This window comes from Petromyzon marinus, chromosome 6, assembly GCF_048934315.1.
Source record: "Petromyzon marinus isolate PM22_M1 ecotype Great Lakes invasive population chromosome 6, UKy_Petmar_22M1.pri1.0, whole genome shotgun sequence".
Lineage (NCBI taxonomy): Eukaryota > Metazoa > Chordata > Hyperoartia > Petromyzontiformes > Petromyzontidae > Petromyzon > Petromyzon marinus.
The window spans coordinates 12,733,336-12,877,514 of NC_133672.1; the positions used below are offsets into that span (position 1 = coordinate 12,733,336).

Below are 144,179 nucleotides of genomic sequence, written 5' to 3' on the forward strand. Positions count from 1 at the left end.
CCTATACTGTACAGTATTCTTGTGTAAAATTCTTGAAAGCAAATACAGGGCATACAGACCCGTATATACCTTAGAGGGCTCTAACCTGCAATACCATTTCAAGATTACAAAGAGATTGAACTTGGAATACCTGGGAGGCATTGTCATATAGCAGTGGCGTGCCTGTGGTGGGTATCTGGGATGACACATGGCCCCAATTCTACCGCAGTGCAGCTCTTTCCCTAGACCCCTGACCAGGTGCCTCTCTTCAACTTAATAAGGCAGAACACTGAGTGCCGCTGAGTTCACTTCAACTACACCACTACCCGAGCCTAATTAAGCAGTGCCGCCTGCATGCAGCCCTGTTTAAAAATTCTTGGATAAGTCACCATTCTCAGCGGGCTGGGGATGCATTTTCCTCGTAGAAAACGACGTGTGATCCTTTTGTGCCACCCCAGGGCAGCTGAGGGCAGGGGATTAGCACCATGGCCAATAGACAAAACAGTGCCCTTCTGGATGGGCAAGGCTGCCTTACAGCATGCCGGGGGGTCGCATCTCAGCAACATGTGCTCCACACCTCGGTAATTGGGAATTCAAGTCTTGTTGTCACGTCTTAAAACGGCTCATGCCATCATCACGCTACGGGTACATCAGAACTCTGCGAAATAATTTAAAATGTGGAAATAAAAATCGTTTGGATGCAAATCATGCATACTCTATTAGAAATGCACTGCCAATTGTCATAAATGTCAAACATATTTATTATAAATATTTTGATACAAACATTGGATGGCAATGGAATGGTAATGCACGCACTAGTTACACATTTCCCGGAATATCAAGGTTAGATGTCCATGCTTTCATCCAACAAGGACATTTAATGATATAAATTTAATTGCTAGATAAGGTATATGAAGGACATTCAGGATAATGCATTTGACTTTAATGTTTACCACTAATTACGTAATTTGTTTTACCAATCACAAATCAACAGCAGCGTATATCTGTTGTCATTGGCTTGCTTCAGTTTTCAAGTTTCAGGTTTATTTTGTTTGACCAGGTGAGAACTCAGGATAAGTCTAATTTGCAAGAGTGACCTGGGTCACCAAAATAACAAGAGCAAGTACAGCAGGTAATTATAAATCACAATTAACTTTTTTTCTTCCAAAAGTCATTCCAATCACCATGTAAAAAAATAATATCCCCTTCCATTGCTTTTAATTTACGAGGGGAAAGTAAAGATGGAGCCTTGCAATTGCGTGCACACACCATGACTGGCAGAAGGGCCTCCAAAGTATTCTCTAGAGCAGGGGTCCCCAACCCCCGGGCCGCGGACCGGTAGCCTGTTAGGAACCGGGCCGCAAAGCAGGAGGTGAGAGCGGTGAGTCCGCGCGTGGCCCGCCCATTATTTAATTACCGCTTCCGTCCGCGCCTCTTTCCCGCACTGCGCACTTGTCTCAGTCACAGTTTTGGTAAGCCCACAAGCTAACCAACCCGAACCAAAATGAGTAAAAAAAACAAACGTCGCTGGAGAGCTTCTTTGAAAAGTGTCTTCCACGAAAACCGGTCCCTGGTGCCAAAAAGGTTGGGGACCGCTGCTCTCGAGGACCACCCTAGAGGGCATTTTTGCCAACTATTCCACATTGGCCAGACATCTCGGAATATACAGGAATACAAGTGACCTGCAGATCGACTAACCGTGGGTTTCTCACGAAAACATGTACTGCTGGGTGGAGAGAGGCTGGGAGATTTAAACAACTGGGCCACTGTTTCAACAGCCATGCCAGGAGCTCAAATTGAACCGGCGACTTCTGGATTGCAAAGGTCCAGCGTGCTGACCATTATACCACGACAGCATCCCTATTTTTCGTAAGTCATAAATAACACAGCAATGTAAAACTTTTAATTAACAAAAACCCACATAAGCAGTAGATACTGGAGATCCCACCACAAGGTGTGCATCTTGTATGATGCCTTGGCATGTATCGTGGCCGTTATGTCTCAGTGTAACCGTGCCAAACTTGCCAGACGACTCTTAGCAGCAGCAGCCTGTCCCAGTGCTGTCCCAGGCTGGCTTCCGTTACTCGTACAGACACGCAAGGCTTATTTATGATATAGTGTGTTCAGCGAGACTCGAGAGCTTTGGCAGCAGAAAAAAAACGTATTAACCCATTCTATATTTAGGCTCTCGAGCTCTCAGACTCACCATGAGAGATTTCATAGATGATGATGGATGTGCAGAGTGTGTGTGTGTGCGTCAAATAATCAGCATTGTTGCATTAATGCATGGAATGCCTATCCTAGGGAGAATAACAAATACAAGTACATTATATAAATGATGTGCCAGACCAGGTCTTTAGCTTAGCCGTCAATGCTTTTAAATGATTGCGTATAAAACATTGTCATCTGAAAAAAGATGCAGTTACACAACATGAAGAAATTTGTAAATATCCCCAACATAGTGAGCATTGCTTAAAAGGCAGGAACATTAGTTTGTACCAACAAAATATATGCATTAAGCCGCTATAGATATTTGCAAGGGGGTTGCCTGCCTAAAATATCAAGTAAGCCACCTGTTATGAAGCATACTCTGCAGGGTCCCACGAGAATGAACTGCATATTATTTACTCCTGAAGGTCCCTCCCTTTCCTGGCACAACTCAGGCTGGGAAATGCAGTGATAGGCAGTTCGTGTCCCACCAGCCTACTGTTTCTTAATCACGCAGATGTCGCAAGAACATCCCGAAAGTGTGATGGAACTAAAGTCATGCCAGTGTTTTTGTTGCTGGATTTTGAGGCTATGCAGTTGTTCTAACAATGGCTGTGACACTGTCTCTGTAAGTAGTGGTGCTTTGAGTACAGTCTTACTGACCGCACTTTATTGTTGACATATAGTTGTTTTTGTTTGTTATACTTTCAGTGTGACCTTTATACCTAAATTTGTGAACTGCAATGCTGTGTCCATGTACAGTAGTTTTGTAAAATGGCATCCATATGCATTATGTAGAAACATACAGAACGTTTATAACATTTGTCCTGGCCTCTTACAATGTTTTGTGTGTTTATATTTTCACGAGCGACTTCAAGTTTTTATATATATTTTTAGGAAGGTCGTGTTTAGTCGATATAATATTTAGATTATATGTTGGCGTTTTTAATGCAGTGCTGCCCGATAATACAGCAATTTCGTGTGCCAACATTGTGTACATATAAAATGATCGTCCAATGCCTCCAGCAATTACAATTTAATTGTATGAGGCCTGTGCTATAATTACACCCTGACCATGTATTTAGGCTTGATTACAGTATTGGCTAGCAAAGCTTGGAGTCGAAGGGGAGTTTCGCATTCCATTGACTCTGTTATGAACAGCTCATGTTTACCAGCCCCTAGCAGCGCAATCTATTGTTTGCAGGGCATTGCCATTGTTCGAGCTGATATTTTGGGAGCAAAAACACCACGCAACCGGGCATATTTCCAGTCCCGTTTCGACTGCAGGCACAGTTTGCAGAAGAGGAAGTGGCTAGCATTAATTAATTTCCTTTTTTCTGAACTACCATAACGTGTAGCTCTCCTGATACAAATCTTTTGCCATACTAATGAGTAATATAAACATGTGTTGTTGAAAATGTCAAGGACGTGTGTGAGACAGCCTAAATGCAGACGAAAATATAGACAATGTACACACTAGAGTATTTCGTTTCTTTAATGCTTCCCAAAGCTGTTTACAAATCTCATGACATTGAGCCACATTTGCCCAGCAGCTGCTGCTTGCATTGCACATCGCATTTTAATCAAATATGATTACATTGTAAATAGCCATTTGAAAAAAAATATTATTTACTGGCCTTTGTGAAACACCCAGTTAGTTGCTTTTTGATTTCAACAGCTTTATATAATTTGTCTCGTTATCACGGAAAGCTCAAGAATGTTAATCATTAATCAGTACCACGTAATTTATAGTACTATTTAATAATTCCACTGTTGTATGTAGCCCGCTGCTTCACCGTCATGGTCAGTGGAGGTTGGTGAAGCCCAGAAACAGTTCAGACATCACTCGATTCCTGTGGCGACGATCATCTTCAGGTCACCAGGTTCATAGTGCACGACCCTAACCGGCGCACTAATTCTCCACACCAAGCATGTAAATAGTAGAACCGAAATGTGTGGGAATAAAATAGTGGATTCAGACTCTTATTTGGTTATTACTGGAACAATTATTTCCCGCTGCTTTTTTTGTATGTAACAAAAATTAGTTGCCTTTTATGGATGCCCCCTTGGTTTAACTTTAAAATAGTTTCCCCAGATAAGTGTTCATTGGGGATGGGTTTGTGTATATCGCTCCGACATTTGTAAAGATCCCTGAATAAACAATCATCCCAACAGTAAGCATCAGGACAGGCTCTGCAAGCCAGCTGGGTTCATTATCCAACAGGACCTAACTCAGAAGCACTCAATGTCCCGTTCGCTTAGGGGACGAGGCACACGGATGTTTAGGGCACGCATCAGCTCCTCGCGTGTAAAGCATGTTAAAAATTCTCGTCAGGACATCCTGCAATCTCAGAAGTGAAGGTCTGGAAGGAAGGGTGTGTCCACAGTTGGCTTAAGGCTCCACGTTCAAAGTCACGCAGTTTTTTTTTCACAAGCCTCGCGCCAAGGTAAGAAATGTGTCGCTTAATTTTAACGTCACATGTAATACCGTATAACTATTTAAAATAATTGTTTTGTGTGTCGCTTGTGTGTTAATGCGATGTTGTGTGTGTGTATGACTTTGTTGCAATATCGTCTTTCTGAGTGTAATACAATGTACAGTGTCACCGCATTACACTGTGTGGTCAACTATAACTGCGTGATAAAACGGCACGCGGCATTAATGGTTATAATTAAGTACAAAAACATGTATTTGCATCCATATATAAGTTGTGCATTCACGTTCGGTCACTCGCTGAATGTGTGACATAACTCACATTTGTTGCTCTGGAATGCACTGTTAATTGCAAAATGCTGTGGTTTTTTTTTTACCTTCCCCAGTGTTATAGCCAGCGTGTGCTTTGTTTTTACATGACTGACAAATACAAAACTATATACTGTGAAGTTTATACTGGTAGGAACGAAGTTGTAAACTGAGTGTACCAGCCTACAATAGATTAATGTGTCCGTCCGTCCGTCCCCTTTCAATACTTTAACGAAGTGAAATCTCGTGCTGTTGGGTGTAAAATCAGCAATAGACAGCGCAGAGACTTGATATGTCTTATACTGGTAGGAATAAGGATTTCACCATTCCATTCCTCTACAGAGGTTAATTTGTCCGAAGAACCCTCAACGATTTTGAGGGCAAAAAGGTGGGAAGACGCTCTCAATTTGCACAATTTTACGTAACAATGTCATAAAATTGCGCAAAATTCCAATGTTCCTACCAGCCCACCCTGCAGGGACCTGTTTGTATATGCGTACTTTCTATATGGGTGCTTTATTATATTATTTCGTTTGTGTGCAGTGTTTTATGGGGATTATTACATCGAAGGATTGTGAGAAGTGGTGACGGCTTGGGGAGGGCTTCATGGCTGAAGATGATGATTAATTTACTGCTACTTAATAAAGCAGTTGTACTTCTACTTCATTGTGAGGACATTGAATGTACGCCATACCTTTTTCGTTTCCCAGGCTACTCAAGCGAACGGACCATTCGACCAAATCTATACCCCCGGCGTTGGCCACCATGACCTCGGGGAGATGTTCTTGGCTTGTGGTTGCTCTGCTCTTCATTGCTCCAGCGGCCACGTGCCCAGCCGTTTGCCGGTGCGATGCAGACAATGAACTCGTCTACTGCAATGACAAGAACTTGACTTCGGTTCCGATTGGAATACCTGAGAACACGCACGTGCTGTATCTCCAAGATAACCTGATTACTGCGGCTGGGATTCCTCTTGCGGTAAAGAATTTGACCAATTTGAAATTGCTATATTTGTACGGAAATCGACTAGAGTCCTTCCCAATAAATCTACCAACAAGTCTCCTCGAACTACATCTGCAGATGAACAAATTACGTAGAATATCCACAGAGGCTCTTTCGCAGATTCGTCTGCTGGAAAAGCTTCACCTCGATGACAATGCTCTTGCCACGAGTGAGATTGAGCAAGGCGCCTTTCGAGAATTAAGTTCTATTAAAGGTTTGTTTTTCTCCTCTAATCAATTGTTGTCTGTGCCTTATGACCTTCCGAAAAGTTTGGAAGAACTACAACTGGAAAGCAATCGGATCACAACAATATTGGAAAATACTTTTGAAGGAATGGTGAACCTAAAGCATTTAAATTTGGACTGGAATGCATTAACGAGTGAAGGTATTCATGATAGTTCATTTGCCGACCTTGTGGAGCTGGAAGAACTGTCGTTAGCAAACAATTTACTTACTTCACCACCAAGAATTTTTCCAGGAACAAATTTGCAAAAACTGCATTTGCAACATAACAACATCACAACAATTCCATCAAACTCATTTTTGTCTTTACATAACCTTGTTTACCTCGATTTATCAGAAAACCACATACAGAGTTTGCCCGTTGAAGCCTTTAGTGGACTGAACAACCTGAAACAACTCACACTTCAGAACAATCCATGGTTGTGTGACCGCAAGCTCCTGTTGCTCAAAGACTTCTTGGAAACAAGTACTGTGCATGTGAATGGATTTATTTGCAATGAACCACACTACCTGAAAGGTGAAACTTACAAGGCAATAAGACCTGAAATGTTGAACTCTCGCAATGCCCAGCTGTCTACATCTTTAATGGTAATGGAAAATGCCACTTTGAGGCCAACTACAAAATACACTACAACACATGCTTCGAGCGAGGTTCCTGAAACCACGTCAGCCAGCGATTTCACGACAAACCAAGAAGGGAAAACTACGGCCATACCTACGTTTGTAACTACAACAAGTAATGCAACCTCAGAAACTACTATGGCCCCAACAACAGATCATTTAACATCACAGAGCTACAACAATCCTGTGTTAAGAGGGCAGTCAATGGGCGAGCAAGAAATTAAGGTTGAATGGGAATTTATGCATCCCAATGCATTATATAATCTCAGTTGGACAGAAACTGAAAATAAAACTCCCGTGGCAGGGACATCGTCGGAAATAGTCTACGGCAGCCCTCCTTCATATGTCATCACGAAACTTCGGGCAGAAACAGCTTACAGGATATGCTTGGAACTCGTACGGCATGACAGTACGTTACTTCAGGACACCGCGGCAATTTGCACGGACGCACGGACAAATGGTTCTTTGCCAAATAACCTTACTTTGTTTTTAAACCAGGACCAAACCATTTTAGCTGACAAAGGTCTTCCCATTCCAGTCGCTGGTCTCCTAGGAGGAAGCGTTGCCTCTGTGCTGGTGTTGGTGCTTCTCGGTGCTCTGTGCTGGTACTCGCACAAAACTGGGCGCTACTTTGTTACACGCAGGGCACCCAGAAAGGCATCCCGCTTGAGGAATGTGAAGCAACAGTATCCAAACAAGCAAAGAGTCTTCGAGATGAATGTACCGCCGCACAAGCGGGAACAATTAAACAGCCATGTGCACGATGGTAAAAATATAGACAACGTAAAAAACTGTAATTTAAATGCTGAAAACAATACAAACCCACTGAATACAAACGAGCTGTGTGCATGACCTCAGTGGCTGCACTGGACAGTGATGGCTTATATGCCGCTAATGAAGCCCACGTCATGAATTTTAGCATCGATTAATTAAAACATTAAAAACGATTTTGTCATCTGAGCTGTTAAAATATTACTATTTGGCACTCCATGGTCCATGAATGACAAATGCGATGTACGTGTTTTGTAAATACGTTGTGAAAAGTATAAGGTGTTTTTTTTTAATTTACATTGAGGCACTATGTGGTCAAATTGAATTTCCTTGTCGTGTGCATATCATTTTTACGAGTGGGCAACTTCAGGTTATGTACGCATACAACGGATTAGGCTAAATGACTTAAACACATGTTTTGACCCTTGCTGAAAAAGAGTACAGTATATGAAATCTAAACTGTTTCAAGAACAGAAATGGTCAGTTTAACACGTAGGCTTTCGCGACCAATATTATTCATAATAAAGGTTTTTGGGTTAGATCGCGTTATTTATAAATGTGTCGTAACCCTCCACCACCCGACACGGCCAATCAGCAAAAAAAGTGTCACGTTGACAAAAGACAAATACTTCACTACTTTAGCCCACCGGTGTGTTGAAGAGTGAATCCACAACATTTACAGTTTGAGTACAAACTGTAAATGTTGTGGATTCACTCTGTAAATGTTGTGGATTCACTCTTCAACACACCGGTGGGCTAAAGTAGTGAATTATTTGTCTTTTGTCAACGTGACACTTTTTTTGCTGATTGGCCGTGTCGGGTGGTGGAGGGTTACGACACATTTATAAATAACGCGATCTAACCCAAACACCTTTATTATGAACAGAAATGGTATCTGTATAACATTTTACATGACAATGTAATAATAGTTAGTGTTTAGATTCTTCTCCACGGGACTCATAATTTAAAGAACACAGTTTTAATTCCCAGTGTAGGTTACCAATACCTTCGTGAAGTTGCAGTGCGGGTTGCTTTTCACCTTCCACCGTTGTAATAGGCAGTCATACCTGCCATGCGATGTTCTGGATGCAGCACTGGTACAGGGCAATGTGATGGTATTCTTGGGGGTGGGGAAAATGTGGGAAACCCCCCAAAAAATGTTTTTTTCAATCCCCATCTGACCAGTTGCTGAAGCTCTCCCCGTTAAAGGAGGGGGACTTCCATTGTATAATTTGTACAGATCTGCCATTGACTTATTTAATATTGTATGAGGCACTGGTGCCATATGACGAGTAGCCACAGCCTAGCATGATTCGTACTCGATGTGGTGTGCCGTGATGCGGAAATATTCTACAAGTCACCTAACCAAGATAAACCTGACTGAAATGAAGCCCTGCCGTACTCTACATGGATAATATAAATGTGCTTAAAACTACTTCTGTTATCTCCCTCGCCTGGTATACAGAAGGACATGGGTTCAATCCTGATCCTGACACCTATATATTCGGAGTTTGCATGTTGTGGGTTTTTCTCCGGATCTTCCGGTTTTTCCCTCCACATTTAGAAACATTTGTTTAGGAGTATTTGGCTGCGATAAATTCCCACGTGGGAGGCCACTTCGTTGAGCTATCATTTTGTGAAAGCCAGGTCGCTTTTGAAAAATATCTACATAGCTCAGCGGGTACTTACCTAGTAAAATAAAAATTGGATGAAGACCTTCCCACACTGTGACGTTCATGGGGTTTTTTGTGCATACTTCACCACGCTGGTAATTGTGGGTTGGTGAAATGTTGTGGCGAGACTGGTGGAGGAATTAAGTGCTCCTTCGACAATCGGGAATCGAACTCGATGCACCATGTTCATCGGGCATTGAGTTAACCACTGCACCACCACCACTCAGCACTGCCATTTGTGTACTTCTTTATATCCATGTGGATTATATAAATGCACTTAAAATTAATATTGTATTTACCTTTCATATTGATAGCACTGTTAAAGAAAATATATTATCTGTTTATAAAACAATATTGCATTTTTAAATGTAGCTTATTGACAATACAAGCACGTAATGGACTGCTGTTTATTTTTAAATGTGTTTTAGTTATAATTTGCACATGCATCTGGAATTTAAATTATAAAAAAAAAACCAATATGCATTTCCATATTACAACTGAAACGGCCACAGATGGCACTTTTTTATGATAGAGTATAAAGAGTGATTGATTGTCTATTAACCAGTGAAAATATTTTATAGAGATTTCAGCCACTGCCATGCTCAATTTGCCTAGTGCAAAGCGAGCTCAGGAACAACATGCATGCCAACTCATATGCGACAATGTAGTGAACGCATTGCAAAGCTGCGACACGTTCTTCCCAATGGGTGCAATGCAATGAATGGCCTGGTGTCCGCTGGCTACGGTGTCAATCTGCAGTGGATGCAGTGCACTTCAGCTCAGAGAGGCAATGTGATGGCCCATACGTTACTGTGAATTCGTGTGATTCATAAAACTCAGTGAATGGGTAGGGAATTATAGAATTCTGAAAGTGGTGCGTTGCATTGAGTATTCAATAATATTTATAACAACATTTACATTTTTGTTGCATTTTGGTTCTCATAGGTTCCAAGTATGATGCTTTGACTCAGCAGACGATGTCTTGATAATGTGAATACAGTAGCAGTACTGCTTGCGTAGGTTCTCATACTTTTGGCAATTCAGCTCTCTGGTGTGCTTTCGGAGTCATACCGCACATTGTCCGGCACGATGTACAACGTTTCACCCCAGGTGCTGGGAGCTTCTTCAAAAACTGAATGAAATATTGGACATCGTGTCAGATAACACGCAGTATAAACCGAAAACAAATCAGACAGCTATACAACAGAATTACGTTGCTTCCTGTAAAAATGTATGTTCCCTATGAAGACGCATTGGACACCCTCCACCAAATATTTTTTTCTTTGGTCCCTGCATTCCTGTGCCGTGTCTTGTGACATACTAACACCTGCCATACATTTAACTCAATTGGCACTCACAAGAGAGTTGCCTGTGAAGAGATCGCATCCAATGCTAGGAACACAAATCAGAGGTGTTGCGTGCCGAGTCTATTGGCTATCATCCCTCTTCAGGAAAGCATACTGCATATACCTTAGCACAATATGCGTCACTTTATGGGTCGGAGAGTTGGACAACAAACACAGGTGCACGTGGAAGGTGATAGCAATTTTAAGGAAGGATAGAAAGCAACCTGGGAAAGCAGTATTCTTGGATGCAAAGAGAAAAATCCACTTGTAATGTGTGGGATACATGTGTAGGACAGAGGAAGGCAGATTAGCGAAACAGGCGTTGGAGTGACATGAAGGTTTGCAATTGAGGGGAAGACCTAAAGCCAGATGGTGAGATACTCTGTGGCCAGACCTTCAAGGCCAAGTGTTCATCTTACATCAACTGTGGGATCTCGAAGAAGGGAGGAAGTGATGGTTAAGTGTGATGGCATCAACGACATTGGCAATGATGACCTCTTGACCTTGACATGTACTTTGTTTTGTTACTTAACATTTTTATGAGACGATGTTGTTTTTCAAATACATTTTCATGATATGATTATATTACTGATACATAAGGGGCTTTAATTTTCACCGAACAGTATGTTTTAATGACTTTTTTAGTGTACTATTGTCGATATGTTTTCATTGCTCCTTTTAGTTTGAAACTGTTCTCTGGGTAACATTTACGAAACAGATCTCATTGACTTTCTTGACATTGAGCAACAAATTGATTATTAAACTGAGCAGTCTATTCAATGAGGTGGACGATTGATGTGAGTGCAAAGCATACCACGGAACATTATGCACCCAGCTCTGAGTTACTCGTCACGTTAAATAAATATGACTGGCTCAAATTTTCATTAACATGTCGCAGCATTATTAACTCAAGAGGCACGTCGCTCAAAGTCAAATGCCGCATTTTCGATCAACAAAACGTCAGCCACGATGGCCACTTTGTCAGTCCTGATAGCTAAGCTTTTAGTAATAGCCAGGACTTCACCCATTACATCTCCTTCAAACCTATTATGGATTGCTTTATCATAATATGAATCTTGCTCGCCAAGTCTCATTCAACAGAATCTCAGCTGGAAGAGATTACATTATTAATTACCACATTTGCAAGTTTCAAAAAATGTCGGCAATTTACAGGGAGTATTTCTTATAAACTTCCCACACTAGTAAGGTTAAAGGCAAGATTCTTGTTGTTTTCTTGCGGCAAGATGGGAATAACTATGCAGGAAGCAGGATGTTACTAATTTAATAAAATGATTGAGAAAAGTTTTCCACATTAACGAAGCATCCGGTTTCTCTGAGTAATCATCCTGTTGTGATTCCGCAAATTGCTATCAGTCACTAACATTAAAATCAGTTGTATAAACATAAATTAGATCCATTAGCTGAGTCAATGCCATGATGTGAAAGAAGTCTTTGTCAGTCACTCTGTCATGAACCAGACCAAGGTGAAACAGTCATGTTTGAGGTTGTGGCCTAGACATGTGACTCATGGAAAATTAAATTTTTTAAAAAAAGGCTCTCATACTTTGTTTCCATTTACAAAATGTGAAAGTGTGTGGCTACAAAACTAAAAACAAAAATTACATCTGTTGGGGTTATATATGTTTTAAAATAAATCTGCATGTCGATGTAATGAAGTGACACATTAACGTGTATATATTTGTAATCACAGGACTGCATTTTTTTGGAGAAAAGAAAATAAGGAAATTTCACTGAAGACCGTAGTTTATTGTAAACATTGATAGAGAAGAGTCCTGCAGACGGTTGCGTGGGAGTTCCAACAGTCATCACCTGCACATGCAGTAGTTGTTTAAACTGGAAACTTTATTTTTTCTTATATCCTGAAAACTCCTTACACCTGCCAGGAAGAATTAAACCAATGTTGCTTTCATCTGAGGGGATACTGGCTCGGTGTAATGGTGAGCACACTGGACTTGCAATCCAGAGGTTGCCCGTTCCATTCAACCTCTTGACGCAATAGTTGAAATAATGAGCAAGTTTGTTACCCCCCCCCCCCCCTCCGCGTCTGTCAATGCAACAGGTCATGCGTGGTGGGTATAAAGTGGGGGGTACTCCCAGAACGACAAAAAACTCTCGAGGGGGCTCTCCAGAACTGCCCCTAGTTGAAGCCCGAGCAGGGCTGCCCTTTTACATTTTCATGCTTTATTACCGACTTGCCACAGAATGAGGAGTCCATCCATCCTGGAGAGATGTGTCCGTCTGACTTCAGTTTTGTTTATTTATCATCCACGACAAATATTTCGGTAAGGTTTAGCTTTACAAAAACAAGTATATAGTGCTTTAATCCTACTGTTGATATTGTATTAGAGTAATTAAAATGACTGTGTAGCCAGCATTGTCCCTCCATGGCTTATGGTGTTTTTTGCCGATAGGTGTTTTGGTCTGGTCATACTGGAGGAGTGATCGCCCATGGTCAAGAATGATGACAGAAGAATAGCAACAAAAGTATGCAACGCATCCGAGCAGACGTACACAAATGAGATTAAATCAGGGTGAGTGCAGGTGCTCAATGTATTTTTTTTCGGGATTTTGATAGAGATGGCGATGTTTTGGCAAGGCCTTCATTCCAGCAGTGGATTGATAATGGCGGCTGATGAGGATGGTGACTCAATTTAAAAAGTACATAACTGCATAATGCAGTCTTGGGAGATGATTTTACCAAAGCAACTTATCTTAATAAACGTAAGAGCTAAATAGTAACCCTATTCCAGGAACACCATATCCACATATATATTATGTTCATAAATTAGTGCAATTTGTGCAGCACACCTTTAATAAAAAAAATGTGATGCAAATTATTGAATGTGTCATATGTGGTGTGAGAGTGAAGTAAATTATTTTTGTAAGCATTAAAAAAGTTTGTTTCAGTCTTTTTCTTTCTATTTTACACATTTGTAATGATTTATATGGGGGGCTTAGGTCTTTAAAAGATTAATTGACTTGTTAGAAACTAACTGACCCGTGTCCGCATTGGTTGGCATACCTTGTTCAGAATTTTTTTAACAATTGGCAGAAAACCAAACATATTTACACGTCTTGAGCAAACATTATTGAGTCAGGTTATTTATTTTAAACAACTAAATAAAGTTACAAGTCCTTATTTACCCTTCAGAATGGTATTTCCATACAGCTCTGGCCAGAGCTTTGTAGATCCGGATGCCGAGTAGCAGAACAATCAATAATATCGTTGCTGAGCCATATGCCCATGTGACGACCTGTTAGCGTTTGGGTGGAAACAGCTGCCACTTTTGTGTTACAATGTAATGACGTTTGCCAGCAGCGTGAATTTTGTATTCACATTTCACACGAGTGTTTGCGAGTTCTTTTGTTTCCTTAATTTGTATTTTACACATTACCGCTCTCTGGGACTATTAATGAGCTTACACGAATGAGCAAATTATAGACATAGTGACTGTAATGAGAATACGTGGGCTGGGGCAGGACACGTTGCAAACACAGAAAATGACCGATGGATGGGACTTGGAATGGAATGGCAACCCAAGGAGGAGAAACGATGCCAAGGAAGATGACCACTGTGGAGATGAAGTGATGCGACATTTCCCATTGTACAGGAGTCAGATGGATTGCGGCAACGCAGGACTGTGAGGGATAACATTGGCATGGGGAAGCGTTCTTACAGCAGTGGATAGATCTTGACTTTGATAAATGCATAGACGTGTAAGGGCATACACTGCTGAATGAAGGCCTGCTCGTAGGGACGCTTCGACAAAGTACTATCAAAAACAGTTAAACAAATTTCAGGTTTTATTTATTGAAAGCCAACCTAATACCTACAACCATGATGCACCTGACATTTATTGTGTCGTTATCGTCAGCAGTAATGATTATTCCAATGTGGAATGATTCCTCCCCAAGCTTCCATCATCTGTCAAAATCCTACGATCCAGTAATGGAAAAAAAAGGTTTAATACAGTACTACCTTCATGCATCTCAGTGAAACGTATAATGTGAAGGGCATGTCATTTTAATACAATGTAATGCACTTGTTAAATGAGTGTTTTTGACAGAGAAATAGAGCAAGCTACTGAATTAAAGCCTATTGTGACAACAAATAATTGCACTTATTCACTTGGTACATTTACAGGAAATGTATATTATAAATCACTTATTTTAGGCAAACTGCAGTCAGTATTCAATCTGGATAAGCATCACCAAAAACACATCTGCGGGTATTTATTTTAGTAGAAAAGCACAGCCATTATGGCACACTTGGACTTTTTGTGCAGGCGACATAATTATCATGAGAGAAAGTATAAACACTGTGTTCAAATAAATACCTACTTTTCTCGAGAGGCGTGAGCTAGCAACTTTTACTTGACTCGGTATCAGTGTAATTTTATAAAAGCCTATATTTATTTACACAAATGCACCACAAATATATAAACCCAATACTTGTTAAGTAATTGAACCGTGATAGGGATATGCCCAAATAAACACTTTGAAGATGGAAAATTAGCAACCATTAAGTAAAATAGTTTATCTATACTCTGAGTAATCATTCATATACTTATAGATATCATTATTGGCTTTGTTGACACACATCCTTTGAAGTGTATGTGGTAAAGTATAGACTGTGTGGCATGTGAAATCCTTACGAGTTGGCAACATGTGCAGCTATTAAAAATGTGGCCTACATTCAATAACATTTAATACTTTTCAAAGAAACTGAAATACTTAAAATTGCTTTTGTCTATGTAAACATGCAAATTGGCAAAGCACCACAACAAAGCCCTCTCTGCATAAATAATTTTAATGTGACTGAAAATTGCTAGCACATTAAACAGAAATGCACATGCTTTTCTGCTGAGCTCCAATCCAACATATGTTAAACCTACCAATTTACTTAGGAATGCATCATCTTGGGAAGAGGAAAAAAATACACCTAAAACTACCAAGTTTTTTTTCCAGCGGTGGGTGTAATAGTATTTGATTAAAGCGGCAGTTTTCTGGCTTTTGCACGCAAGCTGGCTCCGTTGATCTAAAATCTCTGCCCACTCTCCCCAAGTGCTAGCAGGAAGGCCCATGATTATAAACACTGCCTCCATGTAGATAGCTTCAAGCTAGCTGCTTAAGGCTTCCGTTTGAACCGAGGACCCCGGCATCCTGCCAACGCAAGCTAGCGATTCTGTGGCTGGTTTATTTAAAGTCTGGGGACCAAAGATTGAGAAACAAACAAGCGAATAAGTTCAACCGCACTATACCACAAACCCAAAATAAACTAATAATAGCCCACATACAGGAGACAATTATAACAGCTGTAGTGCTAGAAGTGCATTACGTGTTGTGTAATCGGATTGTGATGGTGTTAAGGAAAGGCGGATAGGCATGATGTGAAGTTGAAAGGGTTGTCGACGATGCTAATGGTAGCCTCTTTTGCACAAAAATGCCAGCAAGTGCGAGTTAGTGTGGACTGTTGGAACATCCTAGGATCGATTTCCATTGACTAACGTGTGATAACAGTGGATTTAGGTCCAAGTGGGAATCTGTGATGCAAGTGCTTCGTGACCTATTCGGAAGTTTGTAACCAGGTTTAAAATCATTGTCCGCTAATCTTTAGCCATGGCCAGGAAGCAAAACAACATAACCTGGTTCCTAGCAGTGTGCTCACCGCTGTTTCCTCTGCACAACTAAACGCCAGCTTCGATGTAACAGTACATTACTTTCAACATTTTTTAGTAAAGTAAATATATCCACATTGTTCATAAGCCTAACATGTTATGGGGCTAGTCTGAGCCAACATGCTTTGCAAAAGGGACATTATGACCTTAACAATACATCAGTGAACTTATAATATACTCGATGGATAAATAATGCATGGTACACTATATATTATATACATTTTCTATTTTACATGTGTACTGTATGTATATAATAGACAAAGATCCCCCACATGGCATTTAACAGACTGTTAAGACAAGTGCTGTTAGCTAACACTTACAAAAGCCGGCACAGTACACAAGGAGGGTGGGTGGCCAACACTACGCCCGGCCACCTTTGTCTCCCCAGTGGTGATGTTTACACATTGCACCAGATACTCATTTTAGTCGACCTAGGGGAGTCCCGCGACTGGTTCAGATTATCGTCACCGGTGTTGGCCTTGAGCGGGAATCGGACTCGGGTCGTCGGGTTTGTAGTGCAGCGCACTTACCGCTACACCACCGCTCCCCACACACATATACACACACAAATATAGCATTTGATAAACCCTTTAGAGAAAAGTGTAATAGATGATTAATACATGTAGGAATGTCCAACAAAATGTTGAATACATTTTTTTGACATTACTGTTTTTCTAAGTGGAGCATTTGAAATGTATAAGCTTGATTCCATCTGCCGTCTCCAAGACTCATGGTGTCTTTGGCATTCACTTCTGTTTTGTGTTTTCTCTCACTTTTCATCTTTAGCCCACCACCTTCAATCAACCTTGATCAAAGGACACAATTTCTCTCTTTGTAGTTAGGAAGAATGCCTGCAGACATTGTCTGGTCTGAACACCAACAAAATCTTTCACACTTGCCCATATTCTGTCATGCCACTGGATCACCTTTGCCAAAACTTCTCAAAGAATATTGTGACCACATATGCATAAGATATTCACTTGAAGAAAAACGACGATGGATATAATGCAATCTCATTTTACCACTGTCTCCTTCATAGTGTATTGGTGAACTCTGTTATTCGTTACTCATTTTTATTCTTATCACCATTATTTACAATGGTAGACATTAATTTATACAGCCAGGTGGTGCTGTAATTATGTCTGACTCACAGTTGGACGATTGTACGTAAGTTAAAATCCTGGTGAAGAATTGACTCAGCCCATCATCCCCCTTGAGTGTTTAAAATGAGCACAATTTTAGTCAATCAATTAACAGTAGTTATTCTATAGAGGCACTGGCTCACCAGAATATAAATAATAAATTTCCACCGCTGGTTTAAAGCCATCAATGTTGATGAGTACTGAGAAAAGCACTTTTGAGCATAAGCACACTTTGACATCAGTTTATTATGAACACTTTGACATAATGACCAAGGCCAGTCTTCATGAAATGTAATAACTGTGCCTCTTTACAGCATACCTGACAAGCGTGCCGATTTCAGCAGTAGGATGATGATTTTTGTATTCCTTTTATCGCATACAGCAGTACAATTTGCTCTTAAATTCGGTACGTAGTAAAGTGTTTAAAATGTCGGCAGCCTACTGCTTAAATCTCTTGCAAAATATACTACAGTTAACCATTTCGAATTGCCATTCTTTCTTTTTTTGAAATCAGATTGTGTTATTGAACTTCGCACCATCTGATGATTGATTTTTTTAAAGTATCAATATGGACCATGATGAAGTGCGAAAATTGGTGAGTGGGAAATCTTAGGCAAAAGATCTCTCGTTGAGCAATCACAAATAATATCAACTTGCTATGCGGGGCTGCCATCCATTTCACTATCCCATATTCACCTGTCTCGTGTGCATTCCATGGCTGAAGGCTGCCCGAAATGTCAAACCTTAGATTATTTTCCAGGGGAAAATGAATATTCCGCATTTTTTTATTATCCCCCCCTCCCCCATTTTCTAAACGATACGTATGCTCTATACCTTAGATTGGAATTCAGCATAAAGGAACGCAAGTGTAGCCGATGCTACTAAACCGCGGGCAAGATGGGGCTGCCGCTATTGTGGCCGTGCTGTGCAGGATGTCTCCCGAACTGGTGCAGCTTTTTGCTGATGTGATGTCAGGTTGTTCATCCACATTTCGCTCACTCTATATTTTCCTTCGCACATCGCAATAAAAACGGGCATTCCCATTGCTCAATGCACAACAATTGGAGGAGCCCACTTCCACATTTTCAGCCAGCACTTAGAATGTCTCACAGAGTACGACATTTTATATGCACAGCTTTTGGGGGAAACGGGAACCATAAAACAACCTGCAGTGCTTGCAATATTTCAGACAGTAAATTTGCTTGTGGACATTATATAAGTCGTACGATAACTTTTGGTTCGCTGTTGCATTGTTACAATGAGAAATGTTACGTTGTGAAGACAATTACTGTACGTAAGACATTGTTAATGCTGCAACTGTTTTCTTAAATTGGCTAGACGTGCTTATGTTTGCTTGGGCTAACTATGAGAATTTCCGTGTACCGTTTCAACAAACAATGCGACATTTAAATGGGAATTTGTATTGCTAATCAACTAGTTATGAAATGGCTTCATAAATGCTGAGCTAATCTTATACATTGCGAATATAGAACAACACTGCAAATGCCACACTGAGGAAAAGTGTGTACACACGAAACTGAGACAATTGGCCATCTGAGGCAAGCTGTTATATTACCCTGGGCACAGGGAATAAAAGCAACGCACCCTTTAATGTGAGCAAAATGCAATATAATAACACTGCAATTTGTAACACGCACAATATTTCACAGGCATAAACGACCATGACCATGAAGTGTCGAGCCAAGCTCAGTGTCACTCGAAAGCCACGTGAAAGGGGTGGGGCCTTTAAGTGTCGTGTCTCTTAAAGGAGGTGTAGATTGAATGCTTCTGCGAATGAATTTTTTTATTTTATTTATTTCAGCAAGAAGGGCCCAATTAGCCGTTGCGCTCTATTACCATGGGCAGCAGGGTGGCATTCTATATAATGGTAGAAGTCATGGACAAACAACGCCTGGCAGTGATGGTCCTCGTCCTTAATGTCGAGATGAGCTTTCGATTCACATTGCAGAGAGCCGCAGAGGTTTACTGCAGGACGACGAAGAAATGTACAGTCAGAAATATAATGCTTCAGATACATGCAAACATAGTCATTCAGGTTAGACGTATGGTTTCGTCACAGAAGCTTAAGGTTAACTTTACACATAGATACGTTTTCGTTACACAATCTCTGACTGGTAGTTAGGACTCAGCTGACCCTAATTTTGGCTGTATAATTTGTAGCACTCGCAAATTATGACCTCAAACACCAAGCCTGTTGGCCTGATGTCCACCAATGCAGGCTGGAATAATAAAATAAGAATTATCCCTCGGGAAAGTGTTGGAGCTTAAACATATGCTTTTGCTCTCAGAGAATGTAGTTGAATTTCCGAAGCGCGTTGGAAGCAATTACTAACATAGGGCACACTTGCATACTGGATAGGAGCTTGCACATCACTTCATTTTGACGAAAATAAGATAAGCTTGTGAAAAATGATTGTGCTTTGCCAATGTACTATTCCATAACATTGTATTGTGCTCCACGTGTCAGCTGAGAGATGACTCGTGCATGGTGCTTATGTCTACTAACCATAAAAAAGTGAAGATCAATGTTTTCATTAACACTGTATGTGCAAAATATTGGTGGTATGTTTTCACACATACATACAATTGTTTGTCTACATGGCTCAAAATTATGTACTTTGTTTTTCTCGGTTTAACTTGTCAAAAATCTGTCTCAGTTGGTCACGTCAAGTGGGAATTAACCTGTAAATAAATATATTAATTGGCCTAAGCAATAATCAGCTGTAATTCAGATGCACACGTTGATATATTTGCCTAAACAAATGATATATTTATGATTGCGCAAAGCTTCTGCACAGATGCTCTTCATGACCGGTCCAAGTCCGTCCGTCGTGCACGAGCTTTGTAATTTTTTTGTCTCCTTTTAGACAGCATCAGTGTTTTGTATCTCGTCGAATCGCATTATGAGCAAAAAAAAACCGTTAAAGCAGTGCTCACAAAGGGCGCCCATTCATTGTGCGTTTTACGTAGCAAATGAAAGACAGTTCTGTGTGCGGAAGATGGAGAGAGAGGAGAAGTGCTTCTCAACTTAAGCCAGCGATGACAATCCATGACAACCGCAACATGGGGTCGGGGACTGTTAACACACGCCGATATTCTCGAGCGCAACAAGGCTTGCCACCCTTTCCACGCCATCATTAACACACACACACGCTGTCTCTCGTGCTTTGCATTTCAGTTCCAACACCCGGCAAAGCAAAACACGGATCTGCCTTGTGTAATGGTCAGCGCACTGTACTCGCTTGCAATGGAGAGGTCGTCGTTTTCGACTCGATCTTCCGGCACAGAAACTATTAGAAACGTTTCTTAAACTTCCCCCCCCACTCCCACCGCTTCAAGCCACCCAGAAGTATAAATGGGTACACAACAATAGTCGATTGGCAGGTTCAGAATAATAATATTTATACCGGTGGAATCCGATTAGCAAAAACGCCCTTTTTTCACAGATGTCCAGTCAGGGTGGGTAAGAACGTTACAACAACAAACAATACAAAAACGTGATAGGAATAAAAATATATATTGGTTACATGTGGATTGCTCAGGCTTATTATACCATGGAACGCCCTATGCACTTCCAATGCGTTTAGTCAATGTGGACAAGTAGACCGGATGTCTTTACTCCAGCACTAGCTACAGCAAGCGACTGCAGGCAACGATACAAGCCTGAGCATCAGCAGACCTAATGAATGTAATAGGTTTGGCATTATTAACACGTAGAATGAAAATGATATATCCAGATAATAAAGCTCCAAAAATTACATTCGTTATCGAGGGCTGAGGCTAAATGGTTTCTGTTAATTCTGAGGTTTCTCTGTGGGGGCTTGGGGTTGGAGCTTAAAAGGGTCACAAATATTTCTACAGCTCGCAATTAAGGTCAATACGTTGCTGTTAAATTTGGACACGAAATTGTTGTTGATGCATCGTAGTATTGTGACGTAACTGTGATTCGGATGACACATTGATAGTTACACAAGCAAATACAACATATGTAGGGCATTTTTTTTCACATGTTCGATACTAAAGTGGCTAAATATTTTATTTTTTGTGTGTGGGGGGGATCGACTCTAAGACCGCCTATCAGTGGCTTAAGAACGGTAAGAGTGCAGCCCTGCAATTGCTCAAACAGCTGTTGCCAGAATCGCTTCCACTGGTGGGAGTTCAGGTGGGCAACAGTATTGGCCTTTTCTTCCACGCCGGTCTAATGTCTTGGAAGAGGTGTGTGTATCCCTCTTCATCCCACCACAAATTGCGATGTACCCATTTATACTGCTGGGTAGACAAGGCAGGAGTTGCGGGGGTTGTTTAAGAAATTTGCCATTGTTTCAACTACAGCACTCGGAGATTGAACCGATGACCTCTGGATTCCAAATCCAGTGTGCTAACCATACTACCTACAACCGCAACATCCGTTCCCTGTGGGCTAAATCACTCTTTCGTTCGCTCAGGATGCGCACTGCTGCCTCCTGCAGCCACATTCTTGCAAGAAACATCAAACCCCTGCCAATGGTTCATAAAAGCAGTGCAGCCACCTGCTGTTTCTATGTTGAAGTGTGCCTGCAGCTTGTGCCAAGGCAATGAGTCCAACAGCCTGGCTGCCCAGTGAGAGCTCATTATTCTGCAAGCTGACAATGAGAATCATGCATTTCAGAATAACCTATACACATTCCAGGGGTTGATGATTACCACATATTCGTACTACTATCCATGCATGTCACTCAACTCCATCATTTTTGGAGCAGTTATGTGGACCAACATGCAGGTCATCTGGCATGTTGGTTCACAATCGCTTTCAATTTAAGCACTCAGATGTGAATATTCTGGGTTCCCAAGTGTAACGTGTTCATGGTCCCAGCCCAGCACAAAATACCCCATTACAATCCATAAGGTTTTGTGCTTTATTTTGCTAAATTTCAGCTTTGGTAATTAAAACATGTTGGTTTTATTGTCACGTGAAAAGCATTTTTCTCTCCATCAGGTTGAGTGGGAAAGTGCTGCCCCCTAATGTATCGACGAGATTTCATGAGAACGAATTTCACAAGTAGTTCTGTAATATCCACTTGCATGAGCTGTTATTTAACATGGGGGTTTTTTGGGTCTCATGATGATATACCTCATGACATGACACAGATAGCACAATTGGGATATAATTATTTTTTATGCACCCGGTTAAATATAATTCGAGCTATGCTAAGATTGAAGCTATCTGAGTGTGCATATACAGCACATCACTTTAATCTTTAAATGTATAAACATAAGGAAATTATATTTTTTTAAAATTTGGAGACGAAATTTTACTTTTTTTTTAAACGCATTACATTGCACTGTTGTTGTCCCTTCTAAAGGATACCTGACTCTCACTATTCATTCTTGAATCATTGTTTGAGTCATTAATCAATGAAAAAATATAGATGCTGTGCTGTCAACACCATGTATTGGTGGTGAGCTCTGACGTAGTTTAATTGGTGAGTGCTTGGCATAGGCACGTACTTGCACACAAAATTGTTTGGGTGTTGGTATTCATAAAATATAGACTTTTGCATCGTTTATCTGCAGCATAGCTAACTCGTCTTCCCCAGTAAACATGTATATATATTTTTTTCAAACAGGAACTGTGACATTTACCAAAAAGTCGCCTTCAAATGTTCGCAATATTTAAAAAAAAAACTTCTATTTTTAGCTTTTCCCCTTCCTTTGACCTGACATAATCCACACCCACAATACAAAACACCAATGTATCTAAAATGTTCACCATGTACACCTTACATATCTTTAAAATGTTTAAAGTATTGCTAAAACAGGACTGGAGCAATATACTTCAGGGTGCACAGTGCTGGAAATATGATTTTCCCCAGATGCTGAGTTTGTCCCCTAGATGGCATTATATTGTTATGTATTCGACTTAACCGTTGGTTATGGCAGTACCTACAGCTTATCCATCTAATCACACTTTCTTGCCTCTAAGCCATGTTTTGATTTGCTTTAGCTGAAATATATTCTGGTTTATTCACATGATTAGTATTTTATACAGATGACCATCTTACCACTGACGATATACGTAGTAACAAATATTGGCCATAAATATATATCTGCTTATATTGTACATCACAGTGTAGTTTTTAATTCCATTAAAATATGAATGTCATTTTTGTTATGAGATATATGTTCCTATGTTAAATTTGTTATGTTCTTGTAATACTTTGTGCTGTTGCATTCTCTTCAGTAGTATGCAGTGCTATTAATGGCATCATGTTTTAACGTAGTATATGCTGTATATTGGTTGTTTATGCTTGCTTTAGCCGAACTTAAACTTGGTGTCCGGAAAGGGATTTATTTCAGCCATGTCTGTTTGACTTGGTCTCCCTGGAAAATATTACCGTAACAGCACACCACATCCAGTATGCATATCGCCATGGCTGTGAATAATAGTCATGTGCCACATCCTAGTCTACCAGTAACCATGAACATATTCAGTGAGAAATGTATGCCCTCCATATACTGTACAAACGAAACTCTTCCTTGCGCCCATCCATTTGTTCCAGTTAAATTTAGAAGCGTTTTGTATCTTGCCAATACAGTAACCATTATGTGTGAATGACAGTGGTATGTGACTCAGATGCCAGTTGGAAAATAACCACTGCTTGTGGCTTCATGAGGTCGGTTAAAACTCACAATTTTGCGTGGGAATTGAAACACGTATAATTTTTCCACGAATGTCCCAGTTGTGTTAATGTGGATGAGAACAGAAATTGTATACATAATATAATAAATACGAACGTTTTAATATATTATCTTACATTAATTTGCCAATCCAATGCTGAATGGGAGCCGAACTATTCTATGCGATTGTGGGGTTTTGTTTATCCATACTTGACCACACTGGTCGGTATGGGCTGCTGAAGAGGGGGTGACACCTAAGACCAGTGCATATATCACTCACCACTTATGCTAACTTTGGTCTAGAATTGAACTAAGGTTGCCAGGTTCATAAGGCCGTGTATTAACCGCCGTGCCACCAATTCCCCCGTGCACATACAATATAATATGTAAACTTAATGACGTGCGTATGCAATCTTTAATGCTGCGCGTCAGGAGGGTAGTGTTCCCTATTCTGTCTTGTCACACAATGCAATGAATGGGCCAGCTGCTTCCCCCTTTGTGCGATTGCTGTGGGTAAGATTTGTTTCCACGTTCTATTACCCTTCACATTTCTGCTTCATTGCCTATATGCTATCTGACAAGCTGCCATGATAAATCAAATAAGGTGTTTGTTTTAAATTGCAAAGTAAATTAGCCAATTTTCTGAAATGCTCTTGTGTACGTGTCTTTCGGAAGTACTGTAATACACAATAAACGTATTTTTGGAGCGTGTACTACACTGTACAGTAAAGTTACATAGTATACGTAGCCTGAAGACTACAGCAATATATTTCCACTGTTGAAAATGTAGGAGTTTCATTCTATCTGACAATATATTTTTTTATTCGAATACATTTTACATTTTATTTCCATGGTTGGTTGGTCATCCAGTGATAGTTAAAAAATAAATGTATTCTTTCATAATATGTGAATATTTTAGTAATGGCCCTCTGGTGCTGTGTTTCTAAAGCCCCTGTCAGTGAGGGCTTGCACTCATGTGAAATGCCCAACCGGCCGATGGCATTTGCTGAGCTGCATAGCACAGAACGCCATTTGTAACTGCAGTTTATTTTAGAGCAGATGTCACTTTTAATTTGTTAAATGTTCAAATCCGTGCATTCCTTGGGGGGTGGGTTTCCATCAATTTCTCTCTTCTGCACGGCTTCTGGGCTTGTAGGCAGCGTGCTTCTTTACAGTTCTGAAATGGAGCGCTTCCCTGGGAAAATGTGAGGTTGTGTACGAACACGGCCACTATCCTACCGTTGTAGTGCTTGCATAACTGTGTGCCATCTTTTTTTCAAGTGATTCCCATTAAGAGACGATTCAGATTTACAAATTCATCAAAGTAGTTAAAACACCAACGTTGCTCTATATTTTCTCAAAATGTTTGCAAAATGATTTGTATTTGTTTTCTGGAAAATTTTGATAACATCTTGAGTTATATGTCTAAAACTACACGACTGTCCCTTGTTGAGTCACGGCAATCTTTCTCAAATCTCTGCTTCTTCAAGGTTTCTCATTGTCTCTGTGAACATTTTTATATGCTCGTTGACTCCCTTTATTTCACTCATCTTAAACTAGGACACCCACCAAAAAGTGGGGACTATTACTTTTCAGCAACACCATTTTTCATGTTCACTGTGGTCTCACAGCTGGCGGCCTCTATGGAGGCATTTCATACAGCCTCAGCATTCTCTGTAGAACCCCAATCCTCATCAACCGTCTACAGCTGGAAAGACCAACCTCCATTGCTCAGCTCTCTCCGTTGGCTTTGATGTAGAGATCATGTGGCCCTCCTGTGATCTTCTCACGGTAAAGTTGCAAGTGTTGCCGAATAACATTCCTTTGTCCAAACAATTATGCGATACGAATGTAATTAATTTTAAAGTGACGATATGTAACAAACAAAAATCGTAAAAGTGGCTTACAGTCGACATAAGCATCAGACTGTTGTGAACTGAGTGGTCACATTCCTCAAGTGACCAGTTGGCTCCGAAATGTGAAAAGCACGGTGCGTAATCTGTAGCAGATGGTGGACCAATTACCTCATGTGTTGGGGACATCTGGTCATCGAGGGAATATGACCACTTAGCTCATGATAGCGCATTACTTTTGCAAAGCATAAAAAAATATATGTTAAATGGCTGGCAATAAATGCTTCAGACAGCATCATAGTCAAGCCAGGAGTTGAGCCTATGGGGGCTATGATTCTTCCATTTCTCTGCAGTCTTCAAACATTGGTCTGTAACGACATTTTTTTTTACTGCGTTGTCGTGTTGAGGGTGAGGAACATGGTAATAACGCAAATTGTGCAAAAGCAGTCGTGAATATACACACACTGGTCCAAATATCCATGTGTTACGCCATCAGAAATAATAGCTGAATATTGTTCTAAATTTGATGTTAGAAATACAGTGCTGTACTTAGACTAATGTAAATAAACGTATACATTCATTGAGACGCATGAATTTGTGGGGGTAGTTTTCATTGCATTACATGTGAATCGACAGTTAGGAAAACCTAGCAGTTTTTTTTTTGAAAACCAGCCAAAATGTCAGCATGTCCGTTGATGTGTTATATTACATATATCGGCTTATACTATAGATGACGAAGGCAATTTTCTGTTTCACTAAAAATAGTTTATTACAAACAAGTGTTACAATTTCATTAGAACACGGGTTTTCGCGTATTCCGAGGCTTAATTAACTCCAGCGTTATGTCAGGGTATTCTATTTGGAATGCAAAACCAAACGTGACTCGGTGACGCATGTCTTTGTTACAGCTCAACTCTCTTTATTGCCTCAGGGAGGAAAATGCGCGTGGCCTTTTTGAGGTAGATTGACACTGATTGTGTGGCATTTTTTTAAAATATCTCCTGCAGTGATTTTATATTTCTCTCACTCATAAACTAAGTAGAAAATATATAAACAATCAAATAACATTTGTGAAAGGGTATCCTGTTCCTGTAGGTCCCATAGGAAGGAGGATAGGATTTGCATCTGTAAAGTATTGTATCCTTGGCATGCCTTTATTGTGTGTAAGCGGTAGTGTGGAGTTATTGTATACCGAATTGAAATATTTCAACACAAGTTAGAAATAAAAAAATATTATTGATAAAAGTTTTTTGTTATACCATAAAACCATTATTTTACTTAGAAAGCACTAATACAGTATATACTGTATATTACAAGCTATTTTTTGCCATTGAAAATAGTTTATGAATGTACTGTAAATCTAGAACATTTTTCAATAAACATAACCATGTACATTATATATAGTGGATAGACCTCTTCATTGTCATCATCCATTATCTAGCCACACCTTAATGAAGGCCTCGCCAAGTCATCACCGTATCTCATGATCTTTTAGTGCAACGATTCGTGGAGCTCCTCCATGGCGAGAGCGTCTTCGTCGCTTTGGCTGTCAGTCTATATTTAGGCTCGACCAACAGCCATCATCCGTTCTAGCGACGCGTCCTCCTCAGGCATTAGACAGGTATGTATATAAATTCTTCGCAACGATCATTGGGAACAAAATAATGGAACACTGAGAGGTCAACAAATCACGCAAAAAAATGGGGGGGGTTAGGAAATATTTCTTTACCACCAACCACAAAACAATATCAATCCATATTCTTGGTTCTTTCGGTAAAGCCACGTAGAAAGGAAATAATAAAAATTCAACAATACAATAAAATTCTCACGACGTTTCGGCCACAGCGCAAGCAGCCGTCCTCAGGTGAAGAACAGAGACTTTACCGAAATAACCAAGAGTATAAATTCCTGCAGGCTTTGTAGACTATGACAAAGCATATAACTCAGTGGAAATTGATTGCAATCATCCACTCTCTCACAAACCAAGAATAGACCTCTCTAGCCTGCATATTTAATAACAAAGTGACTTTAACTCTTCCACTTCCATGAACCACATGAATAGTGTGAAGGGTGTCTAGCCCATCCATGCTGGCAGTTGTACCAGATCATGCAAACTGAATGTAGCACATTTATATTTTTTATTAATGCTGGAAAACAGAAAAAGACATCTACTGCCTTTGTAATGGTGAAAATAATTACTTCAATATGTCTGGATTTAAAATGAACAGCTGAAGAGCAACTATAAACGTATATAACCTGGATTATCATCTTTATAATAGTTATCATCATATACAATTTTGCAATGGCATATGATACGTATGCTACTTATGGTGTATATAATTCAGTAATGAGTTTAGCTGATGACAAATATCTATTAAAGTGGTGACACAGCGGTTTAGCGCATTGCACTATAAACCGGGGTTTAATTACTGGCCACGGCTAACATCACCGGCATGGTTAAGTATGGTCAAACAATTCCCATGACCAATACGGAGCAGGAAAGCCTTCACGTAATAGCTTAACAAAGGGCTCAAAACGCAGAACATTATTAATTATTGTATACGACTCAGCATTGTAATTACAAATGCGACACTTACAAACCCAATAAACAACACAGTTTAGATGCCGCACCACTGAGGTTCCAAGAAAAGTGTGGGCAGACAGAGTGACAAATGAGCGACAAATGAACCACCAAATGCCCTTTTTTTAGGGGGAAAAGAGCCTTGTTGTAGGCAGACTCCCTCTGAAAGTGCACATTGAGCTTTCTTGTGATGCGGGGTGTGCGGCGGGGGGTGGCTGAGTGGGTGGGTGAGTGGCTGGGTGGTTGGGTGGATGAGTGGGGGGGAGGAGGGAAGGGGAGAGGGAGGACCATGATGAATGGATGAATCCCGGGGAGCAGGGCCCGCCCGCAGAGGGGCTGGCTCCGGTGCGGCCGGGCCCAGGCAAGCAGCTCGCAAACTGTGACATCCACTCTTTACCTCCCCCACCCTCCTCTCTCTCTCACTCACACACATTCTCTCTCACTCAACCGCACAGAAGTTAACGAAGTCCACGGCTAAAGTACAAGAGGAGCGCATGCAAAAGGATGTGCGCTTCACGCCGTAGGGCGTGAAGCGCGTCTTCTTCTCTGAGAGGACGAGAGGAAGGAGGAGGAGGAGGCGTTTGGGACCATCACCCACGGGCTCCGTGTTGCTGAGTGGTAAGGTCCCCCCCCCACCGTCCTGCCTTCCTCCCAGGACTCACCCTGCGCTGCCCCCTTTGCACTTCACGTTCACCTGCGCCCCGACTCGCACGCGAACAAACAAACAAAAAAGATCGATAACACACCTGCTTTGTTTTTGTTCTGATATGAAGAAGGGGCATTGCCCGAAACGTCACCTGTGTAACATATGTACTCATACCTTTGTAACTTATCGGTGTATGATCTTCGCCTGTATGACACATACCTGTTCAACTCGTACACCCCCGTGCTGAAAGAATAATACACCTCACCTGTAAATATAACACACCTGTACAATCCTTGGGTACAATAATGCTGCGTGATTGAACTGTGAAGGCTACGCGCCTTCAACTTTAAGCAATGTGTGATGATTGTGAGCCAGTGTTAAGACCTGGTCGCAGACCTGCAAATACATGTTCTCTTGAGAATTAACCAATATAATGTCAATGATTTTCCATTTTGCATAGAATTGTACTACTGTATATTGGTGTTAGTAGTATATTGTGTTATGTACATTTGTATATGTACTTGCAGTCACTTCGTTGCTAACAAAGTTAAACACCGGCGGTAGACACTTGATCATGAAACAGATCATCTGCGTTGCTTGTTATCTTATGAGGTCTATATGTACTGTTAAACTAGAGTAGGCATGATACATAACGTAACTTATTCATGAATTATCTGAACTGCCTAGCTATAGTTTGTAATTATATTGCAGAGGTGTTGTTAACATATGTAAAATGAAGACGGACGACTTGATTAACACCCAAAAATACTAATGAACAATTAAACCTTTACATGCTATTTACTGAGATGAATACAGTCTAATGGAGCATAATGCAGCATCGTTATGGATGACGCTAACATTCATCATTACCAATCGCTGCTTCATTCATTGTTATCAATGAATACATTATTCATATCTGGTCAGGTTTGGGGGCAGTGGGATGTGTGGAGTGTTGTTGTGAGGTAACACGAGTAAGGACTAACAAGGCGAGGTCACTGAGGTGTCAGAGTTCCTTTCCTCTCCCCATTAACAACCCTCATGTTATATAATCCAAAATTAATAACAATTTTCTGCCCGTTGTCAAGCAATAGCTAGACGAAGGCCTCTCCACGCCACGCCAGGTCGTGGCAGGTTGTTTGACCCTACTTCACCACGCTGGTCAAAGCATGTTGATATCACTCACCACTGATGTTGGCCGTGGACGGGAATCGAACTCAGGTCACCGAAGTGGATCATGAAGTGCGCTAACCGCTAGGCCACTGCTCCCCAAGAGTGTAACTTTGATACGTTTTTGTGTAATCTAAAAGAATCCTAACAGTGCAATGGGTGGGTAATGGATATGGCATGTGTAGCTGTGGCTTATGTAGCTGTGTAGTCCGCATACAGAGCATTAGTAAATCACTCTGCTTGTTAAACAACGGTGCCACAAGAAGGCTCAGGCGAGTTTTGCAAGTGCAGCAGAAGTCGGCACCACCGTATGACGTGTAAATGTTAACCCCTTCATTTAACATCAGCTTGGGTTTGACGCTTTATGCAGATGGCTGCCGTATAGTGGACATGTCTTTTGAGAAAATGCACTTGCACCGACTGTCTAACAGGGCAAAGTAAGCAAAGCTTCCTCTGCCATTGTATTTTTGCTCATTGCATCATCATGGTGTTTCTGATACCGTAGTTAGGGCCTTGCCTTGAGAGTGTGTACAAAGGTTGGGTCGTATACCTAAGCATACTTACTCACATATATTTGATTTAATGTAGTCAAGGTATTACCACAACATTCATGGAAACGGGTATTTTGTTTGGTTAAGTAAGACATGTGAACTACTTTTTTTATACAGTAACAAAATGTTTACTATATTTGTTCAAAGTAAAAAATATATTTCTGTATTAGGGATAAGGATTTTATTCGGCACTTAAACGCAAACATGTATTTTGAAGGACGCGTTTTTTGTTACTCAGTCACGATTAGTATCCAGTATAATGAATGCACATTTTTTCTCGATTGGCAGGTCATGTGTGATGGGGCAAATTGTGGGTACTTGCACCTGTTCCAGGATTTCTGGGCAGCATGGAAGAGGACAAATAGCCCCTGGATGGCATGAGCAAGCGATTTCTGGCTACACCCTCTTTCTTTTTTTTCTATCATGTACATGCAGTATTGTAGTGCGATGTTGGAGATGGGGAAATACGTCCTGGGGGGTAATGAATAGGCCCATAAATGAGCATAAATGATGAGAAGTTTTACGGTATTGTAATGCTCTTGTCATGTCAAAAATGTCACATCTCATTACCTCAACTTCACTCGTACAAAAGAGCCATTTTATAAGCTTACAAATCAAAGGGCAAATGTTCAAAGATCACAAACAATCAACCCACCTTCTAACGAATATTTATCAGCAATATCAGTAGTAGTTTTTTTTACCACGATTTTATTGGATAGGAAATGGTCTTACATATGACGTAAATGTGAAAGCTTTAAAATAGATAACCAAGGTGACAGGAAATAAAAGGACTTATAAACAACCATTTTACGTATTGTAGTGAAATACAGTATGCATTAAATTTGTAGTATAGTATTAAAAGTGTGTTTTATTACAGTGCTGTATTTACCGTACAATAGAGGCTTAGCTTAATGAACTAACTTCAATTTCAGAATTGCCCAGTAGAGGTCTCTTTATTTCGCTGATAACTGCAGCACAGTACAGCATACCTATGCAAGAAAGAAAAAAAAAACGTGTAAAAACAATTTTCTTGATATTTTCATTAATTTTATTGTACGTTTTTTCATCACAACGACAGCAATTGTTGCAAATTGGAGCTTAAATAGAACCGATTCCAATAGTTATATGTTTGCAGCTAGTTTGCAGACAAACACACGTGTCACTGTTACGTAACTCAGACATGGAATCTAGACATCAAATGATATATATGCATCGTCCATCAATGACTAAATGCTGATCGGCGGCGTGCACGCCATTCAATACTGAGCTTTTGCGTGTCTGTGGTTTGCAGTGTTGGATTCCCTCAAGTTTGCATTTAAGTTTCGTATCTGATTTTTCACGACAGTTTGCGTTTGGCAGAGAAACAAAAGAATGCTTGTTTTATGTTGGGGATCGCTAATAACCCCCGTTCCTTTTCTAACATGGTAGCCTCATTACCCAGGAGTTTTCTGCATCATATACGACATGGAGAGGTCAGATCCAGAGGGTCTCTTGTGTTGCGTCTGTAAAGCAACAAAGGAAACGAGCTTCTGAGTTCAAACAAAGTTTTTCCTGTTGCTATGGTGTTCAACAAATGGCACTGTCATTACAAAACTTACAATGGTCATTAAATACGATGCCCCAGTAGAGATTCAATCTATGATATACGGAACCAGGCTGGCCTGTAAAGTGTATACCATATATTATATCAGCAAAGGACGGTCACCAGGGGAGATATTTGTTGGAAAGTGTGCATGTGGTGGGAGATGAGAAGCTTCACTATCATACATCTCGGCACGAACGTGGCAAATTCTGGCATGTTGCTAGATCACTTTTATCATAATCTGGAATGCTGCTTTTGACATATATAGTAATTCCTGGGAGTTACTTAGTTTGGGCATAGAGTACCTAATTTAGAGGCTGTGACTATTCTTTAAAATACTCCAACAGAACAAAAGACTGGTGGGTACTCACATGGGTAAGAAAGTCTACTTCGTTGAAAACGCAAGCTCTATGTGTTTTTTTGTGTCTTGGCGTTTATTGCCAGAGAGTTTGCATACATTTCAAAACGCTCACTTACCTCTGCAAGGGAATGATGAAGCACAGTGATCAGGGCTCATTGGAAGTACAGCACATGTTAGAACCAGCTTACAATGTACATAGTCTATGAAAACCGGCTATGGTAGGGTCATTTACGTATCATTGACAACATCATCACATATATCGTCCCCGATGTTGGGGTCAACTGTCATGTATTAACATTTTTTTACTGAATCAAGTTCAACATGACTTAAAGCTTTCGTGACTGCAGGAATTCATATTCTTTGGGTCTTTCGGAAGTCACGTAACATAACAATAAAATTATAAAAATAAAGTGAATCAATTTTTTTCAAAAATAATATCACTATCATTTTTTTTATCTACGTGACTTTACCGAAAGACCCAAAGAATACAAGTTCAACAAGTTGCACTCCTGTTGCCGTGGTGATCCAACCACTTCATGATGTCTTGACCATCATCTTACCAGTGATGGTCAAGTTTATCAGTTAATGCTGTTTCATCTTAGGTGCCTTCCATGTTGCTACAACGTTCATAAGTCGACAAGGTCGTAAGAATTACTCATTTAGCATTCTCTCAACCCATGTGATGTTCAGCAATCTCCTTAAATAATCACGATTCTACACCAGCCAACTTCCGTTCTATCTGTCTGCTAATTGTCCAGGTTTCACGGCTGTATAGCAATGTCGATCACAAGTAACATATCACCATTCTCACCATAGTCTCCATCATTATCTTCCTATTGGTTTGTGGGTGATTCGTGTTCATGAATCCAGTCTTTGTCAAGGGTATCCCATTATATTTCTTCCTTGCATCTTTCATCTCTGGTCACTGTGTATCAAAGATAAATTAACGTAGTGAATTGCTTATGTATACTTGTATCGTTTTATAATTGCACAACCTCCTCAACCAAAGTGGGCATTTCTTTTGATGACAATTATGTATAGTTGGCGTGAATTATCTATATGAAACACCATTATCTGTCAGTTAAATCACCTTTCAGCAATTGTGTGTCTCTTACAACATGGATTCGTAAATAAACAAAAGTGAGCAATGTCCTGATAGCATTAGCGATATAGAACATAATGCAGCATAATGCCAAGTAACCCCGGCCTTTCTTTTGAAATAAAGATGAAACCCCCATGGGGATGCCTTCGTAATTATGCGTGGCGAGCGAGGCACGCTTCCAGCTGTCTCAATGAAAGCAATTAGACGCAAGGCACTTGTGCACCGTTTCAAAACTAATTGTGCCAAGCTGTGATTGCAAATGTTACTGTGCTGTGGTTTCCTACCGACGGCCTATTATACCGCATGCTTTTAAATTGGGCAGCCCTTTGTCAATCCGCTGCTGGATGAAGACGTCCCTGTGGTCTTGTTGGGTGTTGTCTGGCTGTACTTCACGACTTTGAACAGTGCAGGTTTGGTGAAGTGGGCTGTGGTGGGGTCAGGGAGTGGGCACGTGACCAAGTCGAATGTCACTCGGTTCAGATGTGAATCGTGCCCTGGGAATCAAACTCAGGTTGCCCACAACATGGGGATATCAACTCTATTGAATCTAAATCTTTGTCTTTGATATATTTCATATGCTAAACATATGGTTACCTTTACACACGTGCTAATAATGAATGCTATAAAATAATGTGTGTCAAGTATACAATATAATAAACATTTTAGTAAGTGGAGCTGCTCTTATGCCTGTAGATATTGTAAAATTAGATTTTAACTGAAGCTATGATGCAATTGTATAATTGCAGCGCCCTATATTTAACTCTGGAATTATATTGCAGGATAGTTTTTGTTGACATTTGTCTCATGGCTGCACATTACACAAACGCGCGAGGCTCTCCAGGTTTGTTATTCCGTTGTTTATTTTAGGCAGGGGTTAGTAGGTGCTTGTGAAAGACCATTCAGAGCTGCCAAATTATCATTCTGTCTGTTTGGATGTAAAGCTTGTTAATTTAGCCTTTGCCTGTATCTCATTACAGCAATAAATGAAATGTGCCAGCTCTGTAAACACAGTTGGCACATAGTTCTGAGGGTATCCTGAAGTGCCGTTACTACGGTAATGAGCCTGTACACTACACATGGGTATGGCAGCGCTCTGTGTTGCTCCACGCAGCTTCCAACTAAAATCACACGGGCAGTTGCTTCTGTGTAACATCTCCATGTATATTGCCTTTCAAAGGGCACCACACAGTGTTTTGTAGATGTGAGGCTGTGTATAAAGTTCCTCTTCATAATGCCTTTGTTGTTATAACTTTTTAAACTTCCACTCCCAAGTGTATTGAAGTTCTGAGCATTAAAAGGATCGAAGCAAAAAGAAACCTTGTTTCATGCAGACGAGCTGAAATAATATTCCGCTATGAAGTCACAATTTGTGCTGCAGCTCTGACTTGACGAGGCATCAAGTTGAACGACTGTTGCCGCTATCCTCTGTGCTCTTCGTACATACGATTGCTCGATTTAATTTTCGAATCGAGGTGGTGGGGGGGGAGGGGTGTAGCTGTGGATCTTTTTGTTTGCTACAGTATTTTAATTAAGAAGGAGCCTCCATGCATTTCATGTCCATTGCAGGTTTTCGAAATCCTCCAAGTTGAAGGATCGGGATATGAATTGGTAGTCACTGAGTGGAGAGATCCATATTGTTCAAATCCCTTCATTGCCATGATAATCATTACATACAGTATTCCACCAATGATTTTGTGTTTTTGCTGTCATCATTTACTGTATTACATTAATGACCGTGGTTTCAAGTTCCACCAAACAACGCATAAGCTCTGTTCAAAGGCCATCTTTGAACACAATTCTTGAATCTCGGTCAGCTATCGGAGCCCAACAATAATGTGGCCGTGAGAACACTTAGAAAGCGTGAGCCGCTCTCATAACTTCCTGCATGAATGACGTGGCTTAAATTAGGCAGACAGCTGGGTTACTTCTGACCCATTCGGTATCGGCAAAGGGCAACGGGATAATCATATCCCCTCACCCGACTTTGAGAGAATGTCGACAGCAGCATTCCCGAAATCGGTGTTCCCAGCTGTGGTGTCCGATCAAGTCGTTTTTTAGCGTGACGCGTGGTTTGTGGGTGCGGAGTGGGTGCAGCTGCAGGCGGCCAGAAAGAATGATTAAAATGAGGGACCTCATCTCCGTTCCCAGCCGGCCTTCAGGAATCTCAGACATTATACACAGCTTCAAGCTGGCCTGCCTGACCATACAAGGAAACGGCATGCCCATGTTGGCTGGAACGACTGCTTGAAAGCAAACAGAATGACAACGGGGAATAGTGAGCTTTGCTACAGAACGTCGCGCTTGAAATCTGTCACTTTTATTCGATAATTAGTGATTTAGTGATACGGCAATGGGCTTACACAGCTTTGGGGGTATGTAGGCTTGAATTATGGTGGAATACACATCAGGGAATGAAAGAAGAGTGGAATACACATCAGGGAATGAAAGAAGAGTGCACACTGAAATGTGCGTGCGATGCAAGTGTTTTTTTCTGGCACCTGAGTCGGTGGATAATGCTAAATCGAAGTTGTGTTGTAACATCAGAATCCAAGTTTCATATGGCACAAAATCTTCGCCCTTTTCATGTGCACAAAGGAGAGACAAGCAACCTGCATCTCCCTCCTCACAGCCTACGTCTGGCTGCTGCCTCGACATTCTAGGGTTTTATTGTGTGTGTGTGCTCGGCGTGTCTTTGATTAATTAAAATGACCGTTTTTGTTAATGCTGACCTGTGGTATTATTTTCAGGTATCTAATTTATTGTTGTGCTATTACGATCGTTAAAGCAGCTGCTCATGTTTTATTTTTTTATTGTGATAAAATATTGTTGTTCATTCCAGCCACCCATTTAACATTTATACACAATACATATGGAAATAATTGAGCAAATAATCACTTTAGTCTTACCACAAGTATTTCTTTAAAAAATGCTAAGTTACTGAACCTGCGTTGACTGAGGTTTTAAAAGCTAGTGTTAAAACTGATCATAATTGATCTTTATGGCGGTACCTCGGGGTACCAAATAATACAGAATGGCCGAGGCAATTAAATATTTTATTTCTAGGACACTTTTTTTTCCAGGGGTGTACTTAAATCCGCGACTGGGGTACCAATCAATCGAGAAATCAGTGCTACTCCGCGATGTCGACACGCAGCGAGGACGATTCCGCTGAAACCCTGAACGCTCGTACCCACCGTAGTGGTGCATCGTGTACAGCTCGTCGAGATGAGTCGATTGCCGCATCGCCGACCATTAACAGACTAGAAATTACTGCATCACGGACATTATGCGAGAGCCGGGGTACTGCCATAAGGTTGAATTAGCCGCTGTTGAGTCTTTAACACAATTCACTATTTACTTTTACGGACAGGGCCCTCATTGCTTAATGTACCTGTATGCGTTTTCCATACAGGTACTATGTTGAGAGGTCCCTTACTGTGGACTTCAGGGAAAATCACAGGGCATGATGCCACAATGAAAGATGATGCTGTAGAGTTCTAGTAATTATTTTTTGTTATTCCATCGGGTTATTTTTTTAAGTATAGGATTACATGTGAAAATAAATTAGTCTCATTGCCTTACCAGGCCATCAGTGGGGATGTTTGAAATATGTGCAGTATTTTTTTTTAGTTGGTAGAGTTTTTTGTGGAATTACAACACTAGCCTTTTAAAAAAAAAAAGGCCACAAATGAGACTTGGATTTGGGTCTCGAATTCAAGCACACAGTCGACACACACAGGACGTTAATGAGACAATATTTGTAGGCAGACGTCTTTACTCTTCATGCTCATTGTGCAATTGTTTTGTCTTATTATCGTGTGAACAGTTTCTAACGGTCAGGTAGCACACACAAGTTGCCCAAAGAAATACGTGTGGACAAAACGTAGCACTAGTTGCATATTTCACACAGTGATAACATGAAACCCCTTTGTAAAACTACTGCTGGTTGAAATGCTCCACACATGTTGTTTTTTACTTTACTTGTGGGCTGGTGAAACGGAGCAGCCCGGCACTCATTCAGATATAACCCGCCGCTGATGTTAGCCATGATCAGGAATCGAACTCATTTCACAGGGTTCAAAGCCTAGTTTGCTCAGCATTTACACGTCACTCTTTGATTGCTCTCTAAATATTTAGTTGCATGTAAAATGAACAAATGTTGGAGTTTGACATGTCTCACATAGCAGCTCGGTGGCGCTCACCCATGCCTGGAGACCTTAGTTTCTCGTACAAGTCTGGGTTAGTTTATTGTTATGTGAAGGCCCAGGGGGGTTTCTGTGGCCATTCACATTTTCTCACAGTGCACAAAACTGATGTAACTGGATTCCGCAGTGGTTTGATTAAATCTAGTGTATTTAATCATGTCTGCATTATCCATGGAGCCACTAGGAGCCACTGGGAGCCACATGCCCTACAGTACACTGTGCATAAAAGACAGCACACATTGCTATACAAACAAAAATTGCCTAACAACATTGTTTAGAGGAAAAAAACGTGGTTTAAATGTTTGCCCTGCCAAAGGAATTTTTATTGGAACAGATTCTGCGGCTATTGTGAGGAAGTTCCCTTTGCATGATTGAGCCTTTAGGAGCTGCATAGCTTTGCAATGGTGGGAAATTGTGTTCATGTACGCTGAGAATGTGAAAGCTTACGTATAACAATCACGGCTACATTCCGGATAATGTCTGTTCAAGAGTTTGAGTTAATCACAAAGTCATTGTAATTGGTATATTGCTACATTACAAGTTGAATATAATGTATGTGAAAGGAACCTGTTTTCTTTACGTCATTTATTTATTCAATTTTAGAATAAAAAAGCCTCTTGATTTGTCCCACTCCACCATTCATCACATTACTGGTTTCTTTATGAATATTGTTTGCATGATTGAGCCCTTTCCTGCACCTTTGCCTTGGAAAGCGTGCTGGCAATATTTCATGCACGTCTTTGGCTCAGTCTCGCGAATGGTGAGACAGTTTTAAGACATTGCACATGTTGTGTATATATACACCACAGCCGTGTCATAATAGGATTCTTTTACATATTCGCATGCAGCATTCAGCTTTGGTACTTGGGCTTGAACTAAGGAAATGTGTATCTTTTATTTTCCCTCTTTAGTGGTTTACAATGATTAATTATGCCAGAACAGTATTTTGGCTCGAGGCCATGAGATAAATGAGATGGTAGTATTGGAGAGGTAAAATGGCTGCGCCTAAGTCGAAAGAATGTGAATTCTGCCATCCCAGGCAGGAGATGGAGTTAGCAGTTTTCCACACTTCCTTTCCCAGTGCTTTGCCTGGCCAGATAGACTCTTACATTGGCAGACCATAACGTGCTGATTGGTATTCATCATGGCCACGGTTTAATGCTCGTGTACATTCACCAGCTGACCAAAGGGCTCCATTATGGGCATTTACTAAATATGCAGAATGTTTTAGAACCATTGATGAAATGACACATAATTGGCTAATGAGCTCCATAATAACGAGCCTGCATGTAAATTGGCCCCAACCACTCTCTGATTTCATTGTGGTCGCCGATTGCCCCGTGCTTCATTTGTGGACCAGTAATTGAGAGTTGGTCCATACAACTGGGAGTCTCAATGAAGCCAGACCATTGTTGAACCGTTGAGAGATCTTGCCCCCCCCCGCCCCCCCCGCCCCCCATATTGAGCGCATGTCTGCCCAGTTTGCACTGTGGCTTCATTGTCCAACCAGACTGAGTGCATTCTTTTTGCTGCAGCCAATTCTTAATGGTCACAGCTTGAGTCCCTAAGTCTCGCATTCATTAGGTTGTTAAATGGCATCTACATGATGTTGTCACAAATTTATATAACCTCGTAACTTGCTTATATTGTCGTATTTTTGTAGAAATATTCAGACGACGTACTTGTACGCTTTGCTTTACTTTCCTTCGATATTTAAACCTCGAGAGTAGATGACGACTGAGGAGATGACAGCGATTATTGTGTTTAAAATGACACCCAACACCACACACTCCAACACCACGTGCTGTTTGTTGTACATTGTGCAAATTTAGGTATAATTGGAAGCGAATGTGTTTTTAAATGCACAGTTTCCGATTTGTGTACGTCCAACAACCGTTACACCCATGATCAGCCGTTAAATGACTCCTGTATTGGTCAAATTATGGCCAGGTTGTAATTGTCAATCATTCACAGCCTGTGCCAGGGTCATGATTTTTAAAGTTGCTGCCAGTTTTATGGGGACACGAAAACAGTAGACAAGCACAGGACAATTTGGCTGAATTCTAGGGCATCCAAAGCCCATGCTCTATTCCCAGCGAGGTATGGCCAGTTGGGAAAATCGGTCTCTTGTATGTTACCCACTTGGGCCAAGAATAGTTTGGGTTCTGAGAACCAGGGTAGCGAGTGATTTAGATGCCCTCCAGGGGATGTATGCTACCCAGGGGAGTGGCGCCTGCATGGGAACACCACTCGTCTTCAGCAGAAATATTTACTATAAGAAATACTCTAAAATAAAAAAAATCCCAGGGTAGATGGCGCCTTATATGGCTAGCTGCAGTGTCAAGAGCAGAGCTCTACATTTCTTTGGAGTCAATGTTATAGCACCACATCTGACAGGAAGGTTACATACACAAGTTTGGAGCAGTGCCCTTGGGAGATACAGTGTATGCAAGCTGTGCTTGAATAGTGGAGCACTACAACTAACCAGAGTGCAGCATATGGTTTTAGTTCAGTGGCAAAGTGTTTGTTAAAAGGTTTATAGCTCACAAAACTGTTTGTGTGCTCGAAACATGATTTTGCGTGAGACAGACGTACCGACATTTCACCGACTTGTCACCATCGCTGTCCTGGTATTGTCGGAAATCACTTGTTTTTGGAAAATAGGATTGTTCATCAATGCTCGGTCATTTTAAGAGCACATAATGTACTTGGGCAAAAGTGAATATTTTACCCTTATATAGCCAACACTAAGGCTGGACCATCTTATCCTATGTTGATACACACGTTATTTTGCCATTGATTAAAGAGCCATGTCCAATGCTCAAAAATGTAACAGAAGTTCCAAAAGTGCATCCCTATGAGTAATCTAGCTCCAGGAAATACATATAAGTATATATTTTGTATTATTCAAATATGCTGAAACATAAAATCAAATATCGATACCTTTACAATTAACTGGATTGTGTGTAAAATTGCATCGATTGTGGCAGAGACGGATGTGTGACATAAGCATGGCACAGATGGGCTGACAGATGTTACATCTGGCACATACAAAACCCTCGCTTTTCCCCCAGCATAATTCACAGGTGTACAAGCCTTCTGGCTCAATTGTTATCCCTGGTGATACGCAATGATTTAATACCTAAAACAAACACAACAATTGCATGTTACTTATTCAGAGATTTGTATTATTATTAAACAATGCTAAATCGGTTGCTGTTAAATACTTTCACTACATTGCAATTATGTGTGCTTATGATGTTGGTAATTGTATATTATTTAAAACCTGTATTTACCATTGTTAGGAATTACATGGATACCATGTATGGGAAGCGCAATCATAAAACAATATAACACGCAACTTATAGAGCACTTCATCTTTTGCTGTACTATTATGCAAACATCATCATAATAATTATTATATTTGGTCATTATCTATATGCTTCTAGCTGAAGGCCTCCCATGTCTTTGCCATCCTCTCATAGTCCTGCAATACCACAATCCATATATTTAACCTCCTTTACAGAGTACTATTCATCCAGTAGTGGCTTGACAAAGGGCTGAAAATTATTTTAATTACTTTTTATCAGGTATGTTGTGTGGACGCGAGCTCAGTATGTTATATAGCAGACACATTCTGTTTTACATTTACATATTTTCCAATATCTCAAGGGGCTACGCAGGATAAATATTTGAATAAATAAAATAACAGTTCCAAAGCATTACCTATACTTTCATGACTTTTCGCCAAAACTATTTACTTCTGCTGTAAAATTCTTTGGAACATTTTTTTCTTCCTTTTATGTCTAGCTACTGTTGGCAAATTTTGCCTGAGAAACGTCGTGTACCTTCGCGGGAGTATAGCCCAACGGCTGTTTGCCACTCAATATGAACTGCAATCTTGACACAAAAGGGTTCCTGGGCTGCCTCTGGGAAACCATGGCTCATCATTCAACAGTGGATATATTAAAGGCTCGTTTGAAGCACATTACCAGGCAGGAACACTTATGGAACACTTAACATGAGGCACATTCTACTGTGCCATGTATGCCTCATTACACAATAAGATTATTTGGGCTTTATAAACACAGTGGTCACAGTTTTTTTTTTATACAATTAGAGATTACTATGTCGGAAAAGGTCTAATAATGAGTTTATACTGTTACGGGTGGAGTGGTGCTGCAGTGGATAATGCAATGGCCTATGATTCTGTAAATCTGAGTTTGATTCCTGGCCATGGCAAATATTAGTGGTGAGTTATATGTGAACTGATCCTGCCCCCCCCTTTTCACTAACAAGCATGAGGTATGGTCTAACAACCCCAATCACTGACACATTGTGGCGATCCAGCAGTGGATTTCAAAAGGCTTTAAATTATTCACATTTACTTTACTGGTATTGTTTATAGATTATATTAAACTACGAACATGTGTTTAATACTCAAAATGTTATTTTCTTAAATCATAGTTCCCTTAACTTAATCCGTTAAAATAAAAATCTACCAACATGGTAAAAAAATCTTTATATTTTTAGTGCTGCCAGGAATGTTAAATATTACCCTCCTTGGAGTATAAGTCTAAAAATGCAATCGCCAAGGGATATGCGAAAAACCCACGCTACCTCATGTTGGTAAGACTAACTGTTCCAGAGATCTGAAATAACCAGGTCTTAAGACTACAGCCTTGAAAGCTCAATGCCCTCCTGAGAATTCTCAAGTCTATTTCAAGCATCGAATCAGTGCTTCCAGGCAATGTGCATTTGTTTCGTCAATTTATAATGATTAAGTGATTCCTGTTTTGAAATACCCCAGTTGTTGTTGGTAATTGATATCCAGTGGAAAAGCTTGCAGTATTTTTGTAGCCAGAAAATGGCCCTGATGTATGGAAATTGCAATCCTCATTTGGGACTCAAGCTGTGCATAGTGCAGTCTAGAGACGCAGGTAAAGCAGGCAAGACTGAAGAGCAAGGTGCACTGTCCCTGAGGTAGGGAGTCTTAGGTCTGACTGTCCGAGCCACTGCCTTAGCTTTTTGTGGCTCTGTTAAGACCGCAATATCAAATATCCCACCTTTTCTCTATTTTTCTGTGATGCCGGTCTCAATAGGTGTCCGCTAACAATATTTACCTCAATAGTCCATAAGGCTGAAAGAAAAATCTTTTGTTTTTATTCACTTTGTTTATATGGTAGAGTTACCCAGGGTCACGAGTTTGAAATAGGTCAAGTAAAGGAAAGTGCAAGATGCCGACATTCATTCTTTAGAAACAATCACTGCATTATGGCTTCAGGGTTATACCTTCAATGGTGTCATTGTTTAAAGGTTGATAAATTAATTACATCATAAGTCGTGACCCACATCTTATTAAAAATATGGACTTTTTTTTTAAAGACACGCATGAATGTGCCTTCATAACCATTTCAACACAGTCATTTTAAACATATATATTGCATCGCAGCCTCGTTTGGGGTGTGTAGCGGCAGCTTGGGAAGGCGTTCATCCTGCAGCAGATCGATCAAGGCTTGCTGATAACGACGATAATGATGATGCCATTCAAGGGTTATTTTTAAAGTCCTGACACATCAATACAGATCCATTTTACAATTCAAGCTAAACGTTTTAACACTGCATATAAATCAAAATGCCAATTGGTATGTCTCACACTATCCTTTCCACGTTTCAGCGGTGTCACCAATATATGGGGAATACCCGCTGAAGGAAAGCGCAACAAATAAGTTATCAGTGGGTAATTTAATCCCTCAATGCATGGCCAGGGGGTGAAAGGGTTAAAAGGCATGCATTGACCTACACGCAGCCGTGGCGGTTTGTTTAGGTTGGGCTGTTGTGTGTGAAACTCCTAAAGGTTATAGCAGCCCAGGCAGCATTTCTGAGATGGCAGAGGCCATTGTCGACTATTGTCACAGCTGTTGGGGACGATGGCTTCTTTACAAATCCATGTTCTGTACCGGCTGGCCTGGGTATAAAGGAGTTGCGATCCACTCCTTTTGAACAAACATTTAGAAAGTGCACATTAACTGTGACTCCTGAGTGTTGTTGTCTTTTGGTCTGTAGCGAAATTTACTTCCCGAAGAATTTACATTTACAACTGTTAAAGTTCGGTATGTACAACTGTCTGGTTATAAGATAAGGGTGCAGCCTTGCAATGGCTCACCCACACCAGTGTTGGCAAAAGGGCCTCCACTAGAGAGCCCCTCTAGAGAATGTGGTCCGTTCTTCCATTACTATACAGACATCTTGCAAGGAGGTGGGATTACCCACACTTTACTTCACCACACGCGACCTACCGATCGACTGTTTCACCCATTTATACTGCTAGGTGGTCCAAAGTGGGAAGACGATTTCATCAACTCCCGCATTGTTTCGACTGTTGTGCCTGCGGTGGTGGTGGCAGTGTTCACCTTTCTCGTTGCTCAGCCAGCTACTTGCCATGCTGCTGCTACCGAGACGAGGAGGAGGAGGTCAAGGTAAATGAGAATCGTGATGATCTGCGATGGATGTCTGTTCTCGAGAACGTGCAAAGCAAGCGTGCAAGCATCCTGTGTGCCCGTGTGGGAAGCTGCTGTCATTTTTGCACCATTGGCACCACAGGAGGCCTTTGTGAAAACGACTGCCTGGTTCTGAATTGTTTGGACGCGCTCAGCTGAGAATTTTCATTCGCAGTAAAAAAAAACTGGCTGTGATTATTTGTGCAGCTTTCCAACTGTGTCGGCTACCCTTTGTAAAGGCTGCACGTAGTAAAATTGAGGTTTGAAATATATTTTCTCCAAAACATTTGCACCACATTCCCCCCCCCCCCATACAGTGAGGGAAACAAGTATTTGATCCCCTGCTGATTTTGTACGTTTGCCCACTGACAAAGAAATGATCAGTCTATAATTTTAATGGTATGTTTATTGGAACAGTGAGAGAGAATAACAACAACAAAATCCAGAAAAACGCATGTCAAAAATGTTATAAATTGATTTGCATTTTAATGACGGAAATAAGTATTTGACCCCCTCTCAATCAGAAAGATTTCTGGCTCCCAGGTGTCTTTTATACAGGTAACGAGCTGAGATTAGGAGCACACTCTTAAAGGGAGCGCTCCTAATCTCAGCTTGTTACTTGTATAAAAGACACCTGTCCACAGAAACAATCAATCAGATTCCAAACTCTCCACCATGGCCAAGACCAAAGAGCTCTCCAAGGATGTCAGGGACAAGAGTGTAGACCTACACAAGGCTGGAATGGGCTACAAGACCATTGCCAAGCAGCTTGGTGAGAAGGTGACAACAGTTGGTGCGATTATTCACAAATGGAAGAACCACAAAAGAACTGTCAATCTCCCTCGGCCTGGGGCTCCATGCAAGATCTCACCTCGTGGAGTTGCAATGATCATGAGAACGGTGAGAAATCAGCCCAGAACTACACGGGAGGATCTTGTCAATGATCTCATGGCAGCTGGGACCATAATCACCAAGAAAACAATTGGTAACACACTACGCCGTGAAGGACTGAAATCCTGCAGCGCCCGCAAGGTCCCCCTGCTCAAGAAAGCACATATACATGCCCGTCTGAAGTTTGCCAATGAACATCTGAATGATTCAGAGGACAACTGGTTGAAAGTGTTGTGGTCAGATGAGATCAAAATGGAGCTCTTTGGCATCAACTCATCTCGCCGTGTTTGGAGGAGGAGGAATGCTGCCTATGACCCCAAGAACACCATCCCCACCGTCAAACATGGAGGTGGAAACATTATGCTTTTGGGTTTTTTTCTGCTAAGGGGACAGGACAACTTCACTGCATCAAAGGGACGATGGACGGGGCCATGTACCGTCAAATCTTGCGTGAGAACCTCCTTCCCTCAGCCAGGGCATTGAAAATGGGTCGTGGATGGGTATTCCAGCATGACAATGACCCAAAACACACGGCAAGGCAACAAAAGAGTGGCTCAAGAAGAAGCACATGAAGGTCCTGGAGTGGCCTAGCCAGTGTCCAGACCTTAATCCCATAGAAAATCTTTGGAGGGAGCTGAAGGTTGGAGTTGCCAAACGTCAGCCTCGAAACCTTAATGACTTTGAGAAGATCTGCAAAGTCGAGTGGGACAAAATCCCACCTGAGAGGTGTGCAAACCTGGTGGCCAACTACAAGAAACGTCTAACCTCTGTGATTGCCAACAAGGGTTTTGCCACCAAGTACTAAGTCATGTTTTGCAGAGGGGTCAAATATTTATTTCCCTCATTAAAATGCAAATCAATTTATAACATTTTTGACATGCGTTTTTCTGGATTTTGTTGTTGTTATTCTGTCTCTCACTGTTCAAATAAACCTACCATTAAAATTATAGACTGGTTATTTCTTTGTCAGTGGGCAAACGCACAAAATCAACAGGGGATCAAATACTTTTTTCCCTCACTGTATATGTTAATACATTCTAATATATTTTGGTATTTATACTTCCTGGATCAAAAACACAGAGTATAATGGAAGAAAGAGGATACATGCACGCATTAACTCTTTCTAAAAAAAAACAATTAAACTACATATGGAGAGGAAATACCTAGGTTTCAAATACCAGTACGTTTCATATGGTACTGTATATGTTTCTTCACTATAATTTATACAGTGCTTGGAATGTCCTAGCGGGACCTTTCTTGCCTTTAAATCTCCTTGATCTGAAGAAATCCTACAAAGTGGCGTGGCAGAAATGACGGATTGTGCACGCTCTACCAAGCTCAATTGCCCAGGCACGCACGGGGAGACACAATGGGCAATATGCTTTGTCTGCTTACAGCAATGCTTTCGCTTCCGTGTGTGTCCACAGAACATGTTAATACATACAGTGCTACCTCGGGGGCAAGTCAATAATGATGCATTTACTCAGTACAATGAATGGCAACCAGCTGTAACGCACGTACAGAGCTGCATACAACGAACAGAATGTAATCACAGTGTGTGCTTAATTAAAGAACAGCACAACGAACGTGAGGTGGGTAGCGATGGCCAAGTTCAGTTTCCGACCCGTGGCTAACAATGTTGAGTCAAATCGGAATTGTTCCACGGACGCGTTCCGCCTTCACCAACCCCGCACTGACACAGCTTGGCAAAGTACAAATCCCCACAAGGCTTTCGTCCCACTGTGTATTTGACAAAAAGGTCTGCCAGTTATTTCAGTTAACTATTAACCGGTTTGGTGATAGCTAACATTTCCGGTTTTTTTTAAAGCCCCCCCCCCCTCCACCACCACAATTGTGTTGTAAATATGTAATACAATAAGAGCACATTTGTAAAGTTAATGTAAAAAAGTGTAATCTGAGGGAAAAGGAAATCGCACAATAAAGTTCAACAAATCTATCTACCAATAAGAAGCAGGATCGTGAGAAGATTTCAAATTATTACCTCACAAAGTTATTTAAACGGAAAATTTATTATTCCTTCCATGGCCCTTTTGCGCTGACACTTTACAGTGTTGCAGAAATTATCACGATTGTTTACACACGTTGTAGAATTATGGCAATCACTATGACATATAGCATGACTCAGTTCTGCAATCAGTCTGTCACACGTTTATAGTTCCTCATGCTGCTGCGCACGACATTCACAAACTTTATTGTCCCAGGGATGCATGGGTCCAGCTGATGGCACTTGTTCTGACTGAGCTCATCGAGCTTTAAAGATGCTCACGATAAGACCATCTGTAAACAAACAAAACATACCTGACGGGCCTCTTTGTACGTTGGTGAAGGTAAAAGTTTGTTGGTGTGCAGCCCTGCAATTGCTTGCTGGTGTTGGTGGAAGGGCCTCCATTCGAGGGAACTTTGAGAGCCCCTCTAAAGGGCTATTTCATGATGGCCATACGTCTCGTAAGAAGAAGAAGGGGGAGTAAACTTGGTTCACCACGCACGACCTGCTGCTGATCGACTAGACCGTGGTGGAGAGAGGTGGAGAGATTTGCCGCGCCAAGAGATTGTGCCCGCGACCTTTGGATTGCAATAACCATTACACCACGACAGCATTCCGTCTCATCAGACATCCTGTTAGAAGGCATTGGCACATGACTTGGTCATTGTTGAAGCCCTTCATATGTTGACGAGGTGTTTTATAAAGCTCTCTTTTTACAGCCACTTCGCTTATACAGCTGGTATTTTGCAGCAGACTTTGTCTCTTGAAGGATTTGCTCATTGTACACGTGACTGTTTGTTACAGATCCAATCGCTCCATTAGCAGAAATGGATAGCATCTCCTGAGGTTTATCTTGTAGAACCATGTACTACTGTATGTGTGATGTATGGCACAATTACGTGAAGGGGTAGGGAGGCAGTTTCCAGTTACAATATGTGGAAAAATCCTCCCCCTTTGTCATGTTTCAGTCGTGTGCCATTTTTGCTTTTAATGTCAAAAATTACTGGTGATATATGAAGAAAAGTTTAAATACTTTTTCTTATACTTTCAGGTAAGATTAAATATCCTCTAACAAAGTTGGTGCAGTTTCGTATTATTTTACGGTGTTTGATTTCACACGCAATATTGTCGAAAGCATGTTTCATTTCCATTATGAAGCAGAACATTTAGGTTTTAAACCACAGTATACCAGATGGCTCTGGAGGTTGGGTTTTTTGTTTCCTTCGTATATTGCTTCAAGTTAATTTCTGTTTACAGAGGGCAAACGCGAGACAATGCGTAACGCTGCTTTTACATCATCACCTAAATCTTACCGCTTTGGAAGTATTTACTTTTCTTGGCGTTACGGGCAGGAGGTGATGATGTAGTGCTAATTATGGGGATCGGCATCCTCCTGCAGACAGAGGACTCGGGGATGATGTGGCCCTTGCTCATGCAGGGTCCGTCAAGGCTGACAAGGATACAATATTAATTGCTCTCGCAGCCGCAGGTCTCCAGGGATTAACGCTGGGAGGCTGTCGGGCACACGCCTTTTTGGCCCCAAAAAGTTGGCAGGCCATCTCGGCCTCTGTGCGAGAGCAGTTGTAATAACAACAGCAGCAGCAGCAGCCCTTCCGTGTGAAATTTTGCCGGTTTCCCTGCCTCCCAAGGTGCAGGAGTAATGACAATACGCCCCCACCTCCCGTCCACCCCCACACCTCTCGCCACCACCACCACCACTAACCCTGCTTCCTGTCACAACGCCATGCCCAGAGTAACAGGGGAAGCGGTTTGGTTGCCCTTCGAGCTGCTGCCCCGAGCCCAGGACCACCCAAATTAAAGCTCCGTGCGGCTTCCTAAGCACATCCAGTAACTAATTGGTCCCTGGTAAGTGTGCATGTGTGCATTGCGCTTGTAAATACAAATGGGTAAGGTTTAATATACTGTAATTTGTATTTATTAACGTAATACATTGAACTCGTATCATGTTTCTGTGCGTCTCATGTGTTTCTACTCGAAGATGAAATGAAAGCGTGGATTTTTTTGTTACAATTATTATTTTTTATCAACAAATGCATTGACGTTTTAGGCATTTTATAAGGAAATTTAATCTTATTGTATTGTGTTCTGTGCACTTAGTATAGTACTTAAATGTACTTCCTCAGTTTTGATGTTGATAGTGAGAGAGACATCAGGAAGAATGGCTCCGTCCTGCTTGTGAGACTTGAGACTCGATGTTAAGTCTCTGGTTCATGAAACATGAGGCTCCGCTGACAGCTTTGGGAAGGGTTTATTTACATTTCTCAGCAGCTTCGCTGATTTTCGGTAGTTGACTCTTTAACGTATATTTTCATAGCACATGCTTTAAACAAAGGGGAGATCGGTGTAATTATTTATCTCATGAAATCTATTTATATTCGGACCTAACGTGGAAACGCGTGATGTCATGTTACATATGAAAGCGTGTATAGACAGATGTTAGCTGTCTGTGCGTATCAATTTACAGTGTCGTTTTTTCGCCAAAAATAACTCGAGTTGAAAGAAACTTAAATATGCTTATTCTACTTTCATGTGCTAAATATTATGACGTAATTGTCTAAATGCATAACTAAAATAATCTAAACTGGGAAATTATTTCGTAAATGTAGGGTGTATTTACTGTAATTGCCTTAATTTTGTAACAGCTTAATCACATTATATATCAGACATTTTTTAAGGCTTCTATTTCAGAGCTTTTCTGTGCCAGTTTTTTGTTATCAGACTGAAAGGTTATGATTGAAATGGTCTTAAAACAATAATTAAGTCAGCGTCGTCTGCAGGAGAATGCAGACAGATTCTCCCCAAGGGTGCCACTGGAAAGTTTAAGTCTTAACAGTGCAACAAAAAATATCATGAGCGCAAGATTTATCATGTTTATTTTTCTCATGGCCATTAACGTTAATCTCGTTTAAATTGCATTGACACATAAGTAGGTAGCATTACATTTTGGTTAGGCAGAAATTTTAATATCAAGAGGAAAGCCCTTCTGAAAAATACCACCTCCTGGGTGTTTATATACGCTAGACATGAACAATAATTTGATGCACATTATGCGGAACAATTCTGTGTATGTTTGTGAGAAGCTGAAAACCCAAGGTGCAAGGATAAAATGTTGCTGAGTTTGCAGACTAAAGAGGAGCTTTAGAGAGGACTCCGTTCAAACAATGTGATCCCAAGAAAAACCGATGTCCCAAGGCTATGTCCCGAGTGGCTTTGCAAGGGGGTGCACATGATCTCTAGATGCACGGTGCCTTTCTTAAACAAGAGGTGGGGGTGTGGTCTGGCCTTGGAGCTCCTCCCTGCAGTTGCTTTGGGTGGAATCGAATTCCAGCCTGACGGGTCCAAGTTAAAAAAAAAACTGCCGATCTGTCGTTTCCCAAGCAACAGGGAAAAAAAATACTCGGCGGTATTCGCCGCTGCTGGCCTCCTTTCTGCACCCCACTTTTTTGAGCCTCGTCAGAGGGCTGCATTGTGCTCCTGCCTGCCGTGGTCTGCCCGTTGAATGTGAGGTATGCCGCGGAGAGCACATACCGCGGGATCCGGTGTCCTCTCCGCTGTGCTCTACCTGTGCCCCCCCTGAGCCCGTGAGCCCAAGAGCCCCGCCACTTGCTCTGAGGTCACTGATGACAACCCGTGCATTAATTATGAAATTCCAGCCCCCTGTGCGAGAGAACAAAAAAGCCATGTGCGATGGTGCAAGCTGCAGAAGCGGACTGGGCGAACAGAGAAGCATGTGGGAGCGGCAGCGGACACGTCACTCGCTTTGCCCTCTGTAATTAGCGGCTCGGGTGGAGCTGCAGGAACGATCGTCCTTTTCTTCCTGTGTTTATAATGATGGTGGTGCGGCAGCTCTTACAGCTGTGTTTATGGCAGTGCAGCAGGTTGAGAGTGAGACGCAACGCCCAAAGGTAATTTGGTTTTTGTGTTCGGAGTCTGATGTATCCAGACTCTCATCTCAAGATAGGTTCTCAAGTGCATGATAAGAAGTGTATGATAAGAAGGACATACTGCCTATGCATGAATCACTGCAGTTATAACATCACAACATTCATAATTGCAATGTTACTTTCGAATTTGTATTTTTAAGAAATTATCTGCAGAATATTTAGTGTTTGTAGTAGAGCACTGGCTGTTTTGAAATAAGCAGGTGCAACCAGACGTACATTTCCAACTGGATAATGCATTTCATCCCACTTTCTGGTTAAATAAGCAAAAGTGAAACAACTAGACTTGATTTAGGGTGAGTAAAATGTGTAATATGCTTGTCAATACAACACGACGTGGCCCTGGTTAAACAATGCTAGCAATAGACTGATAATAACGGTGTTCAAAACTATGGGAATAAGCCGCAATCATGTAAATGAACATTATGTTTAGATGTCAAAATGAATATGGACTCTTGTTGCCGAGTTTCAAGATGTGTTGTTCATGTTTCATATGTGCATTATCTGTACTGTATTCCTATATTATTCTCATTTTAAGTACTACTGTGAGGCTCAAGGCCAAGACAGTATCGCTAATTTTGTCAAGAATGCATGGCAACAGTATAGCTTTAGCATTACATTGATGTGTTAAAACGAGGCAGTTGTGTTAATATTGTGTAAGGACATTTAAGTCAGTAGGCATTTAATGAGAGAGGGTAATTGTCTGTGTAGCAAGCATCACTAGTGTGCACATAATAACACGGGAACTTTTTGCCAATATCAAAAAAGAGATTAAAAGTAAGAATAGGTTTTACCTATTTTACCTTGGTGTAGGCCAATCAGTTTTAAGGACAATGCGTATATTGTCAGAGCATGTTTGTTTGCACGTTTTGCCACAAGTATGAGTGGTTAATGCAGGCTTGATGCCTTGCAAAAAGATATATCTTGGTGTTTGAACATCTTAACACCTGTTTTTTTGCCAGAAAGGGTAAAACCTATTGTTATTTTTCATCTCTTTTATATATTAGCACATTAATAATGCCCTTTACCCAGGGAAAGCACACTTGAGTCTCAAGACTCGTTTAGTTAGGAGGGTCCTTCATTAAGATGGTTGGCAAAGTCCGTTCATGAGTATTTGGAATGTGGAGGATAAAATAGCAGTACACTCCCGTGGACAAGAGGTTACAACTTAGAGCTCCCAGACGTACATCTGTTACGGTGCCCAAAGAAATCTCAGAAATTTTAAGTTGTTTGTCTTTACAGACGTTGCTTCAACGATGAGCACAATAATTTAAACCTGTATGCCAATTTGAAAACTCGAGAATTCACTTTCGTTCCCCATATTTTGAAAATGTCATGCAGCATGTGCAAGTGCATCTCCAAAGCCAACATTTGTGATGAAACGCTGTGAGCAGAAGTTTGCTTGAACATTTTTTCCCAATAAATGTTCACAAGATGGCAAACTCTTTAAGTTGTCCGAGTGACCACATTCAGTTAAATAATGCACAGATATTTTCAGTAACCCCCGTGAAATATAAAAAAAGGGAAGCAAGATCTATCTGCCAATTGACAGTGAATGTGCACTGCCTCTATATTGTTGCCAGTGTTTCCTCTGCACCCTGCAGACTCAATATAGCACCATGCTTTATGCCGCGCCTCTAAGTGTTGCTGTGGCTACACTTGCAGACAACAATGTTCAAACAGTCCGAGTCTGTTTGCTTGTGCCGTGGGTAAGCGTCTCAGAGAGCACTCGAGTTGCTGCAAGCCCCATCCATCCATGTGTGTGTGTGCTGCTTGTTTGGCAGAAAGTAACTGCTCTCAAAGGATAACCTGTGCTATGTAAATTGTTGGAGTAAATTTGAAATTGCTGTGCCTTCTAATTCCTGCATTGACTGCTGCTTATTGCAGGAAGAAAACATTGACGTGTTCACGGTGCTATTGAACGGGCAGCTGTACTTGTTTTTCAATGAGGGCTTTTTTTAATGCTTTTGGTGAAAGGCATAGGAGCTGAATGGGAAGTTTACTTAGCGTTCAAGCATGTTGTTTATACACACACGTGTTTTGAACAAGCGGTGTTTAGACAAATGCTTTGATTGTTATCATTTATATATATCTAAACAAAAAGAAAAGGGAAATAAATACACTTTTTTTCAATCCATATAGGCACAATGACCATTCGTGAGTCAGACAGCGAATGAGTAACACAAATAGGACAAGCGAATCTATTGGAATCGTGACTGCTGTGAGAATTTAAGCAGCAGATCGGTCATCATATTTCTCTGTTTCGGTTCCTTCTTGAAGTAGATCACCAGGATGGCCGGTAGGTTGGCTTGACTCCTGATATTGGCTTGTTCACACTTTTGTCGATCACCCCTGCCTGATGAAGGTTGGCTGCCCCTCATCCTCGTGTTACAAAGACGTTTGGCAATTCATTCCACCCGTGAGCTTCAGAAGTGTGAAAGACAACTGGCCGTGGTCAAAATTGCTTTTCTACTCTTAACGTGTTCCAACAAAACATGTCGGTGTAAGCCCTAAGAGTGTTTCACTGAGAGTCATAAAACCTTCTAACTGCTGGCACGGACTAAGGATAATAACACATAAAGTCTTCACAATAACAGCACTGACATACAGATCATTTGTAAGACCCTGGTCATAAAAAGCTTAAAGTACATGTTTGGTAAAATGGAAAAGGCTCATAGTGGCTGTAGGAATGTTTTCATTTCCATTGGCCAACATACAAATGTTGTATTTTGCTTTCTCAGGGGAGATTAAATTTATCCAATTTTAGCTACAAATAAATGTTAAATCAATCTTACCTGGTAAAATCATGAAACTGACAATGCAGCTGTTGAATTAATCATTGGTTTTCAGACTGCTACTTCATCACAAACCAGGTTACTACCTCCGTGTTAGTCCCAAAACACACAGGTGGCAATTTTCAAGACGATTAAGTATGTTAAGTATTTTTTTTTCACTTACCAGCTGCAACTGTCTGATGACTTAAAATATTTTCAGACACATTGGGAATATGCAGTAAACGTATGGAAATGTAATTCCTAAACAAAATACTGGATGAAAATCATGTGTAGACTTGCATTTTTTTTCATTCTGTTGACATCTATGTTTTAATGAATCCATATAATAAAACAATTATGGCATTACTTTGGCTGTTTGCCATTCTAACCTGTTTGGTGAGTTATCCGTCCATTGTGAACGCTGTGACATTTTTATCAGGGCATGATGTATACTGACTTGTATCCTGGCTTTTCAGAACCAAATGGTGTGTCTTTTCACACCTGTTCATTCTCTTGCCCACCTTCAAAGAATTCAAGGTCCAGAGGTAGTGTCAAGGGTGAATAGTTCAGTCAGCAAACGTTTGGGTTTGTGCCATTGGAATTAAACGTGGTGTTGGAAACGCTCACAGAAATTCTGGAAAGGGTTGTTGCCAGGCAGATTGGAGGTGGTGCGACTGAGCGTGGGCAGTTCGGGAAACACTCGCCACAAACTGGTTTTGGTGACCACTATAAAATCGAATAAGTTAACATTTCACAAATGTGGTTTTCCACCAATTGCAATGTACACGTTGAGTGTTGGTTATACACACAGGGTATACATATAATACTGTACAGTGCATCCGATTAATGACAACTGATTAAATCACTTTGAATATGCCAAATCCCATGAGATATTGGAAGCTAAGCAAGATTAAGCATGGATCGTGCTTGGATAGGTGACTACCATGCGCAAAAGACAGGTGGTGTAGGAAGTAGAGGGCAAGGCATCTACTTATTCTGTACTTTACCCACCTTCACCAGCCCCCCATTGGCCATCGTGGTGAAGTATGGTCAATTAACCCTCGTGACCTGGACAGCATGAGTAGGCCCTCATCCATCAGCGGTTTGACAAAAAAACGGTGTGTATATGCGCTTGATGAATGATTGCAAGCGAATAAAGGAAGTATACTTTTACAAAAAATGGTAGTGCTTGCGCCAGGTCCACCACCTGTCGGTACACCACCAGCCACTCTTGGCTTGCACACTCAGGGCAAGCTTGAGATCAAAGAGAGGTGATGCGTCTGTGTGTGCTTGGCTCACTGCAGCCGCCCCGGGGCACTAGCTGATTCAACGTGAATGGACCTGAAGAGGAAATAACCGGAGAATAGACTTAGTTTTTTTTTTACTTTTTGAACAGATTGCACAATTACACAATACCCTCCTCTTTTATGGGTCGTAAGTTAATTTTACTGTATTGAGCTTTCATGACCTGTTACGCTTTAAAGTGACTTCATCTTACTCCATGTGGCATCCTTTTTCTCGATCATGCGAGGCAAGACAGCATAAATTATGGCAGTTGTACAAAGGGGCTATTCAGTTTCGTCTGCAATGTCAAACAGGGATTTGTTCCACCAGACCATTGTTGTGTCATGGACTAGGTCTGGCCAAGGGGTTTAATGCACGCCTGTCATAATATAACTTAAATGTCATTCCTTCCGTGTTTTCAATGTTAGTTTAATAATACTGTATGACCATAGTCCATCCATTCCTTAGCAATTCTATTCACGTTCATGGGAAGATTTTTTTTAGCTGCGTGATAAATGCTGCCTAAGTCATGTGTTGGACACTTTGTTGTAAATTGTCAAATTGTTTATTTTTGTTCATGTATACGTCTGACGAGCATTAGGTTCCTGTAACGGCACAATTGATCATTTCCAAATTTTCATTACGATTCTTTATTTTAAGACCATAACAAAATAATTGAATGCCTGTATAACCTGATAAAATAAGCATTTCCCTTCTCTTTAATGTTTTCATTGGATTTTTTTTTGTTTTTTACTTGGGTAACTGTGGATTGTATTACCTTTCTTTAAACTTAAGAGCATTTGGTTAACGTTTGTATGCAGTGTATGTTAATGCCTGGTTCTAAACAAAGTCAATACTTACATCTTTGCACAATTTCTGTGATTCTGTGGCAATATAGTAATTTCGAATACGTCTCAACATTCTTGTTCGGATTCGGGTAAAGTAACATCAACTTAATATACGGTATTTTAATGTTATATTTACAAAACAATATTAGACAATGTGGATGTTTTCAGTCATGAATCTTAGTCCCTAGGAATGTAAACGGTTTCTTATTCTTCTTATTCTAAATGGCTTGTCGACAATGGGGCTAAAGCTTCTCAGCTACAGCATTCTGCACACTGTGGATACAATGTCCTGGCAAGTATCAGTAACAGAGGAGAGTTGAGAGGTGAAGTAATGTGCCTCACCAATAAGTCCTCTGGTTTGAGGCACACTGAAGAATTGTTACGTTGAGACTTTGATTCCTGTTCAGCCATAGGGTTTTAGCATAGACTCCAGTTTTATGAACAGTGTTTCCAAGTGGCATTTGGTCATTTATTGTGAGCAGAGTCCCCACGTTATTTGGTGGTGTGAACGCATCACTGACATGTGCGGACATTATGTACAGTATCTGTGATAAGAGGGCATTGCATGTTAGGGGCTTTTAGTGAAGGGACCATAGGTATAGTTTGTGATGACCACAGCTGCCAGTGTCTTGTAGAAAACAGTGTTTATTATGCGACAAGGGGATTTGGTTCGTGGAATTTGTTACTTTTTTGGAAAGAAAAAAAGTAGCACGGATGGACTGAATTGTTTTACGCTTGTCCGTCTGCCAGATAAAAAAACAACGCAGAAATGTTTTTGAACCTCTCGTGAACGTGGCTTTTTTTCCCACAAACATATGACGTTATCAGATTTGAAACTTAAAACGAACAAAATCTTTCTAAAAACTGGAAATAATTACAGGATTTGATGAAAACAGCCAAATGCCTTTCGTTGTACTTTATTCATTTTTTTTATAAATGTATAATTCTTTAGAAATTTATTTCTTTTCTGGCTTGTCACGTAAGATGCCTTTAACTGGTTTAATTTGATGTTTGTAATACAGTACTGTTGAACACGTTTTCTCTTTTCAAAAGTGATTTTATTGTAAAAGTGATGTATGAATGAATTGCCACGGTTCATTGTTGACATTTTACCTGGTCTAAGTTGAATCAGGCGTCGTTATCAGAAACGGTTCTCAATAATTTTACCATTGGGTGTGGGAACTCCAATGAAGCTATCCGATTAGGGCATGTGGCATTGCGTCTTTCGCTGACTTTGGCCAAACCTGAGAACGGAAACTTTGTTTTTCCTAACCATTGTGAGGTCGAGGTCTATAAAGTATGTTTCAGTGCCAATGTACTAATTAACGTATTTAATATATAGAGCGGTGAAATAAATAATTGTGCCAATCGGCAGGTGGTGGGGTAAAGTGTGGGTACGCCTACCTCCTCCTCCAAGATGACAGGCCAGTATTGAAGAGCGGGCAAAAAACACCCTCTAGATTTGGCTCTGGGGCTCCCTCTCAGAGCCCCTTCCTCCGACAGTGATGTTAAGGAGTAATTGCTTGCGCTGCACACTATACCTTCTCACCTATGATGCAGTATTAAAGTGTGAACATTGTATCCTAATATAAATTTCACACTAGCACTTTTGCTGCTGCTGCTTCCATACCAAAAAGAAAATATATCCTCTTTTTTCAGACTCACTGCACATTCCTCCCTTTTTCAGTGAGCGTGTTTCCGTTTGACAGAAAATGCCGACATGGCAAGCACAGGAGACATTTTAACGGGTTTTAAAATAAACTGCTTCGAATGTTTTTTGCGAGTTGCATGGTGCATACATTTCGCTTCACGGGCTGGCTTTTAAGCACGCACAGTCGCATGACGAAAAGCAAATATCCCAATGAACAGATTTCAGAGACAAAATTAACCAAATGAAAGTACTTCTAGATTTGAAGCTTTCGTGACTGCAAGGATTCATACTCTTTGGATTTTTCGGTAAAGTCACGTAGGAAAAAAAATAAAATTAAAATACATGAAAACAACTAAATTAAATCACGACGTTTCTTAGGCAACACAAGCTTCCTTCATCAGTTGTGCCTTTTTTAATTGAGTTGTTTTCATTTATTTTCATTTTATTTTTTTAACCTACGTGACTTTACCGAAAAAAACTAAAAGAAAATGAAAGCACGTTGATTATGCAGACGTTTCAATAAATCGTCAATAATATACGGTCATATAATTAGAACAATTTTGAGGGGGTAATTAAACTGAAGTTTCCATTTAATTACTGTATCTGAATATAATTAGGAGTGGATATGATTGCTTATATGTAATACAACATTTTCGTAAGAAAGCAATTTATAGAAATATGCTTTAATAGTTGCCATGTAGTGACAGAGTCAAACTGTTTGCCGTATGTAGTAGCTCGTTTCAAATAATATTAAGTACTAATATTACCTTATATTTCCATAAAATAATTAACATTGGTGATAGGCACGATTGTGGAGGCCCTTCCAACAACAGTGGCATGAGCAACAAATTACTCATGCCACTGTAAAGAAATTGCCTTGTGATGCAGCGATATCTGTAACCTATACTGATGTGGATTGTTCTTATCTGGAAAATTTCGATGGGCATTGTTGAATAGAGTGTATATGCCTGCCTTGTATTCCCTTAAATGTGTGGCCTTCTGTCGGAGCAGACCTGCAATGTAGACATAGAGTTGTTCCCTAGTACGTAGTTTGGCTTTGCTAATTGGGTGACAAAAAAGTGGCCGGATATTGTACGAACGTTGTAAAGGTTTTGAAATGCTCATTAATTTCGACAATGTAATACAGATGGTAATAAAGTTGCTGTAAGTGGTTGGTGCGATTATATAAAGTAAAACATTCTAATTGGGTTTGAAAATGAATTAATAAACAAATTAATGACAAACATTGTACAAATGTATGCGAAGAGGACATGTAGTCAGGTGTCAGTGTGCCCTTGTGTTTTATGAATCTAAAGCGCTAGAGTGGGAGCGATACGAGCCAAGGTTTCTCGGTTTGCGTATTGAACGCGAAGTGTACTGGCACGGTTTCAGCACTTGTGCGATATTTCACAGAAAATCCATAACTCTTGTTTGCATTACCATCGCTAAACACTGATGCATACAGCATTGTTATGTTGGGACCTCTTTATCTTTTTCTAAGGATTGTTTATATAATTATTTTATTCTTTTTCTCATGTCAGACACTGTAAACATAACATGACTGAAAATCCTGCTTATATTGCCAAATAGTTTAATCCAGTAATAAAGAATGTTTTTTTTTTAGGTTTAAGATTCTGTGTCATGTTGAATATGCAAGTATAAGCAATATGTGAAGAGTTGTATTGATTTTTTTAAATATATATGAACACTTCGATATTCATGTTCAACTTCTTGTAACTTTTAACTAAATCTTTGTTGTTTTCTTGTTTTGTTTTCAGAATAGGCACAAAGACGGTCATTGTGATGTTGCTGCTGCATTGATGCCACCTGGGGAAGGTGAAGACAAGGTATAGATAAGTTTGTAAGGCCCTCTGATGGTCATTTGGAATATATTGAAATGTTATTTTCTTGTATATACTGAAAAAATACGTAAAAATTACACTTTATGTTTATTTTTTACATTAAGTCAGAGTTTGTAAAACAAATCTGTTCCCCAACACAGTGCAAATTCCATCTGTAGCAATCATCAGGTTCTTCAAATGTGTAATTCAGTTTATTTACTATTTTTAATTTACCAGGTAAGGCTCACTGAGCTAAAGAGCTCTTTTTCAGAGGCGGCCTGGCCACAAATGATAGCTCAACGAAGTGGATTGTCATTTGGAAATGTATAGTAGCCAAATACTCTAAATGTAATAACTACATTTGCATTTGGATGAAGACTGGAGACAGTTGGAAAGGCAGACTGTGGGGTGGGTGGGAGCCATATGAAATGGAATTTGGGAAGCTTGACCTAAAATAATTACATATGACTGTAAAATAACGAAGTTGATAACCATTTCTACAGGATATATTTCATGCTGTATGTGCCATAAAATACAGTGTATTATAAATAAATAATATTGTGCCTCGGTTTTTTTTTCCCGTAGGAAAACTTGCCCATGACAAGTGCTGAGCTACGCCAACGTCGACAGCCAGCCTTGCTTACAAGCTGTGCTTGGGGCTTCCGCCTGACATGATGGATTCATCCGAGTGCGAGCGGCCCGTCAGTCTGAGCTCCACCACATCGTCGTCGTCGTCATCGCGTGACAGCCACTGCTCGTTCGGAAGCAACATGACTCTGGCCTCTTCTCTCTCCACCTCCCAGAATGCCGACACGGGCTCCACGACATCTTCATCGTCATCATCGTCCCGAGACAGCCGATCCATGTTTGGGAGCAGCGTGACGCTGGCATCCTCTTTGTCCGCTTCGCAGAACGTCGACTCTGGGTGTTCGTGCAGCGACAAGGACAGTGACACGGTCAAGCTGGATCAGGTTTCTCCAAACTCCGATGCCTCTGAGCAGAATCGACAACCCAGTGGTGGGGTTGATGAGCATGCAGATAAGTGGAATGTTAACTTGAGCAGGAGCAATTCTCGGCGGCAGAAGGACTTTGCGACCATCTGCTCAGAATCGAGCGAGTCCCCAGTTGCGACCGACGCGATGGTCTCTGACCCGAAGCTGTCGTATGTGGACCGCGTCGTGCTGGAGGTTTTACAGACGGAGCAGATGTACGTGAAGGACCTCAGGAGCATTGTAGAGGTAAGGGGGTTAAATTCTCATATTTAAAACCAATTTATCAAAATTGGGAAAGTTTATTTTCTTCCTTAAATGTATTGTTTAAAAAAATCAGAAAAACTCTCCCAAGGAAATTGACATCGTAATTCACAATACAAAATATATTTGTCAAGTGTATAAATTGCTAAGAACATTGCTTTCCATTTCTTTTTATCAAACATTTAGCTTCAGTGAAACACTCTTCCTCTAGTGTCCATCTAAACAGTAAGGCTATCTCTTTGTTTCCATAACATATTTTATTAGGTGGTCATATCTCACTAAGTACGCTGTCAAATTAACTAGCGGTGCAGACGGCCCTTTTTTGTTGTGCCAGTCACTGGGATCTAACAGCTCAATGGAGCACACTCTGGATTAAGAGCTTTATAGTAAAGGTGAGGACGAGGTCAGATTGGAGACGGGAGGTTTGAGACATATGTGTGCACACAGACTATTGCACACTAAAGCTCCCAGCTGGCTCCATTGTGATCTTGCTCGGAATGGAATGATTTACACGAGAGCAGTTTGAGGCAGAGGGCACTGAAGGATTAGGGGTCATGCTGAGAAGTGGCATATTTCAGCCATTACTGACTGAATTCTGTCTTGCCACAATATGAAGCTTTGGGCTTGCTTTGAAAAATTATATTTCCAGGAGATTGATGGAATTTCTATTACGAAGCTAAAATATTTTACTTAAATGTTTTAAATTTTACTTAAATATTTATAAACTGAAGTTCTCATATATATGTATATATATTTAAAAATGCTTAGTCTTAATATAATGAGAAAATATTTTCTGAAAATCATGGGCCTTTATCATACAATGTATAAATGTTAGAAAAATAATACTGTCATTTAAAAGACCAAAAAGATCAACATGATCATAACATCTTATGAACGTTATAGTTCCTGGACATTTTTTTTACTTGAATGCATAAAATATTTTTTTTGAATGTTTTTACCAAGCTTTCTGCTGTCCAGTATGAAACTCTTCCAACATATATTTTTGAGATAAAAAAAACTAAACTGATAACCCATCAAATGCAGGTGTGCTTTGTGATATTAATTCCTAGCCTTCTTGAAAAAACAGCTGTCATCACAGAGTGTGAGAAGATGTGGAAACATTACGGCAATAGTGGAGGTTTCTCCCATCACTCCGCGCTCTGGTCACGGAATGCGCACTGTGTGCGTGTGCGCAAGCGGTTTCTGATTACGCCTCCCCCCGCCCCTCAAAACAGGCTCGGCGTGACCTTGAGCTTTGTGTGCTGCTGTCTTTTAGCTTTAAAGAGAATTGTTTTGGATTTCCATTTCTAGGGCATGCGCTTTTGACATTTAAAAAAAAAGTGTGATACATTATAGCCATGGCCATTATGTTTCGGGCAGTTGATCTGCATAGCATCGATAACGCTTTGTTATCCAACTTTTAGTAAGATATGAGGCTGTTTTAGCAATAGATGACACTGAGAGGTGTACTGTCATACATCCTGGATATTCTAGGTAGCTTCATCTCAACCGATGTGTGCGGCAGGTGTTCGAATATTAATTTGAGTAGTGTTTACATCTTATACCTACCAATCGCGAGATTTGTCCTTTAAAAGCACAGGTATTCGCATATATTAAAGTATTTTTTTAAACCCTAACTAGTTCAAAGGTGACATGGATTTTGCTAAATGTGTCCATAGAGATGATTATTTGGCTGCTCAATGTGCACAATGTATAAATTGGTAACAGGTGTGTGTTGCATTCAGATTTGAAGAATTGGTCCGGAGTCAGTGAAAATGACTTTTGGTGCCCAGGGCATTTTGTCTTGGCAGAAATTATTCCAGCAGGATACGGATGATGACACGTTTTCTCATCACGAACTTCAGCCAATAAATCACCATGACAACCCTTGACCAATGAACTCATCTCTCACCCCTTGGAAGAGATGACCCATAAGTGCTTAATATGTACTCTCCTACAGAGTTATCTGCATTGCAGGCTGGGTCGCAAACCCCATAGCCACAACATATCCCGAAATAAACTAATGGCAACGGCCTATTTATTCATTCGATATTTTATACAAGGCTGAAAAAAGTCAAAGATAGCAGTGGCCAGGTAACTAAGAGAGCCAATACTGTGTCGGGCAGCACTACACAAATTCTGGGTTCGAATCTAGCAGCTAGCAGTGATTAAAGTATAACAAGTCGATGGTCTCAAATCAGGAATAAAAAATTGTACAAAAAATCCCCTGGGTATTAAATGTAATGTCACTTAATTCAGGATATTCTATCTCTTAGAAAAATAAATGTTGGATTTATTGACATTTGATGAACAACCTTTGCACAGTATGTAAAAATGTGTCTCCTGAGTATGCATAAATAGGTTAGTTTAATGGACTACAGATGTAGTTCTGTGACATCATCTTCTGGGGACATTCTCTGGCAAAGGTTGTAACATTGCTTCCTACTTATATCGCAAGAAGAAACGGGAAAATTAAAACACTATCATTGTGACTATAATGTTGCATAACAGTACCTGATTAATTGCTGGTAAAATCTAGTTGCCTATCGTGTTATTAGAATGAGCAAGGGACAAAATTAGATCATGAAGAAAAATATAATAATTGCAGCAACTTTTTTGACACATGAACACCTATTTGAGAATTTATGTCAGTGTATATTAGTATAACCTTGCGAAGTAAACTGAAGTTAAGGCATGAGAGCATTCAGATGTAGCTGAGCCAATACTCCAATTTGGCAACAAGCTTCGGTAGATCAAGTATGGCTGTTGAAAAACGAATGTTACTCTTGAGCACTCAATGGGCACAGGGATGACATTGCTCTTCCTGTTCCTTGAGGCTTGCAGCCATGCATTTCATAATCTGCTTTATCGCTTGACAAAGACTATTGTATACCTCTGGTGTCCTAGGCGGCACACTGTGCTCAGGTTTCCTGCCTGAAGTGATTTCACACAAAGGACACTTTCCCCAATTCAAAAATGACTTTGACCATGGCCTTGTCAAACAACTTTCCCCTTTCCCAAATATATTTACGTAATCTTTGCTGACATTTCTTTACACATTTTGGAGGAATGTATTATTTAAAAGAATCCATATATCATTCATGTAAAAATACATTTTGTGAAAAATGAAATCCACGATAAAACGATTTTTAATAAAATATAAAAAGGTATTATTTCACAAATGAAAATCCACTGGCTCACAGGATTTTCGCCAGGCCATACAACATAGCAGAAATACCAAGTTAATACCAATATTGCGTCTGGGTGATGCTGTTGTTTGGATTATATAGGATTTTTTTCTTTGGAAGCCTTGGAAGGAATGCCTTCAATAAAGGTCACACATCGTTTGCATTTCTTCAGCAACCTCAGTCAAAACATCCCCAGCAAAAACTGCATTCAATTGCGCAAACACAAGCCACGTGTCTAAATTGTACTCGTTCAGATCTCCTTACATTGACCAACCTCTGCATGGCATGCCAGAATGTAAAGGTGTCATTAAAGCAGTTTAACAACCTTGAGACTGTGACCAAATAGATGTGGCTTCCTCCAGAGCCCTGTCATATTATTTATTTATAATAAACATTTCACAGACTAACCCACACAATCTAATTGAATGAATGTGTTACTATTGAGGTTACCAAACATCCCAGTTTGGCAAGGATAAGTCCCAGTTTTCGAAAGGCTGTCTCAATATCCCGAAGCTTTTGGTTGACAAAGGTGTGGGAAGGGCTTATGAGCAGTAGGGCAGGGCCAAGGAAGAGTGGGAGAGACCACTCACTGTGTGGAAGGGATGTGTCATTGCATAGGTGCGGCTACGCGGGGAGCGATAGTGTAGTGGTTAGCGCGCTGCGCTCCGAGCCCGGCCGATCCGAGTTCGATTTCCCGCTCACGGCCAACAACCAGTGACGATTATCTGAACCGGTCCTGGGCCTCAAATGAATACCTGGTACGGCGTGTAAACATTGCCACTGGGAAGACAAAGGCGGCCGGGTGTGGTGCTGGCCACCCACTCCCTCGTGTGCCGTGCGAACCTCTTCATAGGTAACTCGCAAACAGCACTTGCCGCAACAGGTCTGTTCAGGCTCGACGGGGGTGAGGGGGGCTATTGTTTTTGTTTGGCTGTGTGAAGCTGGGCGAGGCTGACAGTGAGGGGGGCGGAGAGGCTTCCAACTCACCATGTGTCACAGTTGAGCCTCCCGAGAAAAATGGTGGGGTTAATTATGATTGGAATATTGCGACAAATATAGATTCATTCACCCATAATACAGGTTTTTCTGGGTTAGATCGCATAAATACGTGTCGTTAAACAAATCACCACTCGACACAGCCACTTGGTAAGGTTTGTCACGTAAACAGAACAAGCCAATTCGTTTCTACTACAGCACACCGGTGTGTTGGAGAGCAACGCCACAACATTTACAATCTGAGTACGACGTTTCGCCAGTAATTACAACTAGCTTCATCAGGCGAGAGCCAGATTCATTCACATACAGTATTGAATTTACTTGCGATTATTTAATTGGTTTGATGTGTTGTTTCTTTGAACGTTGATAATCTAATCTATTGACATGTATGGTGATTTCTGGGAAATGCCATGTAGACATCAATATGGTCAGTGTGATGGCTAACCATTAAGTAAACCATATATGCTGGCGTGACATAAACAATTGAGCCCATAACAGAAAAACTTGCAGGAAAACCTCTCTAGGACTAGTTGGGAGGGGAGGCATTTCAGTTATGGATACTTGTCTGACACACAGCAAATATTTGAATAATACAACATTGCTAAAGTTATATGATATTTATAGTTAATGCACAACTAAAATTAATGGGCGTTAATTACTTCCAGCGAGCTGTATACAACAACGTGTTTTATCTGTACCGTCCTCGAAACATCATAGAGGCTTGCATGCTATATATCTTTATTGAATGGGTAATTCCACAGTGGTTCATTTTGTTCCGATTTGGACTTTTACATTTTTAAAATGTGGGTATCAATTTATGTAGACAAGATGCTTGATTGTGGTCAGTTACCAGATAAAGTCCTTTGTTATCATGACCAAACACTGTTTATTGGCAGTACATTTCCTGTAGTCGGTCATCGTTCATTCATAATATAATACTTAAAGAACAGCCTTTTGTAAATCAATTGCTAGATGAAGACCTCCCACACCATCGCAGTCATGGAGATCAGTCCGTATGGGTTGCCAGGTTCATAGTGCAGTGCACTTATAAAACTCTCTACTGCGTCACTAAGCCACCCTTTGTCACCATAAATTAAACTGGCATAAACAGAAAAAAATACAAGAGGTGGTAAACGTTTTCGCCAGTGACCTTCCTTCAGAGCTTCTCTACTTTTTTATGATCAATATGATGAGTTTTTTTTCCCCAATGCTGCATATAATGCAAGTTTTGGGGATTGAAAAATACAAATGCTTAGCATGACTGTTGACAATTGCAATATATGTTATATGCATTAGGTAGGTATGCTGTATCACAATTTGAGCCTTGCACGTCTGACAAGGCCTTATGCACATAGAAGTTAATGCTGCTTCTATATTAAGCATCTGTATTCCCTAAGGCTTCCGCCTCTGCTAAGCAAGGTCACTTTACAGAATTAGATTCCTGTGGCCCCGAAAAAACCCCCGCGCAATAACTGCCAAAATGCAGACTATTCATAGTTCACATCCAACTTGGAGCGCACGCTAACAGGAAAACGGCACCCACAAGCAAGACGTCCTCGACAATATGGGGTGCGTGAAGGTGCTTTCGTATCTCTGTCACTGGATCACCCATATGGAACTGTTTAAGATCAGTAATCTCTTTCCACGTACGGAGGAGGTCGAAAGAAGTTGAGAAAAAAAAGTGCTCCAAGGGTGTCTCAGTAAACTCTGCCGTAGTAAACTGTCCCATTCTTTATTACAACGAAGCAATGTCTAAAATGAATGTGTGATTGGGAAAAAATATATGTATCTACCGCAGTAGTTCCCTTCGCACGTTGGGTTTATTTGAAACCAACCGCTTATACCTAATTTAACTCTTAGTACACACTTTACAGCCATGTTTTTTAGCGTGTGGTTAGCAGCTCATGATGGCATGTGCAATGAGCTCACTGACCTCACTGACCTCACCCCCAGTCTCTCTGTTGTCTCTCTGACTATCAGCACATGCAGTGTAAACCCCTTTTCGGAGGTTCTTTACAGCTCGACCTCATGCAACCATAGTCAGCTTTTTTTTTATCAAAGCTTGAAAGCTCTTTCATTGGGCACAATGGCATCGGTAAACTTCGGGCGAGATGGCATCTTGTTTGATGTCGCGCCAATGGCAATACTAAACTTTACATCCAACTACTACGGAGTAATACAACACTTGCGTGTGGGTGACGATGCAGTCGGATGAGCCGCCCCAATTGTTTGAGCGTACTTCGAGTGACTACTTTGACGCAAAGCAGCAGCAACGAACTTGGCTGATATGCGCTCCGCGTTGGACAGCCGCGCGATTTATGGCTGAGACCGTAACTTGTCAGAGTTGCTGCATGTGACATCACCGTGCTATCGGCATTCAGGCCCATAGGCTTCGGGAAATAACTTGTGTGCAGATTCCATGGGGACACTAAAGTAGAGTTTCACATCCAATCCGTGGGAGCACAAGCGCTGATGTGGAGTGACTCGTCGGAGAATAAACACTGTTATGGCTAGACAAGTGTTCTTGACACATCGAGGACATGTTAGATGCTTAAAGCATCGTGCAGCTGAAAAGTGACTGAAACATGCTTGACTTTAGGACGTCATCTTTTTGCGAAGCATAGCATGCCCTTTTACAGAGGAAAATTTACGTTTTATAAAGTCATTTTGTAATGCTCATTAGCTTTTCCCGTCGCCAGCCAATTTTTTGCAGATCTCAATCGCCTTCACTTTGAGGAGTAGTCATCGTAAAAATTAATTGTTATCATCACTGACGTCTGCCAATGTAGATCCACTGCTTCACGAAGGCCTCCTCAAGCTGCCACCATCTCTCGTGACGTGTCTTACCCCTAAGCCCACTTTTCTTAAGGCCACTTTTCAAGCTGTTTAAAGGTTATATTTACACACTTCACGAAACATAGAGTGTGCAAAATAATACGGTTATTGGCAAGCATGCCTTGTTTACTATAAGTGGACCCACCTATGTAACTAAACATGCTTACCGCAGATAACGAAGACCAGGGAAGGGCTTACATTGTGAGAAATGTGACTATATGAAATCATCACAAGCAGGACAAGCTTAGATAAGTAAACACACACATCTGTTTATTTGCGCACATTTGTAGAATGAGTACTGCAGGACAGAGATGATTTAAGTGTTTTACGGCATCAGTTGATGCTGATGTCTTTGTGGAAGAGACAGCCTTTTTTTAATAACAATCAATGTTCCTTCTCCAAACTCGTGCTATGTCCTCACATCTGGACAAGCTGAATTGGGAAATTCTCCGGAAGTGATGATAGCGATGCGTGAAATGTGCGGTCCCAGTGCGTCTGGGGTTCTGTGCGCGGGAGACTGTGATTTTGGTGGCAGCAAAGCTTGCTGATAGTTTGGTTTGATAACTATGTTTTTTTTAAGTCTGGAGAGTAAATTGTTTTGGGAACACTAGTTGTATGTTTAATAATGTATTTTTTTTGGCAAAATCCCATTAACAAAAACGTTATGATCCGTCAGATGATATCTTGTATATTTTTCTTAAGATAGCATGTACTGTACAAGTGGGAGGCGTTTACTCAATATTGAAGTGCTACAGGCACGACCCTATATGTATGATTCACTTTGAACAATCTAATAATATGAGCAAAAAATTGGAACGCAATGTTCCAAAATGTTCTTATGGGTAAAAAATATTTGGCATGTCAACACTTTGCTTTTGTGAAGAAATGTATTTGGATGAATAATTATTTGACATATCGCCACTGGTATGTGAGTATAAAGTTATAACGTGTACTTAATTAAGTGTTTTTGTAACTTTATAAATGAGATTCGCATGTTAATATTGTGCATCACGCATTGGCTTTCTCTTTGAGCTGCTCTTTTCTGCCAGGCACAATTTCACGAGCGCAACCCAGAAAGACGCACCCACGAAATGTCGCCTATGATACCATTATTTTATTCGGGCTGCTTGCTTTTATCACATATCCTAATATTTTAATAATTCACTATAATCACAGTTACTCTTCGTAAATGCCTAGACATCATCATTAGCCATGCTCGTCTTTCCACTGCTGAATAAAAGCCTCCCCATGCCATCACCATCCCACACGTTCCAGCCCTGCCACCATACATCTCGCTCTTACACATGAACTGATCTGGTGTGCTTTGGAAACAAGCTTTACATTAAAAAAAAACAATTACTTTTAAAACAATAAAATAATAACATGCAACCAATAAATACCCACATGTTGAGAAATGGTTTAGTATTCCCCACCGGTCTCATGAAGCGTCGGGAAGGTAAGGATCTGCGTTGCCAGTGTCTGCCGTTGAGGTGGGTTTTTGGGTCCACTGGTGTCTGTGGGGCCTTTGCTCGGGTGAGCAGGAACCGCTGTCAATCGCCGTGCGGCGGCTGCTGCGGACGTTTTATCTGATTATCTCACGCCTGGCCAAAGAGGCGGCGGCGGCGGCGGCGCGCGCGCGCGCGTGCTCGCCCTTATCTCCAGACATCGGACATGAGCTGTGGCTCGGGAAGATCTTCCTCCACAGAGCTGCCGCGGCTCTCCTAGCTGTAATCTCTTGTCACTCATCACACCCGCACGGCGATGGCGGCGGCGGCGGCGGCGGCGCCACCGTTGCATGACTGCTTACGAGGCCTCCAACCTCTTAACGTCCAACACATGTGGATGCTTTTCACGTTTTCTCTCATCGTGTGACAAATTGCGCGTCGCTTCTTCTTCTTCTTCATCTCCTTCCATTGCATTTTGTTCACGATCGTACATATGCGCTTTATACAATGCGTTTTTGTTTACATATCGTGCGTAATGGATATTTGGTGTCATCGATCATATATATGCTTTGACACGCTTCCCACATCGTCAGATTAGCTATGGATATGTTTCTTTGAGCGGATGACCGTTGATAGAGCAAAGCTGTCTTTGCGATGAGTGGTCGGCAAAATTAGATTACGGTGAGCACGTGGATGTTTTGGGTTATAGGTCAACACGTAAATGAGATTCATTTTCCCAGGATCCTTTTTGTGCGATGTGTCTGCAAGACGTTGGTTATGTGCGACGCGATGCGTTTATCAAAATGAGAATATTTATACTTGAGGAATCCGAAGAGCAATAGCGCCTTTTTTTCACAGATGTTCAGTCGGGCGGGTAAGAACGTAAAGAACAACAAACAATACAAACACATGATTGGAGTGCAAAGTAAAAGAAGCTAAACAAATCACCTAAACAACTACACCATCCCCATCTTACCAGACAAAGCCCACTGAGGTAACAAATCCCACTGAGGTTTAAACATGGAGTAAGCATTATTGCTGTATTCAAAACGCAATGGGAATAGATTGACTGAGTTCAGATTCCTTAATGGGCAATAATGGGGACAACCTGTAAGTGCATTTCAAGTGTAGCAATGGTAGCCCACAAGAAAAACTAAAACATTCAATTTGTTGCTGGCAGTAATAGATGAGGTGCCCCTTTGGTGTTGATTTTTTTAAAGCCGCAAACCACAGCTGCCTTTTGGGAATGTTCATTTATCTTCAGAATTAATCTATCCCACCTCTAAAGCAAACACTGCATAATGGGGAGTAATAAAGTACGGAAATAGAGTCAGATAAGCAACCACCCCACGCCACTCCGGACACAGCAAGAGGAAAGGGCAGTGCTCAGACCCCACGAACCAGAACTCTTTGAAAGACTGAACTTATGTTTCTTAGCAGATACCAGCAAGCTTGCTTGATATCTTCCACTTTTACTTCTGGGCATGAAAGGAGCTGAGTGCTATCCATTGTAGTTCCTTGTATTAAAAAAAATAACCGGGATGGCAAGGTGAGGAATGCCTGCTAACCATTACCGAAGTAAAACAATCTAACTCAATGCTTACAATGTAGGACTTTTTTACCACAAAAAACGTTACATAAATTGGTAACGTGTTATAAATGTGAGTGTTTTGAGATACGTAGCTGAAAAACTATTATTGATTTTTTTTTAAGAATACAAGAACATATGTAAATTATATATGGAATGCAAAGCCTTGGAGTTGACAGTTAAGTCAATGTTGCCTGTGAAATAACAGCATTCACATACATTTCCCATCAGAAGACCCAGTTACTGATATCCTGGTGTTTGTGGAAGGCATTCTCATGTCAACGGTGTCAGGAAAATAGCTTGGAAAATTAGAGCCTTGGGAATTCCCATAAATATCCCGGGACATTTCACTATGTATGTGAGGCCCCAATGGCAATAAATGCAACACTTCATATGTGGAGCCCTATAACATCTGGAATGTGGACATTTGTTTTGTGCGGCATTTTTACAACAAGAATTCCTGTGCATATGGATTGCATAGGTTATTGCCCTACAACAACTACATCAATAAGTGACATTTACATCTGATGCTAAGAGCATACCAAGAGCATCAGATGTAACTTTGGAAATTATTTGGGGTTACTTTTAGTTATGAAAATACTGCTGATTTCCATGCACAAGAATTCTATTTTTCATTACGCATCACTGCAAAGTGTGAGGTGTAGACTTGATGCAATATAGTTGCTGACTTTGTCGTACATTTTTAAGTTTCAGCTACGAAGCTGCTTGATCATTTTACACACTCAAATAGCGACCCCGTGTTCTCGTTTTTTCCCATTAATTTTGACCCTCAACATAAATAAACTGTCGGTAATTTTTTTTACGTGATTAGTGTTTAATAGCAGTTTGGGTTATTTTAAGATGCATGAAAATAACTGTTCTGGTAGGATGTTAACTTGCAAGAAGGTTTATTTTTAATATCACCAGCTGCCTCACCTATATTTAGGTAATGCAATCCTGATTTATGGCAAATGGCCAGGCTGTCGAATACTTTGATGAAAGTTTGATTTTAACAGGCAACAAGAGAGAGGAAAAAAAAGTAACACCTGGATTTCACCCCGACTACACCCCCAGCTTTGTATCCATCTCAGTGGGTTAGATTCCCCTGTGTACGTTGTTTCGCATGTGAGTGAAATTACGCACTCTGAATGCAAGGCGTCTATGGTAAGGGACGGCTGCCAGTAACAGCTGCCAGTATCTCTGTCCATGCCGGGGGAAATTGCCAAAAACACCCGGTACCGCCGCCGTTTCCTGAACCACTGGAACGCAGTTACAGCAGGTGATCAAAAAAATGCACCCTACCAGGACTAGAACACCTGGCTGATACCGGAGGAGAACATTTTGTGTTGCGTAATTGTGGCAAATTGCTATCGGTAGCCCGTGGCGCTGTTTGTTGCAATGAAGCACAAAATATTTTCTTTCCAGATTTTCTCAATTTGCGAATTTGTACCTGGAATGCATTCGTGTTAAAAAAAGTTAAACTTACGTGAGGCACTACTTCATGTCCATTCTGTTTATTTTCGCTAAATTTATTTATTTCATAGTTCTCCGCTATATGCTTAGCTCTTTCCCTTCAACGTGACTTTACCGAAAGAGCTAAGAATATGAATTACTGCAGTCACGAAAGCTTTAAATCAAAAGTTCTTCGCTAGTTATGGTAAACACAACAGTACGTGTTAATTAGGTGTAATTTGACTGTTACTCCAAAACATAAGACGCATTGACATTGTATCAGTTCATAATGCATTTTTTTTGTCAATCCCGGTGAATTGTAAGGAAATATTAGAATGGAATTTCTCAGCACGTTTGCATATTTATCTTTCCAGAATGTATTTCATGTGGAAATAATTGGACAAGTTCAGTGTTGATGAAGAGAACATCCATCATGGTAAAATGTAATAAATACTGTAGCTCATGAAGTAAATATTGGCAAACTATAACCTGCCCTTAAGCTAAGTTCCATGTAGACTTATAGCCCAAAGAAAAATCCAGTATTTGAATTACCGACATTTCTTGTATGCTTACACCAAATTTGTATTTACTCCTAGATCTGATAGACTAAACATCGTTCTGGTCATTATTACATTCCCTGCGAGTTTGTCTTTTCGCCCAGAGACTAACTAGAAATAGGCAGACCGTTTTAAAGTACGTTCCTTAACATTGTCACAACTATAATAATGGTATTGTTCCTATAAATATGCATGATCCCCTTAACATTTGGACCATAAGCTACTGTAGTCTGTGCACTTTCAACGGAGGGAACGCAAAACTACACAAACTCTCTCCTGGCTAGCATACCTCGACATTGACATTCCACTCCTAAACATATTTCCTTACACAAGAACAGAATTCTTTGTTGAACTGTTACGTATCTTCCTTGTTAACTTAATCAACATCATCACTCAACCATGCTCTGTCCGCTTATTTCCTTTCTTATATGTTTAGAAGTCATGTGATTCTATTGTTTCCCTTCTACGTGACTTTACCGAAAGAACCCAGAATGTAAGGATAGAGCAGCTTCATTGAGATTTCATGAAGAAAGGAAAAAATACTGTTATCAGTTAATGGAGGTAGGCCAGTCGATGCACTCTTCCTAAAATTATCAATGGAAAATCGGATTGGAAACATAAAGACAAACATATAAAGAGGAATGATTTACCATCTCGAAGACATAGTAATTATAACAAGCAAATGAAATTAATTTCTAAAAAATATATATAAGAACTTAATAAATAAATAAAAAAGCCTGCAAAGTTATATTTCAAAAACAAAATCATCATTCTTAATTTACTCTATCTATCATTACCATAAGTATCACCAAGATGAACAATTTTCCATCACCATATATGCGTCCTTAAATCTGTATATATGACCTTTGCATCACCATGCAAAGGTCAAGCCATTCATGGCCCGTTTGGCATACAAAAGTATGTATCCGTGTGGCCAGTGCTACGCCCTAACTCAGGAAACCCTGTGTGGATGGCAGTAGGGAATATTGCTTTTATGGAGGATATGGCTCATTTTGGCTGGACACTTGCCATATAGGACCTACGTATTCAAAAGTGTGCCGTGGGAATTTTTTTAAAGGGGAAGTGAAAATGATGAATACAAATAATTGCAAGCAAAATTTTCAAGTATAATGGAAGCTCAAACCTAGTGTGTGCCAATGAGCTTCAAGAATGTTGATAATTGTGCATGGTATTTTTAAGACAAACTTTTTTTTTAGAAAATTTAATTTTTATTTAAAAAAATGTTCTGCATTCGCAATGAGTTCACGTAGAGATGTGGATCGATGCCCATTACATAACAATAACGTTTCCTTCTCGTTGAAGTAGAGCTTTGTCTTGACATTTTATGCATTCCATGTTTGTTTATAAATAAGACAAACAAACATTACCAGTATATATAGAAAACAAGGTCTCTCCAAAGTGCAAATTTGGTGAAGTGCACACCATCAAGCACGTATAACTGATGGCTGCCCAAAGCCACACGCGTATTCTGGTGGAACAAACAGGACTCCACTCGGCTACCCTGGATGATGTGGAATGGCTTCAAAATGTTTAATACAATTGTAGTCTGTTGCTATTGCCGAACGCCATACGATAAGAAAACTGTGATGTAATTTTTTGTAAGTAACTTTGGTACACGAGTTGAAAAGGCACAACAAAATGCAACGTTTTGGCCAATGTGGGAAAACAACTAATTGCGTGCATGTGTTTGATGACATTTGTTTTTTTTTATATATATATAGAATTACCTTGGCTGTATCATCGACACGCCAGACCTGCCTCTGAGCCCTGAGGAGGTTTGCACGCTCTTTGGAAACATAGAGGACATCTACGCTCTTAACAGGTGAGAGAATGCTTTACCATCCGTGTCGGTGTGAACTTTCATGGCGAATAAAACCCTTTCTGATCTGATCTGTTCTGAGATCCCTATTCTCGCAACGAGAAGCGACAGCACTCCTGGACTGGAGAACGGCGACACTCCTGCCATGACGTGCTCCTGCGTCCCCACTTTGAATCTGTGCGGAGTTAACCTATCACTTTACTATAAATTAATAAATCACCTTCCCTTCTGCGTCCGCACTGAAAAAAAAAATTAAATACCGTTTAATTTATCGTCCTGTTGCCCTTGGAGAATTATGTTTACGAGCAGAATGGTTTTTAAACACGCAAATGTCTGGATGGGTTTTTTCACCATTCTGGGTCTCATCCCCCGAGTCAGCCTCGTCAGCAGATGTTAGTGGGTAAGTGCCTTCTCTGCTATACTCCTGTTTAAATTGTGTTTGCCTAGCAAAATATCTTCCAACGTTGATATAACAAGGACTGTACCTTTTCTATTTCGAACATACAAATACTAAAATACAGCATGCTTTATTTATGTCAATGTCCTTCACGGTCTATTGTTAATAACTTAAAAGCAACCTGTATTTTCGTGTCTGTGTATTCTAGACCAAAGATAAAGAATTCGTTGTTACATGTCTTCTTTACAAGCTAATGGGTTACATCTACATATTTGGCCACGATGACATATTGCTCGTACAGAATAATAAAAGTGTCACGTAGTTAAATTGAAGGACACGGATTTTGTAGTCAAATTCTAAAAGAGAAACCGTCTTTTTTATTGCCTTATTTAATCTATGGCTCACTTAAAGTTGGGACACCGGGGCACCCTTGCAAAAGAGATGTTCTCTCTCAAGGGCTGCTCCAGGTAAAATATTTAAATGACTAATACAAGTAAAAAAATTGTTAATTTCATTTTGTCTTTTTGTTTATCAAGGTTAATATTATGATTGCATAAACAATAAGCTGAGGTTTAGTTTTTTTCCAGTTATTGTTTTTATTTAAATGTTAGTGCTCTTCCAGATTTTGAACACATTGATTAATTGTATAGTCCTCCACGTACACACACCATTGCCAAGCAATTAAGTGTGAAATTCAATCGCGTAGAATATGAGTGGCCAATGCATACATAAAAGTGGTGCGTATGTGTGTTCATTGAGAGCAGTTGCATGAAGCCAGGCCAACCCATCCATTAGTGTGGTACGTTACTCTCTGGTGGTGCGTGAGGCACAGCTGTGAGGCGTTGGACTGTGACCCATTTGTACCCAATCCAAACTGATAGTGTGTGGTTGTGTGGGTGTATGGCTCCGCTTGGGCAGCCTTGAGGTCCTGAGGTACCATTTACCTGGAGGGTGAGTTTATACAACCTCCACTAAACAAACTTGGCCCAGAGTTCTGATGGTCATGAGAGAATTAGAGCAATACTGTAACACGACACATTGGTTAGCACAACACTCGGTACAACCAGAAAATTCATCACAGAGCTATTCTGTACAACCGCGGGAATCTACATATAGCAAAAGCAGTAGTATAATATATTGGCTGTAAAAAAAAAATGTTCATCACACCATTATAGTTTTCTATTTAAAAAAAAAATTCCTTTGTTTTTTAAAGTGAGTTTCATGAGACTGTGACGCCTTTGTGTTTAAATTTTGATTTAAAGCTTTCGTGACTGCAGTAATTCATATTCTTAGTTTTTATTGCCTTTGTGTTTGTTTGGCATTTGTTCAACTGTCGTCCGTTTAGCCCTTCTTTATCTTGATGTTGTGATCAACCAAAATTTGGCAAGAACTCGTGGGTTCAAATGGCCCCACTCGTCTCACCCAGGAAGTGTAGAAATGTGTGCAAAGCAGCGACTCGTATGAAAAAAGGCAACTGGAAATATCCAGCTTTTAGTCATTCAGCTGCCGAGCATTGTGTCGAGTGTTTACCGAAGGTGTCAAAGTATGTTTGAATGTCACTACACGTTGAAACGTACTTATTATTTCATTTTCGCAAATGAATGTATATTTTTCGAAAGCCCTCGCCTTAGTGAGACATCCAGAGCAGCTGCGAACTATCAGTGCTCACTGTAACACTATAGTTGCACGGTTAGAGCAGACCGATTATTTTTGGCAAGCTTTTCAGCACGCAAGCCCTCTACAATGGAATAACCTCTGAATGGCTGTTTGAAAAATTATACACAGTAAATTTTACATTTCGGACCCACACTTCACTTCTTGGCTCTAGTTCAGCTAGTCCAGTCAGCAATAGAAACCGCTTCGGTGGAAAGGCATAGCGCTCGTGTAAATGGCCTTCTCTTTTTTTAATCTGTGTTTGTGGCTGACGTGATATATGGAAGAAGATGAACTTTTAAGCAACATCTTTCTTTCTTTTTTTGGCAGTCGAACAAAAAAACAGCCTGTAAAATGTAGTACATGTCACGGTGTTAACTTATATCTGGATTGCATCATATGATGTACCATAATTTAAAATTTCCCTGGAGGTGTAGTTATGAATTAGATCATGTTTTTACGTTAACGAACAGCAGCTTTGGAGTGTAATCATACATCTGAATTAACGTTCACAGTAGTTAATCACCGGAATAGCACACCTTCACAGAGAGCACCATGCCTTTGGTGAAGCATGGTAAAAACAACCCCCATGACCGACACTGCATGGGGAGGCCCTCAGTGTAGTCTCTCCACTTTGACGTTGCTGTTGTCTGCTGGCAGAGAGTCGCCCTTGAATAAGAGCTGTGTACAGTTCAATGGCCTTTACGGATTCGTTCAGCAGGGGGTGGAGAAAAAGGCCTTGCATGAGTGCCTTTATTTTCTTGGGTGATAACAGGAGTGAGGAGAAAACAAACTTCAAATAACATGCTTTTATGCTAAGAGTTGATTTTAAAAGAAAATCAAAATGATTGAACGAATTATATCATACGCTTCAAACAACATGGAGATGTTTTATAGGCACACAGCTTCTGTGCATTATACAAAAACCATCAGCATTTCCTGAGGACCATAAGATGTGCCTTGTGATCTTCTTGTCTAAAGTCACCATCGATATGCATTTCATAAAATGTGACCCACTGAGTTACCAACTGCCCTGTCAGTAACCGACTGACCTGTCAGTAGGTCACATTTTTTTCTCATTTTATGCATAGAGGCCTTGTGGTGTTTTTCGCATAATTCCGTGTCGCTTGAAGCTCATGGTATTGCCCGTCCTGCACTTATTCTGTTATAATGAAGTGTTCTCATCAATTACAGGTTTGATTAATTGTTGGGGGAAAACCTTAAGAAAATTATTTTTTACTGGGAAGGCAAAGCATTTCCACTTGCTGCTGGTCATAAGTAATAAGTAACAAGGGATATAACTTTTTCATGTCATGTACTTGCATCTTCCTTGTTATGGTGGGTGACAAAATAACCGAGTAATGTTGACGAAAAGTTATTGCCTCTTTATTATGGGTGTTGGTGCCACTGAGTTGTCAGCTGTCTGTTAGCGCATTCTCCACTCTCATGTTCAATAATCACTTCAGTGTCAAAACGTGAGTTCTTCATCGGCACTTTCCAAACTTAGCATTTGTGCCTGATTGTAAAATCCATTTTGTCAAAAACTATGGACTCTCCCACATTAAACAATGACTCATATAAAATAAACAACATCCATTACAGAATACAATTTTAAGCCAAATATCATATTACAACTATTAAATACTGAATTGGGGTGGCCAAGTATGTCGAATATCCCCCATGACCCTCACAGCATATCGACGGCCCTCATCCAGCAGTGGACTGACAAAAGGACTGTACATGCAAAAATACCTGATTATAGACACAAGTATCCTCCCTCCACAATCATAACTTCAAATTTGTACTTGGACTTGTTCATGCCTACATGGGTTTGTGGCAGCTGCGCATTGCTTTAAGTGTCACGTGACGTCACAGAGACAGTCCATTCTTTCTCCCCTCTTGCATGCAGACAAGCGCCTCGCATGTGAGCTGCAATAGCCGCAAGGCCTAAATGTGACCCGCAAGGGGCACGGGCCATTGCGAGCTGTGGGAAAACGCCTAAGAATTTGTGAAAGGGGAGGAAAAAGCGAGTTATTTTAATGTTAGAAGGTCACTTTATTCAAATGTAAAGGATAATAACAACCTTCTTGGTTCTTTCGGTAAAGTCACGTAGAATGAGAATAAAACAATTTTAAAAATATAAGACAATAAAATTCTCACGATGTTTCGGCCACAGCACAAGTAGCCTTCTTCAGAGCTCGAAGGCTCTGTCTTCCGTACAGACCTGTCTCTTCACCTGAAGAAGGCTACTTGTGTTGTGGCCGAAACGTCGTGAGAATTGTATTGTCTTATTTTTGTTTTATTGTTTTATTCTCATTCTACGTTACTTCACCGAAAGAACCAAGAAGATTAATCCTTGCGGTCACGAAAGCTTTAAATCGAAAGATAATAACAACATGCACATTGAATCAAGTGTACATTAAACGGCCGAGCAGATTTTTCACCGTTGCGCCGTACAGCTGGTTGCTCCACGTCCAGCGTTTTTCGGCACGATTTTCTCCAGATTTGAAGAAGTACGTGGCGTGAAACGTCGAAGGTCATGCCGACCATCGCGCGGTACAACCAGAGGTCACACCGGAGAGCTATATTGGCAAAAAAAATTGTGCGCGTAAATTGTACATGGAATTCTCAAAAAAAAGTATTTCAAATGCAACTGTTATTGCAAATGTATTTTTTCACAAGCACATTATTATACTGTGTGTTTGATCATGTCCATGTGTGTTCTTTTTTGCATCTTCAGCGAGCTTCTTCATGAGCTGGAGAGCTGTGCATTCGATCCTGTGGCCATAGCCGACTGCTTTGTTGCAAAGGTAAGATTCAACGGAACTGGTCAATTCACTGCTTCATGAAGGCTTCCCCACATCGCTGCCATCTCTCTCATGACACCTTGATGTGATAATCGACTAGTACCCGCACACGAGCTGATACGATCGTTCCATCAGCTCGATGGACGTACTCTCAGATGCGTTTCATTCCCTGACTGCCACCTAAGGTGTAACGTGTGATACAAAGTACCCCGGTGCAGAAACGAAAAGAAGATTCCTGTGATCAAATGTATCGCTACTTATGCCAACTGGTCATGAAAAATAATACATTCATAAATTGCTGTCGTACTGCTTTGGCATTGTTGCAGAAGCACAAGAAATTACTCGACACATCCGTGAATTACACTGCCATGAAGAGAAAAGTCATACGCAACAAAACATACTTGATGATTACATTTGGAATGTCTTCCAAATAAGCAAATAATTTCCCTCACTGTGTGAATATTAAATCGCTTTTAATTATGAAAACAAGTATGACATTCATCAAGTTTAAAAAGCATTAACATTTCTATCTCGTCTTCTCGGTTCTTTCGGTAAAGTCACGTAGAATGGAAATAAAAATAAAACAATAAAATAAAATTCTCACGACGTTTCGGCCACAACACAAGTAGCCTTCTTCAGGTGAATGAACAGGACTGTCCAGAAGACTGCGCTTGAGTGAACATTGCTAAGCATGGGTCGCGTCTTTTAAGCTGTGTGGGCGGAATTAACATATGAATTAGCATGTCACCCAGCACCACCACCACCGGATCGGAGGAGGGTGGCGGCTGGGCAGACAGAAAAGGAAGGTTAAAGAGCAGCCAAGGTGCGCTGCTCTGTCCTGTGTTAATTCGAAATATTTCTATCTCGATTTAAAGCTTTCGTGACTGCAGAGATTCATGTTCTTGGTTCTTTCAGTAAAATCACGTAGAAGGGAAACAATAAAAGAATACAAATATAAAACAATAAAATTCTCACAATTTTATTGTTTTGAGAATTTTATTGTTTTATATTTTTATTCTTTTATTGTTTCCCTTCTACGTGACTTTACCGAAAGAACCAAGAATATATTTCTATCTCGCTGCACACTATTGGGAACACAGTTTAGTGTACATTGATGGAATAGGCTCACTCATTACGACTCTAGGTTATATGCATTGAACAGTGTCCTGTTAGAATATACACATGTGTGTATGCTTGCTTTGGCTGTTTCATCTTATGGGAGAAAATACTTGTGATATCAATACTTTTTATGACATATATTCCACTGATTTAGATTATTGTCAACATTTTAGTAAATATTTCTTCATCTACATCTCTTTGCTTTGTTTCACCATGTGTGTGTTTTATCACATCATAAAACTGAAATCAACAATATATTGAGAATAGGTTTTCCCCTTTTTTCTGGCAACAAAACAGGTGTTGAGATGTTAAAACACCAAACTGAAACCTTTTACAAGGAATCATGTCTGCATTAACCACAATACTTGTAGTCAGAATGCAAACAAAAAAAATACTCTGATAATATATGCATTGTCTTTGAAACTGATTGGTCCCACCAACAACAACTTTTGTTGTCAGACAAAAGGGGAAACCTCTTCTCATATTTTGGTACTGGCAAAGGAGGTCCCATGATGTAGCAACAATATATTCCCAATTGCCACTGGTCACACACACACACGAGATGGTTACACGATAACATAACTGTGACATGAATAAGTATTATTAAAAATGAAATATTACTTCTAATGCACTCCTGCTATTTTAAATAGTGTCTGGAAATCTGCAATTATCTCATTAATAGGAAACCGTGTTCTGTTTTATCTGAAAAAAACAAATGCCAGCCACACAAGTTACACATAGTGCTTGCGTTCACGGTTTGTGTTGTCTTAACATTATACTTGGCCATTACCTCTTTGTCAAATGTAAACTTATCCTGAATTGAATTGTCCATGTTTACCACGACAGTTGCCTGTGGTCTATTAATTATTTAAATGAATTAAAATTAAAAATAAGCATTTAATTATTGGAAATACATTTTCATAAATGTCTAAAAACATTCACATCTGTGTAAACTGTTACTGAATGGAGAAAGAATTTAAATCATTAACATTTTCGACACTTATTTGTGCTTGTGTGTATTTATATATAAAGCGTATTAATTTGATTTGGTATATCTAAGAAATATTCCAATCTCTGTTTATGTTTAATGTATTTCCTGAACAATATCAGAGTAGTATTATTTAATAAAAGGTGCATAATGCCTTGAGAGAATCTGCAGAGATGTCTCAATCGTGCCTGGTACCGCTGTATCATCTGTTTTATATCAACTTATTCACTTATTGCATTTCCCCAAATTAGTTGTATTTTCAAAGGTCTTGTTACATCTCCATGCTCAGATAAACGGGAGGCTGCTTCCCATCTCCACTGGCAGGCCTGATCCAATGGTGGATATTAAAAAAATTATTATGACGGGAGTCCAGTCTAACCAAACAACAACCATTATTGACTTCCCAAGCAAGAAGTTGCACTTGGTTTTATTGACCCTAGTGTGTGTGTGTGTCGTGATGGTGAATACTCTGCCAAAGTACCCCCTTGACTGGATTGTGTTTTTGTGTAATTTCAATAATGTATAGCCATTTAGTCACATACACTACTTTAATATGTGACACTGATCTTCTTTAAGCCAACAATTCTGTCAGATCAGATAATACTGCATCACGAAGGAGCTGCTGGGGCTGTTGGATTGCACCACTCGCGGTCTTTTCACAGCATTCCAACCTGAGAAACCACATTGGATGTGAATAATGCGCTGTTTTTGCCTCGGCCAAGGCCCCATTCCACTTTCTGACAAGGGCAGTACATTATTAAACATACGATTAGTTCACAGAGAGGTTACTACAGATACCAGATGTATTACAGGGCTTACTTTCAAAATTAAGTACAATTATTTCAAATACACCCCTATACTCTTTTGGAACGTTATCAAACATCAATTTTCCTAAGTGACAGCTTAAATTATTAATTGCTCAAGATTCCACGAGAAGCTTTCCTGTCTAACGCTGCCAACAGAACGATGGTGTTTCTCGGTGGTTAGCGCGCTTGCTGTGCACGCGCATTCCAAGTGCAAACAGCAGGAATTCATAGCGGCGGCAGCCAAATTGGAGGCCTCATGCCGTCACTTGAATTTCCCCATTTGCAAATTGAGATCGTGCTCGTGGAGTTACTGGCAACCGAGGTAAACCTCAGTATTTTTAATAATAATCCGAAGCAGATCCCGTTAATCGCAATTTATAGTTCTACTTTAATGGTCGAGCAATGTAATCTTTTTCATCAATCATATCACTCTTTGACCTCTTTTGACCACTTTTGTAAGGGTGCGCCAGAAGGTAGCAATCACGAGGTGTGGTGGTATCAACGTACTTGCACTGATGACTTCTTGGCCTTGATAACAAATTGCCATCTTTATTTTAATGAAGGATGGTATACAAACTTGACTTTACTCATATTTCTCCAACAATTAAGGAAATACCAAACAATATTACGTGTTTATGTTAATTTAGGTTTTTTTTAATCGTAACATTTTACTTTGCTGCACGGAGTTAGTCATTTATATATATATTTGTTTAACTGCAAAACATCGGATGAAATACATTGGCCATCGTTGCCAAAGTCTGCTACAGTTTGGATTTGGCTGTTACTCTGCAACACCCATTTTTACATGGCACGTGACCTGACAGGCAGTCTGTTCTCTGTCCAGCCTATTGCAACTTTAAATCATTCTGGTTTTAAAATCTAATTTGGTCATGAAAATATAAATCCTTTCCATCATGTATAATAATTGCCCTCACATCCTCCTTGAACATCTCCCATTGATTCGTGTTTAATATTTCAGCATTGCCATGGACTCACTTTTAACGTGTTTTTTTCCCCCCCCAAAAAAAATTATTTTCCCCCCCCAAAAAGTTATTTTCCCCCCCCAAAAATTGTATTTTCCCCCAAACTGAAAATGCCTGTGACCGGAGCAGTGCGAGGTTATGGGGCATTTGAGCTCTCTGGGAGCTCCCAGTGAGGGAACACAAAATGAGTTTTCTGCCTTATTTATGGCAGCAGTCACTTCGTTTCTGAGAGAGTTTATTTAAATGTTTAAATGTGGAAATGCTTTCAGAGATTACTCGTAATGTTTTTTTTTGTGCGTGAGTGCAAGCACGTGTGTGTGTGTGAATGTTATTGTCGCACATTTCAACGCTTTAATATGCATGTAGTTATGTTTATACATTTACCTTTCATCACTACATTGCATGTATCGATATGCTGACTGAGATTATATATTACGTGCTCTAGAGTACACTGTACATGCATACATCAATACTGTTCGTAATTTTAGGGAAAATATTTACGTTTCAAAATTGCAAATGCGTACTTATTTGTGTGGCGAGAGGCGTGCGTGCAGTGCGACTACACGTTTGTGGCAAAAGAGGCCACGATTATTGTCAGTCTGCTCGTGTACTCCCCAGCGTCTCCCTGTCTGACAAGCTAGCAATCACTCGCGCACAGCAGTGCTGAGCAGGATTTTCTTGTGCAGAACGGTGGAACGCCCATGTTGCTCCCATTACCGTTGTTTACTGTTTGGTATGTTGACATTACAAAATATACTTCAGAGCTAACCTTGCGTGTGCATGTCCATGAGCCGCGGCTTAACGAGATAATGTAAGTTAAACTTGTACCGAGCTGACATGATTTATATTGTGTGTGGTTTTAAAGTCCCTCAATTGTCTTTCATTTCGATTTAAAGCTTTCGTGACTGCAGGGATTCATCTTCTTGGTTCTTTCGGTAAAGTCACGTAGAAGGGAAATAATAAAAATAAAACATAATAAAATAAAATAAATTTTATTTTTATTATTTTATTTCCATTCTACGTAACTTTACCGAAAGAACCAAGAAGAATTGTCTTTCAATTCTGTTATGGCAATGTGTATTAAATAGTGCCTTGAGTTTGCTTCTTCATGTCTTATTTGGTTACACTTTTATTTTATTCTAGTTTCCACTGTGCTTTCCAACATGTGTTGGAGAACAATTTTTGCACGAATTATATTTTTGAGTGCTGGAAGCCTAACTCATGAACAGACACATACTTGTGTAAATTGTATTAATTCGTAGATAATCTATTATATCTGCAGCCCGTAAATGTCACAGATTTAGTCTTAACCCTTGTTTAATGAGCCGTGATGATCCTGTCCCAGTAGCCACGTGGGTGGCATCATTGCCACGGTGGCTAAAATAGACAAGTCCGGGAGCCTACCCCCTGTAGATCTTATTCTTTCCGGATACTCCAATTGCCCTACTTGGCTATTAAATTACATGGTCAATACCCTTGCCAAATTGCCTCCTTTAGTTTGATCTTCTCATGTTTGTGTGCTTCCCTGCTGTGCTAAACCATTTATTTATCAATTATAGACAAGACATGCAGGAGCAGTTAGAGGTTGCATGAACACATCCTGAGTAAAATGTCGTGATTACGACTTACATATTTATATCTGTTAATTTTGCATTACGTCTTTTCATGCGGTTTACTTCAGGCTTTGCTCATGGACTGTGTTGCTTGGAAGAGGTTCAAGGTTGGGAGTTTGAGTTTTCGGGTTGTGATCTTTAAATTATGGAGAAGATAGCAGAATATAAAAAAAACATGTTTTCACTCTTGGGAAAATTACTTTGACAGTTTTAGCATTCTCATGACACATTCATCTCCAATGTGTGCCTTCCCACGTAAGATGTACTGCTCTAGACTCGATGAAACATTACCTAAATCATCTTAAAAATTGTCCTAAATAATCTTTAAAGGCATATTTTGACAACAATTTGAGATGGCTATTCATTTCATTGTTGTTATTCCTTGATGCATGGCGGAGTGCTGGCATCGCAGTTTGCGCTTTATTTTATGAATCCGGTTACCCAAGTTTGATTCTCACAGACGGCTAACATCAGTTGTGAGTATCTGAACCGGTTCTGGCTGCCACCTTCATCAATGTGCATTGACTGAAGTGGGAAAGCATGCTCAAACTATTCCATGACCAACTTTAATCAGTGTATTGACAAAGAGCTGTAAATTACTCTTATTATTACATGTACTACCTTGGTACATGAAGGGTTTTTTTTAAGATACATCATCTTGCAGACATGTCATTAGCATAATTAAATTCCCCATCCTATTCATATTTCCAGTTTTGAAATAAACATGATCAACATCATTGCCAGCAACCTCGTTTTTTCATTGCAATGTCTCTTGGTGTATGTTGTCCTTTTAGGAATCATGCTCAAGGTTTCTTCAAACTTAATGTGTCATTGGTGATTCGATCAGCATCTTCATGGAGTGGCACATCGCCTAATTAAAAAAAAAAACATTCTATGTATTTATGATCCGGAATATTTTTGGACTTGTTCACATTCTCATTTGTTCATGCATGTAACATCGCTGTCGCTAATTTGAATTATCTTTGCCTTGTTCTTTTTCGGCAGAATGAAGCCTTTCACATATATACCCAGTACTGTATGAACTATCCAAAGTAAGCATACATGTTCCTTTATTTGTAATATTATCTGTTTTTTGTTCATTCCAGTTATCACTATGGCAGGGTGGTATAATGGATTTAAAATGTTATGAATACAATAACTTCTATGGGAATAAACTAAAATATTTGAGCCAATAGCCCCATCTGAAATATCATTCTTGAGTATGCAAATTTGTCTAAGTTTTATTTTAATTTTAATATCCATAAAGCTGTGATGAAGTCCTTAAACTAGTTTGTTTACAATAATCATGAATACAGAGCAGTAAATTAAAAGTTACATTCATTATTCGTAAACACATACATGACAAGAGAATGCTTTTTTCCGTACCATGAATACAGTGAGGGAAAAAAGTATTTGATCCCCTGCTGATTTTGTACGTTTGCCCACTGACGAAGAAATAATCAGTCTATAATTTTAATGGTAGGTTTATTTGAACAGTGAGAGACAGAATAACAACAACAAAAATCCAGAAAAACGCATGTCAAAAATGTTATAAATTGATTTGCATTTTAATGAGGGAAATAAGTATTTGACCCCCTCTGAATCAGAAAGATTTCTGGCTCCCAGGTGTCTTTTATACAGGTAACGAGCTGAGATTAGGAGCCCACTCTTAAAGGAAGTACTTCTAATCTCAGCTTGTTACCAGTATAAAAGACACCTGTCCACAGAAGCAATCAATCAATCAGATTCCAAACTCTCCACCATGGCCAAGACCAAAAAGCTCTCCAAGGATGTCAGGGACAAGATTGTAGACCTACACAAGGCTGGAATGGGCTACAAGACCATTGCCAAGCAGCTTGGTGAGAAGGTGACAACAGTTGGTGCGATTATTCGCAAATGGAAGAAACACAAAATAACTGTCAATCTCCCTCGGCCTGGGACTCCATGCAAGATCTCACCTCGTGGAGTTGCAATGATCATGAGAACGGTGAGTAATCAGCCCAGATCTACACGGGAGGATCTTGTCTGATCTCAAGACAGCTGGGACCATAGTCACCAAGAAAACAATTGGTAACACACTACGCCGTGAAGGACTGAAATCCTGCAGTGCCCGCAAGGTCCCCCTGCTCAAGAAAGCACATATACATGCCCGTCTGAAGTTTGCCAATGAACATCTGAATGATTCAGACGACAACTGGGTGAAAGTGTTGTGGTCAGATGAGACCAAAATGGAGCTCTTTGCCATCAACTCAACTCGCCGTGTTTGGAGGAGGAGGAATGCTGCCTATGACCCCAAGAACACCATCCCTACCGTCAAACATGGAGGTGGAAACATTATGCTTTGGGGGTGTTTTTCTGCTAAGGGGACAGGACAACTTCACCGCATCAAAGGGACGATGGATGGGGCCATTTACCGTTAAATCTTGGGTGAGAAGCTCCTTCCCTCAGCCAGGGCATTGAAAATGGGTCGTGGATATATATTCCAGCATGACAATGACCCAAAACACACGGCCAAGACAACAAAGGAGTGGCTCAAGAAGAAGCACATTAAGGTCCTGGAGTGGCCTAGCCAGTCTCCAGACCTTAATCCCATAGAAAATCTGTAGAGGGAGCTGAAGGTTCGAGTTGCCAAACGTCAGCCTCGAAACCTTAATGACTTGGAGAAGATCTGCAAAGAGGAGTGGGACAAAATCCCTCCTGAAATGTGTGCAAACCTCGTGGCCAACTACAAGAAACGTCTGACCTCTGTGATTGCCAACAAGGGTTTTGCCACCAAGTACCAAGTCATGTTTTGCAGAGAGGTCAAATACTTATTTCCCTCATTAAAATGCAAATCAATTTATAAAATTTTTGACATGCGTTTTTCAGGATTTTTTTGTTATTCTGTCTCTCACTGTTCAAATAAACCTAACATTAAAATTATAGACTGATCATTTCTTTGTCACAAAATCAGCAGGGGATCAAATACTTTTTTCCCTCACTGTACGTTAACAAAAATAACAAAATTGTTTCGATGAAGATGCTAAGGCGATAATGTGGGTTACTTTTGCTGCTATAAATTACCACGTGATAAGCCCCTTCGTTGAGCAATAATTTGTGGCCAGATCACTTCTGAAAAAGAAGCGAATAGCTGAGTTGGCTTTACCTGGTGAAATAAACATAGATGTTTGATTATTATTATTTTTAGTCATCTGTTTACGATCCCTTGTCCTTGCCCTCCTATTGTGTTTTCACATCGTTTGTTCTTATAGCTTTGATGACCCCGTGCCCCAAACTGGGTATCTGTGAAAGAGATCCTGATTCCGTGTTGTGGTGCCCTGCAGTGCCATCGACGTGCTGAACGAGTGTGCACGCAGCGTCGCTATGACCCGGTTCTTCGGGGAGGTGCAAGCGTCGCTGAAGCACTCACTGCCACTCGGGTGCTACCTGCTGAAGCCCGTGCAGCGCATCCTTAAATACCACTTGCTGCTGCGAGTGAGTCATGCCTACATGCGCAGGGCCTCCCATGGCCATTGTCGGACTCGGGTGGTTATTTTTATCAATGTCATCCACTGAGCTTGTTAGTTCAAATGTTTCCTCAAAGCTCGCACTGAGAATGATGAATGCTGCAAATGGGTGGGTGCCGTGGTGTTTAATGGTAAGCTCACTCAACATGAAATCCAGAGGTTTCCGGAGTGGCAGTTGAAACAATGGTACAAGTTTCTAAATTTCCCCTGCCTCTGTCCACCCAGGAGTATAATTGGGTAATCCACAGTTAGTTGATCAGCAGGTCCCGTGTGGTTGGGCAAAGTGTGAGTGCTCCCACCTCTCCTTTGGCCTCTGGTTGGTGTGGAGGAGCGGGCCTAAATATTATCTTAGAAGCGGTTCTCTCACGAGCTCTTGGAGGCCCTTCCCGCCAGCAGTGGCATGAGCAAGCAAAATTGCAGGGCTGCACCTTTAAGTCTATCTTTACCTTTGTGCCTGCAGGAAATAGCGAACCACTACGAGGGCCTTGCGGAGGGCATGGAGGTCATCGAGGAGGCCACGGCCACCATGACCAGCGTGGCGTGGCACATCAACGACATCAAGCGCAAGCATGAGCACGCCGCCCGCGTTCAGGTCTGTGCCGCTTGGCAATGCCTCGCTTCTACGGTCACGTGGGGAGTCCCGCCGAACTCATGTGAACGTACACGTACAGCCCCTTTTGTCAATGACTTTCTGAATGACGGCCTTCCCATACACCCCTGTCAGTGCGAGCATAGTTGTTGGAGCATGGGTACAGTGCAACAATGGGGTTGTCTGCTGACTGCATAGTCCTGCATTAAAATGAACAAAATACTAGGCAATGTATCATGCCAATGGTACGAGTGGTTCTTCTTTATTGTGGCACTGCCTTGATGTGGCAAAAAGGTTTGAGAGACTTTAAGACCTGAGTGTTTGTATTAGATAGGGGCACCCAACACCAGGCATGTCCTTGGCGAGAGGCAAGGCAACATTACGCTGTCTTCACCAACCCGCACTGAAGTATGGTCAGACAGGCCCCATGACCGATGAAAGCATGAGGAAGCCTTTATTCAGCAGTGGGTAGACAATTACTGATAATGATGATTATTATAATACTGCACAGGACGTGGAATTTGGGAATTGCCAAGCATGCACATACATGTTATTTACTCAAAGCTGCTTTCAATTAATTTGCTGTTCGTTCAAAGTTATGTCTTATCATTGATGGTTTCATTAGATGGCAAAGGAAAATCTTCCATGAGTTCACAAGCAGATTCATTTTACCAAAGCATTCGAGTGATTGTTTCGTGTCTTGCCCTTAGCTAGTTGCTGATTTGGAATGTATGTTTGCTGCCTTTCTGGGTATCATGTGAGTTGTGGATTTCAGTTACAGTAATTACAATCTCACAGCTTGGACTTGTGTGTGTGTGTGCAATAAGTACCAATACATCCTGTTAAATGAAACTCTGCCTTCCAAAAAACAAGACAAATGGCTCAGATTTGAACTGCAAACTAAAAAAATGTTACAGAGCCCTAATGCATTAGGGACCAAATAGAGCTGGAATTTCTGGCATGCGGTCTGCTTAGAAAAACTGAAAAGCACAGCTGTTTTTAATGCCATTTTGTCGCAAGTGAATGTTGGGTTTTTTTAGATAAACTCAATTACTGCAGAGTAATGTCAATCTACGGTGACCAAACAGTACAGAGAGGCACTTATATTTTATATTATGCACAGTTTCAATATATTTAATTTCAAATGTAAATAATATATCACCGGCGTCAAAATATTTTGCCAAAATAATTTTTTAAGGCCTATCGAGCAGTAGGTGGAGTGGTGGTACAGTCGTACAGTGGTTAGCACGCTAACTCGGCATCCCCAGTTCGATGCTCAGCCACAGCTCGCATCTATTCAGTAATTCTTCTCTCATCACATTTGCCATCCTCGTATCTCATTCCACGACATCCATCCATCCTGCCCTCGGTCCCCTTCTCCTCCTTCTGTCCTACACCAGTGTCATCTCCATGGCCACTCTAATCCATCGTCTTTGTGTCTTCTCAACACGTGCCCAAACATCTAGGTCTTGCCTCTCTTACCTTCTCAACAATGTAATTAACCCCCGCTAAGGCTCCAAACCTGTTCATTCCACCTCCGACCAATTAGCTGAAATGGTTTCTGTAGAATCGGCCAACAAAAAAGCCACATTATTTTGGGACACGCATGGCTCCACAGGACAAGCAGCTGTAAATCCCAATTACCAAACATGCTTTCAAAAGTAATCGAGGGAGTCGATGGGAATGCATGACTTGTGTACCATTGCGACCGCGCGGATTGCAGGAGATACAGGCGCAGCTGGTGCAGTGGCAGGGCCCCGAGCTGTGCCGCTACGGCGAGCTGGTCCTGGAGGGCACGTTCCGCGTGCACCGTGCACGGCACGAGCGTTCCCTCTTCCTCTTCCACTGCATCCTCCTGCTCACCAAGAGACGCGACGACGCTTACGCCTACAAGGCACATATCCTGGTGAGCAGCCTGGTGTGTGAGTCACGCAGGAAGGAGCAAACAGGCACAGGGGATGAGCCTGGGGGTCGGCGAAGGAGAAACCACAGCCCAATCCAACCAGTCCAGGGCTAAGGATGTCTTGTAACGATGTCATTTGAAATGAATGGGAAATCTTGTACAGCATTTAACAAAGCAGAACACGGAAGGCAACCTCTTAATCTCCTGAAAAAAATAAAAAAAATACAGTACTGTAACATCTGAATAACAGCACACCCCTTGGGAGAAGGTCCAGCTGTGCTTCTATACCAAAGTGTGTGTTGTATCTGAAGTGACCCCTAACCTTCCCCCTACCGGCGTAATGTAACGATGCGTTGCTTATATTAGAACTGTGCTTATAATCAACTTCCCCCTCTTCATGAAGTGATCTTGGTTAACAATTAGCCGATTTTTTTTTTGCGGTTATGCAAATAATGCTTGTTCACACACGCTCTCTATGGTCCCTCAGTGCTCAAACCTCATGCTTGTGGAACACGTTCCCAAGGAGCCTCTCAGCTTCAGCGTCCGCCACTTCAAAAACAGCAAGGTTCAGCACACAGTGCAGGTTGGCTCAGCATCCTTCATCTCCGATGCATTCCTCGTGCTCTTTTAAGAGCCATGATCTCACTTTGTAGACGGCTATTATGCATCACTGCGTATGCTTTTATGATAGCATCACAAGTACGATTTAGTCTTAACGTTTGTGTATCTACGGTTATAATCGTGTTTTTTGAGTTTCAACTAATTACGTGTGTGTTTGGCTGTGGGTTTGCGTGAAGAATTTGAATTTTGTTTGCTTAGCAAGTTGTTCACAATCTTGAGAAATTGCTTGCAAATGTGACCTCCTCCATTCACATTGCGCCAACACGCAAACGGCCGATCACGAATGCCGAGGGGCAGAGCCGTCCCGTGAAACACTGCCTCCTGGGAGGTGACCGCTGAGAGATGGATTGCCTCTCGGGTTCAGGAAGTAATAAACGCTCGGAACAGCAGGGTGGCCGATGCCAGCCAAAATCTGAGGTCATTTCCCTCCAGGGATCAAGAATATTCTGACTGGTTGATATTATGCAGACACCTTGCCTTTGGGTGCGTAGACGTTTAATATCATGTGGATGGGTTAGGTTGAATTGTAATCTAAATCGAGTGACTGGTATTGACCTTTCAGCTCTTAAATTTTGATTTAAAGCTTTTGATAGCTCTTGATAGCTTCATAGTACATTCGATGCGTACACAAGTCATATTTCAGTAATGGAAGCTGAAATATCTTCACATTCAATTTTTCATGAATGTTAATTAATATAGCATATGCGCGCGTGTGTGTGTATTGTATATTATTATCAAGCAATACAGAATGACATTGGTCCTCACAACACGATCTTTCTGCCAAAGTTAACTTTTGATGTCTACATTGGGCCGTCAAACTAAATGTTTCCTTTTTGGTTAATAACTCACAAAGTTGCTATAACTTATGCATTTTATTGCTCTGTTTTTTAACTTTTAACATGCTGAAATTTCCACAACTCATTCGAGGAAAACATTAATATCAACTTTTTGGCTGAGATACTTTCTCCACGTTCACAATACAAAGTATCCTCGTGTTTTCCTTATTCTCGGTTCTATGCGGCTTGACATGTGCCCAAACCGTTTCATGACAAGTTACACCCAGGGCATAATTTATCGAGCAATATTTTCGGGGTCACTTGTGGACTGAAATAGGCACGTGACTAATAGCCAAAGCCATAGCAACACTTATACTGGATACAGCGTGCCAGGTGCAAAACTTATGTTTGGGGTCTTCGACCCAGACAGACCCAGCTTAAACTAAGCCCTGGGTACACCCGGATCATCGATTGTCTGTGAACTTTAATTTGTTATTTCAGGCACGCTCCTTTGATGAAAAGAGGCTTTGGATCCACGAATTGAAAAGGCTCATCCTAGAGAATCACCCAGGAAAAATCCCACTCAAGGTGACCGCTGCTGCTGTTGAAACGCTCAGCCTGCACGTATTCTCATAACTGACCCGGCACGTCATTGTCTGATGTTAAAGGAACATTGCACTGTCAGACTTTAACCAGACCTCTTCTTTCCCTCACGTACGTAAATCTTTCATGCTGAACCATATACTCACTAGTTTTATTTCATTTTAAACACAACCTCTTGCTCTTAAACGTTTGAGGATTCGTTCTGTCAGCCCATTTCTCACATCGGCATGAGAGGCCACCGCTAAAGTCTAACGGTAACAAGTACCAGGCATCGGGGATGACGTGGCGGCACATGTTGAGTATTGCATGGCCTGTGAAGTGGCCTGTCGAACTTACTCACCAGATTCCTTCCACACAAGGAGTTTGGTGATGGTTGACTGACTCATGAATTGAGCAGCCCACGTGGCCTATGAGTGGCATATGGCGGTTGTGATGAGTTTAGCGTGAGTCATGCTATGTACCTCCGATTAGCATGGTTGGCTAGGTATTGTGCGAAAGAAGTTTAACATACACACGGTGCTAAAAACGCTTCCCCCTTCTATTTGTTCACCATGACTGCATGATAATAATCGATATTGCTGCACCATACTTTGGCAGCATATTCATCTCAAATGCAGGTCTAACATTTTAGACCAAACTTTTAAGTATTTGGAATGTAAGTACCTGTTAAAATGCAACATATATATTGCAATTGTGACCTAATTTTATATAAAATGTACATGATTATCATATAATGATTTTCATTATCCTTTCACAACACTGTTAATGATGATTGTATTGTATAGGGTGTCTTGGGATGCTCTGGTATTTCGATGCATTATACGAATAAGCCTATTTTATTAAGCCTTTTTAAAAGTATATATTTTGTGTCTATTTTGAGGGAGCCATATATTCGAGGTTTTCTGTGATGACTGTGAGGAATGCAGAGATGAAATGAAAGATGAGGTTATTTTCGTTGGTGTTTATATCTGCAGTATTCCCTTTGATAGGCTCTCAAATAAGTCACGTGCGTATGTTGAACTTCTTTCGCACCGTACATATGTATTGTACAAGAGAAAGACAACAAATTAAACACAAAAAACAGTTCTAAAGAAATCTAGATAATTTAAATGTGCATAGCTCCAGTGGCTTCCTAATATCGGAAGGAAGGGCATTCCAGATGGCCGCAGAAGCACATCTGAAAGCGCGCAATGCAGTGACCATCTTTATTCGATGGTTAGCCATCTCTCCTGTCAACATATTGTGATATCTAATGCAGAGGAAAACATTCTAAATTATATCTGGAATAAATATTTTCACGAGTTTGGTACTAAAAATATCCTTCGCTTTTATGTCTATATAATAAATTGTGTATTTATAAACTGCACATAATATTAAATACTGTTTTTATTGCTGTGATGTTTAACCATTGATGGGTGTATTTATCCGAGATGGTCATTGGAGCTGGCATTATTTTCAAAAACCTTTTTTTTGTCAGCGGAGAAGCAGAGTTAGTGTGAGCGAAATTGTCTCGAATGAGTAAAACTATGTGATCGTGGAGGAGTGTGGCCTGCTAAGGCATCTCACATTGTCATGTCACGTCACATTTGTTTTTCCTTCATTTCAAGGAAATTGTAGATCACAAAATTGCTTTAATTTTGCCCTTTGTGGTCTCCGCTGTGGGCCCACCAGATTTCAGAATACTTTAAGCCAGCATTTATGTTTGTTTTTGTTAAATCATTGATGCAAATCTCTTTGCTTTGTAGGCCAAACAAGCCATCTTAGAGATGGACGCTTTCCGTAAGTACAGTATCGTGTTTGATAATGTGTCCGTTGAAACACAATCATCATTTGTACCTACAATATTATATTTCATGTTTTCATATTTGACTTCATGTTTTAACTATGTTTTTGCGCCTCCAGTTCTGCAGAGAAGGGCATGATAGACTATATAAATAATAAATGGCAATAGTGACGATAATGAAATATTATGACTACAGATGCTTAAAGAGCATAAATATCAAATTACGCAGCTTTAAGTTATTTACTTTATCATTAAAACCGATTTTGGATTTAAAAAAAATGAATAATACATATACAGCCCTCTTTAGATATCCACTGCTGGATGAGAATCTCCCTGCACCACGCAAATTGCAGGTGTGATTTGCTATACTTCACCAGGCTGGTCAGTACGGCATGGTGAGGACAATTTAATAGTTTCCGACGTAAACCACTATAGTCAAACAAAAGACAGGGGCGTAGGTTTTTTTTTATTAATCAAAGACCAACTAAATGATAACGTTGGAATGATCACCAGCGCAGTCTCCCATTGCGAATTACTGTTCCTAGGGCTGTATGCATCGAGTGCCACATTGGCTTGCCTCTAGAGACATTTTGTGGCAATAGATAAAGCGTACGACCGTCGAGCCTGGCCCTGATGCTGGGGTGTCCCCTTTATTTGCTTTGTTCGTGCAGATCAGCCTCACGCACAGCCTGTGCCGCCTACCACTGGCAGCTTCGCCTTGCGAAGAGGTCGACGCAAGTCAGGTCAGTTGTGTCGTCCGACACGCTGTTGGGGAGCACAGCAACCCTGTACATGCGGGGCGGGGGGGGGGGGCATTAAAAAGCTCAAGGGGAAGGTTGGGGAAGTGGGGTCATGACAGGCAATGTTCAACAAACTTTGAACAAATGTTAAACCCCAAGCAGAATGTATAACGATTCGATCTCCTGTTGTCCGTCGTGTATTATGATCAAGTTTGTGCGCCTTATGTACTGTGTTTGAGGAAAAGCTTCGACGCCTATTTGCTGCTTAATTGTTCTACAAGGATTTAACAAGGGAGGCTCAGCTTTCAGCAGGGGGCCTCTTCCCCCCCCCACCCCCCTCACTGCCATGGGGTTTGGTGCACAGGTTACCCTGAGCTGTCTGCTGACATCTTTCAGACTTTCCAGTATTCAGTTTTTGCCATTTCCTATGTTGCATGCGTCACGTTAACTGTCGGGCTGTGGTTCAAAATTACTCTGAGTAATATCTTAGAAAGTATGTAATTGTGAATGTCTTATTTAGTGTGCGTTTGGCGACATTTGTATTCACATTGTCAAATGTTCTCTTGTTCCCGTTTCTTAGAACCTGCGACAAGAAAAGCACGAACTTTGGAGCCACTCGGTGTGTTTTGTTTCTCGTTTCCGTGTGGGTTTAGGGTGAACTTAAGTAATCTCTGCAGAATTAATTCCTTCGAAAATGTATTTAAGGAATTAGTGAGACAAAGCGCAAGTGTACGAAATAATTTAGTTTTTTTTCAACACGTAACAACTTCAAGATGTGACTGGCTTAAAAAAAATATATAGGTAAACAAAGGGACATTGTGGGGTGTTGATTAATATACATTTACTGTGCTTACAAAAGTTTTGCTGTCGGCACAATTCCAAATGTTTTGTCAGCTGTCTGCTTGTGTACTTTACAGTCTCGTGACAGTATTAGCGAAATAGGTCATCATGAGCTGGTATAACAAGCTAATTATTCAACCACAATGAATAAATATTACTTTATTTATTGACACAAAACAGGGCATCTTTGTAATTATTCTGCGCGGCCATGCAATAGAGGCCTATGCTGTACGTGCTATGATTGGGCAAATATATGAGGGCAAACATTAACGAAGCTAGACAATGAAGACACAGATGGCAGTGAAAGCACGAAGCTCGAACGGCCTCCGCCGAAGCCTGCTCTTTGAGCGCCCCCTCGTGCGCAGTTCTTGTGTTGTGCGTAGGTCTGGTGACAGAGTAGCTGACACCACTGAGATCGTGTGATCAAATCCGCGGTGGCACCACGCGAAGTTAAACTGGGTTCTCAAAGTGGAGTCAGTTAATGGTCTTATCCTGGTCGCCAGTAACTATACAAAAGGGCTGTCGTGTTAAAATTGGTTTTGAAATCCCAGCTGTCAGATTTAGTTATTTAAATATTCCTTTGACTGCCACGCTTTGAACAAGTCCCCTGCAGCAGGATGTGTGGGAAAGTGCAGCACCCCCTAGTGTGTGGTTTTAAAAAAGTCACTTGAAGGGAATTTTCTTGATATGTGTGCAGATATCAATAGTGTAAGACGCCTTAAAAATACATGTAAATTATTATTACCTCCTTCCATGGGCCTTTATCATGGACCTTCGCTGCTGTACAAGAGTTAAAAATGAACACATCATCTCATGACATGATGCCGAGAGGACAATTGAAATATAATTTTAAAAAGACAAAAAAATGCGTAATTGGTTTACAGTTGTGGAAATGTACTGAACTCCGATCTGGCAGCACAGTGATCGGAAATGCATTGACCTCGCACAAACAATTATTCCCATAATGCATTGTGTGGGCTATATATTATACTTTGAATACTGTCACGAGACTGTAAAGTACCTTGATTATCGAAGGGTTTGTCATTCAAACAGCGATCAAAAGGAAACTATTAATATGCCGATTTAAAAACTGTTCATCAGGAAACAAAAAAAGATATAAATGTTATCAGGCCCCATGGTGTAAAGTACAGGGTGGTTAAGATGTCTTGTGACTCCCAATTAATTTAGCCCTCGCATTTTTCCCCTTTGCATATTCATTTCTGTTTTAAATAAACCGTCATTTAAAAAAAAAACATTACGTTTTCGAGAATTAAATTGGGAGTCACAATACATCTGGACCACTTTACTGTCTCCAACTCTTATCCACTCAGTCTGTCTGGCCTCGAGTGTGCTATGAAGAAGGGCCATTTCCTGAAATATCACCTATCAATTTTTCATTTTTGGGCAGTGTTATTTACCAAGGTGTTGAGTGTTTTGTTATCCGTGTTTATGATGATGCCACATAGGCAAAGAATGAATATTTTTGTAGTCACTGGTCACTCAAGAAATTTAAACAAGAGGAAGGCATGGAATCGCAATACAATTACAAGGGCCCTGAAGTTTTTAAATATCCTTAAGTATCGTCATGATAATGTCCCATTGAAATTGGAAGTGTTTGTACTGTGTGCTGACTTCATGTCTGGTTTCATTTACATATCCTCCACTGGATGGACTGAAGTAGATTTGAGAATGGTAAGTGTATTGCAATGAATGTTCATACGCAGCAATAACTTATTTATTTAAACATCATCATCAGCCACGATCAAACCATGGCCACGTGATGGTCCTGCCAAGCCATCACCATCTCCCACAGTCCCGTGATGCAGCATTCCATCGAACACTTGCACACGAGCTGATTTCACTGCCCGACCTTCAGAGTCGATGTCCTCTTGGGCACGTTTCTCATCTGGCAGCAACTCCGACATGGGTTTTGACCACTGGTCATCTTACAAATTGTCCATTCTTCTTAATAAAAAAATAAACATGTACTCTACAAAAAAAGCTAACATCACAGAAAACATCACACCTTTGCTTAGCTAAAACTAACGCATGCTAGATCATGTTCTTATGCTTCGTTTCTGCGCACAAAGCATCACGCCTGACACTTGCCGTGCCTCCCCAGCGATCGGGCAGTGTCGGGGAGCTCCTCAGCGACAGCGAGTCGTTTGAGCCCAGTAGCAGCTCGGAGCTCCTGGAGGCTGGCGAGACGCAGGAGCGTCACTCGAGCTGCGACGGCCTGGACAGCGTTGAGCCGGCGGCCGGTCTCTTGTGCCGGGGCAGCATGACCAGCCTGGAAGTGGACAGCCCGCTCCTGGGCCCCAGGAAGTACGGCCTGGAGAAGGGTGGCCCTCCCGCGGCGGGAGGAACTCGGCACGGCGGCAGCGATAATTGCCTCGCGAGGCGTAGGCACTGCAGCAACGACAGCCTGGATGCGGGCGAAGGGACTCGCAGGGGAGACGTACACCGGAGTTGTGACAGCTTGCCGGCACCGGCACGGCGGGGCAGTGAGCACGAGCTCGATGCATGGGGAGATGATTTTTGCGGCCACAATTTTGAAGGCGCAAGCAGTGAGAGCAAGATACGATCAGGAGAGGACAAACTCCGTAAAGAGAATGACAGCTGTGGAGGGGTAAGCCAATTGCTTGTTAAACATACATGTTAATTAAGTGTCGTGGTGTTTCACATGGGCAATTGTCGTATGGACAGACGTTTGTCGGTATCGTGCTTAAATAAAAGCCTCGTCACTCCATGCCAGCTATGGCAGTGGCTTTACCATCTTTCACCATGCTGGTCAGTGAAGGTTGGCGAAGATGGGACCAGAAGCAGTTCAGATTTAACCCGCCGCTGATGTAAGCTGGGAATTGAACTCAGGTCGCCAGGAATGTTTCGCTTTGTGCTCGCCCTTGTGCCAATGCTCCACCCCGTGTAAATGTGCACTGCATGTGAACATGCACTACAGTGCTTTACTGTTTACTGAGATGTTTTAATTTTTTCTCTTCCTACAGAGCGATGGGGTTTCAGAGAATTCTGAATCTGAGGTCAAATCTGTATTCGAGCCCTCAATATCAGCACAGGTGCTCACTTGAACGTTCATACAATATCTACAGAACACACTGTGATTATTTAATTATCACGATTATCATATCAATCGTAATTGTAATCATGATCTTCTTAACCTTCACTGATATCAACTTGTGTACAAGAAAATACTGCTTGACTTGTCTAGTAACGTAAACATGACATGTCTCTCATCTGTTTTCTTGCTAGGTGATGCTGGACCTATTGGCGTCTGAATTTAATTTAGATTGGTTGAAGTCTTCATTTTCAAAATCGTTTCTTTTTGACGATTTATGTTCAGAAAGTGCTGAGCCAGTTGAAGATATTGATATGGATAAAGAGGATAGTTTGATCAATAGCAAGGGTGCATGTGCATTAACTGATGAAATCATGGATGACAGTGGAATGGATGATGGAAAACTTGAGCACTTTTCCCTTGGGAATTTGATGCCTGCTCCTGAAAATGGAGAAGGGGAAAACTTGCATATGAAAGAAAATACCTTGGCAACTCTAACCAATTCAAGGTCCACAAGTCCTGAAAATGTCACTTTAGCACAACCAGAGTTTGAAAGCAAGAGCTTCAACGATATTTCGCATGATGTCCCATCCGATGGGGAATGCTCTGACGCAACTGAATGCGTCACCGCTCTAAGTGCTCCTCTTATGCAAAAGTCTGATCCCAATCCTTCTGTTCAATCGTGTGAAACCCTGCATGCCACCGAGCCAAAGCAAGCACCTGCTGAATTGTTTTCTGATGGAGGCAACGATAAAGTACCGTACAACGGAACTGTAAAAAGGCCAAAGCTGCAGAGATACCAAACCGTGCCCAATCCTCAAAATAGAGTTCCAAGTGCTGCTGAGAGTGGAGCTTTCTCCACACTAAACAACAAGGACAGACTCCTCCTGCAAAAGATAAAAAGCTTCTATGAGAACTTTGACCTAAACGAAGAATCGGCAATGCCCGTTTCCAAGAAGAGAGAGAGCATGGCGTTCATTCCGAAGGGCGTTGTGAAAAATTCTGTTTTAAAAATAAGCAGCCTGGCTAAAAACTCAGCACATCGCCCTGAACTGAAACTCCCGAGTAGAAGTCTGTTACGAAACAGCGGCAACTCTGCAGGACTTGAGCCCGTGTGGGAAACTGTGGACCAGCAGCTGAACCCTCTCATTCAAACCGTGTCATCGGAGCCTGTGAGTAAGCCATCGTCCATTGCCTACATGCTGCGTAATAATTTCATGGAGAGGATAAAGGAAAGCACTTATGAAAGTTCCCATGAGGATGATGATGATGATGACGACTCTGAAACAGAAAACTGTGTCAGCGGCTCTGAAGGTGAAGCAACAACTGGGGATCCTCAACAGGACGAGGTCACGGGTGCTTGCACAGTTCTCACCTGTACAAATTCTGCCTCTCATTTTAGTTTTGCGAGTAGCACTTCACTTAGTCGCACATCTGAGAGTGAGGAGTTGTTTGTTGAAAATGGTGGTGCATGTGCTGACGGAGCTGTAGAGATACAGCCGGATACTGCGACAAATAGCATTCTCAGCCGACAAGACCAGGACTTGTCAGAAACTGTACAATTGCAGAGTAATGTAACATCTTGCGTTAATTTAGGACCAAATGACTTGTCACCAACGGATGAATTGGGTTGTTCTGATGGGCATGAAAAACAGAGCGTTGACATTAAGGACTTTCCTGATTGCACTGCTAAATTCGAACCGTTGTTTATTGAAGAGGAAGAAGAAGCAGAGTGTGATGCTGCTACACACAACACAAAGGAATCGCCACAATCACAACACAGCATCGTGGAAGACGATACCCGCGTCCCAGATTGCAATCGGCATGACGGCAAATTTCATCCAAAGAATACAGAAGAAGAGACGTTCACTTTTCAAGAAAGACTTGCCAAAAAAACACGTGAAGACACGTGTGCTACTAAACGCACAGCCTCTTTCCCTGGCGGTAACGGCCAAACGAGCAGAGCCAGAACGGACGAGGAGGAGCGAAGCCGGGCCCACGTGCTGCACATGGCAAGGCAGTACAACCAGCGACTAAAGGCCCAGGCACAGACAGACAGGGACGAGGTAGACCGAGAACAGCGCAAGAAGGCCAGCCAGCAGCTGGCGGCTTTGCTGGAACACAAGATGCTGCAAGGGGCCATTGTCGGTATGTGATGTTGACTTGTGTTATCTACGAAAAAACGTCCTGTTTTATTCCAGTGTCAAGTGAATTATATATTTTTTTAACATATTTTCTCAATTGTATTCCAAATTTGTAAACATAACCATGTAATGAGACAAATATATTTCCGTTATAGTACTCTGCCAGCTAGCAGTGCATCACCCCGTGTTGGAGAGTGGTCCGCATAAGGAGATAAAGCAGAACTACTTCTGAAATCTCTTCAAGTGACCTCCACACTGAGTGACACTTTCCCACCTGCCCTGCTGCAGAGTCTAACTTTAATCACATTATACTCAGAAATATATAATTCTTGGAGGTAGAAGTTTGCCAAAGAAAGTTCTAAACCAAATATAATATGGTGTTTTTTTTCATGCTTTTATTGGCGAACGGTTTTAGACCATTACATCGCTACACTTGAAAACGTGCTTTAATCGTGAGCAGATGCTCAAATGCAATCCCAGGATATATCATTGGTGCCAGCTTAGCACATCGATCGCTGAGCCACACACCCACTTTTAAGTTTCAATTGTTAACATAAACATTATGGTAACGATCAGCCGTGAGCCATCATTATTAGTTTTATCAACAATTCTTTAGCGTGTGTCTAACGGTCCATTGGAGGTAAGGTGAAAATTTAAGCTCACTGCTATGAGCGGTAAGTTACGAACTCTGACATACATCGATCATTTATTACCTTGCATATTTTGTTTCTCTTATTTAAGGTTCAAGAGCTGAAGGTTACCTCGCAATGAAGAAACAACATTCTGCCCCGTCAATGCTGCCAACCACAGAACACATACGTAAGGCAGCCTTGAAGAACAAACTCAACAAGAAGCAGACTTCTATCAGTGAGCCATCTTCACCTACCCCAACAAGCCCACCTCTGTCTCCTTTGATGGCCAGCCCTTCAGAGGCACATCCCACGACAGGGCCTCAGCAGCCTTACAGATCAAACCGCCATGAGCATAATCCACCAATGCCATCATCATTTGGATTTCGGCGACCAACCTTTTTCACGGGCCAATTCCCACCAACGGGTGCTGTAAAAGATCAGAGCCGGTCTTATTATGATCGCTACACTCCTAAGTCTCCCCCACCTGTGTCACCACCAGCATGTGTTGTCACACAAACTGTCACTTCCCTCGGCCCTCACAGATCTTCTGTTGCCGGATTTCCACATGCCCGTTGCAGCTCTGGTCTGTCTAGGTCCTCCTCGTTTTCGGGCTACAGCAAGGCACTCCCGAACTCGGCTCACAAAAGCAAATTGTCTACAGCCTTTCCACGGCCATTCTCTCCAGACCATTCCAGATCTCCCACCTCATCAGAACACACTGCGTGTGCCGCCACCATGTTAAAGGAGACTGCGGTTTCTGATCACAAAACCTGTTCCACTGTGCATGACCTTAAGTCTAAATACTCCCTTCTGGAGCGGAGAAATTCTGAGCCAGAAATTATAACCAAGGACAAGGAATTGGAGCATCAAAAAAGCAAAATTGCAATCAACACTCGTTCTGTTATTCACGTTCCTATAGAACATTCTGGCTCAAAATGTGTGGCTTCCCAGGATACCAAAGATGGAACAAAAGAATCCACAACTGAAACGACCAAACGGAGATCCAGTCTAAAGCTGACAACATCCAAAAGTGTTGAAAATTGTGTTACTTATTTTGTCGTCAGTATGGGTACGTCCAAAAACAGGATAGACGGAGAAATAAATGCAGAGAAGAAGCTTCGTCAAAATGCTGTTCTTGATACGATTGACCAGGTAGATCATGTCCAAGAACATGACTCTGATACATCCAAATCTTGGCTCACTGAGCATTTGGATGAACGCACAGACAAACACACACAATACTGTGGTTCAGAAATCGTTCTACAAGACACGGAAAAGATAGTTGTCATTGATAGGACTGTTCCTTGTAACATCCAAAGCACGGCGGTGATTGAACCAAAGATGACAAACAACATGTACCATCAGGACTGCTTAACATCTATTCAACCAAAACCTTCCGAAAATTACATCGACACATACCATCCCAGTGTATCTGTAAAACGAGCCGAAAACGAAAATCCTGTCGTGATCACCACACGGCCTCCTCTGCCGTGCAGTTCGCGCATTTTGATCAATGGGAATTCATCGTCACCCGAAATGACCTCAACCAGAAAGGTTGGACTGACACAAGCCACCATGGAAGTCCCGGTCAGAAGCATCGCAAGGAAGATTCTCACCGTGAATGCAAACTCGTGGGGACAGTCTCCGCAAAAAACATTTGCAGAAATCACGGTGGAGTTCAGCGCAGGCATCACGGGCGTCGCAGCCAGCGGTGGGTGTCTGCTCAGAAGTGTTGAGACCGCGCGGAGCACCGCGGCAGGTGGAGACGCAGATTCTCCGAAGCCCTCTGCAGGAAGCCAACCCTCGGGGCAACTGAAACGCGTGCACAGTCTCCGAGACAAATTCCAAAACTGTAAATCGGACACGGACACGTGATCTTGACGCTATGTGGCAGAGGCCAAAAGTTTAATGAACACCAAGGTGTGGGGGAAAGGGGGGTGCGAATGCAAAACGTTATTTTTTAGAGACTGGTACTATGGTGCTTTTGCATCTTTTTTTACACACATGCTGCCAATAAAATTCGGCAGGAAGACACTTTATTGAAAAATAAACAGTTATATTCCATATTCTTTATATACTGTAATGTTTTTTTTTTACCCCCCGTAAGTTATGCTCCCGATGAATTATAATTCGAGCAATGTTTCTTGTGAAGGACCATGTTTTAGAGTATTCGTTTGGGCACAATTAAAGTGTTACGTTTTTGAGAATGTACGTAATGAACATCATTGTAAAAAAAAAAATGCCCTATTTAATTACTGTGTAATAGGAGAGTGAAGGATTTCTCCATTAATCTGCTTGGAAGGCAGAAGTTAACAGCCAATTCCTTCAGGCTAAGCATTGGCAGGATGTCTCTTACAAATCCACATGAATCCTGCCACAGCTTCCAAATGTTTGTATTTATTCTCCACATTGCTCAGCCCCTTATGTTTTGTGTACACCAGAAATGATGTTCTACGTGGATTGGTCTTTTTGGATCTGTGTAGGAGCTTTTGGAGTAAATTTAGCCATTTTTTGAGGGCTTACATATATATCGTCCTTTTCTCTTGTTGTGATTACAACTTTGAGTTTGGTTTTGCACTGACCGGGTAATGTATTATTAAACCGATAGGCGTTTTTTGTCGTTAAGTACAAGTTTACTTCTGAGATTAAACATTACGTTATTTTCTTTGGTTGCTGATTATTCGCTATCGATTACTCTTTTGTAAAATGTGTTTTTTTTTTACCAGTTATGAATCAGTCATTTGAACATAACTCTGATCTTCAATAAATCCATGGCTTAATTTCTCTTTGAATATATTCCGAGGCTCCCCAAACACTCGAACCCCTGGACCACCACGCCCAGTCCCCTCGACAGCGTGGGGGTGGCAGGGAAATATATTATTGAGCTCTGCCTTGGAGAGATCTGGCTGAACTAAACCCTGAATAGATGCATCGTATACTCTTATTATTATTATTACAATGATGTACGTAACATACACAGAAGAGGAGATGCACTACTCTGATTTTATTCATTTTTAAACCCTGAATTTCAGCCTCATCCACGTTGCGTGTGCCCTTGTACGACTGCGTAGTGGGCGAAGAGGCTGCTTGCCTTGTAGATTCCGTTCCCGAATCAAAACTCGTTTCCAGAAATTACGATGAAGTCTTGTGTAGGGAATTATCAGTACGTTAAAAAAGCAGTGTTAATTATTAATCCTAGCACTAATACTGTCATTCCAGTCGATAAATTAATGTCTCTGCATTGTTTTACATCGTGAAAGAATTTGTTCATCACTGTGCACGGGGAAAAAAATAAGTTCCGCACAATGTTGGTCGACGCAACATGAGTGCTTCAAAACACAGAGCTCTGGTGCATACCCATCTTGTTTTATTGCTTGATTTCACATCCTATGTTTTTAGATACAGTGTATGTGTGTGTATATAAAATAAAACAATCTGCTTCCCCCCCCCACACACACGTCTGACATTGCTCCACAGTCGTGCTTGATGATGTTTCACTCAATGACCGCAAGGTGGCGGCGTTGACACAAAGATTTAAAAAAAAACAGCCGCAAAGCATCACCGACCATTGCATCTGCGTACTGCGAAGAAGTCTCAACTTGTATGCTTGTACTGCTTGCTGTTCCTCACTCAGTGGCAGGTCGATTCTTCCTTATTTCAATAATGTCGATACTGCAAGCGTTCTCAATATCCAACGAGCACGTGTTATCATTGCTACAGAAGAAACCCTGCCCTGTTGATGTGAGCAGAGAAATGTGGCAACAGCCGTCTGCAGACATTACGTGGTTTTATTCGTTATAAGATTATTATTATTATGTTATAAAATACTCGTTTTATCCTCATCATCGGTCATGGGTCAATCTACTGCTGGATGAAGGCCGCCCAAAACCGCCGCCATCCCTCGCGATGATGTGATGTAGCCAAACAGCCTCACAACTGCACAAGAGCTGAATCCATCGCTTCAACGCCGCAGTGGATGCCCTCTCTGACACGTTCCATAATTAATCCTTAAAAATATGACTACCTTTAATGTTTTAGGGAGAGGCCTTTTCGTCAATGTCTTCAATAGAACAGGACAGATTATCGAACGGCAACTTTATTTGGTATGAACAGATGAGCAGCAACTTGCTTAATTGCAATTACTGTTTTCGGGATCCTTACATGTCAAACACGAGTCGAAAGAGAGGTGCGAAATACAATTGCAGAATACCATTATAAATTATTCTCTCACCGAATTGCTTTCGTTGTGTCTGTATGAAAATAAAGCATATTGTCAAGCTTCCGTCCATTGGTTAAACGCTTCCTCTCCGTTACAGCCCCATTGATCTATTCCTGAGTGACCAGAAAATGCCTGATTCACATCGCTCTGGGGACAATTGTCTTGCATTCAGACCATTGAATACAATTTAGGAAAAAGATTAAGGCTACTGAGAAGGTTACGTTTGGACGATGAAAGGGCAACTGTGGTGTGCACGAGGAAATTTTGACAAAAGCTAGAAACACAGAAGCCGTGACTTGGCTGGCTCTTGGTGGGAATAATCGGAAAATCATTGGAACACCTGGGGATTTCTGGAAACGAGAGCAGGCGCCCGACATTGAAATAAGCCAACACCCATCATAACAATGGCACGAAAAGCGAGGTCGAAATGCGATTAGTGTACAAGCAAAGACGCTGCAGAGATTTCACTAGAGATGGATAATTGCCTCAAAATACAATCGGGATTCTATGTGTAATCTAGCTTAGAATAATAGTTTTATTAAAGTTTAAGTTGGAAATGTGTTGTGAAAGGCAGCCTTTTCCCAAGAGAGCACGGGGCTGAGAGAGGTACCGGCAAATAAGCGTTAACATCTGATGGGTTGGAGAGAGTACAGAATGGGCTGTAGAGAAATAAAATTAGGCCAAAAAAATGCATGCTTGTTCTTTACTGACGCTATTACCGTACTTTGCTGCTTTTCAGCAGTTGGAGAAAATATTATTTGGTGAATAATTATAGTTTTAAGTGAATGCTTGTGGAACTCTTCATGAACCTGGGAAATATACCTCTTGTTTTTTTTTACATATATAGCATCATTCATATACAGTACAAAAAAGCCTGCCAAATCCCAAGATAATGACGTGTACAGTACTTATCCCTTTCCCACATATGTATGTTAAATCTATGCCAAATATTGCACATCATATACAGTACATTATGCAATCCGAATAACTGAATACCCTGCAAAGAATATTCACGCACATATCTAGTGACGCATGTCTCGGTAGGTGCTAAATTAAACAAATTTTACATATACCTGTACACACATTACACAGTACTTTAATGTAAAACTTTAGATATATTTCTCCAATGTGTTTTTGAATTGTACTGTGTTCGGTATCGTTTGACGTTTCGCTCCACATGCTGCTGAGAGCTTTTTTTTAAGGAAATAAATTCCGTTCCTGAAGAAGCCCCCAACACATGGAGCGAAACGTTGGGCATCATGCCGAGCAACACGCGGTGTAACCCGAAGACACGTGGGAGCGCTATTCGGTACACCACAGCCATAAAAAAACCCCTTTGCAGTAAACTTTAGTCGCGTATAAAGATTAATCTTCCGCCCAAAGCTAAGTGGCATTCTGTAACAAAAAAATCTTTCAAGAGATTAAATATTGTAAAATCTGTTTTCATTTTCTCAACCAGAACACAAATGTGAGAGCCACATAATGTCTTTGTAAGCAGCAGTAAAGTGAAGAATAACCGCATGAGATCCCATTAATGGCTTTAAATGAGCTTGGTGCACAGCTGCTGCTATTTGCACAAACATCAAACAGTCACGCGACCAGGGCATAAAGAAGAAAAATTAAGCGCGATTACTGGGAAACGCATCCACAGAAACCAAATTAAACTTTTTTGTCATCCGTAAATCATTGTTTATTATTAATACAGTTTTTTTAACGAGCAGAAAATTTTGGAAAGAAGCCAGTTGTATCTGTTCCTCGGTAAAATATGCTTAAAGTGAAATCTACCTTTATATGTCTCATTGCGTAAATGTAACATCGCCTTCGCAGGAAATTAAATAGGGTAATCCAAATTTGAGCGCAGGTTTTGCTCGGTTCCATGAAGCTTCGTTTACAATCGGTGCATGCTGGAGAGCATTCTGCAATATGACGTTAATATTTATTGTGGTACGATGATAAAAGTGTGAACGTGTGAGGCCATTAAACAATGGTAAGTATTTGAAGTAAGATTTTTTTTTATAATAAATTACGTAATTTCGATCGCAACACAAGCAATCGTCATCAGGTAGAAAGATACAGCCGTAGAACAAGGTTGTTCAGCAGTTCTATGGCTGTATCTTTCTACCTGTTGACGATTGCTTGTGTTGCGATCGAAACGTCGTAATTTATTATTTATGTTTTCTACCTACCACGTGACTTTACCGAAAGAACTAAAGAGTATGGATTCCTGCAGTCACGAAAACTTCAAATCAAGATACTTAAGTAAGGTCAGTGTCCTCAAATGTGCAAAACATAGACAAAAAATGTTTTGTTGTTGAAATCAAATATGGCTAATATCTTGATTTTAAGCTTTCGTGACTGCAGGAATCCATACTCTTTGGTTCTTTCGGTAAAGTCACGTATGTAGAAAATAATAGATCGCGACGTTTCGATCGCAACACAAGCAATCGTCATCAGGTGGGACAACCACAGCAAGAAAAAAACTGCAGTTTTTTTTCACAATAACACTAACTGCAGTTTGTTCTTGCTGTGGTTGCCCCACCTGATGACGATTGCTTGCGTTGCGATCGTAATGTTACGATCTATTATTTTTTCTACATACGTGACTTTACCGAAATAACCAAAGAGTACAAATATGGCTACTTGATTATTTACAAACATTCCTTGCACTGTTACTTAAAAATGTGTTTACGGTATAAATGTAAAGCGTGCATCACTTAGCCGTACACATCCTTATGTAGTAAAATACGATGGGTCATTTCAGGATGATGAGATAAGCATTTGCTAAAATACGAGTAAAAACTGGGCCAAGTAAAATGCTTCGTTAAAAAAACTACTGGGTTCTGTTGTCCACCTGTGTGCGACACTTAAAACGTTGTGCCCACTACCTCCATTTCCTGTCTAGACAGAAACTCACCGATCCTCACAAAAGCCATATTGAATGACCCTATATATTTCACCTCTGCTCTTATATGCTATATGGAAGAAAAATATAAACCGGCTTTGATTCACAATAACACTTACTGCACCTCCACCCCCGCTCCCGTGTGTGAATCAACGTTTGTGGTTGCTAATATTAACAAGATCAACTTGCATGTAAATATACGTTGAACTTCTTTCGCACCGTACATAGCCAACCGTGCCAATCGGAGGCGCGTGCGAATCGATGCTCACTTAAAACGCCCTGTGTGGCACACTTTTTTAAGGTCCTCAATATTGCGCCAGTGTCCACATAAGTGCGTAAAACAGGCTGGTAACGCTTGCACAGTGATTGGCTTGCTTTGCCTCCATGACACTCCATTGTCTAAAGATCATGATTTTAATTTGCATGTCGATGTCTATATGGCTCAATGGCCTTTCTCGCCAAAATAAAAAGAAATGGCCCTCGCGTGCCTGTTTGCAGTTGGGAAGGCTTTCCTGTTTTCTGTCAACCCATCGGGCCGCTTGCCGTTTTTGCTAACAATCCTGGGAACATGGGAGCAATGTAAAAGGGCATGAGGCCAGCTTGTATGCACGGCGAAAAGTACACGCCACGTGTATACGCGTGCGTGCGTGCGCGCGTGTGCAGTGAGCTATTATGGCCTGCTTTTCACGGCGGTTCACAGAGAGGCAGAGGGGTAAATAGGAAAGCGAGGCAGACAGGGAGAGGCGTGGTGCGGTGGCTGAGAACCTCCGCGGGCCGTCCGAGTTTCCCACGGACCATCTTCCTGCGCGCACTCGGAGACTCAAGTCTGCCCTCGGCAGCAGCAGCGGCAGCAGCAGCAGCACACGCCACTCTCTTTCCTGCCTCCTAGACTCCCCGCAGTCAAAACAGGAAGCCGGTCCAGGGCCAACATGAAGCCAATAGATATTTTTTTGCTTCATTTAAACGTATAATATATATTGCACATTAAGTCAAATTTCACAAGCCAGTTTCAGATAATCCCCAATGCGCAACTTTTCTAAATCCACACCTCCCCCCCCCCGCCAATCTCTGTCCACTCAACAGCATAAATGGATACACCACAGTCCGAATGCGATGTGGTGGTGTAAAGTATGAGTACTCTCACCTATTCGAATGTCTGGCCAGTGTGGGAGAATGGGTCGAAAATTCCCTCTCGAGGGGCTCTCCAGAACCCCCTCTAAAGGAGACCCTTCCACCATCAATGACGCGCGAACAGGAGGTGCTAGGGTTGTACCACCACTGTTATCACTACATTTTAAGGCCAAAGTCATTATCAATATTTGGTGTAGCCTAGTGCCTATTGCACACATGAGTTTCCTATTAATATATTCAAATGTTTTTTTTTACAATCACCATAACTGGCATGACATTTTATGAAATAAATAAGTAGCCGTTGATGTATAGAGTTTCGTGTGCACGTGGCTAGTTTTATTTTAAACCAAGCAAGGTGTGTTAACATGTAGAAAACATAACTACGTGGATTGCATGCAGCTGTTGTAACTGCTAATAGCAAGGCACCGCATTCATAGTCGAGCGGTACCGCTCGCAGTTTGCAGGATACAATTTGCAATCATTTTATCCTGTAACAAAGCGTAATCATCATCTTCGCTTGGAAGGATACTTGTGCCAGCAAGCTGATTTCTATTTTCACGAGACACCTGTTAATAGTTATCGTTTCAAGTGCTGGGAGAGTGGAAAATTTTGAAAGCAAGTGGTGACGACGGCAGGGGGCTTAAAAATAACTGAGCTGTCAAATCAGGCGTCGCTCTTGGCTTGAGCGTGCTGGGTCACTCGGTGCAGTGAGTCATCGTGGTGCGTGTTGTCACGTATAGCACCGCGGGGTAATGGAGAGAAGCGAGAGAAGTGTGGGCTTGAGTAAACACGGGACAGTGGCACGGTGACACGATGACTCAGAGAGCCAGCAACCCACCCCCCCTGTGCCGTACCTACTCGTGGTGACCTTAGGTTACACTCCTTTCATGGGCAGCCATCGCAAACCCAATGGCAGGGGGTGGGATTATTGGAAAGTGTCTCTGCGTTTCATTTTAAAGGACTACATTTGTGCGAGAAGGTGGCGCTTATAATTTACCGGAGTTGGCTCTAGTCGCAGTAATCTCATTGGCCTTGCCAAAAGATTACGTTGTAAATCCTGCGTCACCATTACTAAATTTTTTAAAATTAATTTTGATAAACTTTAATGGGTTTTTTGTGTACTAGAATGAAACACGTCCGAATGACATCCATCGAGGAGATGGAGGGATGTTAATCCGTTTGTGTTGCAGGTGCGAGGTGGATTGTTATATGGATTGTTATATTTCAAGATTGTGAGAGGTGGCATCAGATTAGGGAGGCCTTCATCCAGCAGTGGATTGACCAAGGCTGATGATGACGCGTATTGTTGGAACAAACTAAAACACAAATTAATTAGGACAGGGATGGTAAATTATTACGCTATTTTCAATATAAGAATGGTAATCTGCAATGGAGAATAATTTACACTTATAAAGCGCCTTTGACCCTGAGATCACAAAGGGGGCTCTTGAATATGCCGTTGTCCGCGTGTCTATAATTTAACACAATGTTACATTGGTACAGTGAAGTGTCACGAAAGGCAGTTGTAGTAGCATTGCAATAACATCCTGTACAGTCAGGAATGAGGATTTATAATTTCACATTCAAAACTTCCACGAACAAAGCTTACACAGTATACTCCATTACTTTCTTAGCTTGTATCCGACTGGAATTACAATTTGAAGGCTTCACCTCTGCTTTCGGTTCGCATGTTACACTTTTCCGGCTCTTATAATCGTGGGAACAATTTGTACACCTATACTATGAATGTAATCACATTTGTCAAAAAATATTTACATTTGTTAAACATTACCTTTTGATTAAATCGACAATGTACAGTACCTTCCTGGGGGGTTTAGAAAATGTTTGGGAATGGCTTTGTACCTTTGCTTTAGCCTAACCGCGTGTGATGGGTTTCCAAGACATCCCCACCTCCCCTCCCACGTGCCACAAACACGCATGTTTTTCTTGCTGCTGCTGCTGCTGCTGCCAGGGGCAATCTCCTGTCAGCAGTGAGCAAGGATGATCTTTGTTCCTCCGAGTACTGAATGCCGTTATAATGTGTGCTTTATTGCCTCTCACCGAAAACTAAGGAACAATTAGTCCTTTTTTTACGGCTCGTCCAGCAATTATTATGTGCAATGCAAATGGTCGGGTACAGGTTGCATTGCTTATTTTGTTTGTTAGCGATCTGTGACAGCTATACATGTATAGTGATGTAAAATGGATCACTACGGGACGTAGCGCTGAGTGCAGTATAACAAGGAAATATGGGGACAGAGGATAGCACACCGTGCAGTACCATAGTGGGTCACTGGGGGCGTGGTGCCAGGTGCTAGCAGAAAGAGGCAAAGGAGCCCTACCGACAGAACAGGGAATATCAGCCAGCCACTCCGCCGGCGCAGCGAGTAATTTCCGTATAATTGGTCACGAGCGAACATGGTGAGGGCTGCTGTCGGAGGGGGGATGTGAGGACGAGTCACCCCAGCTCCGAGTGAAGCGCGTAATGGGCCAGGGTGAGGGGTAGGGGGAACAGGTGACTGAGGGGACACGGGTAGCGTAGCCGAGAAGCTTCTGGAGAGTTCCTGAGGGGGGCGTGGTTAAGGGCGGAGCCGGGCAGGTAGCATGTGCGAGGTTGTCGGGAACCTTCGGGAACGTTCGAGAAGGGGGGGCGCGGCCAGGGTGGAGCCAGGTCGCGCCGAGAGGGGTAAAAGGGGAGCCCCGATTGCATATCGGGGCTGTCCGTGGGTAAAGTGGAACCGAGGTGCTACGTCTCCGTCTTCGACATCGTGGGTCAGACAGCACGTGGCTGCTCTGACCCGATTGTAGTTATCCCGTATAGGGATAACTACAATCATGTTTAACAAATGTAAATATAGAGTGAGAGACAGGCGTATTAGTCCCGAGTGTAACGGTGTCATGTAAAGTGTAGAATAAACGTTGTTGCCTCCTAATAATGTCTCTGAAATGATTCACTACATTTGGTGTCGGAAGTGTTAACGATAACATTTTAATCCGCAGTCAGGAAAGTTAGTTTGTAGATATGTCAACGCGGAGGAAGACACTCACCGTGGTGTCATCAGACAATGAAGACGGCGGGGAGGTGATTCCCCAGACAGCCCCAGGGACAGGGAGCCCGGAGACAATTCCCATGGAGGCGCTTCCTGCAGAGCAGCGTGAAGAAGACTGTACCTCGACGTTGCGGCCGCCGAGAGGGGGACGCCGGATCAGGAGCAAGCGTCTCGCGGACCTGCTGTCTGCCGCGGTGGCGCTCGTGGCCGAAGTTGAAATGGAGGAGCCGGATGAAGAAGCGCCGGGGCGGGAGAGACGTGAAGACAGCCCCGCCGCCGCTATTTCGCGAGCGCGGAAAGCTACGGAGCCGCAGCCCACATGGGCGGCCGCCATTTTGTCGTGAGGGAGTTCGCGGCCGCTGGGGGTGATTGGGTGGCCTTCCAAAGGCGCTTGTCTGCGACGTGCGAGTTGACGGGTTGGACCGATGCCGAGGCGCTGAGATCACTGCCTACGACCCTGGATGACGACGCCTTAGCGGCTTTCTACGCGATTCCCTCCACGGACAGGACTGCGTTGGCGACGGCGTGCGCACAGATGGCAGATATTTTTGATCCGCCGTCCAACGTGCAACAGAAGTTCGCCACGTGGAGATGGGGGGAGGCCGAGATGCCCCTCGCTTTCCGCAGCGCACTGATGTCGCTGGGCCAAGCTACGTACCCGAAAATGGACCATGCAGAGTTGGACTCCCTGGTATTGGAAAGGTTGTTGGTGTTGACACCGGAGATGGAGGTTTTTTTGCCTGCCACGGAAGATGACGACTTGACGTCCATCAGGGTAGCGCGCTGCATCCAGGCGCATTGTAATTTGCGGTGGCAAGTTGGGATGGCCACATGCGCTGCACCATCGGAGGTGGTCGAGAAGCTGGAGGAGAAGGAGCTCTCTCCAATCTGCGCATCGCTGGTGGGAAATCAGCGGGCGAGGACCGACGTGGGATGGCGGCAGGAGCAGAGGCAGCCAGGGACGGTCGCCTCCTTCCCGTGGAAGACGCCATTCACCTGCTTCAAGTGTGGCCTGGCCGAACATGTTTCCAAGGGATGCCGAGCCGGGACAGCTCGTCATGCCTCCGCCGTCCTCTATCCCACCGGCCTCCGCTCCTCCAAGCCCTAAAGGATCCTGCACTTGACACCCAAGGAGCCACCCGTTACGCCGTCGGAAGGCCAGCCAAGGAGGAGGGAGCGGCCGACATCCGCTTCTCCTCCTCCCCCATCTTCTGTCCGGGAGGGGCCGCGCCCGTTAGGTCAACTTCAAGCCATCCCGAGGGCCCCCGGTAAACCCGCCCTTGTCCCGCCTAGGGGCCCAGCGACGAGAACCCGTTCCGTAACTGTAAGGTTTAAATGATCGCCCCAGTCATCTTATTTATTCCGACACCGCCTGGCAAGAGGCCACAGCTACGAGCCGGGCTGTGTTTGCCGGTTGAACTGGGTCCTTCCTGGGTTTGTGGGCTGTGGCAGGCCAGCGGTCGTCGAGTGATGTGCATAGTCCAGGAGTGGGTCAGTGCGGTGCATCGCGCAATGTTTTTTTTGTGTTTTGTTTTTGTTGCTTGTTCTGCTGTTGTGGTTGACTTGAGAGGGGAGCTAACCGTTGTTGTTGTTGCTGTTGTTGTTGTCACCGGGATTCTTGATTGGTGGATGGTGGGTCGTCCCGCTGCGTGAAGAATAGGGGTCAGCCAGGACGGCTGTGTCTTATAAGGGGGGGGGGGGGGAGGTGTGATGTAGTGATGTAAATTGGATCACAACGGCACGTAGCGCTGAGTGCAGTATAACAAGGAAATATGGGGGCAGAGGTTAGCACACTGTGTAGAACCATTGTGGGTCACTGGGGGCGTGGTGCCAGGTGCTAGGAGAAAGAGGCAAAGGAGCCCTACCAATAGAATATGGAATAGCAGCCACTCCACCAGCGCAGCGAGTAATTGCCGCATAATTGGTCACAAGGGAACGCGACGAGGGCTGCTGGCAGAGGGGGGATGTGAGGACGAGTCACTCTGGTTCCGGGTGAAGCGCGTGATGGGCCGGGGTGAGGGGTACGGGGAACAGGTGACCGAGGGGACATGGGTAGTGTTGCCGAGAAGCTTCTGGAGAGTTCCTGAGGGGGGCGTGGTTAAGGGCGGAACCGGGCAAGTAGCATGTGCGAGGTTGTCGGGAACATTCGGGAACGTTCGAGAAGGGGGGCGCGGACGAGGGTGGAGCCAGGTCGCGCCGAGAGGGGTAAAAAAGGACAGCCCCAATTGCATATCGGGGCTGTCCGTGGGTGAAATGGAACCGAGGTGCTACGTCTACGTCTTCATCTCCATCTTCGACATCATGGGTCAGACAGCACGTGGCTGCTTTGACCCGATTCTAGTTATCCCGTATAGGAAAGAGATAGGTGTATTATAGTCCCATGGGTAACAAGAGCGAGAGACAGGCGTATTAGTTCCGAGTGTAACGGTGTCGTGTAAAGTGTAGAATAAATGTTGCCTCCTAACAGTGTATTCATATTCTTGGTTCTTTCGGTAAAGTCACGTAGATAGAAATAAAAAGAATAAAATTTAAATTACAAATGAATTGAAAATAATAAAAGCAAAAAAACACAATTAAAATAGTAAAATAAAATAAAAATTACAAATAAAAATAAATAGAAAATAATAAAAGCAAGAAACCCACGATGCATTGATTGCAACACAAGCGGTCTTCATCAGGCAGAGAGAAAAGAGGGGGGCAAGTGGCGGAGGGCAAGTGAAGGCTTGCCCCTCTTTTCTCTCCGCCTGATCAAGCCCACTTGTGTTGCAAACGAAACGTCGTGGTGTTTTTTTGCTTTAATTATTTTCAATTAATTATTTTTATTTTATTGTACTTTTTATTGTGATTTTTTTTGCGTTTATTATTTTCAATTCATTTTTATTTTTCAATTTTATTTTGTATTTTCAATCTACGTGACTTTACCGAAAGAACCAAGAATATCAATTCCAGCAGTCACGAAAGTTTGTAGTCCTAATAATGTCTCTGAAATTATTCACTACACATGTAATGAGTGTGGTTTTGTCAGCTTTTGCATTGTTTGAGATTTACATTATGAAAACCGGTAAGAATGTTAGTGTATCCTGCCAAACAAACAAGTCCATTTTCTTCATGTTTTCATATGGCATATTGAGGAGAAAAATAATCCATCAGAGCAAACAGAATTAGAACAAAACACGTTCTATTATAATTGTCTGTATTTCCCCCCCCTAATTATTGTCACAAATGCAGCGTGTAATGAAATCTGTAAGATTGTGCTACACCACAGTATAAACCAACACAATTTGCTCCTTACCAAATAAGGCAAATCACCTGATGGGTGGAAATTTAAACTAAAGTATACAATCCATCCCAATTATTTTGAAACGGTCCCACTGCTAAACTAACAATTAGCCCTTGGCAGAAAGTAACATTTAGCAGACCTCTTAAAATCAGATGCTAATATGCATTACTATTAAAAACACTAATGCCAGTTTTCGTGTGTTTTAGCGATCCTTATGTTTGAGTGGAAAACATTCCACAATAAAAAAAATACATGATTCACTCAGCATGTATGCTGAAACTTTCCCAAACGTAAATTGTTCCATATTGTGGTTCACCAGCTTTTCAATTATCGATATTGTGCAGCATTTAAGTTGGCTGGGTGGCCCAGAGGTCGGAACGCTGAGCTGGCACCGCCTAGATCCTGGCTTTGAATCAGGGCAAGTGCCCTTAAACTTGGTTCTCAAGTGTAGGGAGTTGATGGTCTTAGGTCAATCACCGATGACTCCACAAAGACACCATCACATTACATTTGGTTCTCCAATTAATTTGGCTAATGTACAGTTCTTATAATGGCAATATACAGTACGTTCGGCTCTAATGTGATGAACATTGCTCTCATTAAGAGCTTGTGGGAAGGATCTGCCCTCTTATGTGTGGATCAGAGGCCACTTGAATGGATCTCAGAGGTAGATCAATGATATCTGCTTGCATCGGCCGTACTCAAACACAAATGGTGGCGCTGCTGTATGAGTGAATCAAGTGGATTTTTCTTCTCGTGATATTGACACTTATAGCACTGTCGGGATAGAATTGCGGGGAAAAAATGAAGTTAAATCATATTGCACAGCATTTACATCCTTAATAATAATACAATTTAAAATCCACGCATTGTTGCGGACCGAAGACGCAATTCTGAGGTGCGAAGCCGAGCTCAGTGTCAGGTCGCATGTGTAACCTGCTTTCCAGTAACAGCAGGTCATGCATAGTGTGTAACTTTCATAACAGATTTTTAAAAACTCGTGTCTGTACAGAATTTATTCCTGATGGTTCGTAAAAACGCGTGTCAGCACAGTCTCCAAACTATTTGTTGCCCTGCAAGCATAACACGAAAGAGATGTCACGCCAATAACTGCAACACCGTGTGTCCAGTGGATTGACGTCGTGGTGTGTGCACTTTATCAGGTGCGCCAGATCCTCTCATTTCTATGTCACCTGGAGGAGCCCTTGTGACAAGGGCTAATAAAATGGCTCTTCTGACGACATTCATTAAACATTTCCCTGCTTACTCTTTGTTTTTTTTCGATAACGTCACGTAGGTAAAAAATTATAAAATAAATGAAAACAACTAAATTAAATCACGACGTTTCGGGCGCAACACAAGCGTCCGTCATCAGGTGGGGACAAACACACCGATGACGGACGCTTATGTTGCGCCTGAAACGTCGTGATTTAATTTAGTTGTGTTCATTTTATTAATTTATTACCTGCGTGACTTTACCGGAAAAAACCAAAGAGTATGAATCCTTGCAGTCACGAAAGCTTCAAATCTAGAATTTCCCTGCAGCTTGGACTGTGTGCTATTGCAAGGTCCCATGCAAGTGTAACTCCAGGGCACATCCAGTCGATGACAACATAAAGTTCGGCCACTCGAGCGGCAATCTTTTTAACTCACGGATAACACTTGTAAGAATGCGGAATACGTGTTGTTAGTTTTTTGTTAAAGCAGCCGGTATAATGTTAAATAATTTACCTGTCATACACTTAATTTAAAATATGTATTCCTGTAAAATTCAACTATTGATTGGCAGGGAAAATAATTTCTGATTGATCATAAATTTGCACTTTTTTTTCAACCACATAAATTGAGTGTACAATTCAACATTTGTATTTAATAACATTGTTTAAAGTGATGTGTGTCACCAGTGCATTGTTTATATGTGAACATCTTGTTTGGTTTATCTTTTTTAAAGTAGATACTTTTCAGTTGACATTTCGAATAAAAACTCAGCTGGTTACAATATTGTCCAATATATTAAACACGTTGGAGTGTTGTGAATTGGCTGTCACTACACAGTCACCATGTGCATCTCTCATATTAAACATCGTCAGTAAAGCGTGCTGAGGGGCCGATGTCTTGTACCGTACATCTGCAGTATGAGTGTACAGAACCCCTCTTATCCAAGGTGATATCCTGTTTGTGGGGCATTTTTTCACTCTTATCCGCAGGGTCATTATTCACAGATAACCCCACCAAATATTAGGAGTCATTTGCTCCGCGACTCCTCGTCGCTACGCATTGTGGATAAAATCATTGGGTAATTGGAAAAAAATATGGCCGCAGATAATAGGACTTTCAGAGAAACCCCACAGCTGCGGCAGACGATAGGAGTCGCGACTAATAGGGCTGTGGATTAGTCGAGTTCTGCACTTAGCCAGCAACAATATGCCCTGTACAAAAAGGTTCACATGTTACCGGTAGTCGTGGAAGAGCAGGCCAAGCGCACACTCGAGAGCGGTCTCTTCGCGTATTCCTCTTCCACACGGGAGGCTCTTCCACCAGGAGCGGGCGTGAGCAACGCAAGCAAATTGCAGGGTTGGCAACTTCACCCACACCAGCACAGCGTCGCTCATTTGTGGCACATTTGCGATACATGAACACTGCCTGTAGACGATGTTTGTACGTATATTTAATTTCTTTTGCACCGTACGTTAGCCAAACGTGCGCATAGGTTAAGAGTATGCAATAGCGTATTACTATTATGCATTAATTTGCTGTGATGTTATCATATTCCACTCATAATAGACATTTGTTCATATGATTTTGTTTAACAAGTGCTGCATGTAATTATAGATGTATATAATTTAATAAAGTTTTGGCACTGTTTATATATATATCTCTGCACACAGGAGATGTAAAGATCCTGGAATGGATGTTGACACAAGTCTCTGTATTGCATAAAAAAGGAAGATTTAATTTAATGGCAAAACATGTGTACTTTTGCAATTTACATGCATTTAACCATAAAATAATGTAGTGGCCCGTTTCCAATTAAGCAAAAACCCGCTCAAGTTGTATAAATATACACACACTACATGCTGTACATTTTCATGTTTTAGTACAGGTTTATACTAAATTTAATTGCTGCATCCAAGAACATTTAAGTGAGCCGTACACATTTAGAACACAGCTTTAGAAGAAAGTCCGCTGATTGAAATGCGTGTGAAAAAATGTGGGGAAAGATACGCGTACGCTGAGAACATTAATTGTATATTTTGTGGGCTTCAGGACGGGGCCCATCCACTTCATTTCACAAGAGAAAGGTTTATTGCTCCTCTCGTGGTGTCTCTGACCCCTGCTTTACGGAGAACAAAAGCGGCATTCTATGGGGAAAGTGCTGAGGAAGGCAAAACACGCTGCTGCTGCTGCCGGTTGATGACTTTCGTGCCTCCACAGCTGTGCAATCGTCAGAGCCAGGGTCGTCGTGGGGGTAGGGAGAGGTTAGCGGGGGAGGGGCGGGTGGGGGCGGAGGTTGTAGGGGAGAGAGCAGCGCGCTCTGAAGGCAGAGCAGAGAAACAGGGCACCTTGGCGGTGCACATTACACTCGTGGTAGGCAAGCGTGACAAATTGTTATTTTTTTTTACTCTAGGTAAGTTTCAGATGTGCACTTATTTTTGCGCATATGTAATCTATGGGTCATGGGGAAATAATGCAGTTCTGATGATAAATTACCATTTTATAAGTTTGCATTCATCACAACTACTTAGCTTATCTGTATCATTTTACAAACGATTATTAAATCCATATTTTTAAAAGGTAATTTATTTTAATGCCCGTTTGCTACTTGCGCATTGATCTCATGTGTAAGTAATATAGTTACAATATTTCAATTTCTACTCCCCAAATGATTCACGCTGATTTATTCGTTTGCATTACTATAGTGTAAGTAAATTAAATATATTATCTACTTCAGTACAACATTTTTGACTAATATGCCCACAAAAAGTAAACTACTGCCTTGTGGTAGCATTTTTCTAAAAATGTTTATGCTCGCTGCTCATTTCATGGAAGTCCTTTATATAATACATTTCCATCGTTAAGATGTTAACACGCGATGTCTATTCATGACAAAAAAAATATGCATCACAAAAGATTAAACTAGGGTTATAAATCATTACCATATATGTTTAATGGCAGATACTTTTTTTTTAAATAACAAATTGATAATGTACAAAAGTGGATGCCTTGAGAAGTGAATCCCAGCATATAAATCAACAATGCCAGCGCACATAAAATACATCTGATCCAGGAAAAAGCAGACAAATTACATTTTGATGTATTATTGTTTGCATGGGGAATGGGCCCAGAAATTGTTTCATGGCTGGGTAACTATCATGGAGAGTGGGTCTGCAGTTGGCGGTTAATGAAAAACAGAAATGGGCAAAGAAGCACAACTTTGCCAGCCATGCACACAATAAATCTCTTCACAGGACACTATTTTAGGAAGCATGAGGAGAGGGCTAGAGCGTTGGAAGGCTGTGTGGAGGAGGCAGTTAAACTTTTTTTTTAAATGAAGGGATATCAATGAATTACCCTCAAGGGAGTGGGGGACAAATAATTGGCAAGGGGAACCATCGCTACATCACGTGCACAATGCCAACGACTTGATACATTACGCCAGCAGTAACTGTGCACAGGGGTGAGGCGTCTCACCAAGGTGCACGAAGGCATTCTTCAGTGTACGTTAAATTACAACCTGACAGTTTTATTGACCAGATCTTGCGTTGTAGCTATCCGCAAAACTTCCAGCTGTAAAATTTGAAGAAAAACCAGCACAGGTTATATTTTAGCTCGTGCACGCTCTGCACCTGTGTCAATGTCACCAGGCTTGGTTTTTTTTTTTCTGAGGGCTTGTACAAGCTTTTGCAACAGAACTCTGTGTCACTCGTGTGTAAGGTGAAACCGCCGGCGCTGAGTTTTGCTCACGAACAACTGTGCCCAGTAGTCCTGATTTATGTACAACTCGCAAAATGTGCAAAAAAAAACATTCGTGGTAGAAATAAATAACTTAAGACACTTTACTACAACGTGCAAGGACATTTATTTTTTTTATTATTTCGACTTTGAGAAAATGTATTTAAACAGAAACTTCAATGTTAGTTTGTATTTGCACGTGTTTTTTTTTTCCTCGAATGCCATGTCACTTGAATCCTAGTGCTATTGCTCGGTCATTAAAATTGTTCTCGGAGGTGACCAGATGGCGCAGTGATCAGAGCTCTGAGCTGGCACCACTGAAAACCTAGGTTTTAATCCAGATGTCGACTTCCCACGATTAAACTGACTTCTCAAGTGTAGTCAGTTGTTGGTGTCATCTATTGCGTAGGTTGTTTTTGCAGTCGTGTTGTATAGTCCTCTGGTGTGTTTGTAGCGTGTGCTGTTCATCATGGTATCCAACGTTTCTCTCACTGTGCTGGGAGCTCTTCGGTTCGTCATCTAAGTAGCCAATAACTGCACAAAAAAGCACAATTTAAAATGTGGACTACTTCCAAAGTCCCTTTGTATGTATGTTGTTGAACTTATTTTGCACTGTACGTAGCCAAATCTAGGAGCATTATAATGACGTATTTATAATTAATAATAATAACTAGGATTCATTATTGTTATTAAAGGTGTGCCACTGGTGTGGATAACAAATCGTCATGAATGGTCCCCAGAAGTATTTCTGTGATATAATTTTCCAGGGCTGTTATCTAAAGAAGGGTGATTCAAGACAATCTGCAATACAACCAGCATAGAAAGACATTTAAAACCCGTTAATTGAATTAACAATATACTATTTGATTACACTGTACATTAGCAAGTTTTTTTTCCCTATAAAATACAATCCGGTGAGAATTAATATCTGATGTTTAGATATAAAATGTAAGATGAGAAATAAAACCCTATTTATCTCCCTACAGGTCACGAAGGTCAAGTTTTACAGAAGCCCCTTTGAGAGGAGAGCGGTTACGTATCTGAGCCTCTCATCTGAAGCTGCAAGGTAGAACAGAGCAAAAGAAAAAAAGAGATGGGAAGAATTATTCCCCATCCTGACTCTTTCTATCCTTGGTTTGTGTCCAAGCATGCAAACATGCACCATATGTGACATGTGCGTGTTTATTGTCAGATAAAATTATGAAGTTTGATGGAGTCAGGGTTCACCATTGAGCTTGGCGAGAAACCAGCCAAGAAAGGCACCCAGGCACCCACCCCACAGCAGTCTCTTAAAATTAAAGCCCTGCCTTTCAACAATGGTTAGGGCTCTTGAATAACACAGAAGAAAGAAAATGGCTCTGTAAGATAGCGATATGACAGCCGCTGTCTCAGCGTTAAGTATTTACTATGCAGATAGTTATCAGTGCTGAATATCAATAACTCGAAGGGTAACCATTCTTAATGGGTGAGAGATTATTGAGATGGGGTTTATTTTTTAATTCCTGGTGACCTGGGTTATAAATGCACTTAAATAAGCCGAAAAACACCGCACCTTTAACAAGCATTGCTTTGCAAACTAAAACATACACAATAATCCAACGTTTCAAACAATGGCCTGATAAATATGAGCAGTTTTGAGAATGTCTTTAAAAAAATATGCCGGTACAGGAGTCATACGTGATACTTGTATATGTCGACGCTTATCGTTTTCAAGTTGTTAGATGGATTCAAGCAATTTTCTCAAATAAGCTTCGAATAAAACCATTTCAACAATCATCAGTGAAAGAAAGAAGCAATGTAATCTTGTGTACGCGAACAAAAATACAGTATACACTTTCATGGAGATAAAATAATATGTGAAGGGCACCGGCGTATTGTCTTATTATTTATTTTGTTACTTCTGTTCTTCACAATGAGTCGAGTGATTACGTGTTTGTATCTATATCATTGTATATGTAGTATTGTACATTTAATTAGCAGTGTATTGGTGCTGAGAGAGATTATACCAAAGCTCAACTGAGGGGGGTGCCATTAGCAAGTACCCAGTCACTGCTTTGCATTTGGGTACTATAAACATGCATGTTAATGAACCCTGTAGCATTTCATCCCACCAATATTTGACGAACTGCTATAATGTGTCGTCCTACTGCGAGTGAATAACTTTTTTTCTGTGTATCTGGGATTATTCATGCATTTACCAGATTAATTGGCAACAAAAATTATAACGAACCACTTTTTTTGTGTGGTCAATTATTCGGGCCCCTTGAAAATGCAGAGTGCACACACGCACACCCTACCTCCTGTAATGTACTGAACTACGTATGTTGAAGTTATTTCGCACCGTACGTGGCCAAACGCACTTATCGGAGGTGCGGGATGAAGGCGGAAAAAAACCCACAAGCCGGGCCCAGTGGGACGGCAACTGACGATGCTCAATGCCCTCACCAGGGCACTGACAATTACGCCCCTCGCGGAGATGATTATTTATCAACTATTTTCGGATTAGTCGAGAAATGGAAACGGTAATCAGCAGAGTAAGTGATTATTTAAATAATCGGATTGCCCAACACCGCGCATTAGCAGATTACCATATAATTTGTATATCTCGTGGGTGATCAGATTGTACGCTGCACAATTCAATGCATGTATTGTGAGCCTAAGAATTGATTTCATGTCAAATGGATCCCCTTAAGAAGTGGCGTTTCTAAGCATGACTTAGAAAAATGGGATTAGCTGCATTTCAATATTCAATGGCTCTCAATCCTTTCCACACAAAGTATTTTTTTTCCTCTCTATCCCTATTCCTGTCGGATGCTACTGTGCCTTCTTTAATGGTTTAGCCCATTGGTGTTCAACTATACCGGTTCCGTGTCACAAGCATGGTACCCCCCAGAGCCGAGTGCTGAACCAATTTAAATTCAAGGCTAACACGTCTGTAGTTACTCGTGGCAATTTGTTGTCAAATAACCGGCGTTTCAGCTAACTTCACACTTTGATGACACAACTTTTTGTTCCTTTTAACAACACCACTTGCATACATTTACACTTACATTTATCCCAATGCATTACGCTGCACAAATTATTTTCCTTTGACAAATAAACGACTGCTGAATGATGACCTGCCCATACCGTGTGAGTTGTGGGAGCTATTTGACCATACTTCACCACGCTGGTCAATGAGGGTTAGTGTAGAAGGGATGCCCTGAACCAGTTCAGATATCACTCACCACTGGTAGCAGTGCTATCACGTTGTTACCACTCCACAAATTGTGATGCTTTATTATTTGTTTATAAGTAGCTGTGTATACTTCACGGGAAGTCAACAGCGGTCAATCACCCTTATGGTGAGAATGGATTCCACCATAGGAATTGGATATGTGCAATTCCACAGATGGCTTATCAGGGTCACCATGACCATCATTTGAGCAAAGAGACAGTTTTATTTAATAAAATTTGGTCTCAATATTATAATTGAATGTTTTTAGCAATCTGTCAACACCTAACAATAGCATAGATAGTTGTAAAAAAAAATTGTGAAAGCAATTTGGCAAACGGACTGTAACATAGTAGTTTAGTCCAAGGCTGGACCTAAAGTTCTTCCCTCAGTACCGTACTCAATGTACCCTGCATTACGTAACACAATGAATACAATAGAAAAGGACATTGCAAGTTTACATTTTATTATTTCCGCAGAATTTGGCATCAATTTTGTTGATGCTTTTCAGCTTTTATAGTATTCCCCTTATTTTCCTTCTAACACACGATCCGTGGTGAGGATAAAGCTGTTGCACATTCTATGGAGTTTTATAATCGGATGCCCAGCTTCTGTTTTCATCCCCAAGGGAGACTGATTTTTGTAACAATTGCAGCTTCCAGTTAATGAATATTTTAATGGGTGGCACATTCACGAGACGATTATTGTTTCATTTTCCGTACACTCCCTGGGTGTTGTAAAATAATATGAAGCAACGTCCAGATTTGTATTCTTTCACACGTTGCCCAATTCCCTTGAGCGGTGTTTTGAATCCCCAAATATCTGGATTGTATAAGACGATCGAAGTAGTAGCGAGGAGGTCACAGTAACCAGAAAAACAAGTGTTTTTTTGTGCCAAGCTCTTCCGAAAGGGTTCCTCATAATAACAATGAGCACAGTAAGTCTGGTTTTGTGAGCTACTCTGCTGATTTATGGTGAGGAAGAAACACCGATTAATTATGACCACATCAACAATGGAGTATTGTGGCTTCATGAATATCACACCGCTAAAGGTCAAATCATTCTAATTTATTCGCTGCGTAAATATACTAATGTGAGAAAAATGATGAGTGGTGGTATTATTTTTTTGCGTTGTTTAAGAGCATGTTTGAATATAAAAAAAGAGGTACTAAGGTTACTCCAGCTTGCATTAGGCTTCATATAACTGTGCCCATGTGGCTGCTGAGCTGAAATGGAAAATCCACTCTACTGGAACAACCCAAACAATCTAGCAATATCAGGAGCAATTACACTCATTTGTGTAGACTCTGTGTATCTTGGCTGGTAGAGCTGCTGCAGCAGACTTGGCTCCTCGGGCACAGGGGGAGGGGAGTGGTACAGGATAGGCTAAACACTGGCACTGGACAGGGCATAACAAAAAGACAGAACTCTCAGTGCTGAAAGTGAAGGAAATCAGATAACTAAATGTGAACATAATTTTAAAAAATATTTAATTCACAGCCCTTTGTCAATCCACGACGAGATAAAGACTCCCCATCCATGCCGAGTTAGTTGTTGGGATTGTTTGACAATACTTCACCATGCGGGTCACTGCAAACTGGTGAAGAGTTAGGGGGAAGGGGAGCAGACACCCCGTGCTGGTTGAGATATCACTCTCGTTATTGACCTTAGCTGCAGTTGGAAATCAAACTTAGGCGCTGGATTCCTGGAGCAGTGTGATAACCAATAACGCTATTGCTCCTCTCTTATTTTTTAAAACAAGGGATTTTTTTCTTCAAATAAATACTTGCAGTAAAACATGCGAAGCACTAGTTAACTTTGTCTTTGTGCCTCCATCCCCTGTGTGCTGATGGAAAAATATAGTCGTATGCATATGTTTTAATCCAGCCATAAGCAACCAATTCAGAATAATGAAATGCTTGAACCTGGAGCGGTGGCACAGTGGTTAGCACACCGTGCTGTGAACCAGGTGACCAGAGTTCAATTCCCATCCACAGCTAGCATCAGTCATGAGTAATATCACTGGCCAGAATGGTGAAGTATAGCCAAACTACCCCAACGACAAATATGGTGTGGGAAGGTTTGGAAAAGGACTGTAAATGATACGTCATTATTATTATTAGTAAACACGAAGGTATTACATACTCTTTGGTTCTTTCGGTAAAGTCACGTAGGTAGAAAATTAATAGATCACGTTTCGATCGCAACACAAGCGACCGTCATCAGGTGGAACAGGTACAGCAGGAGAACCGATACAGCAGTTCTCCTGCTGTATCTGTCCCACCTGATGACGGTCGTTTGTGTTGCTATCGAAACGTCGTGATCTATTAATTTTCTACCTACGTGACTTTACCGAAAGAACCAAAGAGTATGGATTCCTGCAGTCACGAAAGCTTCAAATCAAGAATGAAAGTATTTTTCACCACGAACAGGATTATTAGAGGCAAATGTGTAACTAAAATTGCACATTTTGAGTTAAAGCTTTCGTGACTGCAGTAATTCATATTCTTAGTTCTTTCGGTAAAGTCACGTTGAAGGGAAACAACAAAATAATAATAAAATATATATAAAACAATAAAAACAATAAAATTATTATTTTGTTGTTTCCCTTCAACGTGACTTTACCGAAAGAATTAAGAATACAATTGCACAATTCTGAATGGTTGACACACAATAGTACATTTGAATGATTAAAGCTTCTCTAAAAATGTGTTTTTTTTATAATACAAGGTTAATTGCTTATGATTCCAAGGACATGACTACACTGGTCAGAACATTAATTGGAACCAGGTCTTGCTGATGTTAGTAGGGTTTCAAAGCCAAGTTTATAGTTTTGGCCGTGAAGGATTATACCACTCGCCATAAATCACCTGACAAATTGCAAGGCACTTTTACACACACACAAAACCTGCACTGTTACTCACTAAGACAGCAGTCATAAAACTGACCTGTGTTGTTTAGAGTTGCAAAGGTTCATCTTGTCCTTGCGTTTGACTAAGAGTGCTGAACCCAGGATATCTACAACCATTTTTGTTAGCACAATGTTCGGATGTATTTTCTGTCAAAGAAAAGATGTACATGCGTAAAAATGGTTGTTTTCCTAATTTATTAACTAACTATCAGACAACAACTTTATGTATATATGCATGAAAAGATTTGGCAAAAATATTTGTGGTCTCTTCTTTTTTACTGGGCCAGAAAAAATGTGCGTAGAAAAAGTACAATGACAAACTAAGCCACGTTGGCATGTAGTATGTCTGGATGCTCAGTGTAGCTTGGGCTGCATGGTGTCTACATTTTCTGGGACCTTGAGGGACCTCAGATCAGTGTCAAACCCTGTGGGTTAACATGGAGTCACACGCAACGATGTGGCCAGGATGTCGAAACGATGTCTAGGTTTTGTGTTTGGACACGACGTTATTTTGACATGATAAAGTCGATTTGCAAAATACTTTAAGAACATTGCGAGATTACATTATTTGGCATGAAAGCTGTGATCCGATGAACGGCTGATGATTCGATGATCCCCACATTAATGAAATTAGCCAGGTGTGGTTTATTCGCGTAAAGTTTTATCATCCAATGTTTCCAAGACATTTGGCACAACAACCATATGCCGAGTGCATGGTTAGCATACTCCACTGTGAACCCAACGACCTGATCGCAATTGCTAGCTATGGATAACATCAACATCAAGTGATGATATCTGAATCCATCAGTCAACAACCCACACTGATTATTGTGAAGTTTGGTCAAACAACACCGATGACCAACACAGTGTGGGGAGGCCTTCATCTTAGCAATGGGTTGATTGACGACAAGAGACTGTAAATTATTAAAACCCTCTCCTTATTAACCATATACATTATGTGGTAGGGGTACACTGTTGGCAGAATAACATGGGCAGCATCCACATGGTGTTTCACTATCATGTCAAAAATATATGCATTTTCCATATAGTTACGGATGTATAATTCTATGCCCAAGACATTTTGCTTTCTATATACTCTAAAATACAATATATATGGGGGAACAGTGGTGCAGTGGTGAGCGCACTGCATTATGCACCTGGCTGTCTGAGTTTCGATTCCCAGCCATGGCTAAGAACAGAGGGGATGTCTGAATTGGTTCAGGGCCCACCCTTCACCAACCAGCGCTGACCAGCGTGGTGAAATATAAATATAGTCAAACAATATAGTCAAACAATTATCATGACCGACGCAATGTGGGGAGACCTTCATCAAACAGTCGATTGACAAAGAGCTGTAAATTAGTATTATCTTGAACAACAATATAAACAATACAGTACTTGTATGTTGAGCCAGCTAGTCCCATCGGCATGACAACAGGAGCAGCGCTATCGATAACTGCTCTCGTGAATCAAACTAAACGACTATGACAGCAAATGAGTCCGTTCACAGGAATGGGTAAGGTAATGGGTTAGAGCTGGACGATACAAACGATCGTTTTTAGCAACGATCCCACCAACCTTTCTTCACCTGTCCCCTCCAAATGTATTGTTCCCCTCGGTAAACTAATCGCATGCTAATGGTTGTAAAAATTAAGTAGGTTATTCCTCTTGGTACGCTATTATGTAGGCCTCATTATGGGGAACATGAAATATTACATGAGGACAGCATGGACAAAGGCAGAATGAGGAAGAGTGAGTGATGGATGGAGAGTATGCGTGGGAATGTGACTGGCTAAAAAACTGGGCATCATAGACGCTAGGATTGATGCCTCCATTATAAATCCCCAGGGGTGGTTACAACACACTCTCAATTGTGCTCAGATGTTATCTCTATTCACTCATTACCAGGAGGTCATCGGTGTAAAAAGCAGCTAATTCAAGCCCTTGCCTTCCCAACAGCCCCATCACACACAGTTATCAAATTAGGACGTTAAAAGCTGTATATCTCTATCAATAGATTCGCATTAAAATGTGTGAATTATGATTACATGCATTAATGTGTGAGTGCATATACACATTTAGCAACACATAAATTTCAGTGACTCCTTGTAGAAATATGAAAATCTATTTAAGTGCGGTTTGGTTTGGCACATTTTACCATCAATTAATGACGATGTTTATATGTCGATTTAGCTTCATTTTAATGCAGCTGTGTTTTGCTTGGCCAAACCATTTACACACAGTAGACCTTCAGTAGCAAGCTGCCTAAATTTGGCTTAATAACTCCTGGATATGCATAGTTTAAAAAAATGCTCAAAAGAAACCAACATATCCGCGGCTTAAATATTGTAGTTACAACGAATTATCTGTAGATATGAAGAAGAAAAAGCTCTGCACAGTATCTGGTTTTAGTTTTTAATAGTTATGCAAATGTACGAAAAAGTGTTGGTGGTTTAGCAAATGCCATGTTTGGATTTATGCAAATCACCAAAAGTCGACGTCTTCTTCCTCAACCACTCATATAAGGAAATAACCACGTTTAATTACCCTTGCATACCGAAGCATAAAAATCAAAACTTGCCACCTTATTTGCATAGCCAATACAAAAAAGAGGAACGGGCAACAGCAAACTGCTGTCTAAGCATACTGCATGACGTACAATATGTATGTGCATGTGTGTGCGTCTTGTGGGGAGCGGTCGTGTAGCGGTTAGCATTGTGCGCTACAAACCTCCCGCTTCCGGCCAACACCAGTGACAATTATCTGAACTGGTCCTGGGCCTCCCCTAGGTCGACTCAGCCTCAAATTATCACTTGGTGCGATGTGTAAACATCGCCACTGGGGAGACAAAGGCGGCCGGGCGTGGTGATAGCCACCAACCATCTCGTGTGCCGTGCCGACCTTTATAGGTGCTCGCTAACAGCACTTGCCCCCACAGTCTGTTAAGGCTAGGTGGTTAGGACACTGCACTATAAACCCAGCCTCCCAAGTTCGATTTCTGCTCTTGACCAATAAGAGTGGCGAATATCTGAACGAGTGCTGGGCCTCCCCGACGTTGACTGGTGCGGAGTGTAAATATCAACACTGGAGAGACGGTTAGACATGGTACTGCCCACCGACATACCCCCTTGTGTGGTGTTTCCACTTGCGACAGCAATCTGTTAACGTCCATATAGGTGGTCTCTGTCTTTGTGTAGTGACATATAATGGGTCACTACGGCGCCTAGCGCCATCTACGGACAGCGAGAGGAATTGCGTGTGTAGCCCTCTCCCAGCAGAGTACACGATGTCATGGAAGAGGTCTCTCGGGGAGCATGGTTCTGGGGGCTGGCAGAGTAGGGGGCATTTGAGGACGTAGCAGCCCGATTGGCTGGTAAGGGCACGTGATAGGACAGGGTAACGTTGTGGGCCAAAGGTGAAAGAAGGGACACGTGGTGTATGGCCCAGAATCTTCTGGGAAGTTCCAGAAGGGGACATGGCTGAGGGCGGAGCCAGGCCACGCTGGGGGGGCATAAAAGGGAGGTCCCGGGGTCCCATCGGGGCTGTTTGCTGGAATGGAACCCGCCGTGCTGCGTCTTCTCCTCGGTCTCCGGTCTTTGTGCTCGGCATCGTGGGGCAAGCAGTGTGCCGACTGACCTGACCCATTTATATAGTTACCCCGTGGTGGTTACCGGTTATGTAGTTACCCCGCTGTGGTCATAAAATAAACGTATTGCTTCCTGAATTTGTGTGTCTCTAAAGTGAATCCATTACATTTGTATAAATTGAACATTTTAAATATTGACTTAAAGTTTTAGTGACTGCAGGAATTCTCTTTAGGTCTTTTGGTAAAGTCACGTAAATAGACCAATAAAATAATAAAAATTAAAATAAAGTGAATAAAAAATAATAAAATATCACGACGTTTCGATCATGACTTTACCGAAAGACCCAAGAATATGGAACATTTTAGCTCGTAAAAGTTAAATGTGCATTTATTTGCGGTTTTGTTTGGTAAGATGCATAATAAAATGTGTTTATACTCCTATCATTGACCTTTCAAAGTAATTCACTCTCATTTTCATTTAAAGATATTACGAGCGTGCCCATTTATTGGACGTGCAATGTAAAAAAATGCAACAAAGCAGGTTGTGTGTTTGTCTCTCCCTATGCCATATGCAGGTTTTGAGGAATGTTTCTGTTTGTCCCTAAATATATAATTACAAATGCACTCACATCCACTTCACTGAGAGCCTCGGACATACAGGAGCCAATCGGCAGCAGGGATTAAGCCAGATGCATTGCACTGAGTGAATCTCATTGAGTAAACTCTCTAAACAAAATATACTGATGCGTTTCATTTGTGCAGGTTAAAGGAAGTAACACATTTTTGTGATGTCACATTATTTTGGAAATGTATTGTTGAACACGTCCCAGAGGACGTCCACCGGGGATATAGGGGGCACCACGGTGGTGAGATGTTAACTCCCTTGCCTGCAGGAGGTCATGAGTTCGATCCTAACCCTACGCCTGTATATTTGGAGTTTGCATGTTCTCCCCGTGGTAGCGTGGATTTTTCTCCCGTTTATCTCTCCACACTGACAAACATGCATTTTCGAGTATTTGGCTGCTATATATTTCCACATGATAAGCCACTTCGTTGAGCAATCATTTGTTATGGCCAGGTCGCTCCTTACAAATAGCTATATTGCTTCTTGGGCCTTACCTCGTAAAAAAAAATTTGTACGTTTATTAGGGAGATTGTTGTATTCCAGGATTTTGAATGATGGCGATGGCTTGGGAAGGACTTCATCCAGCAGCAGATCGATCATGATGATTGTGTCAATTAGGTGGAAACCAATTTCTCGCCAGTAAACTCCTGACGGTTTGAGACCTATGCAGTTTGAGACCTACGGTTTGCGACTCAGGCTCACTGTCCTCATCAGCGTCAGTATCTTCTATCCATAATTCATCATCCATCATAAATCATCGTTGTAATACAACACAGGTCTCAATGCACAATTTGCAAAAACATGTGCGCCAATATATGTTACAACAAATTGATGTGTTTTACAAGAAGAAACAAATTGAATAAAAAACAAACAGTAAAACAAATAACACCATAAGATCATACTTATTAAACTATCCTAGACAGTGTGAGGATCGTCAATAAGATTTGACATTTTAGAAAATATTATTTCGATTATGATTCTTAAATTGTATATGTATTTACGTAACATTGTGCTTTCTTAAATCTATTAATTGTGTTATTGTTACAGCACGTATATATGTGGTCTCCGGCTGAATGGGTAGAGTGGGCTATGTTCTATTCTGATCCTGGCCCAACCTGGCTCAAAAAGCTCAATTAACAAAACGAAAATGACTGACAATCCCCAGATTTTCCACTTCTCGACAATTGCCTTTTTGGTCTTGAATGTATCTTATTGTTTGCTGTTGTAACTTGCTGACCCACCATACTGGACATCTGTGAAAAAGAGCTTCATAGCTCATCAGATTTCTCTAGTCTGAAGAGGAATCTGATGAGCATGGTGAACAAAAAGGTTGTGAGAAGTGAGTTATAAAACACATCGGCTTTCGCGACCAATATCATCTATAATATATATTTTTTCGTGTTACATCGCGTAAATGTAAATGTGTCATTAAACCCACCACCACCCGACAGAGCCAATTAGTAAGGTTTGTCACGTAAACAGAAGATGACAATTCGTTAATAGTACAGCAAACCGGTGTGTTGTTGTTGTTGTGGCTTTGCTCTCCAACACACCGGTGTGCTGTACTGATGTAGAGGTGCTAACTACTCACTGTTCAGTAACCTGCATTGCCACCAGGTATCAAAGGGGCAGTGCAGCGTTACCTCTGTGTGAACAACGGTTGGGGTCAGACGAGGTGAAGCGGATCGTAGCCACAGTTTGGTAAGAACCAATCAGACAGTTCCACGTGGGAATGTGGGATTGGTTAGACCTGGCCACAAACGGGTATAAGAAGGGTGAGCGCGCAGAACGCGGGGAGTTCTCTCCCTACACGAAGACCAATGCCCGGGCTGAAGATAGCCAGGACCCTGGACCCGGCCTTCCAGCCCTTCTGAGGGCTAAGGCTCGGCGTATCCAGTGGTCAAGACCCGCCGGGCCAGCGATGGGTCAGATAGCCGCCTCTAGGTCCCAGCCGGAGGACTCTAGGATAGCGGTAGACATGTGAGTAAGTCCCGCCAAGACAGGAGGCTGTACCTCCTTAGGTTAGGAAGAGATCTGTGTGTAGGTCACGCTAAGTCCGGAGGCTGTACCTTCTTAGGGTATCGGGGAGGGGACCGTATACCCCTCTGTGTGTTAAGGACTGTGTAAGAGAAGAATTACAATAAACAGAGTGTCCCTCATAAGAAGTTTATTCGTCATTATAAACACTACAACTGGAGTCAGAAGTGTTGAAAAATGGAAACAAGAAGTTCCGCCCACGTGCGAGGTCAGAATGGAGAAAACCCTGACTCACCTGCAGGAGCCGCCGGCTCCGCTGAAAGTGCCGACGCATTGCCAGCCGCCCAGCCCCCGGTTCAGCAGCCGATTGCTCCTTCTGCCATGGGAGACGGACTCCGGGCAGCACACAGCCGCCTCGCCCAGCTTCTACATGCTGCAGCCTCCATTCTTGACGAGATCAACTTGGAGGCTGTGGGCAGATCGAATCAGCCACCGGCAGATGTTCCCGCCATCGGCCAAGACGGACATTTTGATTTTCCCGCCGAGGAATTACGTGGTACCGCCAGAAGCGGAAGCCAAGAGCATTCTAGGAATGCTGGGGGCCAATCGCACCCCACAGCGTCATCAGCGCGCGATGCTGTTAACTCATGCTACTCAGCCAACGCCGCATCATCACAGTACCGACAGAGTACAGTAGACGCTATCGGCCAGGCGATCACCAATTTCTGGCTCGAGACTGTGCAGGCTGAGGAAGAAACGACGTCCGCTCTCGCCTCGCTCCTCACCATCCCCAGGCAACAAAGGGCGACTCTACAATCGACCCTCCGACAGATGTCCGACGTCTACGGGCCTCCGTCCGACGTCCGCAGCTGGTTTTATGATAGGCGACACCACCCTAAAGTGTCACCACTGGCGTTCCAGACCACTCTACTCGTGATGGCAAGAGCGGCTTACCCCCGCAAGGACGATGAAGCCATCGATGCTATAGTCCTCCAGAAGATGCTGGAACTGGCGCGCGAGCTGCGCATCGTCATTCAAGCGGTGGACGAGGAGAGTATGTGCTCGCTACGAGCCGCTCGGAGCATCCACGCGCATCTACTGCTCCACACGGATTCGACCATCGCCGCCTCGGCTTCGACATCGGAGCCTGCTAGCAGGGACGACGGATTCTCCCCCGACCGGGCCTTCATGGCGACCGGGTCAACGGGCTGGCGATCGTCCGACCATGCGGGTCGCCGTGACGACCAGCAGCGGGGACGGCCTCCTCCACGCAATGACGTATTGTGCTTCAACTGTGGCCGACAAGGCCACATCTCCTCCGAGTGCCGTGCGCCTTGACGACACTCTTCCGGATCCCGAGGCCAGGACTACAGGACGCCCATGGCATCACGGCACAATCAGGCAAGTCGCGACGCCTCTCACGCTCGGCCCTCATTCACACCATACACACCGCAATACACCATAAAAAATGCTCGCGATTCGGCGTGTGATGCGCGGTGTTCCGGCGATTCTCAGCAGCAACTCGGACCTGGGCAGTGGTCTGAGTTGGCCCATAGGGTAGTAGTGGCGACGGTAGGTTCCTCCGTGGTTGTCGGATCAATCGAGGGTATGGAATTTCGTGTGTTGGTTGATACTGGTGCGTCGGCTACGATCATTTCGGATTTGATTTATAATATACTGCCCGTACGATGCCACCCCTTGGAACGTGTTTCTATCCCGTGTTTCGCCGCTAATGGAAGTTCGCTGGGCATTATTGGGCAAATTCGTGCACAAATGTCGCTTGGTGACATTAAATTAGCGGGGCCTATTTTGGTCTCTTCCTCCCTCGCCGTGCCACGTTTGTTAGGCACTGACTTTCTCGCGAAAATGCCTATTAAGATCCTTATAGATCAAGGCTGCATCGAACTCCTGTAGGGTCGACGGATGACGTTCTTGCCCACGCCCTCACATCTGCGCACGGCAAATGCCTCTGTGCAGGCGTTCGTCTCCAGTACAGTCCGTATTCCGCCAGGAACACAAATGCTCGTGCCCTGGCGACTAAAGAAACCGCTAGCCCCGGACGCCTTGGCACATGGCGTTTTGCTGGGACCCTCGAACTATTAAAGGGTTGGATTTAGTGGCTCCACAGACCCTCGTAGCAGCTGACAGGGAGCCGTTCTTGCAGGTGTTGAATGTCGGATTGTCCACAACCGTCATTCCGCAAGGAACTGTGCTCGCTCATGCGGCCGCGGCGCCCCTGGGGACCTGGTTCGTGGGACACGTGTTTGACAGGCCACAGGTTTCACCTCCTTCCGAATCAGATGAGGAATGGTTGGGCGCGCTCTGCGCAGACACAGGTGTTCTGTCTGGTTCACAGCGAATTAAATTGCGCGCTCTTCTGCAATAATTTTCTGATATATTCAGTAAATCTAAATTTGATATTGGCTGCACCAAGCTGCTGCGTCACCACATTGATACTGGTGACGCTGCCCCTATTCGACAAAACCCGTTTTGGCTTAGCCTGGCGGAGAAGCAGCATGTTAAATCGGCTGTGGATGACATGCTGGAGTCCGATATCATTTCTCCTTCCACTAGTCCCTGGGGTGCTCCAATAGTGCTGGTCAAAAAGCATGATGGTAGTCTTCGTTTTTGCGTTGATTTTCGGCGCCTACATAAAATCTCGGTAGCTGACGCCTACCCTCTCCCTCGTATGGACGAGTCATTGGATGCCCTGGCAGGGGCGCACTATTTCTCCACTTTGGACCTTCTGTCGGGGTTTTGGCAACTCCCCCTCGACGAGGCGTCAAAACCTAAGACTGCTTTTCGGACACCACAGGGCGTTTTTGAGTTTAATAGATTGCCCATGGGTCTCCACTCGGCCCCAGTGACATTCTAGAGGCTCGTGGAACTGGTCCTCGCCGGGCTCCAGTGGGACTTATATCTCATTTATCTTTATGACGTCATCGTCTTTAGCCGCACGTTCGGCGAACACATTGAGCGATTGCGTGCTGTCTTCTTGAAAATGCGGGCCGTTAACTTAAAATTCAAGCTGCAGAAGTGTCACCTTCTGCGTGAGTCTATGTGCTATTTGGGCCACATAGTCAGTCGCTCGGGATTTTCTACTGACCCTGAAAAAAACAAATGCATTCGCCAATGGCCGACCCCTACATCTGCGGGCGATGTTCGCAGTTTGATTGGTTTTGCGTCATATTACCGCCGTTTTGTTGCTGGTTTCGCGACGATTGCCAAACCACTTCATGCCCTTACGTCCAAAGTGGTGAAGTTTCATTGGGGGGATGCGGAACAGGCCGCATTCGACTCCTTGCGGAACGCACTCGTAACGGCACCGTCCCTTGCATACCCCGATTTTTCCATACCATTCGTGTTGGACACCGAAGCTAGCAATCCGGGGATTGGCGGTGTTCTGTCCAAAAAGGTTGATGGCATTGAAAGGGTCGTTGCCTATGGTAGCAGAGTTTTGTCTCCTGCTGAACAAAGATACTGTGTTACCCGACGTGAGCTGCTGGCCATTGTCTTTTTCATTCAGCAATACAGGCCGTACCTGTATGGTCAGCATTTTACCGTGCGATCTGATCATTCGGCATTACAGTATGCTCTGCGGGTTGGCCAACCGTCCGGCCAGCTTTCTCAGTGGCTCGAAGTCCTTCAGGACTATGATTTCAACGTTACTTACCGTAAGGGTGCACAACACACGAATGCCGATGCGTTGTTTCGCCTCCCGCCGGCTCAAAAATGTGCATGCTTTTTGGGCTCTGGCCGTTGTAAGCCGCCACTGCCTGCGCAGGTCGTGCCTCTCGAAACGGTGTCCGCCACGCTTCCCGTCGCCTCAGCGCCGATGTCGGATCATGCAGATCCAGCGGCCAGTAACGACTTGCTGGGGCTGACTTTGGCCGAATGGGGTCGGCACCAGAGCGACGACATTTCGTTGTTGCGGTTGCGTCGTCACGCGAATAATGCGGCTCCGCGTCAAGGGAAATTAAATTAATTTGTTATGAAGCGCGGCTTGCTGATGCATTGGGATGCTGACTCGTGTCAACATAAAATTGTCATGCCCTCCGCCTTGCGATGTAAAGCCGTATGGGCAGCGCACGAGCGCCTGTTACACCTGGGTGTTCATAAAACCATTGGGTTGTTGCGGTCGCAATTTTTCTTGCCGGGCATGCTGCGCGATGTAACCGACATTCTACTGGGGTGCACCCAATGCGCGCAACGTAAACCGCCGGCTAAAACGGCATGCCCGCCCCTGCAACCCATTTCGGTGTCTCGTATAAACGAGTTGGTGGCTCTCGATATTTTGGGCCCTTTTCCTACTATGCCACGTGGTAATAAGTACCTTCTGGTTGGGGTAGAATATTTCACCCGGTGGCCTATTGGCCTGGGCCCTCTAAAACCAGTCGGCAGCGGCCGTCGTGGATGCCTTTGTTCAGGGCTATGTCCTGGACAAGGGCGCACCAGAACGGTTGCTGACCAATCAGGGAAGAAATTTTTCAGGAGTCCTGTTGAATGATGTGTGCCGCCTGTTGGGCACAAATAAAGTGCGCACTTTGCCCTACCATCCCCAAACCAACGGCATGGTAAAGCGCTTGCATAGAACTCTCACCGCTATGTTATGCCATCAGGTCGATGAATCCCAACTCGATTGAGACTTACGGGTTACAGGGGTCCTCGCCGCATACCGCATGGTACCTCACGCGGCGACGGGATTTTTTCCATTCTTTTTCATGTACGGCAGGGATGCTTTTCCTCCCGCCGACGTTCGGCTGGAGATAGAACAGCCACCGCAGAAATCCAAGCTCGTTGACCACTTGCGATTTGACCTCCGTAAGTTGGCCGAGGCACAGGAGGCTGCCATTGAAAATTTGGCTTCCCGCCAGCGAGCGAATTTGAGACTGCATGATCCTCGGATGTCCACGCATTGGTGGGCACCGGCATACAGGGCATGGCTTCACTGCCCCCAGGTGCCGTTGTCCACATCGGCAAAACTCCTCAGGCCATGGCGGGGTCCGGTGGAAGTGGTTAAGGTCCTGCATCCCCAATGCGTTAAAATTCGCTGGGGACGGCGTCGCTGGTTCGTCCACCCTTCTCGGTTAAAAGCCTTCGTCACGCCACGTGCCCCTGCAACACACACACAACACGGGGGCTGAGTGTGCGACGCGTCCGACTTGCCAGATGTTGCCCCGTTGGTGCCTAACCCACTGCGCAGTCGTGTCGTTCCTCCTGCAGATGACACGGGAGTGACAGAGCCGAGCAGGCCACGTTCGGCCTCGATGGACCATGGGTCATCAGGAGTCCCCACAGAGATGCCTCCGGACCCACCTGACGCTCTTGTTAATCTTCCTACATCTCCTGTGCCGCTAAAGAAGCTGGCTGTCCCCTACGATGGCCCCGCGAAACACACGCGCGCTAAATCTCGCAGGTTTTTGTAATGTTCACCTTGCTTGCTGACACGTTCCCGGTTCCAAATCGGTTTGCAACACACGTCGCCTGCTCTGTCACGTCGTTGTGTGTTCTGTGTCATGCCTAGTTTTGCCATGTACATACGTTGTGTTATTAGGGGGGGGTATTTATATGGGTTTCTCTTGTTCTGTTTTGTTCACAAGGAACACTCACATTTCTTGCGTTGCTAGGGTTTTTCGGGGTTTCACATTGTTGCAGCCGGGATGGCTGGAGCTTCCAAAGGAGGGGGTGATGTAGAGGTGCTAACTACTCACTGTTCAGTAACCTGCATTGTCACTAGGTATCAAAGGGGCAGTGCAGCGTTACCTCTGTGTGAACAACGGTTGGGGTCAGACGAGGTGAAGTGGACCGTAGCCACAGTTTGGTAAGAACCAATCAGAGAGTTTCACGTAGGAATGTGGAATTGGTTAGACCTGGCCACAAACGGATATAAGAAGGGTGAGCGCGCAGAGCGCGGGAAGTTCTCTCCCTACACGAAGACCGAAGCCCGGGCTGAAGATAGCCAGGACCCTGGACCCAGCCTTCCAGCCCTTCTGAGGGCTAAGGCTCGGCGTATCCAGTGGTCACGACCCGCTGGGCCAGCGGTGGGTCAGATAGCCTCCCCTAGGTCCCAGCCGGAGGACTCTAGGATAGCGGTAGACGTGTGAGTAAGTCCCGCCAAGACAGGAGGCTGTACCTCCTTAGGTTAGGAAGAGACCTATGTGTAGGTCCCACTAAGTCCGGAGGCTGTACCTTCTTAGGGTATCGGGTGAGGGGACCGTATACCCCTCTGTGTGTTGAGGACTGTGTAAGAGAAGAATTACAATAAACAGAGTGTGCCTCATAAGAAGTTTATTCGTCATTATAAACACTACACTAGTAACCAATTGGCATGTTCTGTTTACGTGACAAACCTTACTAATTGGCTGTGTCGGGTGGTGGCGGGTTTAACGACACATTTATATTTACGCAATCTAACCGAAAAAAAAGCGATATTATGAGTTCTAAGAGTTCACTTACACGAGTACATTCTACATCAATGTTGTTTAATTATCCACCAGTACCAATTTACTTGTTCTGTGAAGCAACTATTCGGCGTAGATTTTGACGTTAAAATAAGATGTTTGATGATTCTATAGCCGTATGACCACCACCTTTTTATTTGCACATATTATTGTGCCAATTAATATATGCAGTGATCAGTACTTGTAAAAAGTGCCATGACCAGACAGAATTTTCCTGGAGACAATAAACTACCTATAATCATTGGCTAATTCACAATAAACGTAATCTGGTGCTGAGATATTTGACACAAACACGACATGTCACTCAATACGCTAGTTGAGCTTATTTGCTCAAGTGACATTTAAAAAATGAAATATCACCCTGCTATTTAAGGCTGCAAAATGTACAAAGTAAATAGATGATGCCAAAAAATGGTCAGGGAACTGGAGACAATAGAAACTATTAAAATTATTGAAAGCTATTACATTTGATACCATATGGAACTTGATACATAAAGCAGGTAACATTCGCAGGTGCATCACACGCAGAACATTTTAAAGTAAATTACAGTGCCTTATTATTTTTTAACAAGGATGTCTATAATTGTCAGGATTACTTAGGCGAATAAGAATGGCGTGCGATATAGATGCACCTTGGCGACTGAAAATTGGCCTCTTTGAGAATGACCTCATGTGTATGCAAGAGGGAGCTCACAGTGAAATGTGGCTCCTGGTGATGTAATGCTTTCTGGATCCTCATGACCGGCTCGGCTGCGGTGTGTGTATAAGCACTGGGCTATCAGAGAGTATTGTTGGTCTATTGCATCACTCGGAAAACCACATTTGACATGCGCTTTCATACACCCACCAGTTGAATGTCTTTTTTTACCATTAATATTTCATAATGAGGCTCGTTCATTACGTTGATTTACGACGTGTTTTAAAAAATGCAATGTTTTACGGAACGTTTAAAAGTCTTGTCACTGTGTTTTTAAAAGTCCACCTGCTTTCGCATTGACAGTGAACTTTATTACGTTTTAATAATAAACAGAATCATCATCACCTCATTGCCTGTCAATGAATCCATTAATATTTAACGTTTTCTCGCGATAAATTTCGTACCGGTAAACCTTTATAATGATAAATATATATATAAACATCCCACACACAATACAACGACAGGGCATTTAAATTTTTATCAGTTTGCTGTTTATAAGCAGTAATGATGATATATCCACCTGTTAAAAGCGTGATGTCATGCCTCGCTGGGCTTTTATCTCCATTACCCATGCCCGGGTGGCGCCGTTCAGGAGCGGCGCAGTTTGGGTGATCTCATTGCCCGTGCGGAGCTCCGCTGTTGTACAAAGACATAACGAGCGCGCTTCCCCCCCCACCACCACCAACAACACCCACTAAGTGATGTAATCAGATGAGATCATGGGCTCTTTATGGATTATTAGCAGAGAGAGAACCATGGTGTTCAGAGTTACCATGGCTTTATGTTTTTTTTAAAGGCGCACACTGCGTGTCTAACCAATATTGAAAGCCAAGGCACCATACACACCGTGGTCCTACATTATGCAACGGTTAGTGGCGTTAGTCAAAACGTTCAAGGAAAGAGGAATGAGATGTGTCATGAATTGTCGCTTATTCCACGCTTGTTATGGGAAGTTCTCGTTTTGAAACGGTTAATAGTCAGCTGGTATAGTTAGCATACTGACTCGACTTTCAATTACAGAGGTTGCCGGTTTGACCTCCTGGTGAAACAAAGGAAACGTTTCTTAACCCCCCTCCCAACTCCTGGCCACCCCTGCCCATCCAGCAGTGTAAATGGGTAACACCTTAGGGGCCATCCATTGAGTAGGTACGCAGAAATCTGTCAAAACTTGACCCCCCCCCTCCCTGTACGCACGCGGACTTTTTACCCCCCCCCCCCACCTGCGTACGTTCGCCCCCCCCCCCGAATCCTATAGAATGGCCGATATTTAATCCACGCAGAAACGATTAAGGATTAATAAGATTAACGTGTTTAAGCAAACAGATAGTCCACCGCCGGACTATCTAACTCATTTGAAGGCCAATGTAGACAAATTATTATCGAGGCTTCACCACCCCCTCCCCCGTTTCCTATGCGTACATAGTCAGTAGACCCCCCCCCCCCCCATACGCAAGCGTACGCATTTGGGTTAACCCCCCTCCATGCGTACGTACTAAATGGATGGCCCATTAGTTCTCAGTCGATCAGCTGGTTACATTTGGTTGGGTCAATTGTGGATGCTCCCATCTCATCCAAGACGTCTGACCAGCGTAGTAGAGTGGGCCAAAAATACTCTATCGAGGAGTTATCTACAGTTCCCTCTGGTGATTCCTTCTGCAAGCAGTGGTGTGATTGTTGATTTTTTTGTTGGCTGATTAAGCATAACTTTGTCTAAATGCAACTGTTCCATTGCAGTTGCTCAACGTCAAAAGGTGTTTACTGTCAATTGCGCATGTCACTGTGACACATGTTACGCTCGAATACCTTTACACTAAATAAAACGTTTTTTTATTCCGTGCATATTGCCGGCTGGAAAATGAGTGTGGAAACCGGTTCAGAAAATTAATTAAAAAAACGTGAGAGTAAGCAAACAATCATGGAGAGGTTCTTGCTTGGAATTTCACTAAGAGACCGAAAGTGGAACGCATGGATTATTGAGCATGTAAAATGTAAAGACATAGTTTGAGCTGTTAAGAAAAGTGGGCCTGAGTGGGACATCACTCAAAACTATACTATATTTTGTTCTTACCAGGTAAGGTTCCACTGAGCTATAGAGATGTTTTTGTCAGAAGCCATTTGGCTACAAATTATAGCTCTATGAAGTGGCTTATCACGTGGATTTTTTTAGCAGCAGCCAAATACTCTAAACGCATGTCTCTAAATGTTTTGCAGACTCCTGTAATGTTGTCCTTTCTGCAGGAACCTACTGTGCTACAACACACCCACGTTTTTGTATTCGTGTCAAACGACTGGCAAGACTAGTAGCGGTACGGTACTCAATTTATATCGCTTGTTTTCGTGTTTGCCTCAGTGGCATTGTTTACAAGAGTAAATGGCAAAGGTCAATCCGGGGTGCAGTGTTCAGTACCACCACAAATAAAGGATCACGTCCCTTTCACTGTGGAATTAAGCCTCCTCCTCCTGATTCTGACAAGATGAATGAAGTAGGAAATGAGGATGCATATCCACTTTTGCCCACCGCATGTGGGTTAAAC

At 41.9% G+C, this 144,179-nt stretch overlaps 2 protein-coding genes across 9 annotated transcripts in view; both read left to right on the forward strand.

Moving 5' to 3' along the window:
• The window catches only part of LOC116939470 (leucine-rich repeat transmembrane protein FLRT1-like), a 19,938-nt gene extending 6,497 nt beyond the window's left edge, over positions 1-13,441 (forward strand). The window contains exons 1-3 of one of the 5 annotated variants that reach the window (XM_032947872.2): positions 1,744-2,815; positions 4,523-4,634; positions 5,641-13,441. In XM_032947872.2, coding sequence (XP_032803763.1) covers positions 5,696-7,648 — 1,953 coding nt within the window. In that variant the 5' untranslated portion in view covers positions 1,744-2,815; positions 4,523-4,634; positions 5,641-5,695 and the 3' untranslated portion in view covers positions 7,649-13,441. The other 4 variants (XM_076065071.1, XM_032947871.2, XM_076065070.1 and 1 more) reach the window with 4 other exon arrangements.
• Positions 13,442-28,758: 15,317 nt separating this feature from the next.
• On the forward strand, positions 28,759-106,923 carry LOC116939469 (uncharacterized). 4 transcript variants are annotated; one of them, XM_032947864.2, is made up of 19 exons: positions 28,759-29,157; positions 59,847-59,915; positions 60,495-61,147; positions 74,966-75,066; positions 79,854-79,923; positions 86,435-86,481; positions 88,753-88,903; positions 89,396-89,527; positions 91,248-91,430; positions 91,915-92,010; positions 93,326-93,412; positions 95,173-95,206; positions 95,882-95,953; positions 96,531-96,569; positions 98,469-98,482; positions 98,913-99,419; positions 99,796-99,864; positions 100,058-102,011; positions 102,749-106,923. In XM_032947864.2, the coding sequence occupies exons 3-19, from the start codon at positions 60,581-60,583 to the stop codon at positions 104,512-104,514; spliced, it is 5,889 nt and encodes a 1,962-aa protein (XP_032803755.1). In that variant the 5' UTR covers positions 28,759-29,157; positions 59,847-59,915; positions 60,495-60,580; the 3' UTR covers positions 104,515-106,923. The 4 variants fall into 4 exon arrangements, with proteins under 4 accessions (XP_032803755.1, XP_032803759.1, XP_032803758.1 ...); XM_032947868.2 differs by lacking the exon at positions 28,759-29,157 and adding an exon at positions 45,484-49,415; XM_032947867.2 differs by lacking the exon at positions 28,759-29,157 and adding an exon at positions 49,432-51,475.
• Positions 106,924-144,179: the final 37,256 nt, after the last annotated feature.

Bases quoted from the DNA above. Each gene is read 5' to 3' on its own strand.
- LOC116939469 (XM_032947864.2), top strand. From the start codon at position 60,581: ATGATGGATTCATCCGAGTGCGAGCGGCCCGTCAGTCTGAGCTCCACC. The intron at 61,148-74,965 runs GTAAGGGGGTTA...ATATATATATAG, and splicing joins ACCTCAGGAGCATTGTAGAG to AATTACCTTGGCTGTATCAT. The intron at 95,207-95,881 runs GTAAGTACAGTA...TTGTTCGTGCAG, and splicing joins CTTAGAGATGGACGCTTTCC to ATCAGCCTCACGCACAGCCT.